The sequence below is a fragment of the Halichoeres trimaculatus genome, unplaced genomic scaffold (assembly GCF_033239565.1).
Source record: "Halichoeres trimaculatus isolate MK-OKI-2021-1 unplaced genomic scaffold, fHalTri1.1 fHalTri1_scaffold_9, whole genome shotgun sequence".
Classification (NCBI taxonomy): domain Eukaryota; kingdom Metazoa; phylum Chordata; class Actinopteri; order Labriformes; family Labridae; genus Halichoeres; species Halichoeres trimaculatus.
Window position 1 is genome coordinate 13,693,537 of NW_027437188.1, and position 144,179 is coordinate 13,837,715.

The 144,179-nt window shown below is 41.0% G+C and overlaps 3 protein-coding genes across 3 annotated transcripts; 2 read left to right on the top strand and 1 right to left on the bottom strand.

Annotated features, from left to right (window-relative positions):
- Nucleotides 1-57,932: 57,932 nt before the first annotated feature.
- LOC141798428 (A disintegrin and metalloproteinase with thrombospondin motifs 15-like) lies at nucleotides 57,933-77,244 on the bottom strand. Its single transcript, XM_074680368.1, has 8 exons — nucleotides 76,068-77,244; nucleotides 72,722-72,854; nucleotides 70,275-70,442; nucleotides 67,691-67,974; nucleotides 67,418-67,595; nucleotides 65,339-65,514; nucleotides 64,148-64,323; nucleotides 57,933-62,794 (listed from the first exon to the last, which is right to left on the bottom strand). The coding sequence occupies exons 1-8, from the start codon at nucleotides 77,034-77,036 to the stop codon at nucleotides 62,017-62,019; spliced, it is 2,862 nt and encodes a 953-aa protein (XP_074536469.1). The 5' UTR covers nucleotides 77,037-77,244; the 3' UTR covers nucleotides 57,933-62,016.
- A 1,463-nt stretch (nucleotides 77,245-78,707) lies between these two features.
- On the top strand, nucleotides 78,708-98,488 carry LOC141798424 (A disintegrin and metalloproteinase with thrombospondin motifs 8-like). The gene is made up of 9 exons (XM_074680360.1): nucleotides 78,708-79,686; nucleotides 81,477-81,716; nucleotides 87,581-87,713; nucleotides 87,979-88,146; nucleotides 88,981-89,273; nucleotides 91,963-92,149; nucleotides 93,074-93,246; nucleotides 93,800-93,975; nucleotides 95,913-98,488. Exons 1-9 carry the CDS (start codon nucleotides 78,949-78,951, stop codon nucleotides 96,655-96,657), a joined length of 2,853 nt encoding a protein of 950 aa, XP_074536461.1. The 5' UTR covers nucleotides 78,708-78,948; the 3' UTR covers nucleotides 96,658-98,488.
- Nucleotides 98,489-100,276: 1,788 nt separating this feature from the next.
- Nucleotides 100,277-116,468, top strand: zbtb44 (zinc finger and BTB domain containing 44). The gene is made up of 6 exons (XM_074679652.1): nucleotides 100,277-100,574; nucleotides 103,947-105,051; nucleotides 106,820-106,904; nucleotides 107,645-107,796; nucleotides 108,396-108,696; nucleotides 112,074-116,468. Exons 2-6 carry the CDS (start codon nucleotides 103,986-103,988, stop codon nucleotides 112,477-112,479), a joined length of 2,010 nt encoding a protein of 669 aa, XP_074535753.1. The 5' UTR covers nucleotides 100,277-100,574; nucleotides 103,947-103,985; the 3' UTR covers nucleotides 112,480-116,468.
- The last annotated feature ends 27,711 nt before the right edge of the window (nucleotides 116,469-144,179 follow it).

The following is a 144,179-nucleotide window of genomic DNA, read 5'->3' on the forward strand; positions in this document are numbered from 1 at the left end:
TCTGTTGACTGTTTTATTGGCCTAAAATGAAGCCAAAAATGTGTCATCTCCAAAAAATGCTCTTCCGTTTGCAGCGCTGCATGCCTCAGGAATCCTCTGAGAGAAAGAAAGGACATAACTCAGAGAGCATGCCTCTGTGCCAAAACAAAATATCAATCATTGATTACGGTCTGTCCTCAGGCAGAGGCAGATAGGATGGATCTCAGTGTGAAGTCTCAGAGCAGAGGCTCACTTTGTTCATCATAAATCAGGTCTGAGTCACTAAAAGGTTTTCAGCATCAGAGGAAACGTTTCACAGCTGACTGGGGGTAAAAAATGAAACATTTTGGCATCTGTTAAAATATCAGCTTTGTATTCAGCTTTATATTTGTTAACTGTTGTCACACACTCGCATATGCATGCAGAGACATGTTCTCACACTCCAACACACACTTTTCATTTCCTCCGTTTCTGTCTACTTAAGGTTGCTCGGTTTTTGCAACATGTCAACAAGTTCTCACACACATCTCCTTCCATAAACAGATGAAACGGAGCAGTGTGGTGAGAAGAAGCTGACATTTCCTGACTTTCAGCTCTGTGACACAGAGAACAGCTGCGGCTCAAACACGGCTCAGACCCAGACAGAATATAATGTCAGCATCTGCAGGATTTATCACATCTCAGGGCAGCGATCACTGGTCTGCAGCCATGTTTATGTCTCTGTGGTGACATTTTTCATCAGCCTCCGGAGCGAGGTAAAGCAGAGAACAGAGAGCTTATACAACGCTGTGTTCCTCCAAGACAACGTAAAACATTCAATGTTTATCATTGTGTTCATTTATATGTCTGAATATTTTCCTTCATCTTGCACGTGAAAGAATAAAAATATTCCAACAGTCCTCTGAACTGAAAGACCATTTTCATATGACGACTATTTTCCTGTGATGCTCGCTTTGAGTGGAAAGCTCAGACGGTGTTATCAAGTCTCACTGCTTCATTCCAGGCACTAAGTCAGATAAATATAGAGAATCTTACAACCTGTTTAATTTCAGGGATTCATGAATGATTGGAAGAATGATTTTGAGAGAGGTAAAATGAGATTCTATATTGTCATTGTACAATTAAAACAAATAAATAAATAGAAAATAAATAAGAAACATCAAAATGTTGGTGCCCTAGGAACCAGGCTCAGATAAATACTCATCCTCCACAGAAACAACATGCAACTGTTGCTTCAAAATTATGCAGTTTGCTTGGGGATTTTGCAAACACCAGGGCTGTTAAAATTAACACATTAAAGCAGATTAATCCATCATTAACCTGATAAAAATATGACACAATTTTGCTACTTGCTGTTGTTTGATCTTCCCTTGAAGGACAGTTTTCTGGACCTTACACAATCCAAGAGAAGACTGAAAACCCAGGGGCCAGTTGAATTTAAGATTTGGAAATCTCATTTCTTGCTATCCAGGATCAAGTAATCTGTCCCGGTTTTATGTTGGTTTTTCAAAGCTACCTTGGATTGGATCACCCTGATCCTGATACACAGTTTTCAAGATTACCAAACCGGGATTACCAGTGCTCTAAATGGGACAACGAATCACAATGGCCCACCAGCTCTGTAAAGAACAACAAGTAGAAGAACCAAAAAACAACATAAACATCCACTTCTATTTTCAACTTCTTTTATGACCCCTCATCTGAGCCACAAGGAATGAATAACAAATATACATAAAAAATACAGAGTGGATATTTAGAAAAAGTCTGAAATGTTAGAGGCCAAATTTCCATTAGTTAGCAAAATAACAATAAAAAATGTTCAGGGTTCTTCATCTCTGAAGGACAGTCCAGTATTTTTTTTAGATCTGCTTTGAGAAGGTAGAGATTTGCTCTGGTTTGCTGCAGTTTGGTCAGCTTGATTTGTTCCTCTACCAGGAGTATCTGTGCTTCTGCTCTTTCACTTTCTCTTTGTTTTTACTTTACTATTCTGAAAGGCTTCATTGGTAGCCTGAGGTAACTTTATGTACTTCATCACTGTAATGGTTAAACAAGTCAAATGCACACTAAAATTAAAATTCAAAATATCAACACTAACTTCAACAAATATTGTATTATTTGAACAATTTTAAAGTTTTACTACATTTTCTTCCTGAAATCCTGCCCCCTGTTGGGATCAGGGTAATCCAGTTTTTATTTATTTATTTATTTATTTATTTATTTATTTATTTATTTTTAGTGTGTGTGTGTGTGTGTGTGTGTGTGTGTGTGTGTGTGTGTGTGTGTGTGTGTGTGTGTGTGTGTGCGTGCGTGCGTGTGTGTGGGTGTGTGTATGTGTGTGTGGTGGTGGTGGTGGTGGTGGTGGTGGTGGTGGTGGTGGGGGGGGGGGGGGGGGGGGGGGGGGGGGGGGGGGGTCAGAGTGATCCAAATCCTACTGAAAAGTTCTGAACAACATAAACTGGAGGTTTGAGCCAGATTAAAATCATTGGACTACGTGATCTAATCTGATTTTGAAATCCTTCTTTCCCCTTTGAACAACTCATTTTCAGGATTCAATCCAGTCTGATAAACTTCAAATCTGATTGGATTACCTTTGAACAACTGGCCCTAGATAATATTGTCTCTTCTCTGTATAGTAGGGTGTTTTTTGTTCAAAATGTCAATGGGTTTTTTTCCCAAGGTTATCCAGTATTTTGTGTACTAGCTATTTGTGTTTATGAGTGGAGTTAAATGAAAGAGTCCTAGAGTAAATTTTGCGTTGAATTTAAAGTGTGTGTCAACAAATTTTAGATTAGTTGTCTTTTCGGGGGGAGGTGTTACGGATGGAGGTAGCTTGTGACCTCCAGCCCTTCTAACGAGCTCACATTCAGCTCACCTGTCCTCAGTGCACCCAGCTGGTGCTCGTCAGCCTGGGGAGTCTATAAGTGGAGGAGCTTTCACTCAGTAAGGTGTGTGACACCAGAGACGCCAACACCTTCAGTTGGTTTCTCTTGGTTTGTGGGATGAGTGTTTTGGGGTGTGTGTGTGTATGCTAAGGGAAACAGGGTGATTATAGGAGATTTGAGAGGGTTGATCTATAAGGAGATCTTCTTTTTGCAAAGTGTTTTCTCCCAACAAGCAACTCCACATTTGTTTCAGGCCTTCTTCTTTCTGTTTGTCTACTCTTGTAGTAGGTGGTTGCGGAGCGTGAAACCTCCTTTCCACCTTTTAGACTTCAAAGGCCTTGTTTTTGTACTAAGGTGCAGTTTTTCTTTTGTTAGTTTTCCTGTCCGTGACCCCTGTTATTCATGTCATGGGACTTGTTAAAATAAAACAATTTTGCAGCTCATCAGAGATATGAAATCCGTTTCTTTAGTAATGATTTTATTGTAGAAAAAAAGAAGCTGCGTTGATTCATGAAGTTTCAGTTGGAGTCATTTATTGAAAACCCTACATGGGCAGCCATTAATACTTGTAGAAAGGCAGATCTTCACAAAATTTTTCTTTTCTTAGTTTCCCTGTCTGTGACCCCTGTCATTCACATCACAAGACTTGCTGAAATGTAACAAACAGCAGCTCAAAGAGCCACATATCAGACTTTCCAAGACGGAAAGATATTTGAGTATTGATCAGTGTTTACTTCCTCTTGTTTTTGACAGCAGACATAACAATATGTCAGTGTTTTCTGTAAATGATGCTTTCAGGAGTCAACATAAGTTCAGGACATTCCATCAGTCCCCGTAGATGCATAAATATTTTGAGCAATCTGCTTCAAAACGATGTGAAGAGTAAATACCGCGTCTATTCTGTATTGTTGTTCTTGTGTGTGCACACAAACACCGTTGAGTCAGAGCTCTCAACATTTCTCTGTGGTTTCCTCCTTTGAAGCTTCATCACTGCAGCAGCTTTTGGATGCTGTGAGGAACAATATGTTTCCTTGAACACAAATATACCGACGTGTGTTTGATAAGCTGTTACCCCAGTGCTCAGCCAAACACAGCTCGCATATTAAAAATGATGAGCTTTGACAGGAACTGGCTTTTCCAACGCTCAATCAACGTGACATGATGATTAAAGTAGTTCAACGTGTTTAGATTGATTTCTAGAAGAAGAAATCAATCTTTACATGTTGAAATACACAAGATGAATGATGATTAAAGTAAGAAAGCGTTGAAATCCTGCAGATCAGATGTTAAGAGTCGGATTATCTCTTCTCAACCACTGTTCAATAGGACAACTTAGCTCATTTGATGCCAGAAATCCTTTGATGTAAACATGCCTCAGAGAAGGCCAATACACAACCATGGTTTAGGATTCTTGAGTCGGCCAATCAGATTTTAAGAGGGGTCTGTACTGCTTTTTTTGCCCATTTGGTTTTATTTTGCAACAAAGACAAATTCTCCGAAAAAGTGCGAGCAGTCCAAGTTGAGATTATAGTTTCAGAACACCAGCCCTCATGCCAGTTATTAGATTTTCTTCTTTCTGTCTGTGCAGCTTTACATCTTCATACTTAGACTTTGCACGGCACCAGATGAGTGCAGTGTTGTTGTACGGCTGAGAACCTTGGACCTTGAATGTGTCTTTTACTCAGGGTGGGTCTCGTGTAAGTCATGTTTATCAAGTAAGACATGCAATGTCTGCTGGGAAGAGAAAGAAACACAAACTGTGCTGTGTTGCAGTTTCCCGACAAGCTTTTATGAAGTAATGGATGAAATTTGAAGAAGTTTCTGAACATTCTCCATGAGAACACTGACGCTGTGTAAATTGTGATCGCGCCTGAAAATTGAATCTGTTCACAAATGTTTGAACCTTCAAGTTCAGTTTGAAGAACGAAGAAAGAAACAATGAAAGGCAGAAATGAGGGTTCTATCACTTACATCTGGTGTTTTATTATATGATCCAACACCATCTTGTAAATCTTGTTTAAGAGTTTACACGGAAAGAAATTGATAGAAATTTGGATTCCAGGGGACGCACTGCAGAAACTAATACCAATACTGATCTGATCCAATATTTGACATTTTTCCATACATGAGGATGAGACTGAGTTATTGATTCAACCCATCTTTAACTTTATTTCTAAAGCTCATTTAAAATAACTGAAGTAGACCAAAGTGTCGTACAGATAAAAAAAATGCAATATTAAGTTGTAACAGTTGGAGGTAGCTTGTGACCTCCAGCCCTCCTAACGAGCTCTCATTCAGCTCACCTGTCCTCAGTGCACCCAGCTGGTGCTCGTCAGCCTGGGGAGTCTATAAGTGGAGGAGCTTTCACTCAGTAAGGTGTGTGACACCAGAGATGCCAACACCTTCGGTTGGTTTCTCTTGGTTTGTGGGATGAGTGTTTTGGGGAGCGTGTGTGTGTGTTGAGGAAAAGAGGGGAAAAAAGGTTTATCTATCAGAAGATCTTCTTTTTGCACAGTGTTATCCCCACCAACAAGCAACTACACTTTGGTTTAAGCCTTTTTTGCTTTTTGTTTATCTGCATTTTTTGGCCATGCCCACAAATAGCCAGGTATTTTCAAAAACGGGTGTCCTTCCCTCATTCCTTTTTAAAAATACTTTCGTCCACACGCAGCTGGTAAATCCATCTGTGAGTAAAACCTGTGCCAGCCAATCAGAATGAGCCCGGCGTTTAGATGTGATGTTTAAGAACCAAAAACTCCATTTACACGCGAAACCATGAAGCTGGAGTTTTCCAAAATCTTTACTTTGACTGGAGTTTTCAAAACACATAGTTTGTAGTAACGTAATGCTGCAGGCCGTGTGGACAACGGGCTTTAACTGATGTGGTTTCCTAAATACCTGGCTACGTGCGGACATGGCCTCAGTAGATTTGGTGGGTGGTTGTGGAGCATGAAACCTCCATTCCACTTTTTAGACTAGGGTGCAGTTTGTTTGTTTTTTTGTTTGTTTTTGTTAGTTTCCCTTCCTTGTTGAAACGTAATGTAAGTGTTCTGACCTCGATGCGTGTTGTAAAAAAATCTTCGCATACAGCTCAAGTCTTGCCATCAATACACTACAGATGTTGGATTGCTGTCAGCAGGTTTATTAATGTATCAGAGGTGTAAAACTACAAAACAAAAGACATAATCAGTTTCACATTGTCTCTAAACAAACATCTACCAAATAACTATGAACAAAAACAAAGTGTTAATAAAATCCACATGCTCACAAAACTCCAAACTTGAGGCACACACAGAGCATAATGGCATAGGCCATTAAGAGCTTTAATGTGATTGTGTGTGACTGTTTTTTTTTTTTTTTTCCAATTATTATTTTTACTTTTGTGAACCAAAGTGAAATAAAAACATTTTAATATGGCTGTATTATGACTTAATGGGATAAATAAGCGTGAAGTGTGGTGTGTAAATCTCACCATCACCAACAGGAATAACAGTTCAACTGTAAACCACAGCAGTGGATATGTTGGGGATTAAACTTGCCATTACAAGTTGATACTAAAGATGATTGTGGGACAAGCATGAAGTATCTCCACATTGCTGAGCTGTTACATCATGATATCTTAGCTCTTTAAAGAATAAATGCACAAACCTATGACGATGATGAGCACAGAGGGATATATAAATGAGCTGAATGGATCTTTCCTATGGATCATCACTTTATGATTTTACCTTTTGGGTTGTATCAGGACTGATACCAGGATGAGATGCACCCATAGGAGCCGCATTATCACTTAACATCATCTTTCAGATGGATGCTCCTCTGTGGCAATTCAACCTTAACACATTTTGTAAAACTTAATATTCTACCCAGTTTTAGCACACTCATTAAATCTGCTACTTTTCCTTCATCAACTCTACTTCCACTAGCCTCAGGAGCAGTTTAAGGACACAGGCTCCTACGCCATCAACAATATGAAATGAAAAGAAAGAAATCAAGCAGTGCAAAACAAGATTTCCTAAAAAGGAAAAACACAGCAGTCTATAAAAAGACTCTTTTTTTTTTTTTTTTGCTTCTGCAGTCTCTGTGCAATGAGTGAACACAGACGTCTCACGTATTCATACCACACTGATTTAGTTTGGCAGTTTGGTCTGTGAATATAAGATCTACACTTTTACCAAGAAGTGTGTTTATTTGACTTTGACTCTGAATAAATCATCTAAGTGACTTTAATTAGGCTTTATAGATCTGATATCAGAGACACAAGAGTTGTAAAAGTCCCAAATGAGCAGAAAATCGCTGCATCTCAGAGGAATGGTTTTGATTAAGTGGAACAAATTTCTTCTGACATCTCGTCACAAGTTGTTCAGGGTGTCGATCATCCCTCAGAGTTTGAGGAAGCAGGAATCAACAAAGCAGAAATGCAGCTTTCAAAGATCTGTGAGCTGGATATGAAATCACGATCAGATTTACACGTGCCACATCATACAGTACGAAGTTCACTTTCAAAGCCTGAGTTATGCAATAAGTGTTCCACTGACTCATCGCGCTGGCAGCGGATTATATTAGGGACTTTTTGGAACAGTCCCACTAGCTCATAGAAGAAGTGAGTAAATAGTGCAGTTTACTCTGAGGCATGAATTTACTCTGTAATGTATGTTTATAGGTTGTAACAGCCTGGAATTAATCCTGTTGGATACTACCATAAACCTGAAGTCATTAGATGCCAAATCTGTCCGACTAAATTAACAACAGACGTCATCTTGGAGTGAAAGGATCCTTCAAATATACCTGGGGGTACATGTCCGGGTGAAGTGTGGAGGTGGTTTGACTCTTCTGTTTACATGTCTGATTTTGGAGGTTAATGCATGTAAATATGTATTTTAATGTACGCGTTGCGTGCCACCACACAGGCGTACTGCTTCATTTCTTCCTCTTCTTCTTCTATGGGAATGTGTGGAGTGCCGGGTTTGGCAGCGCTCAAGCATCATCTAGTGCAGCTGTGGAAATGTGTGCCAGCGGCTCTGCTACCCATCAGTCATGGAGTCGAAGCAGGCCAACAGCTGACCATGCACCGCACAGCACCACCAAGCCCATACTCAACCACACACACACACTAACACACACATTAGTAAATCTGACAAAACAGTGATGTCATTGTATTTGACGGGACATAACAGCAGACTTGGCCTGGCACTCCTCTGTGGTTAGCGAAAAATAATCCCAGCTATATAAAAACCAGCAAATCCACACCACCCAGCCCACAAGACTCCTCGATGTGGAACAGAAGAGCATGTGTGTGTTTATCTGTCAGAGAAGAGAGAAAAGAGGGAAACAGAAGACCTTCTGTAATACATACATTAAGAAAAGTGAGGAAAGCATGAAGTAGGTTGTCTGAAACGTGTGAAACCGCAGGGTGTATATGGACCAAGCCACCGTGAAGTCATACGTTGGTTTTAGGGCTGCCATACTGGTCCACCAGAATCCACCAGATTTGACTGACAGGCTGGATAGACCTCAACCCTGTTTGATGGGTCACAGCAGTAGCAGGCTGTCAGTCATGGGTAACTGCCTATAACAGAAAATAAATACTGGACTATAGGACAGAATAAACCCCATGCTGTACTGAGGAGGGTGTTGGATTTGAGATTTAGATCTTGAATTGAAAAAAAAAAATGTTAAAAATCTAATCACATGTGGAAATTTTTTTGGTAGATGTTGACAACCATCTAAGCTGCCCCCTGCTGGCCAATTCAAAAATACATGTCTGATTCCCTGCAAGAGGCCACCATATAAGGACAGCCAGAAATCAGACAACTCTTCGATCTAAAGTCACAATCTTGGGAGACCACACACACTCAAGGAACACGACACTATTTGGATTACACAAACTAAAAGATACAAATGCTACACCACACACTTATTGTCTGTGCCAAACAAGAGATCTCACAGAAGCTTGTGTGATCCAATGTGATTTCAGACGATAAACATCACCAGCCAGCTATTTTGTCACGTGTTGGGTCAGCGGCACTTAAAATAAAAAAAGAATACTGGCAAATATCATCACAAGTTCTCCTCATGGCTCTGGGTTCAGTTCAGCTCATACTCTCTGCCTTGCTCATGAACTGGACTGTCCGGTTGGGGACACTCTCCTGTCTGGTCTTCTTATTGGTTTTGTCACAGCAACTGTTATCTGAAGGTGCTTCACAAAAACATGGCAGGTCTAGACCTGGCAGTCCAACCAGGAATACTTTAATATTTACGTTCCAAGCAAGATATTCATATTGACTTCACACACTCGAGGACTATTTGAACAAATGGTCAACCCAGAGTTAGGAAGGTTGAGCCCTAAATCTGTCTTAAAAATTAGGATGGAGTAGCGTCAAAATTACTACTCCTGTATCCTTGCATTAGCTTGTCTGTGTAAAGTTTAAAGATGCTATGTGGAGGATCTGTTTTAATTGGTCTGCCTTGCCACCTTCTGGCCCAGAGTCTCTCACACACTATCATAAAGATGTGACTTTTAGCCAGGCGTGTTTGTTCTGAAACAAATTTTCTTTGTTCAAGACAACTTTTTACCAGATACAATGTGATGAGGCAAGATATTAATCAGTAATTAATCAGTGGCCAGCAATACGTAGCACCAATAGCAGCCCAGTGCTACAGTGATCTTTTGGCTAACGTGACAACGAGCAAACTGTCAGTTCACACAGTAGTTTAGTAGCCGTTCATATTTAGCGCTACTGACAGCCTTATACAGTGAGTCAGTACCGTGTAACATTAGGGAATCCTGGTCATGTCCTGCCAGTCATCTATCAAGCAGAGCTAGCGTAACCTCACTCTTCATTTTATTGATAGACTCTCAAGTTTGAACAGACCACTGCAGAATAAATGCTGACTGTGGGTTGGAATGAACATTTAGCCCCTGTGTTAGCATTTAGCTCATGCTCTATCACTCTCCAGTTCAGCTTTCTTCTCTTCTCATCTGTTCTTTTTCTATCTGACAGGCCCCTGTGTCCACCATCACTACAAAATTAATCACAGAAAAACAGATCTCTCTTCTTGCTTCAAAACTTTGTCAGCCTGCATGGTGTCATCGAGACTTGGAAGTGCCGTAAATCAATCTGGCCCTGCTCCGACGGATCCAAAAGCTATGAAGTACCATTTTGAAATATCCTACATTGGCGCTGATAATCTCATTTCAAAGTGTGGATAACAATCAGGTGGATATCTAGAAGGGAGACTTTTTCAAGATCACTTAAACCCCTCACAGCCCCTTAGAATAATCCAGTTTTATTAAGGACCTACTCTGAGTTGTACATGCAGCAGTGACAATAATATGTATAAATACCATAGTGACACTGATTTTGACGTCTCTGATGGAGGATGCAAAACGATTACTTCACACTTGATTCCAGGAGAAGTTAATAGCTAATGATTGTTACCATTTCCGTTTGCAAACACAAAAGGTAAACATGCCAGGAACTAGCTATGCTACAATTGCTGAAACCATGCATAATGTGAAAATGGTTCTTTGCATTTGATAACTATTTCTTTAAGTAAATAAATTTTGGTACTGATTTTTTCCTGAAAAAAGACAGCACAGTAACAACTTCAACCTTTGAATTAAACAGGTTCACTATGAAAGAAAACCCCAAAATGTTCCATTTGAAAAAACCCTTCTGTATTGCTTTGGCTGAAAATCAGTTCCTACATCAATCCATTTTAATCTCATCAAACACCAACGTAAATATGGTTAGCAGTTTTTCTTTTTTTGTACTTGCCTCACTTTGCTTCTTGGCTGATCTCTATTTCTTCTTCTTTTCAGTTTCTTTGAATTCAACCTTAAACACTTTTTCTCTTTTACTTTACTTGAATGTTCTGTTCCACTGTAACTTTTATTAATCTTTCACTTCTTGTCCTCCAGGATGAGTTTTATCCTCTCAGTGAAGTTTGGTTTAATATGTAACTGGTTTTAAAAACAGTCTGCTCAACACTTCTCAGATCACTGCTGCCAATCCTCAACCAGGGTTATGCAAAGCCTTAATTTCTTCACAGTTAATAATATGCACCTCACTTTATATAATGCATATAAAAGTATTGACGGCTTAGCTGCCTTGCTGCTCATTTGCCAAGCAGACTTAAGCAGTTGTGTTTTATCGTCTTGCTCAATGACGTTGGATTTCATGGCTGGGAGACAGTGATTGAAACACCGACCCTGTGATTTGTCCATATAGCCTCTTTAAGTGCCATTAAGTTTATTACACGGTTAAATAAGACTTCTCTCTGCTGTGTGTCTTTGTAACTGCATCAGACATTTTTATAGCATCCAAGCTTTGAGAGAAAAATCACCGTTAACTTCTCTGAAAGAGCGTAAAATAGTAAGAGGAGGACATTTGTAAGCAGTAAATATCTGCATCTGTACAATGACACAGCAAATTTGAACTTAATTGACACGGGTTGTGAAAGCATGAAGGTTTAACACGCTTAACTTCTTAATATCTTTTGCATGACACTTCGAGCACTGTAACAACATTAGAATAATGATCTCCAAATGATAAAAACACAGAACAGAGAGCAGCTGTAAATTCCAAATGGGAATAGTTCCTCGAACATTGTGTACAGCACAGGGTGTGTGTCCATTCATGTTCGTCCAATCATATGTTTTGTGTAGCTAGAAATCCGATGGATTGATGCCAGTTCAGCTACATGTAATTTTTATTGCTTTATTATTTCTCTCACACATTGTTTGTCTTGGATTTGCCTCTGAGGTGAAGACAAGCTGGAAATGTTCAAGAGGAGACGTGCACAGAGGCGACGTGCACGCTGGGTGAAGTCCACATAAACAAAGTCTGCTCACCACATGAGAATCTTTACAGGGATGGCATCCCAAACACACACACACACACACACACACACACACACACACACACACAAACACGTGCACACATCCACAGACATGAGCATTCTTTGGTAGGACTCGTTCACAGCATTCCAGCGCTGATGAAGACATCTTGATAGAAGCTCAGAGCACTTTTGCGACACTCGAGGGGGAAAGGGCAATGACACATCCTCTGGAATTCGCTAAATGGTTCTTTCAGACCTCAGACGGTGAAGATTCGAGCATCTCTTGGCCTTAAAGTTTGTGTCAAGGCGCCCTGCTGGCCAGCTCAGCTGACGTCAGTGTTTTCCACAGCTTTGCTCTTCAATGCGCTGACCTCACATCAGCTGCAGCACCAGAAAACACGTAATATCCAGAGGTGCAGAAAGATCATACCTGTCGTACCCACAGCACATCCCCACACGTCCCTCCAGGACATCATTTCTCACCCTCACCTATCATTTACGGGAGGATAGTTGCAGGTTTTCAGAGAGACAAAGTGAGGTATTGTGCTGTGGTTCTGTCAGTGCCCTCCTTCTCAGGTAACAAATAGACTCCCTGTTGCCAAAGCCCTCACGTACGGGGCGTTAGTAGCTGCCAAGTGCCTCCAATTTATCATTTCCTCTGTGACAAAGAGGTGTGTGTGTGTGTGTGTGTGTGTGTGTGTGCGTGGTTCACTGTCATTACTCATCTTCACACTGAGGGTTAAGATTGGCCTTTTTTTATATAACTCCATAGAAACAGAGTAAACAGATACATCAGCTCTTTGCACCGTTGATCATCCTTTCAGTGCTGTAAAGAGAGCCATCTTCTTTTATTTGTTATCTATGTTGCTCTTTTGTTAATCAAGTTAGAGAAACAACTAGTTCATCAAATCCCGAGAAAAAATGACATTAGTGCAGTTATTTCCATAAGTGACTCACTGCAGAATTAACTCCCCACGGCTCTGAAATAAATTCTGCTTTTTGCTTTTGTTTTTTTTTTTTTTGTTTTACTGAAATGCATGCTTGAGATGGATTTTCGTGTCCGGATTGAAATTTTTTAGTGTTTAAAATAAACCAAATTGTGATGTCTCCAGAATTAAAAGACATCAAACCTCAAGTCCAAGTGGAGTCTCAAGTCCAAAGAATCCAAGTGGAGTAACAGAAGAGTAATATGAGTCCAGATAAGTCTTCATCATTCATTACAAGGTGGAGCGTACTTTCACTCTAAACCACTGACTGTATGAGCTTCAGCTGACTTTGTAAACCATTTTCGATGTGGAAAAAAATACATTTCAATCATCAAACACTGCGTCAACTAATTTTTTGGTCTTGTTTTACTAAAAAATGTTTAATTACTTAACTGATGCTGCATTCATCTGACAAATCCAAGATATCAATAAGACAAAAATGACGCCTAAATTGCTTGAAGTGAGTAAAAAAATCTGCTAAGGAGGTAGGGAAATTTGCTTGTTTAGTTTCTTTTATTAAAACCGTACTCTCATTTCAGCTTGGCGAGCACATTTTTTGAAAATAACCTCTTTAGCCGCATTTCCACCAAGCAGTCCGGGTCGGTTCGTCTCGGTACGGTGCTCTTTTAGCGGCGTTTCCACTGATTCATCCCGGGACGGATCCCTAAAACCGAGACGAGCCGTCCCACTGTTTTGGGACCCTTTCGTATGGGTGCCAGACTGAACCGATCCACTCTCGTGAGGTGGAGCAACACACTGCAGACTCTTGATTGGTCAAAAGAATCGTCACTCACCCCGACAGCGGCTGCATTTCTCCTGGCAGCACACAGACTTCTCTGAAACAAAGCTTGATTGCACTTTGTAACAGAGAGTTACATGAAAATCACAGAGAGGACGAAATGCTGCATGTCTTCCATCCGTGCGCTTTGTGTCGCGTTTTCTTCTTTGTTGGATTTATTAGCAGGGTAAACTGCTATGGTATCGCGCTATTGTTTACCAGCTGCGGCATCCGGCTTACACGCCGCCCACCACGAGAGGGCACAGTTTGCTGTGGAAACGCAAACGGGATCAGACTTAACTGTCCCAAACCGCCCCAAACCGTACTGAACCGACCCGTACTGCTTGGTGGAAATGCAGCTTTAGTGACTCTTTTAGTGTGGCTGGACGTTTACAAATTTGCTCTTTGGTTCACTTTTTGAGGAGACACATTTGCCTGCAGCACACAGATTTATCTACATCATAATTTAAACCTACTAAAGTGGATCCCTGAGTCAGTCCCTTTTCTGAGTGGACCTTGGACAGGCATCTGTGAGAGTTTAAATAATTTTACTGATTGATGATTAGAAGTGAAAGCACTACTGGATAGTCAGCGGTGTCTATTTTGTGATTGGTTGACTGTCACGACTGTTTGTGTGACAGTCGTGTAAACCAGCTCCAGGATGAGCTGCTGTTTGTAGCAGGTGCCTGTAGCATGTGTCTTGATGTACATATCGTTGTTTCTGAGATACAGCTGCTTGTCGTATTTATTTACATTTTACAGACATGCTCAGTCTCTGCAGTTTTCAGAACTACACCTTTTTTTCTCTATCAACAGTCACTAATGTTTTCTCTTTTTTTATGTAATTCAGTCTCCATGTGGCAGTAACTGTATTATAGCCAGAAACCAGTACAATTGTGAGTTTTTGATGAAGGAATGTGCACAAATATTCTGATTTTTAATAAAGGAATGGTTATTCAATGAAAATCATGACCCATCCCTGCTTTCGAACATGGGGCTTCATGGGAAATGTCTCACTTTTGGAGTAACCCTTTTATAAAAGTCCCTGTTTGGTTTAAACAAAAAGATTGAGATCTTGACAAAAATCAGAATCCTTACTGGTAAATTTTAACCAATCACCTGTTTTCTCAGATATCCACATTTGGGACATTTCAAAGTATCTGACACACACCAAAAGCTGATATCCACAAGGTTTCTCTGAAGTGTGACGGAGAGTGTTTTGAAGATCATCCTGAGGCTGTTTCTCTGACACTGGGCCTCCTCGTGTCAGAGCAGCTCAACAAACAGCATTTACTAAATTTGTGTCCGTTATGAGAGGTCACTCCATCACTCAGCCACTTAACAGCTGTCCCTTCTTTGATAGGCAGCTAGAAACTGAAGCCTCTTAGTGTTTTGGCTTCATTTCAGCTCTGTTTAGTCCTGTTAGCTGAGTGTTACAGAGTCCTGTCTGTGGACTCAAAACAGGAATGTTTCAGCCTGTCAGTGACTCAGCCCCCCCGTCTAATTGTCAGTTGTATGAAGTTTAATAATTGCTTTGCCTGAAGCTATGTTTTCCTTACACTTCACTTCCCACCTTCACGGGACAGTGGAGCTACTGTAGCATTAATATGGAAACACAAAAGATCCTTTATTCAAAATAAAGTCTTAAATTCCTAAAAATCTCTCCAAGCATGTCCTGTTATGGTCATTACAGCTGTTTCAAACCCTGCAGTGTGTGTGTGTGTGTGGAGGTAAAACACACGGAGACCCCAAATTAAAGCTTGATTCATGATCCAATCATAAACATTTTACCCCAGTGGCACAAACAATGGCTGACTCTGATATGACATCATGTCCTGAGGTAGAAACCATCAGGAAATGCTCTGACAAGACGTCTGAAGAATGCAGGACTCAGACCAGTCACAAGTCCGCTCTCATTCCTCGGGTTAATGGTTTGGTTGTAGAGCCTGTTACCTCTGGTCCATGAGGGGCAGGTGTTAGCTGTAAAACCCCAGCGCTAAGCTAACCCCTGCTGTTTACTGGCACAGCAGAGCAGGCCAGGCGTGAGCCCGCCGCTATGGGTACATCAATACACAACTCTGCAACGAGTAATCTCTGCCAGCTGCTGTCACTCAGGCTGGTACAAGCACGTGATTGCTCAACGCACACACACACACACACACACACACACACACACACACACACACACACACACACACACACACACACACACACACACACACACACACACACCGTATGCCTTCCTGGAAAGAAGGTCCAGGCACAAAGACCTCGTTCAGGTCTGGTCTACATCTCGGGGAAGTTACACCCTGACTCTAATTGTCAGAGATTTACAAGGAGCAGTATAAGTGATTGACTAAATTTTACACTGTGTGAACGGTCACTCATTCACTCTGTAAAGTGGAGCTCCAGGTGGATCAGGTGGCAAACTTGTCCCTGGAGTCACAGGCTAGTTTCTGCACTGTTATTCCTCCTGGACAACAAGAGGCCTCTGACCAGAACAAGAGATATTACTTTCAGGAGTTTTTACTGTTAAAAAGCTCTTTTTGAATCTGAAATCTGATGGTAAACGCAACAAAGAAAAAAGAGCTATGACACCAACTTCTAGGTAGCTGTGTTTCCATTACACCTAGAATTGCGCAAAACCTAAATATTGCAAAAAAAATAATAATGGTAATGGAAACACCACATTTTCGAAAAAACTCTCAAACTTGGGTAAGAAGTTTTTATGCTCTCATGAGGTGTTTTTTTCCAGACATTTTGATATTGAACTTAGTCACAAAAGTGCAGTGGAAACACTTTTTCCACATGTTGTCACAACAACGCTCCTCCCCCAACTCCTCGTACATGTCCACTGCCACACAGACTCCAGCATTCATATTTTATCAGCTCTGCTCTTATTTATATGTTTAATGCAGGGTCAGGGTTGTTTGTGTTTTTGACCGACACTTGTGAAGGCATCAGGACAGCTGTGAGCCGGTCAGAGTCAGAGAGCAGTTGGAGGGAGGGATGAGGTGTGTGTTTGTGAGAGTATGTGAGCAGCGATGATTTTCTTTCAGTGTTTTGTTCCTGCCTTTTTAAAGTTAGCGTGATCACAGCCGACAGTTTTGATCAGTGAATAAAAAACACTAATGTTCAAGAATCGGCATGATCATGAGTGCAGCGTCTGGACGGACATTGTGTTTAACTTACTCAAGTTGTGTGCATTTGGGGTCGTATCGCTTTTATTTTGCGAAAAAGTGTAATGGAAACCCGGCTAGAGTCTGTGTCTTTGTTTTAAGTCTGTGGTTTGTATTTTAAGATCTGCACCTCTTGAGTCATATTCGGACAACAAGCAAAGTCAGGTGTGTCTTTCATTATGGATTTACGTATTTTTCCCAAGATAATTGACTTTCTTTTTAATGTTCTATGTATTGTAAGAATAAAATTTATTTTAACTTTTTCTGAAACATTGGAAAATTTTGATTTTTTACTGCTGGCTAAGACAGCTGATCGAGAGAAACCTGCTGCAAGTGCAGAAATGCTGCAACGTGTGCAAAGTCCAATACAAGCAAGAAAAAAAAATATGAGAAGAAAGAAACAAAGAAAGAAAGACAAAAGTGTGCATATACAGAAAGTGTGTTAAGCTAAAAACAACAAAAACACACCAAATTGCAAGAGAACCCCCCCCGCAGATTCAAAAACAATATCAAATTTGTATATGTGTCTCAGATTTGTGTTAAAAACCTGATTCACAAAGAAGAAATTGTACACAATCTTTGCACTGACAAATACTGAGTATTTCACAAGAAGACCAAGATTACTTGATCAATCTTTTTATAATTTCATAATACCTGACCTCTTTTTCCTTCAAACACTGACACATATAAATGAAAATGACACACTTAGGTTGAACATTCATAGAAAACTGCTGTTGGTTGCCTGAGCATGACGCTGAGGTGGCAAATATATTCTAAAAACAGAGTTGGAGTAAAATAATGATTCACAGATGGCTGCTGACTCAAGAGAATTTTTCTGTTGCTTGACCACAGCTCACATTTAAATCAGTAACCTTCAGATCCTTCATTAACAGAAAAAGGCGGTTCAACTTCTGGTTTTAATCCTTGGTCAGCAACAGGTCAGACTTCAACTCTTCTGCTCAGTTCACTCAAACATGGGGTACCCCTGGGATCTCTTCTTGGGCCCTTCTCATTTTTTTCCATTTTGTATTTTACCTTGGGACAAATTTTCCCATGAAAACTTACTCCTCTATGTGTTAGACTGTGACGGACTCAACAACCAATTAATTGAACCATAATATAACCCAGTTTTCATTTTAAATCTTCAGTGTTTTTTCCCAGTCTGGTCTGATCTGGGTTCTTGGTTCTTATTAGTTTTCTCAAAGTTTAAGATCGGTTTGTTTACAGTTTGAATTTCTCTGAAATGTCTTCTTTAATAATTGTGTCTGATTGTTCAACAGACAACAGATGGATGGACTAACGTCTGTTTATTATGACACTATTTGATGAATGCACCAGCTGTTCCAACAAGAAAAGAGCAACTCCCTTCTTTTGTTCAGGATAAACAAAGACAAACATGTGGACAAATCACTTAACAATACCCATATTTTTGTGTTTGATGCATCAAGAGGAGAAAGTCTTGGAGTAGTTAGTGAGTAAAAGATAAAATATTACTGTGAAATGTTTTAAGTCATCATTTTTTCTTTGTTGATTTGCAACAACCTTGTCTTGTTATTCTGTTCCTGACAACCAGGAGACGAGCACCAGCTGGGCTCTGACCTCTCTATTAAATTACCTCATGTCTTATAGGCTGACTCAACCAATATAAACCAGGAATAACGGAGACAAATTGGAGTTGAGGGATGCATGTGGACGGAGAAAGAGAAAGGATTGGGCGAGGTAAAGTGGAACAGACACAGAGGTGGATGACTGCTGCAGTAAAATGAAAAAACAAAGAGACATTTCTGTGCATGCGTCAGAGTGACCTTTTACAGTTTTCCAGTAACAGGTAGGGAGAAAAACAGTCAGACTTTCTATCGTTTTATTTACTGATGACACATCACAGCGGCAGGGCCTGACATTAACACCAGCCAACCTATCAGCGTGGCAGACTTTCAGAGTGGGGGTGTTCTGCTTCCCCACATTTCAACCATTGATATAAAGTAACAGTGCTGTATTTTCAGACTAAACAAGCAGATTTTCAAACCTCTACAATCATTTTTAGTAGAAATCCCTGAATATTTATTCTAAAAGTCAGCATGGGGTCTTTATGAGACTTGCTTAAATGATGAGATCATCACATAAGGATGTCAGAATGGTTCATGACACATTTGTCCTAATCCGATACACTGATTGGTATCGGCACCTGATTTGGCTACTTTTGGAGGATTGGGTAGTATTGGATTTCATTACTTGATTGGGACTGATCCAGTTTTCATGTGTTTTCAGCACCATCGTACTTTACGGTTGCTGTAAATCAAACCACGTTGCAAACTTTTCTGCTGTGTGGGACTACTTCTTGCTACTTGCTTGGAAAGCAATCAAAGTAAAACAGTGTCTTGCAACATTTGTAAAGTGAGTGTTCCTCGAGGAGGTACCAACAGGGCTCACTTTAAAACAACCAATATAATTTGTCATTTACAACGGAATTACCCAACCCAGTAGGGGATTTAGTAGAGAAAGGAATCGGATCGGTATCAGCAAAACATAGTACGGAAAAATCGGATTGATTCAGAAATCAAAAAATATGTATGGGGACATCCCTACTTTAAACACCAAGGTCTGTCCATAGCTTCACCTCTGACAAGGGCTGGCCAATCAGAAAGAAGGGGGTTTGTGTAACAGGGAGCCTTAAAGAGACAGCAGCTAAAACAAAATGTTTTAGACACAGGCTGAAATCTCTCACACCAGTGGGAGAATAATTGTTTTTTTTTTTTTTTTTTAGCTTTAAATCATGTGAAGATACAATGAGGGCACCAGAGGGACAGAATGAATACTATACAAAGCATAACACCCCCTCTTTAATACATGGTTTTGGTTGCGGTCCTCTCAAAAGGTACCATAAAAAATTACATAACTTATTTGCTTATTGGTCCATTCATGAAGACCAAGCAGGGGTGAGCTTCTTCATACAGTGTCTAAAACCCTTTCCCCCTCTTATTCCTTATGATATAAGGATTAAGGAGCTGTTCTTGACAGTTTTGCAATCTTAAGAAAACTAATAGATTCATAAGTGTGCACACTTTGGTAGCAGATCGCAAGTGTGTGCAAAGGTTTAAATAGTCTGCAAATCTTGGTTGATTTGGAGCATGCCTGTACCTTCAGAAAGTAGAGTGAACATAACATTTGTACTCTTGTTTTGTGGGGAAAAAAAAAACAACCAATATCTCAAAGTATGTACATTAATGGGAGTATGCCAGTCAACAATGCAGGTAAAGTTTGCTATTGATTTGTCCTTTTTTATCACTTCTACTAAATGATCAGTTCTATGCCTATGTAGGCTTTAGTTTTTACAAAAATGCAGAACTTAGCAAAAATAGATTCTTTAAGCTGGGAAAAAAACACCAAAAGTAAGGTAAAATAGTTCAGTTTTTTTTCAAAAAATAGCATTTGGACAATCAGTGCTTTTGTTGAACCTTTCATACCCCCTGTTTCTTCATCCAGGGCTCAAAAGACTCTAAATAACCACTACTGCACATGCTCAGATAAAGTTAGGACAAACATTCCTGAAAGCAAATGTCACAGTTTCACCGACTTGCTAATTTAGATATGACCAAAGCAAGAAAACTGAAAGTACACCATTGGAGCGGTCTCGTGTGCCGAGCTCATTGTTTTCAGCACCAGCTCAGGAACATAGAGCACATTCATGGAGCAGTCAGCGGGTTTTATCCGCTGAGCGGAAGAAAGTCGATCATAAAATGCAGGAAATTTGTGTCTTACAGGGGAAGCTATAATAACATTGGCCTAACACCATTTAAATGCCCAATGTAATGAAAGTTATCCTGACCAAATGGGGCTTTAAACAGAGTCAAATGATGCAGTGAGTGTAAGTACAGTCGTCTGTAGGAGAGGGATAGAGAGGTTGGGGTCCTTCCAGTAGATAGAAACATATTTCCTCAATCTTTCCAGACCTGTCACTGATCCAGACTACAGTATGTCTAGGTGGGAAGAGTCAAAGTTGAAGAGTGAGTAGGACACCTGTGCGCCTCCCTTGGTGCTGATTTAATTGTAAATCTGGTGAAGTATGCAGGTGATCCATCAGTCTGTCGGGCCCGGCCTCCTCTTTCTCCTCCCTGCAGCGAACACATTCTACATTGAGGAATCTGAGGATGATGAATGGAGCTGGAAACGGTGAGGCAGTCAAACACCACCGGTCACGCCCCCACCTCTTAATCTCAGCTCCTCGTAGCATCCTCACTCCCCCAGCTTCTATCTTTCATCTGCCACAAACAGGCAGCTGGTAACTATAGATTACATTGTCTCATGTCTTTTCTTGTGTAAACTCAGTTAAGGACTTTTGGATCTAAACAGCAACAAATAACCAATGGACAAATGTCTTTATGGTACCACCAAAAGCTTCCCAACAAGACAGTGAGATGATAATTGACTCAGATATGAGGAAGTGCTTTTACTGACACATAGTGGTCTTTCCATTTCAAACCATTACCTTTTAATAAACTTCTCATGAGTCTAAGATGGGTCTAACACAAAGTGTGGGTTCTTTGAAATGCAGGGGCATCAGACTACTTGGGGATCTGGCAACATCAAAACCTGATTTTTTTCCAGGTCAGTCTTGTCTTATTCAGCGACAAAACTGAGATCTGATCTTGTGATTTTATCCTACAAATAAATCCTGCCTAATAGGAAGTTTAACTTGCACTTGGCTCCAGCTGCCTGGTTCAATAGACCACTCAACTGTGTGTTGTGTTGTGTGTAGAGTGTAGCTGAAGCTAGTCTGTTTCTGCAGTCATTGAATATCTCAACAGGAACAGAATAAGTTCTGGTCAGTCATACAGTTCACTCGTTACATCCGCTCATTACAGGGGGGCAGCGAGCAACATTAGCATCTGACCTAGCTTGCTCGATAATGCATGTACAGTGCTTACAAATAACTGTTAACCCAGTTGACATATTTAAACAACAGTTACATTAATCATGGTGCACTTGGAGTCCACAATACCTGAACAATGACGTCAATATACAAGTTTATAAGCCTGAAATGTTGCTCATATCTTGTCATGAAGCCAATTATTGCTTGTCAGGGCTGTAGCTCTATTTGAAGGCTACAGTCATAATGCTCAGTTACTTCCTGGATGTAATCTAGCACAGCACTACATGATGATTTGTCCAAATTTGATTGAGAAAATTGGAACAGATGGATCTCTATGGCCCTTGCCCAAGGAAATTTTCTGCCACAGTCTGTATAAAGCAGACAAACTTAAGACTACTAAATGAGTAAAGGGGGTGTTTGGGGTCAAGTGTTATTCTGATTGCTTTGTGTGTTATGGTTCTGAGATAATTTCAGACAGGTTTGGTTCAGAGAGGTGTGTTTTTTCCTTTTGGAAACAACATATTACAGTAGATAACATATGGAGGCTATATCTGGGGAAACAGATATATATCCACCTGATTGGAGCAATCAGAGCTTGCACAGGTACCTTCATTTAAAATGCAACCCTGTTTAAGTGTAAGCACGTTGGTTGCAATGAAAAATCCCCACTCAAGAATTCTATGGTATTTGGAAAACAAGACTGTTTTTATAGTGGTCTGTAATCACATATAATTATGCAGGAGACTGACTCACTTTTGAGGCCAACCTCAAGTGGACAGTCTGGGAACTACAGTTTTTAGTAAAATGCATCTGGAATATTGACTTTTTTTTTTTACTTGAACTTGTTTTGATGAAACATTTCTGAAGTTGTGTTTAAGCTGTTCCTCTCTTTATTACATCTCAGACATAATGGTTAAAAAAAGTGCCTGGTATTTCCTCCCTGTGTTATTTTCAGCCTGAGAAACAATTGGTAATATGTAAATGTACGTCCATTAACCACCCTTTTAATCCAGAGGATAACTCTTCCACATTCTCCATTAGATTATGATCTTTTATGTAATCACATGTCGCTTTAAATCAGCCTTTAGTGTGTAAGTTTATTAACGCAGCATTTCCATGACCTCCTCCAGCAGGACTTGAGTCATTGCTCATGTCACTGCAGTGCAGGAGAGCTCTGATAAACTGCTCCCTGGTGGCCTTCATGGAGGTATTTCCACATTACAGTCAATGAAGCTGATGGATTAGAGGCTGGGAGCTGTCAATGGAGCCGGTCTGATGGATTTCCCACCCAACCGCTGGTGATGTTAAAGTTGAATTCCTGTCTGGAAATGTAAATGATTTGACCATCAGAACACTGAGATGGCCTCGGGTCGATAATGATTAGCTGTGTGTGTCAAGTTTGTGTTTCATTGGTGGGACATCTTTTCTATAAAGTGTGATGGAGTCCTTAGAACATGGGGGACATTAGCCATTACAGTATTGGTCTCGGGATTATAGATAGGTTCTTTTAATACAGCTGATCAGAGTAAACAAGCTCCACTGAGAAACTGAACATGACCGGTCATTGATAATGTTGAGACTTCAATCTGCTGTGTTGACCACAATGTTGTCATTTTCATTTCTAGCGGTTGGAGTCAAACTGGAAGGAGTCTTTGTGCACCTGATTGTTGACACTCTTTTAAAGGTGAGCAACATGATGTTGTCTTTGTCATAAAGCTATGAGCAGAAATCCTTCTTCATAAAGTAACTCCTGCTCCCATGACAGTGCAAAAAGTCAATTCTCAGCAGGCCATTCTGTTAGACTTGTTAATGATAGTCTCTTTGGGCTAATATGAGGTACATGTACCTGACAAGTTCAGAATGTACTGTAAAATCTGAAAGATAAGCAAATTCACACTCACCTGGAAAGCCCAGATAAATATCTTATTCCAAGATATCAAAGCACAAAAATGTCACTTTAATTACTTTACATAAGAGAATCTATTCTTGTTTCAAGAAACTTGTCACGTACGTTTTTCTTTCCCCACTGGTAGATTTTTTTTAACTTGTGTAAGCAATTCAGGACCAATTTCATCCTCTAAACTCGTTAGGTGAATGTGGCTTATATTGAGTCTAATAAGACAATTTTATGAGAAACAGGACATAAAAGTATTCGTATTTCAGTTTTTGAAGCACGAGTATCACAACCCAAATTTTTTCATCGGCAAATACTTCTTCCTTTTACAAGAAATTCAAGCCTTAACCTTGGCTCATATTGTCTTGTAATAAGATTTATTTCTGGGCATGTCAGGTGTTTGTGGAATATATTACGTCTGATGAGATATTTTTACACTGAACTAAATAAATACACTCGTGAAAATCAGACTTTGCACACAGAGCATACAGGTTTCAAAGGCCAAAGGAATCACATCCAATAACATCAATTTTTCATGGAAATATCCAAACAAATAAAAATACTTTGGACATGCCGCGTTTATCCATCCCTTTCAGTTAATGACCAGTAAATCACATGATATTCATTAGAACCTTACCTTCGTTTTTCAGCCAATCTAAGCAACATTTTAGGAACAGAGACACAGAAACAGAAACACAAGCCGCCCTGAGCTGACTTTTCTCACTTTGTGAATGTAAACACAGTTTATCTCCAAAAAGCTGCTCAGAAAAATTAATTGATGTCCAGTTCAGTTGTGTTGTTATCAATCACATCTATTTAAATTCAAAGACTGTTTGCCTCTGCTGCTAAGAAAAGCTACGTTGGTTTCCAGCACTGACTTAATGAAGTGAGAGCTTTTCATTAAGTTACACATGCACAGTTTATCGTTGGATGAAATCATAAATGCAGGCTGCTCCACATGTTTTGTATGGCATCTGTACTCCACACAGAGAAAACTTGGCTCAGATCTGAGGTATGCCCAGGGGGGTGAGAATGGTGGGTAATTTTAATCCTCATCCTGTACAATTAAACCTTAAAAACCCCTAAACTCCAATATTCTTCTGCTTTAAACTCCAAAATCTTCCTCCCAGCTCCTCTTACCTTGCATCTCCCCCTATTTTATCATTCTCAGATACCCCAATGTGCTAGATCACCTGTTTTCACATCTCAGAGGGTGTTTCATTTGCACGGCTCGCACCATTTTTTAAGAAGAAAGTATTCCTGGGTCCGTGAGGCACTTTGGATAAAAGCCCCGTCAAACTTTTGTCTGATAACTTTGGCAACCCAAATTTTAATCTTGTTGATGTCACTCTATATTTCATCAATCTGAGGTTTCTGACAGGTATTTCCACTTGTGCCAGGATGACAAACAGCCGATGATAATAGATAAAGCATAACTCATTGTGAAAGCACACAGTTTCCTCTAGAACCATGAGGAAGTTAGATTCTCACGCTTTGTTTCAAGAGATGCTGGCTTTCTCGTAACCGAGGGCAGATGAGGGAAGTGTTTCAAACAAACTCCAACTGTGGTGTTTCATAACGGAGGAAACGGGAGAATGAAGGGCTTAAATTTCAACAACAAGACAATCCTGCTGTCCTGATATTTATTCCTAGAAATCTGGTGTTTAATCAGACCAACGTGGTGTTAGTCCAGAATTTGACAAATTAATTCAAGCCCAGTTGAGGCCGGTGAGCAGAATTCTTCATCAAAGTCTCAAAGAGGGGGTATGTGTCTTTCTCTGGTGTTTCAGAAAACCTTTGTCTCAGCCTCAGTCTGAAACTCTTTGCTTTAGCTGCTGTCTTTTTAAGGCTCCCTGCCTCACAAACTTTCCCACTGATTGGCCAGCCCGCTGGAGGCCTCTGTGGGTCAGAGCTATGGGCAGACCTTGGTGTTTAAGGTCCACCTTCAACATATCATGAACCAGTTGGAGAATCCTGATGTGATGACCTTGTCATTTCAGCAAGTCTTGTGAATGTTTCTTAAAGATCTGGTACTATTCTTAAAACTGTTGTTATTATTACATTTTTTAAAATCAGTTTACAGACAGATTCAGGAATTTGTTCAAAATGTGAAAATATAGGTTTGGAAATCCGCACGCATTTAAGTCTGAACATCAGAATCAGAATAGCCTTTATTAGCCATGTATCTTCAAAAATAATGCAAGGAATTTGACTGAGGTTTTGAGCTGTACTCTCTCTGTACGAATGTATAAATTAACACTAAATACCACAAATAGAAAAAAAGGGTTTTATTGTTTAATCTGATAACCATCCAGCATTGATTTTTTTATATCCAGGTTAATTTGAGAAATGAATCTGAGCTGAATAAAAACACGGTTAGTGAGTAAGGGAGATCAACATTCACAAAGATGGAAGAGATGAGTCTTTGGTGGCAGGAGCACAAATCATAGCTCTAGGTGAATAAATATGGATAAGAGAACCCTCACTGGACAATAAAAGGTTATAAAAGATTTGTTATAACAGAGAAAATAAAATGGCGTGGAGCAGCAAGATGAAAGATAAAAAATATTAAGAAGAAAATAAACAAATAAAACCAATAAGAAACAGAAAAAATATGGAACCAAGGTGAGACCTTTAGACGAAATGTGTGGATTAAGCGCAAAGAAAGAACGGAAAAAGGAAATAATTGGAAAAAGTAGAACGCTTAAATATAATGTATGATTCTCTTTTTTTCATTTTTTAATCTCTGTCCTTTGGGAGTTGGACTTCAAATAAAGTTTCACATTATTCTTTTTAAACGAGATTGTTTGTATCTTAAACTGTTGGAGATGTGTTCATCTGCAGCCTTGTAGGAGACTCTGTGCATGCAGAATGATATCACACCTGGAAACTTCAGCGTGATGACAAGACTGTGGAAAATGAGGCAAAGTCACCGACTTAGCTGTGATGTAAACATGTGAGTTTCCCTGAAAAACAATTATTTCATTTACATTTTGAGCTTTTGTGTTGGTTCTTGGCGGTATCTATCTGTATTTATGCCATGCTTGGCTTTTCATTATCCTCTATATGAAAAATAAATTAGGGTGACATCATCTCACTGTTATTGAGAGAGAATGAGTTCACCTTAAATGTCCAGAGTCACTGGTGATTACCTGAATTATTTTTTTCCTGATATATCCTTATAAAAGTTTATTTTCACTTAGGCCCGTATGTTTGGCTTTAGGTAGAAAGAAAAATGGGAATCTGTTTAAAAAGGCAGTGAGTCAAAGTCTTGTTGACAACAGTATTTCATAGAGTGTGACTCTCCATATTCAGGAACTGTCGTCCAGTGTTACATCAGTGCCTCTCTATCCAGAAAAACATCCACCAAAAGTTACATCTTTGCATAAATGTCCACACAGTATGGAGTCCAACATGTTTCCCAGAAGTATTTGGCTGGAGGGACGGGGGCAGGAGGTTGGATGTGAGCTCTAAAGCCAAACATCACCTGTTACCCATTAACGTCTTCAGAACGGGCCTTTCCCAAAGTGTAGCGTGTATCAGACTTCTTTTCAACAATCTGATCAGAGTTATGTAATCACTGCCAATCTTCAATTTTCGTTATTATTTAATGACTCCTCATTTCAAACTCACCAGAAACTTCAAAAGAGAGACATGGATTTCCACATGTGAATGTTTAATTCAATCCTTTTGTGCTCCGATTGAATGAGTTGTACCATTCATGGATTGACTGTGGAGATGTTGGCGAGTGGATTTTGGCTGAGTGTGAGACAATTTCAACCGCTTACTGACCTCAAATGTGACCTGAAACAGCTCGTCTTGTCTCCATTGGTTTATAGCCTGAAGTCCTAACGTGTGACAACTGTTATTAGTTCTTCATAAGCGCCAAAATTTAAGTGTCTTTGGACACAAGTTTGCTTTTTTCCTCCACTCGTGCTGAATTCTTGTCCATTTGCATCATTTTCTGCTGAATTTAATTTATAAGCTGTAATGCTGCCATACAGAAATACTCAGTGGACCCTGTCCCATGTGAAAACATTTCTAGGAAAGTGAAATTGCTGCTTGATTTCGCTCACTGGCAACCAGGATCAAACGGGGAACATTTGTTTATTGGAAATTTAATCTGGATAGCTCCCGTCCAACCACCCCCTCCCTGAGGACAAGGTCACTGACCCTCAGCAAACATGAAATTTAAAAATTTAGCTTTGCTCTACCTGATTTACTGGGAGCCTACTCTTGTTTAATGGTTCTGGATAAAGAAAAACATGTTTTTACTTGTCTTTGGTCATCATCCAGCACAGAAACCCTGAGAAAGTGGCAGCAAAGAGTCCACCTACAGGGGGAAAAGATCCCCAATGAGGGGATTTAAAATTAGCTCCTGTGGTGAAAGGATGAGAGGATGAATGTTCATAATCCGTGAGTGGTTTCTTCCTACATTGTGGTTTTGCTTTGATGTCGCAGAGTCAAGATGTCAAAGGTAAGATCGAGACATACCAACTGCTCTTTGGTTGATTGTTGATTGATTAGTGTCCATATTTTGTCCCAGCACTGGAGGACCAAAGTTGACAATTTGCTTCTTATTTCTAAAAACCATGAGAGCTTCAGCTGGTGCTGCTTTGTTTGTAGTACCACATCGCCTAGGCCAAGAAGAAGGGCTGACCAGACAAAGACAAGATGTTGTCACTGCAGCGATATTGCAACATTTGGACACTTTGGAGTCAGATTCTGGATCATGTGATTAGTGCACCGATGTCAATCCTTTTTGGTACTCCACACGTTTGTTTGGGTGATTTTCTGCCACTGCATCCATTGAATCCCTGCCCACTCAAATTGCGGTAAATCTGCAGATCTTCCACAAAGGCTGAATATGTAATGTTTCTTTTGCAACTGGATTCATAACCTTGAAAAAAGACTACAATAATGTGCTGCTCACAGCCAGAATATGAGAGCTGTGGGACCAGCAGCCTAACGCCCAGTCAAATGTGCAGATATTCATCCTTGTTTAGCCAAATGTCCCAAATGTGATATACAAGTTCTTCAGACCCCTAATATAGTTTTATGTTTTGTTTTGTTTTTCTTAAAGTTTTCATTTATTTATTCATTTATTTTCAGAAAAACATAGTGAATAGAACCAGAAACAGGGCAAAAAAAGGGGAGTGACTTACAGGAAATAAACAACAGGTTGGATTTGATGTGGCGTGTAACCTCACTGCTTGGCCACTGGCAGTTCATTGTGAATGGTTTTGCCATACTAATATTGATCAAATACATCTAGATGCATGCACTGCACAACAACGATAAAGGTTTTCATCTGTCACTCAAAGAGCTTTGCATGGAAATCTTTGCAAACTTTGAAAAAGATCATGTAAACAGTAAAATTTGTACTGATACTTCAAAAGGACATCCCCATCTGTTCCCATTCAACGCCTCCTCTCTGCAAACAGGGAATTCAGAAATGCTTTCACCAAACTTTAAGGACAACAAGTGAGGAGCATCACCTACACTTCAGTTCACCTACATTTCAACAGCAACAGACAAATGACAGAGACAATCAAAGCTGAATGCACAATCTGCTTTCTCTGCAAAACTCGATAACATTGCGTGTTTATCTACATAGTCTTCTGAGGAACCCTTTTAATGTCCCTGTTTGGTGTCAGAAGACTGTTTATGTAATAATTGTTGTAGCATCACCAACAGTAGTTTAGACGTTTAAAAAAGGTTAGAGTCATTCTCAAAGATTCTACAGCTTCACACTTTGTATTTTTCATTTCACCACCATGCCTGTCCAGTCCTTTATTTCCAGTATTCTGTGTATTCAGCTACATGCAACAACTTTATGACATTATTTGTCCTAACACACCTCTACGTCAAGATACAGGCTAGCTTATAATGCTATGAAATCTATCTACTAGTGTTCATCAAGCGTAATGTATAAACATTTTCATGAAAATGTTGTATGCTAACTTTCTGAATCAGTGACTTTTGTATTGCATCACCATCAGGGAGTTGGACTGGACAAACTGTCTTTATGAACATGAATTAGCTCAGAAAACAAATGTGTGTAAAATGTTGCTCCATGTTTATAAAAATCACAACTCATGCAGTATTACATTTCTGTCAAAACATATTTGCAAATCAGTCGAACATGTAATTTATACAGCAACAGAGCTACCTCAGGGAGATGTCGGGATATAGATTTCCTCCAATATATACATTTATGGTCACCATAATTCAGTATTTATTATACTTCCACTGTGAACATGTCTGAAAGTTTCCCATTAATGATCCATCAGGACTGTGCAGCACACTTGAAGGGTCAGGGATGATGGTCAGACCCCCAGAGAAGCCATGAAATCACTGCCAGACTTCTATTACATCTTCATTAGCGAATAATGTTCTTGGATTGCACAACCAATACAAAACAGAGATGTATTTCCATAACACATTAATGACTTTGGCTGTCACATGCAGTGTAGCTCAACTTTATTCTGAAACCAAATTAACTCCCTGGGACTGCACAGGAGGGCTGATGGGTCAAGATTTATATTGACTATAACAACACAACACTGAGGCTTCCCATGATTGACTGCAACAGAGATTAGTATTAGTAAAACATCAGGAAACAAAGACTGATTGTCAAAACATGGAGTTCTGAGCTGGATCCTCGGAGAGAATCGGGTTCACTGAGAAAGTGGCGAAAGCGTGAAAAGAGCTTAATCTAATATACTTATAAAACATGTACAGTACAGTTTGTGCAATGATTACTCATTTAGATTTGATGAAAAAGACTTTGTCCAACAACAGCTGGGTGTTAAAACTCTCTCTGAGGGCATAGCTTCAATTTAACACCTAGTGAACAGTGTTAACGCAGAAATGCAAAAAAAGCACCTCTTTTAAAGCTAAACTCACTTCATTTGGTGTGTTTCCTGGTTTTAACTAGCAGGTTTTTTTTTTTTTTTAAGACCTTGTTTGTACTGTCGTGACCTCATCAAAAAAGTCAGAGTCTCTCATTAGCATAGAAAATTATTTATGTTCACATGACAACACTGTAAGAAAGTTCTGAGTGTTCAATGAGCCACAAAACGACTGAAAACTGCTGGAGTACACATTTGAGGTCAGTAGTGAAACTTTGTCAACTGCCTGAAAGCAAACTGAGCCGGTCATAAGAAGGACCACGTTAAATCAACATGTTAGTGACGAAACATTGAAGCTTTGTGTTGTGCTAGCACTCTTTTTCTTTGTTAGACTTAAACATTGTAATGAAACAGTGTTTAAGAACACCACATGCCTGTGCATTCAACAGAGTGGCAAGTAAAAACAAACACGATGGCAAGCGCAGCAGATCTAAACTCTGCTGAAGAAGCGTAAATAAATTCAGTAGAGTCAGCAGCATGAACATGGCTCTGTAATCCAAACACCATTGTTTTAATCCTCCTTTGCAAAGAAACTTGACCTGGAGCATGATACACATGTGGGAGGGACGATGGAGTTAACTTTTTCAGGATGTTTTCATAAATACTGGTTTACACAAAGACAAATGGAGCGTGACCAAAACACTCCACTCTAACTCTGCTTTAAATATGTTATTTTTTTAAGTGCCCAAATTGTCATTCTCTTGAAAGGAAAGACCAAAATTTATCTATATTTTACTGTTTTGTTTTGTTTGTAATGTATAGGCTTCAGTGTGAAAATGATAAACTTTTGTCGTCCTATTCTAAGATGGAGTCAAGCTTGTAAAAACACCTTTGATGTTCCATCTGCTGTGGATCAATAAAAAGAAATTGTTTTTCAACAAACTGTTTTGCTCTTGTATTATTCTGTATGTACTGTTTTATTTAGATTAGAATGAGACCGCAATTAAAAAGATGATTTCTAATACAATGTATTCAAAAACTTACAATGAAGGAATGCTAATCTATAAAGAAGCTAATGTTTTCCTAGTGCTTCACTAATTTCTATCTGAGACTAATTTTTTTTTCCCTTAAACTACCTACACTATTGTTTTTTTCTTTGTTGCCTCTAAAAGTTTGTATTTAAAATACCTTTTAAAATGTTTGACATGTAGCATTCTTTATATTTTATGATAGAGGCATATTCAAAGAAGTCTTCAGGGGTGGCGCAAGCCCCTCTGAAATCTGACAGGTACCATCCTACAATGACATTAAATGAAAGAAATGTTTTCTCAAACTCAAAATAAAACTTCAGAATTGTCATGAAAACAGAAAGTGTGTAGGCTAAAGCTGAAGCTTCTTTCATACCTACCCCTCTTATCTCACAAAAAAAACAAACAAACATACAAACAAAAATCATCACAAAAGAAGTTCAAAGCAAAAACAATAAAAATGCTTGCTGTTGACCTCTCTAACTGACAGACAATAAGATTGGATAATTGTTTATTGTTTCTTTGGTTTTCAAAAAGGTGAATGTTTCCCTCATACTGTATTGTCTGTCATTAAAAACAGAATCACTTACAGCTGAATACTTTGTTCTGGACTTTGTTTGTCTCTTGCCTCGTCTCAGGAAGGACTTCTGCTTAGTATTCCAACTTTCTCTCAGCTGAACACACTGATGAAACCCAGAACAGATCTTTTTCATTGTCCAGGTGTGGAGAGGAATCATTTCTTGAAAAAACTGCAAGCAACTCCTACACACTCTCTAAAATATAATTACCCACAATGCAATGTATCAAAGCGTACTTTTCTTAGTATTTTACGTTTGTGTCTTTGGAAATATATTTTTATTTTCAGTCCCTAAAATTTAGGCTTGGAAGATTTCAATAATCTAACTCTGTGTTAGTTTTGAAAGTTAAAAAGTTATACGCAGAAATTTAACTTTAAAAGGTAAAGTAGATTTTAAAGAAGACTTACTATCTTTGGCTTCACCATACCATTATGCACACGTTAGTGCCCTGTTTGGACACCCAAGCGAATAAAATGTGTGGGCACCTTCTCTTTCTAAAACAAAGGACAGAAATGGTTAGAAACATAAGCTGTTATCTACAGATTTAGATGACGTTAGTCTTGCTCACTATGCGTTATCCCTTACAAACAACAAATTCTATCAGGAATATTTTAATGTGTCTTCAGACCTAATGAACCACTCAAACTGGCATTGTGTCAGTATTTTATACAGTAATCAATACCGTTTTTATTGATGGTGAGAAAATACTGTGAACATGTTATGAGAACAGGAACCAGCTTTGATAACAAGATGCAGCAGCTTCCATCTGAAACACATTAATCATTGCTGGCCACGGTGTCACACAGCATTACTGAACGTCTTCTCCTGTGGATGACGTTAAACTACGTGATAAATTCACCATTAGTATGTGAAACATGTGTGAGATCCCTGCCTGGATAACATATCCTCACTTTATTTCAACAATGAAGCTTTTAGCATGAATCTCTGCACAAACCCTGCTATCAAGTTCAAGTGGGTGCTGTCAGGCTAAACTATTTGGAACGGGGCTACATTTGCTCTGACAGTGATGTATTGCAGCATGCAGTGGAATGGTGAGGGGGTAACCTGAGATTTTCCACATGCACATAGAGACAGGCGTGAGTTTATGTGCACCAAACACACACGTGCACACTCTGAAACCTCCGTGTTCACAACCACAAAGGTTGGGTAATTCTGTATGCCAGGCCTCAGAGAGGATGTAGCACTTAAAAAGCTAAACGTTAGCACTGGACAGCTGGAGTATTGACAAGCTGACAGGAGAGGAGCTGGAGTGAGGCTGGACGCTCGTAACCTCCTCTCTTTGTCAATTAGAGCAAAGACAGTACAGAGGAGAGACAGTACAGAGGACAGACAGTGCTGTTGTGATAAATCGTGCTTCAGTTTAGCATGGAGGGAGTGAGGGGAGTTTAACTCTGACAGCCATGACTTCATCATTCAGAGCAGCCAGTCTACATCTGCAGCCGGTGAGAAAAATTCAGTAGATTCCCAAATTTATAGACCTTAACTTCATGCTGCAGCAGAGTTGAGTGCATCCAAAGTTAAAGAGGAACAGGAAGAGTCTGATCTGAAGTTTCTAGACCTGTCCATCAGATCAGTCGCACCTCCAGTTACGCTTAACTCTCAGCTTTGAAATAGTTACAAAACAATCACTCCTGTTCAGTTGTGCACAATACAAAATGAATTTAGAAACCACAGCTTGCATATGAACTATGCTGTAAAATTTTTTAATTAAGCTGTAGAAATGACCGTTTTACTATAGCTACATTTCCACCACGCTGTCTGGTTTGGTTCAGCACGGTTTGGCAAGGTTTAATACAGTTAAGCCTGATCCTGTTTGCGTTTCCAGAGCAAACTGTGCCCTCTCGTGGTAGGCGGCGTGTAAGCCAGATGCCGAAAGCCAGAGCTGTTAAGCAATAGGGTGATGCTGTAGCAGCGCGACACACTTTACACCATTCAACGAAGAAGAAACAGTAAACAAAGAGCATAGATGGAAGACATGTAGCATTTTGTCCTCTCCGTGATTGGCATGTAGCTCTTTGATACAAAATGCAATCAAACTTCATTTCAGAGAAGTCTGTGTGCTGCCAGGAGAAATGCAGCTGCTGTCGCATGGTAAGTGACGATTCTTTTGACCGATCAACGGTCTGCAGTGTTGTAGCTCCACCTTCAGAGAGCAGATCGGTTCGGTCTGACACCCAAATGAAAGGGTCCCAAAAAGTGGACAGCTCGTCTCGGTTATTTGGGGATCTGTCCCGGGAGAAGTCAGTGGAAACACTACAAGTGCACGCCATATCGAGACAATCGAGAACCGGTCTGCTTGGTGGAAACTCAACTTATGGGACCTAGTGGGGATTCTTTGGCTTTTGGAGCCTCCCTCAAGCACACACTCAGGAGAATTGCAGGTCTTGCACTTTTGCACTGGATTCACTTCCCTCATGATTATCACAATACCAAAAATAAGGATTACAGATGTCAGGGACACTACATCACTATGTTTGTATGCTGGTTAGCCGTTTGCAACCCTGCAGCCTAGCTAGCCCACACTAATTTGTTCCCAACAGTCCACAGCAATGGTGAACTTCCTGACAAACCGTCGTTAACTTCCTTAAAACAAGGAAATGTTTGGGTGTTAATGGGTCTGATAGTCCGTTTTTTCGTTCAGTAGCCTAGTAGACTGCGATAAAGCCTACCAGGCTAGCTGGGCTGGCTGGCTGACAACTTCCAACCAAGCCTTCTCCTTCTCTTTCTCTGGCTTCTTCATCTTTGGTCATACTCAGTTGTTCAGCAGGCAGTGACCAATGAGAAGAATCATTACAGCTCAGAAAATGAACCAACCGCTTCCATGATATTACAGGTATTAAGTAATGTTCGTATTTAGTAAGATATCAACATTTTTTTAAAAACAGTTATTGTTGCTACTGATTATTGCAACAGCGCTGGTCTCACTTTTCAACACGAGGACTTACAGCTTGTCTCCTAAGTTTCATTGTTCAGTTTTGTAAGTTTCATCTTATTTTGAAGAGTTCACCTGTTCCCCTTCTTTGCTTCATATGGACTGTAACTATTTTTTTTCTGTTCTGCCATGTTTCCTTCATAAACACAGTCTTTAATCATCCTCCTCCTTTGTTTCTTACTCTACGTGACAGCTTGTTTGGTACTCACCAGTTTGTTAAAAGGAAGAAGTTGTGAGGAAGACTGATTGATGAAGGTGTTTTTCCCTGAGGTGTTTGAGTCAAAAACAAACAGACCTATTTAAGTTTTTGATGGCAACTGTGGTACGCCACTCACTGAAATAATGGTTTCAGCTGCTGTGTAAATATTTACATGAGATGTGAGGTGAATCAGCATCAATACGTGCATGAACGTTGGGAATCTTCTGATTGAAGCGTCTCCATCTAAACATAAACTCTTCAGATTGGTTGGGTTGGGTTTCAAACCTTTGTTTCAGAAGAAAAACATGCAGGGGGTTTATCTTCTCGTTGTTGGTTCTTGCTTTGCCTGATGTTTTTCATTTAAGGCGTAAACTCCATGTTAGATGCCTTGAATTCCACATATTTTATATCAAATCAAAAATAAATCTATTATTCTTCAGAGCCGTTGTTATTGCCCCCTGGAAAAAGATTGACGGCCAGACATATTGAGGTAAATGAGTCTAGTAAAGCCAGGCCGGAAATAAGTTCAGGTCCCAGAGAGTAGCAGAATTTGTTTTTAAAAGTCTTTTGGGATCCTGAAGATTTTCCCAAACCTAACTTTAACCTGTTAACTGAGTAGTGAAAGAGGCGAGTAGTGAAAGAGGAATCACATGATGCTCCTCATGCAGCAGTCATGCCAGGTTACGATATACAAGTCCTCTTGTGGTCTCAGAATCTGTTTCCACGGACTGGCCCGCCAACAGTTTCCTCTCCCTTCAGTGCTTTAACGACTTGTTCCTGCGTTCAGCGCTGCTCCAGGCGCTCTCTCTATGGCTCGATGTAATCCCCAACCACAAATCCCTGGCTTCATAAGTAAACTAATGCCAACGTAGCTGTAATACCTCAGATCTTTCTAAGACATATTTTCCTCAGCGTGCCAAAGCTTTTCTCTAATCTGTTCACCTCCCATGTCTGCAGAGAGTCCAAGCAAACAGCCGGGTCCCTGTTTGATTGTTGAGCTTTGATCAGTAATTTGGTGATGACTCTGGAGTGGATCCAGATGCTGTCTTACTCTTCGTCTGTCTTGTTGGACTCTTGATGTCGTCCTTCAGATTCTACATGTGTAGTGGAGAAGGATGTAGATTCCCCAGAGCTGAAAACCTTGAAAGAAGGAAACCCACATAAAAATGACCCGGTTATTGGTTCCAGCTCTCAGGACTACATGCGGCCCACATCGTATGAGGTTTGCATGCAACTTAAGTGTGAGCACATTTTTCACACAGTGTCTCACAAAGGTCTTCATGTTTTCACAGGTTATAATTCACTTTATGGATACATCCTTTCCAGCTTCTCGCTCATAGATACTCTGGCATAAATACTGGTGATGCCGAATGAACTGGTTGCAGCTCTCTTTTCAGACATCGTCATGACTTGGTAAAATCTGTTGTGTTTTGAAATCAACCAGGTTAGCTCCTCTGGGTTAGAAGAGTTGTTGGAAAGATCATGTTAAAACGTTTTGTTCTGATAAAAAAGAAAAACTGTTTTTTTTCTGCAAAAACTCAGGGTGAATGTGGACCATGTTGCTGTGTTGGAGAGCGTGACCAGGTGTGTGATGTCAGCGTTGTTAAAACCAAAGCCTGGATGTTTAGTTCAGACTGCCATGGAGGTTAGAAGGACTGAAAACATTTTCCTGAGCTGTGTGTTCTAAAGAAAGTGCAGAGTGTTTTCTGACCTGCCCCATGAGCTCTTAAACACCAGGTAGCCTAAACAGAGTCTCCCAGCACAGACTAAACCCCTTTATAGACTGGTTTGTGCCTGACTAGATCGGAACTCCAGATGTTTCTTGAAACTGTATTTGTTGATCAGTGGTGTAAAGACATTATCTGCTCATCTTTATCTCTTCCTTTGGCAGTTTTGTGCAGAAGTCCAGTAAATGAGTGATGAAACGTGTCCCTGTGGACATTTGGCTTGATGTTTTTACTTTTTTTTTTTTTTGAGTGGGCATTTTGAATTTATTGATATGGCAGCTGATGAAAGACAACAAACGCTGACTCACCTCTGTATTTAGAATTGTATGTAACCATTAAACCATTTGCCCAACAACACCCAAGCTTTTAAAATGTTACTAACACCACAGAAGAGGCAGTTAAGTCTCACTTGGGTCTAGGACAGATTTTCTCAAAGCAGGAGGGAAGTGTGTTGTAGCAATTAGTTGTATAGTATATTTAGCAGTTATTTATTGTATCTTTATCACATCATACCTTTAATATATCTTATCATACAGTATCTTTATTGTATCGTACCTTTATCATATCTAATCTTTATTGTATCTGTATGGTATGGTATTGTATCTTTATCAAAACATACTTTATAATGCCACATCTTTATTGTGTCTTTATTCGGAGCCAGCCTGCCCTCCATCCAGGACTTGTACAGGTCCAGGACCAGGAAGCGGGCTGGTAACATCTCTGCAGACCCTTCACACCCCGGACACAAACTGTTTAAACTGCTTCCCTCTGGTCGGCGTTACAGAGCTCTGTGCGTCAAGACGTCCAGACACAGGAACAGTTTCTTCCCCCAGGCCGTCACTCTGATGAACAGTTAACTTGCCATAAACAACATATATACCTCATGTACAGCCACAGTCTCTCTGTTCTGTTTCTATTGCACATCCATCTTCCATTCCCTGTTGCAAATTGCACATTTTTTATGACATTTATTCAGTGCACTATTTCCCTAACTTAAATTGTGTATATATTTTGTATTTACTCTGTGCAAAGTTCTTTATTTAATATTGTAATAATTATTATTCTTTTTCTACTACTTAAACTCTATTTTTCTACTCTTGTTAATTCTATCCACGTTTGTACTGAGAGAGTGCAGTTTAAACCGGAGTCAAGTTCCTTGTATTCTTGAAAATACTTGGCCAAGAAAAATGATTCTGATTCTGATTCTGATTGTATCATTATTTATCATATTTTATATTGATTGTAGCATATCTTTATTGTATTGTTATTTATTACATTTTATGTTGATCATAGCTTAGCTTTATCATACTGTATCTTATCCTATCTCTATCTTATCTTTATTCTTTCCTTATTATATTGTATCTGTATGGTACTGTATCTTTATTCTATCATAATCAAATTGTACTAAATTGTATCTTTATCATATTATATCTTTATCTTTATTTTCTATATTTAACCATGGCTGCTGAAGAAGCTCAGTTCAGGACCCTGTGGAAATGGAGCAGGGCTGAACTTGAGAATGATGGACAAGCTGTCATCTGATATTTTCGTATGGACTTTTTTGCACTTTCTTACTTTTGTTTTCTTGATTGCTGCTTTGACCCCTCCTGAATTTCCCCTCAGGGATAAATAAAGTATTTTCTATTGTACATGATTTCTTTATGGTATTGTTTCTTGTATTTTTATTCAATTGTAGTGTGCCATTACGCAGTGTTTTCACCAATTTATCATACCGCTAAACCATTTAAATTTCATTGATTGGTTTTGTTCAAGATGAGTCTCATAACTCAGCTCTTAAGCCATGACAACAGAGAGGAGCACAGTTAAACCAAATCAAATAGCTCATTTGTTCAAATTTTATTAGAATTTTTTTAGATTTGCACCCAAGTGCACCAAATCTGAGACGTTGTAATCAATATGCAGTCCCTGCAGCTTGAGAAAACGTTTAAAGGGGTTTGGTCACCAGCCTATGAAAGACAAGCAGAGACCATCTCAGTAGTTGATAGGAGCATACACTGTTTCTTTCTGTTTTGAAAACTTTCTGGTACTTATAAAAAATTTATGATCATGGAGTGGAACAGTATTGCTGATAATGGTTAAACCTGGAAAGTGTGATAGCATTTATCAAAATTGTTGTTATGATGTGAGATAGATAAACAGGTTTCTTCATGTTTGACACAATTTCTGATTTGATGAACCAGATTTGTGATATCAGAAAAAATTGCTGAGCTGCCTTAAACCAATGTGAAAGCCAGGACATTACACTGAGACCTCAATCCAACAGGTCAAATGTGCTCATGCTGAGTGGGTAAGTACTTCTTCCAGCTTTTGTGAAGCCAAAGCTTGACTAATCAGCCCTTCAAACCGCATTTTGTGAGGTTTGATAAAGATATGTTAAATTTTGTGAAGGCAGTCACTCAGTCAACAAACAACAGAATCAAATAATTTAACAAGGTAGAATAAGGGAGTTTGAGCTTGCTCAGACAGAGTTTCTGTATATGGTTTCACTTTGGCTCAGGCTCGCTCCTCCTCTGAGGTGAACTAAGCGGTTCGTTGTGTGGCATGAGCCCGCTTTGAAGACGTCAGTGATTAATGGTCTGTGTGAAACTCCTCGGCTGTGCCAGTTACATCACTCTGTTCCTGCCCCGCTCTCCAACATGACACCTGATACCTTGTCAGAGCAAAAAGATCATGTCACCGGCATCGGGGTCTAGTGTTTCATATGTTTGAGAGCTGCTCTTTGATCCACTGCTGTCACATTAAAAACAGACTCTCTGGGTTTGCATGACAACACCCGTCATAAAAGCAGTCTTTACTGCTCGTGCGTATGCAGGCTTGACCGCATGTTTTCCTCACTACTCTGTTGTTAAAACACTATGAAACACACACGCATACACACACACACACACACACACACACACACACACACACACACACACACACACACACACATACACACAGCCAGAAGTTTTATAGCATGAGCATGGTTCTACTGTACGTGCACATTTCCTGAAAGCATTATGTAATTCAACTCAACCCTATGATTTAGATACAGGTGCTCTGCGATCAAACCTGGTGATTCATACAAGTATGTCACCAGTCTCTGCTCAGGCAGAAATAAGGAAGTCACAATAAATATGATTGATTATAGCCATAACTACATCCATATCGATAGCCAGAGCGTAGCTGCAGATGGGAGTCTGAACTTGAGGTTTGTCTAAACAACAAGAGACATCTGTTGATCGAGTCAAACGGGGTGGATGCAACCTGCTGGTGTTAGACTGCACATCTATTAGAGCAGTATTGCTCAAACCTTTTTTTTTTTACCTGCTAACCCTTGTTTTTGGAGGTACAAGCCACAACAACCCAATCCAAAATATTTCCAACCTGTCAATCATTTGACAGAATAACTGTTTAAGAAAAGGTTATCAAATCATGTTTCTGCATCATTTTACATCTTTCATACCACCTGATAGGACAATGAGACACGTTTGATAAGTACATCACAACTTTGTACATCTTTTCATTGGGCATACACTTTGAAATTACTCACATTTTAATTGGTATGAGGCTGTGAAAGGGATGAGAAGCAAACTACCAGACTCAGGACAAGATATTTCGATGGCATGCTAATTCAGAATGAAGATAACGACATACGTTCATATCTCTTTTTCAGCATTTCACTGCACAGCTGCAAGAGCTCCGTTTCTGCAGCTGGTGCCAATTAAAGATCCTGCAGTGACCATGGACTTTCGAACTCAAATGTGTTTTTAACTCACCTTTTATAATTATACATTTCAAACGTTCTTTCTGGAATAGCGATCAAAGTTATCAATGAGTGCACCCAGGTGAGTTAGTCAGGTAAGAAAAGTTGAGGGATTGAAAACCCTGTTGTACACATGCCAGGCCTGTAGTTGGTGGTATAACTGTTGAGTCTTTTAGTAGCTCTCCGCCAAAGTAGAAGTGGGCTGATCATCTGGTGTATATACTGAATGTGTCCTTGCTTATTGTGTAACAGATGCACATATTGCTGAAAAGCAGTCAGCTTATTTAGCAGCACAACACAGGCTGCGTTTACATGCAGTCAGTAACCTTTTCAAAAAAACAGAATATGCTCATATTCCAGTTTGTGTAAACCTGAAAAACACCCCTAGATCACTCCTTTTCAACCCACATACTTGTCAAGACTGGTCAAGTCCGCTGTACTGCTGCCACTGCTGTTGTTGTTGCTGCTGTTGCTATGGATACAGGAAGACGAGGCAGACATGACAAGCGATACGTCATGACTTATCCACACATCGAGATGTTTTCCGTGTGTCGCTGTTTTGATCGGTGTACAATGTAAACAAGAATAACCCTGTTATTCGGAATGTTTCAGAAACTAAAATATTGAGCTTAACTCAAATATTGACTGCATGTAAACATAGCCACAGTAGAAATGTTACTGTTGTTGTTTGGTTCAAAGGTTAAAAGTTTCCATTTTTGGTCAGATAAAACACCATTTCCATGTAGACAAGAGGCCAAAATTCAACAATACCTTTATGTTTCACCCTAAATCTGTTGTTCTGTATTTGGACCCATGTTGGCTTGGCTTTGGTGGTTTGAGTTGCGCCAGCCACACCTTCTGTGACTTTTGAAAAGCAATTACATGTTTTCAGTTACAGAAAACATTGAGATACATCTACCAGATACGGCTATTTGAGGAGCCAATCATCAGTTTTAAAAAAATATATATATATCAGCAAGGGGAGACTTCTGGTTAAAGAAAGCATGAATTTCATGTAAACATTCTAAAGATCCATAAAAATTTGGGGGCGAGCCTCCTGTGGGTTGTGATCCAGACTTAGAGCATTTAGTTTGTACTCTGAGCAGAATCGATGGTGTTTTCTGTGTTCTGCAGAGAACCTGATGTCCCAAGCAGCTGTGCAGTCACGTAGCCCTCTCTCAAAAGTTTAGCAGTGGAGGTTTTTTTGGTATCCTCAGAAAATAGAGGCATGAGTTCATTCCACAAAAACAATCAGAAGAAGTTGTAATCTTCCAACCTCTTTTTCTATTTTAGCATCACGAGCAGTCAGCCAGGCTGGAGCAGAAACACTGATCAGTATAGGAAAGAAAGTCTGCCCATTGGATAGCTGTAATTAGTTTCACTGATTACATTTTCACTGAAGCTCTGAGTTATTGGCAACTTTCCCCAGAGGATCCATTGTCATCATATATTATCCAGAGGGTTGAGTAAGAGTTTCAGAAAGGGTCCAGGGATTTGTCTTTATTTCTGGCTTTCAACAAATTACATCTTCAGGAGCAGGGTGTGTGTTTGGACGTGCCAGCATGAGCTGCAATCACGTGCATGTCACACAAGTTTAGCACTCCTCAGTGGACTTTTATTCCCAAAGACGAAAACATCTTTTTTTAACAACATGAGCTCAGGGTGCTTCAGGTAAAGCAAGGTTTTTTCAGGGGTTACGCAAATAAGAAACCTGTCAGGGTAAGCAGGAGGGGTCTAGCCTTTCCTTTTTCCCTATCGGAGGGGGTTGGCGTCCAGCAGCTCTTGAAGCTGCTCTCACATCTGTGAAGCTAACCGTCATTATACAAACACTGAGCTTTTTACCGCAGTGTCAACAGGCACATACCTGGTTAGCAGAAAGCCAGCTCTTGTTGTGCTTTGGCTCAAGCTGCTCTCCAAGTGCCCAAAAGTGAGTGAAGGTTGAGCCAAGCTTTACTCTCATTTAGGAAAAAGCTGATCTATTTGGCGTTTCATTTTACTTTGGTTGTTTTCGTTGCTCTGTGCCATATCCACTTTGACTATCATAGCCACTTCTACTTCCTAGCCTCTTCCACTCACTAAAATAGTGGCGATTGCTCTAAGACTGCAAGGGAAGCTCAGCTTCCCCTAAAATGTCCCCCATAAATGGTGATATACACTGCTGTGTGTACATTTCATGACAAAATATGAGCAAGAATTCCTTCATCTTTTGTTCAGAATCAGCTACCTATCACAGGTAACTGGCTCCACCTCCTTCTCATTTAACCCCACAGCGTCTCAACGCTTTAACACAGTCGGATGCTCAGCGTCTTCTGACTTCAGCGGGGAAGTGTAGAGTGGGTTGTTCCACTGTGGAAACTGGACAGTCCTTGGATAAACGCTGGGCTTTGTCCTGTCCATTGGACGCTCAGCGTCTCTGGGGGTCTTTGAGGCAGTGGGCTGGCCTGGACCCTGGGCTTCTGCATGATGATTTGATGATCTGTCTGAGGCCGAATCCCTTTTTGATTGACAGTGAAATGAGCCAGTCAGAGATCTTGAAGTATAACCCATCTTCTCAGTTGTTCTGGACTGATCCGGGTGCTTTATCAATCCACAGGGAGTTTACCTTTCTTAAAAACGACGAGTGTTGAGAGAACACTGGTAAACCTTGGAAAAAACACCTGGTTGGTACGACAGGGTCACAGATCATTTTCTTGAAAAGGAATGGAAGGTAGAGTTTACGTTTGACTGAATAAACAAATTTATGATGTAAGCCGGAAAAAAATGAGCTTCCCCTCCTTGATTGACCAGCAGCTGCCACTGAACCAAAACATCAACATACAGGCAGAGGAGAGATTTTGAGGCAGACACACACGTTTAGAGGCCCAGGAGTGATTATTGATCAGGATTTTGCCAGTGAAAGTTGGCATTTTATTTTTGTGGGAAATCCAGCAGACTCCACCTTTAATGTCTTTAATGTTGAAGCTGAAAAAAGTTTAACTACACTTTAACACGTAGATTTAAAAGAGGGTACTGTCGGCAACGTGGATCATTTTGGTCTGAGAACTACAGTCTCTTTTTAAACTGTGCCTGTTTAACCAGGCTGGCCAAACCAGGGCTTCAACTACCAGCTCCACCCTGTCACAGCACCAGATCAGATTGGTTTCTATTCAAGTCAATGTGTCAACTTACACTGGATCCTCTCCATTGCGTCCAGCTGCATCCCTGCTACAATAAGTTGCTGATGATTCCCAACCGTCCAATTTTGCCAGATACAGGAGATTTGTATCAAGCGGGACGGGAAGTTTTACACGGAAACCACCTAAAATCACCCAGTGACTGTCAAAATAAATAAAGCATGATGATATTTATTTTGACTTCACCAGCAAACTGACATAAAGAGCAGAGCCAGACCAGGAGTGAACAGGTTTGAGGTTTTACAGCCGGACAGAGCGCGCAGTTGGTGGGGGTTGACGGATGAGAGCGTGCAGTTTGCACACAACCTGGACCAGAGACACATCTGGTGTACACCCAGCATAAGCATCACTTTGACTTAATGTAACAACTACTACAGAAGACGTAGGTTTGATTCGGCTAAAATTTTGACTATTTCACTTGTACGCTGGCATGAGTAGCTAGATAGGAACAGATTATCTGATGGTAAATTAGATCAATAATAATTCTATATGTGTACTTTATTTACTTTTCAAAACAGGGCTACAAAGTGCTTTATACAATAAAAATAAAGTTAAAGAGGCGATCAAACCACAGAAACAGTACATCAAGGTTACTAATCAGTAAAAGGACAAAAAAAGTCTTTATTGGTTAGTCTGCAAAAACTGATAACCGCAATCTTTGAAGCCTTTTCTTCCTCTGTTTTAAACGACAAAATATCCCAGTTGTAACTTTAGAAATCACTGGCTACGTTTACATGTAATCAGTATTTGTGTTAAGGTCAGTGTTCCGGTTTCTGAAACATTTGGAATAACATGTTTACCATGCGTGAGCAAACAGGGTTACTCCTTTTTCCATGGTGTCCTGATTAAAACAGCGACATGGAAAACATCTTGACGCACGGGGAACATTGTGACGCAATGCTCGTCATTTCCGCTTCTGCTTCCCGCATCCGTAGCAGCAGCAGCACGGTGGAAGATGGTAGGACTTCCTGTACTCAAAAGACCAAGATTCCTTGCATGCGCTGAAGACAAATTGAAGTCCCTTTCAATGGGGATATCCTGATGGGCGTATACATGACCAAAATTAGGGTTAGAAAATGGGTAACCCAAGAGTGATTTTAGGTCTTTAAAACTGGATTATGAGGATAAAGCATCAAAAGTGACACGAGCTCTGTTCAAACATGCACTTCACTTTTGAAAAATTCATGCATGTGCAAAGAGAAAAGCTGTTTTTTTTTTTACCCTGACTTTACCCAATTTTTCTCCCACCCCCTGTTACCAAGTCTGCAAAAACTGGGGTGAGGCAATGCACCAACGGAGAAGGGAAAAGCCTTGCACATGCACCAAACTAAGGCCCCGTTTACATGACGCCGAAAACGGTCAATTCCGCAAACATTTCATTGCGTTTTGGCCTTCCGTTTAGATGAGACCACGTTGCGTTTTCAGTGAAAACACAAACTTTTGAAAACGCTCCCCAGAGTGGAAAGATCTGAATCCGCTCCTCCATCCAGCTTCGTGTAAACACAGAGCGGAGCGTCTCAGGGTGAAACGCTGACGGCACCGCATGCGCACTCGCAGTTTCAGGTGAAGGCTCCGCGCTCAGCCACATTTCCAGTTGAGCCAGTAGGTGGCGGTAATGCGCGTTATGGTTGGATTGCTGACCGTCTCACACAACAAAACGGCAGAAAAAGAAAGAACAGAAGAGGAGACTTGTCCTCTTGGAGTCGTATGAACGCAGATCGTTTTCAGGCCGTCCTCGTGTAAACGCGGGTGGCTTTTGAAAACGCAAAAGAAGAATCATTGCGGGAGTCTCCGTGTAAACGGGGCCAAAGGTGGAGTCACTCATGTTGAGTGGAGTTTCTCTGCTTTGCTGCTCAAAAAGTCGACAGTTGAGTGAAGTATTGTGGGTTCCCCTCATCCAGCAGAAATGTCCTTGAATATTTTGGACTGATGTTAATATTCACAGTCATCATTACAGAAGCTCCTCCTCTTCTTGACCCTCTGTCTTAAACCAAATTGAGGATTTTGTTTTGCGAGTGTTCTGAAAAGATAAGCTTGTGCTGAGAGGAGCATGTGGGAAAGGCAACTTTCAGAAACTTTTCAGGCCCAAACGTGCTGAACTTTCTTAGAGAACCTCAGGAGGTGATGAGTGTGTAAGGGCAGGTGTGTGAAGCTGGCAGATATTACTGAAGCATGTGAAACAAAAAGGAAGAGAAGACATTGGATTATTTTATTTCTGTCAGTGTTTTTCTGTGTGTGTCTGTGTAAGTGTGTGAGTGTGTCTGTTAGCTGTCCTCCAGATTGCTTCTCCTCGCTGTGAGACCATCCTCTGTACCGTTTCCTCCCCTCAGAGAGGCTCATCAGTGCAGGTCGAGGTTAGCCACTCGAGTGTAAACTTGTTAAGCAAACACAGCCTGTTGTGATAAAAACCACGCTGTCTCACTCCACGCCTTCTCCAGATAACAACAGTCAGCGTTCCTACAGCCGAGGAGGAGCTCTCTCTTCCTTTCTCTCAGAACTTTGGCCGAAGCCTCCTCTGAGCCCACTTCTCCCTCCTTGCTCTCGCTCCAGCTCACAGTTTGAACATGCGATGGCCGCCGGCCAAAGCTCTACAGAGGCCGTTTTGTGGGATCAAAGCCTACTGGCATCTTCAGCGGATTCCTGCCATCCATCGCTTCCATCTCCTTCAGATAACAAAAGGCGTTTGTGTTGTATGAGAGCAGGGAAGCGTTTCAAATGTGCAAAGTCTCTGTGAGGAGAGTGAATCACTCATTGTTGGTGTCTTCAGCGGGATCCCGAAGGTGCTGCTCACACTTTTTCAGCAGCTTGACCCTCATTGTGATTCACTTCACAGCTTAAATGTACGACTTTATCTGGATCTGTGTTTCATTAAAAACTGTCAAAGTAAAGGAGCAGTTAAATTTATCACTTTATTTTACCCTGGCTGTAAACATGCAGTCTACAGGACTTATAAAGAACCAAACACATTTTAAAAGTTGTTGTTAAATGCATGAAAGCTGTAAAACCAGGAGAACTGTACTGGTAACTGTTTTTTTTTTTTTTCTTAAAGCATGCTGCTTTTCATTACAGCCAAGATGATTGCTGAAACTCTAGAAGAGCAGTTAACTAAGCCCGGCCCTTATTTTGAAAAGTCTCCATGGCAACTTAAATCTATGTAGGCGCTGGAAATACCCCAATTTAGTCCTCGTGAAGGTTTGTTTGACTTTGTGGGGGGAAAAGGACAAAGAAGTGAGAGTAAAAGGATCTAGAAAGGAGAATGTCTCCTCAGGTCTTCATGTAGGTAGATCAGATCAGACAGCAGCTTTAGAGATGTGTCCAGTGTTTTTTTGTCGAAATTACTCTTGTGTAAAGGTGTGTGTGTGTTTGTGTGAAAGAGCAGTGGATAGGACTAAACACACTTAAAAGATTCGGCACTTTTTACTCCACATGTTGAGGGATCTTTTTACCCATAATGCTGATCATCATGAGGATGTGTTTTCATTACCTATAGTTTTTTAACTGCTTAAAATGCAGATTTCTTCTCAGTGCCAATTAAATATTGAGAAATACAGTGTGTACTTAAGGGTGATTTATGCTTGGCGCATCTGCAGGGTCCACATGGCTTAGTGCGGACAAATGACATCACTTTCACACCTATGCCCACTCGCGCGGTCCCTCCCAGTATCTCAGATCTCCCAGTAGTTGAAGTGCAGAAATACAGGAATCTGTATGACTCTTCACACAGAGATCACTGTGACAACCGAGTGGTGACTAATTCATTGCATGAAATTGCGGCCACCCTCGGCAGAGAAGAGAAATCAGTTAAAAGAACCTGGAACAATCTCTGGGACAGATATGTTATGTTGTTAACAAAGGCAAACTTCTTTGACTCTTGTTTAGTTCTCTGGTAGACATACGTTTGTGGTACACCGCCCCCTGCAGTTGGGAAATGGACACCAATGGATGCCTCACGCGTTCTCTCGCCCGGATCTTGTGCGTCTGATTTCCGTGTGTCACGTTCACGTGGAAAGCACAACACAGCCTTTACAGTGGCTGGCAGGTTTCAGACCATTTAAAAATGAAAAAACACGTTGCAAAAGGAAAAAACACAACTACACTAATAAAGAACACCAAGGCAAACCTCACAACATGAACGCAAAAGGAACAACACAATGGAAGTGCAGCCACGACTGAAGTTAAGAGAGGTCAGCTTTAGCCGTTTTCAAATGGATGGTGATCCAACAGAAAGAAAAGCTGTGAGAGTAAAATATTGTTTTATTTTGGAACTTAAGCTATGATTATTGTAGCTTGGAAGGGGTCTCACCCTGTGATCTCCTTTGTGGTACTTGTATTTATATAATATTTACTGGTAATGTAAGTCATGCTGCAATGTTAGAATTATAGCTTTATTTATCACAGCTGAAATATAAAAGAAAAATGATATTTTAACTACTTTCACAACTTTTCCGTCTGTTAGAATAATCACCATTTGGAAAAACACTGAAGTTAACCTTATTAAACTTTGTTGTTTTGTGACTTTTGCAAACTGTCTGACACCTACTGAGCACATTACATAATGATAAGGAAATACACATTCAGTCTGGTTTATACTTCTGTGTAGACTTTTTCCATATATGAGATGCAAAATGTAACCATGCATCGAATCAACGCTGACTGCAAGCCCTGTGATTGGTCTGCTTGAAAGAGGAATCACACAACACAGCGGGTCCCAGAAATAGGCAATCAGATTATCACAGCGGCCACACAGCTCACAACTGTTTCAAGGGAGTGATGTGGACACATAGACCGACAAGTATGTAGTACTCATGACTGTGTTTACCACTTCGGTAAAGGGTTAACAGAGACGTACAAACCAGGTAGCTAGCCAGGAAACAAAAAGGTTTTCTGATCACATAAAAATGTTTTCTGAATGTAGTGCCCACAGCATAAAACCTCAAAGTTTCAGTTGCACTATCTTGAAATGATCAAGTTGTGTGGTAGAGCTGACCCTGAGGTTATAGATGTAGCTTTTTCTGAATGTGATTCACAGGTTATTATCTTTTTGTCATTTTTAGAGGGACTATTGTCTGAGCTTTGACTGAGACACTTGTGATTTATTCTGATCCGTTTTCAGGAAACAGTGGCTGACATGGGTGAGTTGTGCTAACGATTTTTATGTGACGAAGCGCTGCGAATTCAGTGATGGTGTAACTTTATAAATGCATTAGAGGAACTAAAACAGACGTTAAAAAACTTGTCTCTACTGCTAGTGTCCTATGAACACAGAAAGTGATGCAAGACAAAAACACACAGACACATGGACACAAAAAGAGCTTCAGACTCGTGGGAGCAAAATTCTGAGAGGTGATTTATTTTTCTGTGCCTTGACCCTAAACTTGGCCAATGGACATGAGTTATGTGGAGTGGGATCATCTGATAAATACACAGTAAGTAGGAGTAAGAAGCTAGGCGATACATCAGTCATTCACAGAATGAATTAGAGGTTAAAGAATATCTGACTGTGATCAGACTTTCAGAATACTGCAATAAGATACTTAAAGTATACACATATGCATATAAATATACATGCAGTGGCGGACTGGGACTGAAAAACAGCCCTGGACTTAAACGCATCCCCACTGACCGCTCATACACTGACAGCACCCCCCAGCACTTCTCCAGAATGTCCAGATGACCAGCCCGCCCCTGTATACATGTATATTAAACAAAAAATGCTCATGTGTACACATGCAGGTGTCTGCCTTCTTGTGACTATAGTGGCGCCTCACTGACTTTTTTCATGTAAGAACAAAAAAGTCGAAACAGAGCAAAACCTTTGGTTAAGTTTTTGCAGGCATAACTTTGAAGATAAGGTTAATTAAATCCTTTTAATGATATATAAAGCTTATTGAGGATATCAGATCATTTTGATACTCTCCTGACTGCCTCCTCTAATCTGACGTAATCATAACCACGATGTGCTGAAACAACACATCTGGCTGCGGTCTGTATCACTGTAGCTCATCTCCAGTTGAAAACCATCAATCCTTCACTTTAAAACAAGATGGGTACGAGGACACGACACCCCTAATAAATTCATGTGGATGAAGTCTTCACCGTTAACCCCACATCCACAGCCCTGATCCGGCAGATTTATGGAGTTAAACCACAGTCTTTCTCGCCCCAGAAGAAGGAGTCCTGACTCTAGCTGAGATTTAGACGTGATGACACAGGCGCCAGTGGAATAAGCTAAGTGGTTTGTGTTGATTTTTAAGCTCCAGCTGCTGCTCTGCTGTATCATGTAAGGATGTAACAGATAAACCACAGAGATCATCCAAACTTTAGGTGGGACATCAAACTCATTAACATCCCGAGGTGAGGTTGTTCTTTTACAAAATGACTTAAAACTAATTACTCTGACAGTTAGCTGAGTGACCTATGACCCCAGGTACACTAGCCTCTGTGAGAATGAGAAAGACTCTAGCTCAAAGGTTCAGAGAGCATCTTACAGGGTCCCAAATCTCAGCTGCATCCAGTGAAATCCAGCAGGGGTGGGATGTGCTGGTATGTTCAATGATTAGGTTAGTTTATATTTGAAAACCACATCAACCTTCAAAATCTCTCGAAACATCACATTTTCAAGACTGCCTGTTGAAACCTACATATGCAAAGCATGCATGTACCACCTCCTTTTCCAAAATATGAAGCCTACGAGAAGTGAAACAAACTGCAGTTCATTAAGTGTCCACTAGAGGCTGGCTGTGCAAACACCAGAAACCTCACACACACACACACACACACACACACACACACACACACACACACACACACACACACACACACACACACACACACCTTCATACTAGAACTCAACATCTTTACAGCCTGGTTCACAAAAACAAATACTGTGAGTCTTAAGTTTAAATTCTCTGTCAACACACACAAGGTGTTTTTTCCCCCATCTTGTCATTTTCAGTCATTTAACGCCCTAGTTTCCCATAATTAAAGGTATGACTAAGGACACGGCCACACTGGCAAACCGTGTCTTGCTTAGGCACACTTCAGCTCCAAAGCATGTTTCAAATGGCCAGTGTGACTGCACTTCTCTGCTTCGGCACGCTTCGGAGAGGTGGGTTCAGCATGGTTCACTTCATGCACGAGCACAAGCACGAGGACAGTGTGTGATCCATGACGTACGATCACCGTAAGCCCATCCGTCGACAATCATTTTAGGACGTGGTCACACTGGCCATCCAAATCGTGCCGTGCTTAAGCACGACTGCCCCCCCCCGCAGCGCTGTTCCCCAGCTGTAGAGTACGGCCAGCGGTCACACTACCCCTAAGTGAACCAGACTTTAGCGGGTATCACACACGCCCACGGCCCGCCTACGTCATTGTGAAGCGTCTGTTTACATGAAACGTGAACTCACCAGAGTCAGCAAAATGAGACACAGAGAGCACTGCTACAACTTTAGAGACTTTTGGACTTATGGTGAGTTGTTTTCGCCCCACACAGCCCTCTAACACCCCCGCTTTGTTTAAAATGATAGTCGAGAGATGCGCTCACGGAGATCATACGTAATGGATCGCACGCGCTGTCCGCGTGCTTGTGCTCGTGCATGAAGTGAGTAACAGCAAGTTAACTGTTACACGTTACAGACACGTATCAGAGCACCAGGCTGTGAGGAGCCCTAAATATAGCCGGCTACTAAACTACGCTACTACTAGTTTGCAAAGTTTGTAACTGTTACATCACAACTATTTATGAATACATTACATTGTCCCTTTGCATCCTGGAGCAAAAGTTGTCTTAAACAAGGAAAAGTTGTGTTAGAAAAAGATCTGCTCTCCATTTATTTGCTTTAAAAACAAACACACGCCTTGGTTAAAACCATGCGCTTATGACATCAGGAGCAAGTGCTTATGGGGAACAGAGTCTTCATTGTGACTCTAAAAGTTGAAAAACTCCCATTTCTTTTCACTTTGTTAAAATTTGAAAGCAAAAGGAAACATTTCTACAGATTGGACAAATTAATTCTTATCTGTTTGGTTTATTATCATTTAGACTAAGTGTGATGCATACGTTTGGGTTATTGGGGATACAGCTGAGTTTATTGGCATTAGCTTAAGGGGAAAAGTCCCATCTCTAGCTGTTTTCGTGTTTGTCATTTGTGCAAAAGTTTTGAATTTAGAGCCATGCATGACAAGTAATCACTCAGTTATTTGCACGCATGTTCATGCACATACAGGGTTCAGTACCTTGCCTAAGGATACCCCGACGAGTAGGCTAAAGGAGTAAAGGGAAAAACATGTGAAAAGACATAAGACAGAAAACCATGTGGAAGCATCTTAAGGTCAATACTCAGCTGTAATGTTTCGCTAAAGTTTGCATGCTGCCCAGAAACAATGTTCTTTGGCCACTTAGCCATTTAGATAAACAAAAGAGTCTTTAATTGCATCTGGATCTAACTTTTGTTTATACTCCTTGTTCCAAAAAGTTATACAGACACTTTCTCTCTGTACATTATTTTGTCATTTCTCAAATTCTTTCCTCTTGATTTTTGGACACAGATATCTCTTTAACCTTCTTTTCACAGCTTGTTTCCCTAACACCATTATTCTTTTATTCCGAATGTGCTGAAAGCTGAATTTATGTAACAGCAGACATTTATCATCAGGCTAACACAACAACGGAACATTAAAACTTTGCATGCATTGTATCAAACAATCCCTCTCACTTCACGTGTCGACTTCCTCACATACATTTGTCTGTAAAAACACATTTTGAAGGACAAGCCGGCCCTTAAAAGCCTCATGCGTCAAATAACCATTCAAGGTGTGGAAAAATCCGCCTCTAATGGCCAGGGGAGACTCAGGAGAAGTCTTTGGAAAAAGCCCAGCATCATTTGTCACCTTCGAGATCCTCCAAAAGACATCACTGACGGTTTTTCCTAAAATGGTGTTCACGGACAGGCTGTGGATGATCCCAATAGAGTGAGATTTGCACATCTCAATTAAAGTTAGCACAGAGTTTCAGGGATGGAAAGAGAACCAGATGGTTAAATCTGTCATTATAAACTCTTAGGGTAACAGTAAAAGAGTGAAGTCAGCACTGGGGTGTTAATGAAAATGAGGCTCTGTCCTGTGCAACCAGCTCTCTATGATGAATGTTCTTCTTACTCTGCAGAAAATAGAGGTGTTGCCAGAGTTTGGACACTCAAATGCATCTGTAACCCAGACAACCAGCTCAGATACTGCCATGTTTTACATTCCCACTGCTGCATACTTGAATGAGTGGCAGATAATTTCAGCTTCAGCTTGAACTCAATGTCCGTCCCTCACAGAGCTACTCTGTTAAACACGTAGTGATCTTGATGTACTTCCCGACGCCTTGGCTCAGCAAATGAACTTCACAGCCGCTTGTTTACAGCCCTCCACATGCATTTAATTCTGCAACGCTGGTCATTCTGACTTTGCGGTTCAGTCAATGTAAAGAAAGGCCAACTTAAAGCCTGAGCGGTTCCCATGGACGGGGAAACATTAACCCTTCATGCTCATTAGCCTCGTGAGTGCACTGTGAATGGGTGGACAGAAACCCTCCAGGACAGGAGGGGGGAAAAAGTAAATCAAAATCCTCTCTGGACTTGGCAGAGGAAGGTGTCAACCACTGTGTTGTTGTGCAAAGCAGATAATGTGATTTCCGGACAAGAGCTCTCTTCACACCTCTCTGCAGAAGCAGCCCACTGTGAGATAAAAGTCTTTAAGATGAACTCCAAGAGGGCGAGTCTGTGAATACTCTGGACCAAAGCACTCACTCAATAGAGCCCTGATCCATTCAGGCGAAGTCCAGGTCCATTAAAGAGGCTAAAGACTGAAACAGGGATGAGACAGGAAGACATGGCATGTCTCTGCATCTGTGCTCTTCTATAGAAAGTGTCAGAGGTGAAATTTACTGCACAGAAAATACACTGGGGCTGTTTTCTGAGGACACTGGATCTCAGATAGATGCTCAGTCGAACAGGCCTAGACTAGACTTTCTGCATGGCACAAACTAAGCCTGTGGGAAGACCAACCACATGATGACAGTATTTGAAAACATAGAAAACTGTCAAATATGCTGGTCTCCTCTTATTCTGGTCCATTATTGCCTTATCCCTGGTTTTCAGAGTTACTAAGAGGTGAAATCAGAGAATCTGAGTCCGTCTTTGAACCTGGAAGCAGCATCAAACCACTAAAACGTCATTTCAAGCTTCCCACCCAGAGCGAGACATCAGAGGAGAGCTGTGGTGCAGTGTAAACGTGTTAAATGGGTGGAGGAGCTGTGTGGGACTTTGGAAAATGAGAGTAATGACTGACTTAAACAAGTTGATTTAATTTCCAGACACATTCAACTCAAACATCTTTATTGATGTCATACAACAAGTCATCTCTCCTCGTGCCTCAGAGTCTAATTGTTTTTATTATGAGGAGAATTCAACATAGCTGGTCACTGTGTGAATCATGAACCCGTTTCACCCGGACACACCCGTCATTACAAACACATGTTACTCTGCCCCGCTTTGTCATAACTCCTGGAAGGTCTTTAAAGTGAAGTGAAGACTGCAGACTTCACTGAAATATCATGATGTCAGGCTGAGTTAGAAGAAGAGCTGCTGAAAATACTGACTGTTTTCACTTTATTCCAGTCCTTTATTCATTTAGAAATACAACCTTACAGTGTTTCACTTCGTGGTGGTTTATGGTTAGAACATTTCTTTAAACAACTCACTGTTGAAACATCAAAACACAAAACAGAAACGTGGAGAATCATTACTGTAAAATCTTGGAAATGAGTGGCACAGGATTTGGATGCAGTCTGTTTTTTTAATGGTTCCCAGAGGGCAAAAGGTTCAAAATGTGTTCCTGCATAAAGACTTGCGTTGCATTCAGCAGTGTGCAGTTTCTCTGAGGATGTGTAGCTCTTTAAAGAACCATGTATCCTCACCTTGCCAGCTGTCCATGTGGTAGTTGAGTCCAGCCTTAAGTGTTTTTGCTAGTTGTGGGATACGGAAAAATCTGATGGCTCTAGTTTGTGCTGGACTTGCACTATCCCTATCCACTGACCACTTTTTGGTTTTAAATTGAGAAGCATGCTGTTCAAGATAATTTACCAAATCTGGTAATCTGGAAAGCATAATTCCCGTAAGTGGTGGACAGCCCCCCCCCCCCCCCCCCCACCCCCCACCCCGCCGCAGCAGTAGCTCAGTTTGTGGGGACTTGGTTTGGGAACTGGAGGGTTGATGGTTCAGATTTGTGCTGGTAGCCAATCAAAAGACTGCTGTGTGTCACCTGTGTGCTTCACCTTCTGGATCGGTATGTCTGGCACTTCAACAGAAAGGTACCAAAAAGTTGGAGTATTGGTAGTTTGAGAACCTGTCCCAGCATTGTCAATGAAAATGCTGCAAAATGCATGCAGTAACAAAATGAACTGAACTGAACTAAACCGCTCAGTTGGCTGCCATCAATGTTGAAAGATTTGAAAAATTTCCGAATCTTGGATAGAGGTATCGTATCGTATCGTATCGTATCGTATCGTATCGTATCGTATCGTATCGTATCGTATCGTATCGTATCGTATCGTATCGTTTGGTATCATAGCGTATCATTCAGAATGCTGTCCACAAAGAAGCGATTGCTTCAGCACCATTTTCAAAATAAAATACTTTCCCACAAACCAATAACTCTCTGCAGTTAGACCGGTATAATAGTCACACAAGGTTAGTGGACAAAGCTCAATTTATCTATTGAACAAATACCTGTTGAAATATGATTATCAGGCAATTCACCAGTGTAAAGAACAAAGTCTGTAAAGTATGTAGGCTAACATAACGTGTAGCAAAGAAAAAAAATCTTACATACAGTTAGTTAGTTAGACACATTAGCCATAATCTCTTCATAAGGTGATAGAAAGTTGACATTTCAGTCCCCTTAAAGAGTTAAAGACACAGTCTCCCCCTGCTTCTTTCCACCTTGAATCCTGACATAAGTTATGCAACAGCAACGGAGCCTCACAATTAAGCAAGAGATAGTTGTCTAAACTTTTAAAGTTCAATAAATAAACTTGGCATCAGATTATCAACATCCGAGACCGCAGCTCGACTCCAGCTCAAACACTTCTGTCAAACTGTATAAATACTCTCAATCACTCTGGATTATCTGTGGGCTCCTCTTCTCTGTCTGTCTTTTTAAATTTCCTCTGAACCTTATGGAAAGTTTGTCTGTCTTGAGCTGAAAATGATAGCTTATTGTTCATTCACTCCTGAAATAATCTGAAGTTTACTTTATTTTGACAGGCTGCATTTTCTGCTTGTTAGTCTGATCCCTGTTGTCTCTGAGAGAAAGGTGGAACTAGAGTCCTGTTGCTATAGAGCTGCAAAACATTTATCTGACAGTGTTTTCTGTTAACCATAACAAAAAGTCCTAACCTTAACCCGGATGGTCACCTTAACAAAAGTTATAAAAAAACCCTTCATCAGTTCATTTCTGTCCCGCTCTTTGGTCTCCTCTGTGACTCCTGAATCAGGCTTTAAATGTGTTTTGAACACTGTAACCTGGTGCAGCTTCAAAGCCGACCTTGGGTTAATTAGATAATTGTGTTTGTGTTTTTAACTCGCTGCCCTCACAGGCCGCTCTGACAGACAGACTAAACTTCCTTTAACAGGTTTCATCTATAAAAGCAGAGAACAAAGCACATCTGGTTTACTGGCTCTCAGGACCAGGCCCGGGCTCTTCAGGTGAGATCTGGAGGAATTCAGAGAGCGTGGATATTTAGTGAAGATGATTTTTTTAAAGATGGACACCTGCTGCAAGATAAATCCAGATCTGTTTCATAATCCTCTATTATCTTTAGTGATCTCAGATCCTGGTCTTAGATCAGAGTCAGAAAACTCAAAACAGGAGATGTTTTGATTTAACATAGAGATAATCTTCAAAAAGTCCACATGAAGGTACCACGTCAATATCAACTTGACCCTCTATTCTGAGTCCTGACATTAATTTGAACCACTAAACGCTCATGTAGGTCAAATTTTTGGGGTGAGAGCGTCCGAATCTGTCCAACAAAGCTCCTGGCTTACTGGGCAGACGCTGGCAGAGCTAGGTGTGTTTTCACAGCTCAGCCAGGACAACGGAGCTTAAACCAGCAGAATACCAAAATGGATGAATGAATATGTTTTCATCTACAGTCATGCTTCAGCTGAGATATCTCATCTCATGTGATGGAGGACTGTGCTGCACGGCAGAAATGTGCTGTAACAGATACGGATAAGGCATAAGACATCCATCCAGTGTGTCACCTGATAACGAGGTATAGATTTACTGTGACGATGAATACGTCTCTGATATCTGAACATAAAATATCTGAGAGTAACTGAAAACCTTCATAAATCATGACTCAGCAGATGCTCATATTCTCATACAAGTATACTTTATTTTATACAGCTAGATGAGTGTATACATAGTATACAATACAAGGACAAAAATAAAAATAATATTAACTGTACACAATGTAAAAGGAGGAGAATAAAAATGTACAATACCATCTTTTAGATGATATGACTGTGAGCAAAAAGCACCAGAAATGAAACAAGTTTCTGTTGAAAGAAGTGTCAGCGTTGTCTTAATGGTGGGATTAGAGGGTGAACTAAGGTCTGCAAAGCTCTTATACCTCTGCACAGATGTTCATTATCACATGAAATCCAAATCTTGATGTGTCATTTTCAATCAAACCCTAACAGTCTCCTTAAAGGCACTGTGAGGAGTTTTCATGTTGATTCTGGTGACCCCTGTGGACAAATTTAATATTGCTTTTCTGGAATGAAGACTTCATTTCCCATCACCATCACCTTTTGTGGTGAAAAAAAAAAGAAGAGTCTTGTTTGTTTGGAAAGCAATCAAATGAATACAGATCATCTCTCAGACTCTACTCGTCTTCACTCAATCGCAATGTGACAACGACTAGACTTTGTCAAATTTGATTAACAAAAGATGGCAGACATACTGGTTTAATGCTTAAGCAGTAATCACCTGAAACCACTTAAGCAGTAATCGCTCTAAGAAAATGAGGCAATGCAGAAGTGTAAAAATCTGCAGTTTGTTAAGTGTCGGCTTGAGGCTGGCTCCAGGAGACACAGAAACTACATACACACCAAGGCAAACAAGCACTTTCAAAGCAGAAATGTATGTGTTGATCGCTAACTGTACACACTGTACGGGAAGGGAGGGGGGTGAATTAAGCAGTTTACCCAATCAAAAGCGAAGCTCAGTTGATTGACAGGCAGATGCCGTCTTGTTGTTAGTGTAGAGGCCAAGAACCTGGCCCATTTTCCATTTTGAACCCTGCCCATGATTCGCTTCAAAACTCAGTTTTACAAACAGACGTCACAGACACTACATCCCTTTATCATACAGTCTACGGTCATGATATATTCTCTGTTGTGCCAATAAATGTCTAAAAATGTAAATATGCTGCCCACAGTCAGACCCTTTAGTCCTCAAATATTAGTGAAACATTCACAAACAGACATAAACATTAAATCCCGTTCAAAGACAGTGAAATCTTTTAGGTTCTTAAAAAAGCATCAGTGAGACCATTACAAACTCATTTGAAACTCCAAATAGTGCCTCCAAACAGTGCCTTCACCGAGCACTGAGGCTGGCTCAGTGCTCGGTGAAAAGGATGTAGCCTTCGTGGTGTTAACCCTTTATGTTTTTATCTTTAGGGATCTCTACCATCAGATTTCTTGTTGCTTTTAAATCAGAGGTAGTTGCACCAAACTGCAAACCCTGCTGCTGCTGCTTCATCGTGCTTTACTTTGAAGGGACTACACATCAAAATATGATCATCTTGAAACTATTTAGCATGACCTTGGATCTATTGGGGAGATGATTGCTGGGGTTATTAAAAAATAGAGAAGTCACCTCATTTCATCATAAACCTTCTAACAACATTTAAGGGACAGGTAGGATGACCTCCTATTGGTTATTAGAGAGACTGCAGGTTTAAAGCTCCTCTGTGTAGGCTTCATTTTTCAATCCAAGAGGCTTCATCCACTTCCTGTCCACAGGAAAAAGCCTTAAAACAACCAAACCGCACACCTTTAAATACTCACTGGTTTAAAGAAAGGTTGACTAATTAAAGTGATGTGATTCCCTGCATGGACTTTGCACAATGGCACACATCAAGAACAATAAACAGCATACAAATAAGATTTGTAAAATCTGGCAACCCCACCAAGAATCAACAGAGAACATGAAGACTCCTCCCTCCAGTCTGTAAGTGGATCTGTTTTTCAGTGATGTCTGATGCTCTCCAGCTGTTACTTAATGATGAATGTTGACGCTGGACGTGTTGAAAGTCTGAACCTCTGAGGTGTTGTAATCCCTCCTCTCAGTGCATTTCTGTCTATTTGATTGTTGAACATGGCCAATATGCAAAATATGGAGTCCAGACAGACGCCCTCACACTTTCCAAACTGAGGGTGTGACACCAAAAAATGGATTTTTACCAAATATTTTTAAGACTGCAGATATATTTTCTTCTTAGTTACATGTGTTTGCAGCTGTGCGAGAAAATGCAGCTATAGTTATCCAACAAAAACACGTTGTGTTAGAGCAACAAAATGGAAAACAGGACTGAAATAAACCAGAATGTGTTTGAGAACTGACTGTTTCATAAAAGAGATCATTCTTTCATCAGGTTAAATCAGCTGAAAAACAAACATCTTTAAACCTAAACTAAGTATTGAACAACAGTTGAGTTGAAAGTTGAAGCAGCATTGATGAAGTATGCATGAGCCAGGCCTCTCAGCGTAACAAAGTCAGAAAACTGTAAAGCTGAAGAAGTTAAACCAACAAAAGAAGTTTAAGTCGGAGCAAGGTAGTAATCGTTTTTGGCAGAATAAAGCGAAGGCAGCTTTTGAGCATGAAACACTCACCCCTGGTTTTCACAGAGCTTCAAAGAGGCGTGCAGAATCTCTCCAAACTTGGATTCCTCACTGATCTTAAAAGAATTTCTTTTGGATGCTGGTTAGTGATCTCTGTTCACAGCTCTAAAATGCAGAATCTGTTGGATCAGAAAGGATTTTGGTTTCAGACGTGATCTGGTTTGTTTGTAAGACTCACAGCAGAGTAACAGCCACAAGACCGTCAGGGGCTGTTGACTTTTTGCAGGGTAATGGTTCATATGTGTCTCTCTTTCAAGTTTTTGACATATTCCTCAGATGCAGACCTAAGCGTTGTTGGTGAAAAGTCGACAAACTATTGCTTTTAGCTGAAAACTGTGCAGCTTTCTTTGAAAACAGGCCGTCTGCAATCCAGGAGAATTTAGAACCTCTTGTTGGTCTATAAAGAAATTCAACGCGCTGAACGAAGAGTTAGGCCTTTACTGGCTATTCTGGCTGCCTCCAAAAGTCATTCGTGAAGCCCATTGACTGTGTATAAAGTGGACAGCGTGGCCCCTCCAGCTACCACTGTACGGTTTCAAAACCAAAATACCCTGATCACAGGCGCAACCACTGGCAGCAGTTGTGCAGTCAGAGTCTGCGCAGTAGAGACTGTGAGGGATTCTGGGAGAATCTGAGTGGAGCCAGGTGACTAAAATGATTATTTTTATTTCTTTCTAGGGTCTAATCTCTTCTTGAATCTACCTCCCAACATATTTTACAATCTTAGAAAAAAATACATGAGAACGGCATCTGTCAATCAACGTTAAATGTGATGTAAAACCCTGTTTTTGACCTCATATAATCTTTTTAGAAAAGAGAGGACTTTAATACAAGGCAGCCAAATAATATATTCAAATCACCACGGCAGTCGAACGTGAGAAACATCTCTACGAGGTGTATTAATTTTTTGAATTTTGACACCAGCCCATCTGGAATGACTGGAGAGATGGATTTTTTTTTACCAATATTTCAACCAGCCACCAGGGGGAGCAGTTTTTGTGGAGACCTCACTTCGAGCCGAGCGAGATGACGTCCTTTTTTTTTTTTTACAGTCCATGGTTAGGCCCTGTTATAGCCAGTCCCTATTATATCCAATGATGCAGAGACATGAATTAATTTGTGCTCTTAGAGATGTTGGAGAAATCCACACACTTCACACTGTAATGTTGATGTTTTCAGTCATCCTTCACATAAAAAGCACAAAAGAAGCAGATTCTGGTGAGCAGGAAGGAGAAGTTAAGCTCCATTTAACTACTAAATATTTATGCTTTCATAGGATATATTCAAGGTGGTTTTCTGTCTTGACAGAATAAATAATTTGAACTGTTTAAACTCCACTAGTCATCATATGAGCTCCAGGAGGTGAGAGTTTGACAGTCAAAAGTGCAGGTGATAAAGCAAAAGGCTGTGATCTGTGCAACCTGCAGTGATACTGCACATCACAGGAGAGCCACAGCGTCTTTGAAACTCTTTGGCAACAAACAGTGAAGTATGTTCAGTTTGGTTTACAGAGAACAGACGGAGATGTGTTAGTTTTAAACTGCTGCAGAAAGTGTTGTTACATTCAACACACAGAGTATTATCAGATCCTATCTCCAGCTAAACTTATCCTTGAATTTTTTGGTCCCTGGTAAAATGAGGATTTCTTTGATTTTGGTGAGATATATAAAGATGGTAACATATGCATAGCATGTACTTAGACTGCAGGATACAAAGTTTCTAAAGCCACATTTGAAGATGAAACTGCTCTGAAGTGATCGCTGTCAGTTTTGATTTTTCTACATTACATGACTGCCAACAGCACCAAATGAAAACAATAAAGTTACTGAAAGGTATAAAACTGCATGGACCTGCATGAATGATACAGTACTGTTTCACATTTTGATTCAGTGAAATGAGATTAATGTCGTTTCACAGGTAAGATAACTGCAGGTTTCTGCAGAGGGTCAAGTTCCTTCTCATGACACTTTCTCTCTGTGTCCTGAACTTTAAATTCCCTCATTGTTTCTGTGCAGTTTGTGATCATTGTCTCTGGATCGTCCCCCTTTTTTACTCTCTAAGCACTCAGGCACTGTGTCATCTGTCCTGGTCGAGGTAGAATAAACTTGCTGCAGAGGAACCAACAGTTTGTCCTCCTGAGACGAAGTCTGTCTCTTCAAACCAAAGAGGAAAACCATCTCTGTCTCCTCTATCCAGCTTTCTGCAGCAGACACCCTACAGGCACAGTAAGGCTGCTTCAGAGAGTGTTTCCTCTCAGCAAAGCCTCAGAGTCCTTATCATGCTGATGAGGGCTTCAGGTTCATGTCAAACCATCGATTTGACTGACAAAATGAGTCCTCAGGCTGGATCTGACTCAGCTCTGCTCTAACACGGCCTCAGGTTGCACAGGTCCAGTTCCTGAGGCTTCCTCCTTCCAGCACAGTGGTCTCTGGGTAGATTCAGGCCATTGTCTGTCATGCATCGCACTGACCGCCTTTTGTAGCCCCTCCCACAAGACCTGGAGCAGTGAGACCACGCTCCTGCATCCCACATGGGGCACGGATCCCCACACGCTCTCGAGGCCACAGGTCTGTCGGTGCTGTCACAGTCCACTGCAGGACGCCCGTCCATGCCCTGACACTGCACCAGCCTCTTCTGCACACCGCTCCCACAGGTCACCGGGCAGGAATCCCAACTTCCTGTCACCCAGTGGCTCACCGGCCTCTTCCCCATCATCTGCTTCTTTGCCTCCACCTTGTTACTGTCCGACAGGACGCTGTTCTGAGCCGCGTGGCTCCTCTCCTCTTTCCGTAGAGTCTTCTCCTCCTTGCTCTCCTTGGCAATGTAGAAGGAGTACCTCACCCTGGGAGGAGTCATCTTCCCCACAGAGAGCACCTCCACGGTCAGAGGCTCCTGCAGGGGTCGGGTGGCCTGGAGGATCTCAACAGAGGTGGAGGTGCCACTGTAGCGCAGTAAGCTTCCTTTAACCAGGAGGTCACGCTCCACCGCCGACACCACGTAGTTCCCATTCAGAAGGTACTTCCCGTAACGGTTCTTCACCGCCAGGTAGTTTTCATCACTGACCATTCCTCTGTAACCACGCTGACGGATGTCGATGTTAGAGGCACCAACAGGAAGCATCACCACAAAGTTATAGCCATGACTGAAAGAGAGAGGGAAGATGTATCACGTTAATGTGGTAAGAGGAGGGATGTGAGTGAAAACCAAGCACTCAAAGGCATTTTGTTTTCATTCTTTGTATAGATACAGTTTATAATGTAAGACATTTTCATGCAGCTGATCATCATATGATAGAGGAGTTTATAGTGAACAGGTGAAAGAGAAGAGTGGGAATCAAACAAAGTTACAGGGACCATCAGGATGTGCCTTATCTATTTGCCTTCCAAAGTGCACCAATATGTAACAATCCACTGGAGATGTCTCTGAACAAGGTAGTGTACTTTCATCATGAGTCTACCTGGAGAATATTGCCTGTTAGCTGAACAATCTCATTCCAAATCTGGAAACAGTCAGTCTAAAGTTCCCCCACATCTTGCCTCAAGAATCACTGCAATACTTACAGAAAAGTTGCCTAAATGTGGTCCACTATGCACCTCCAGAACTTCCCTTACTTATGGGTCTGCTGTGGGGTCTAGACTTGTGTCTGTGGTAAAAATGTAAGCGTACTGCTACTGTCTTGGCCATGACACTCTTTTTCCTGGTTACACAAAGGTTTGATCCAAGGGTTAGGTGGCTGCAGAATAAATGAACTCTCGACATCTTTTAGATAAGCTTCGGACAACCAAGCCTTGATAGTTTGGGGACCTTGCAAACCACATGCTCCTCACAGTGGCAGACTATGTGCTTCCACAAGTAGAAACACTTCCCTTTGGTGTGGATGTGGGGGTCAGAATGGTTGTGCACACAGCAGATGTAGATGCAACACAGGTAGCACCGATGGTGTCATCATGCCATTTATTCAATCACAGCAAATGTCCCTGACTCTTTCCTGTGATCAAACTTTAGCTCACCAACTTTCTTGAAACTTTTTCTAACACATTGGCAACAAGTCTGAAAAAAGTCATGATGAAAAATGATCTGTATGGTCGCACATGCAGCCCACCTGGGTAAAGTCTGGAAAATTTTCCAGAGAGTTTTTAATGTGTAAAAGGACCTAAAGGAGATAGATGAAAACGTTGTTTTGTCCTAGCAGCATGTGCAGCTTAATGAAATCTCTTTGGAGCTAAAAAGGAGCTTCATAAAACAATCTCTGTCAGTCATTAGCTCTCAAAATCATCCAAACTTTCCGCTCTGGACTCCGGAAATGCATCAGACATCTGTGGTTGGTGTTGGAGTCTGATGTGGTGCTAAAAAAAGGAATAAAAAGTCCTGGACTTGATATTGACAAGTTGAATGTGGTTTATAAAGCTCTACGAAGACGTCCTCACTGCCAAAACCCGATCTGGAGCTGACCGTGTACTAACAGTGGTTCACTGGATGCTGAAAGAGGACTTACATGGGTCTGGTGAAGAGCCCTGAGACCTTCTTGCAGCCCTGGTTGTCCCCGCCACACACACCACATTTATCAAACTTCTTGTTCGAGTCCAGCTTGCCATCACATCCGGCTTTGATGCATTTTCCTTGAACACACACAGCTGAGGTATCAGGAGAGCAGGGCGTCCCGTCCACAACCTGCAGAGTCAGAAACATCACATCAGGCCAGTTATTATGCAACTACAGGGAAAAGGAAAGCTCAAGACAGAAACATTTGGCACATACATGTTCCACAGATTTACAAACTTCATTCTTCTGACTAAACAGACATAATAAGCCAAAGACCTTCAGTACATAAACAGAAAGTCACAGCAGCACCACAGGGAGTGTACAGTGTCCTTTAGTGTAAACGAGATGTTGGCTCGTGTGGCTGCTGCAGGATGGTTTCCTCTCTGGTTGCATAAATAGTTGCTGACAAGCCACAGCTGTGAAGTGATACTGTCCCTGCATGTTTCCCTCTCTCACCACTCCATCAATCCTGCAGCAGCATCAATCGCTTTCTCTGATGCCAATAACAAATCACCTCTTACTGATCCGAACCCTGCTCCTTAAATTTTGGAAAAAGGTCGAATTACAGCTGGTTGTTACTCTCCAAAGTCAGGACAATGTTTAAACAGGGAGCTGCTGCAGATTTCCGCCAAAATTATTCAACTACCTGAAAAGTTTTAGGTTGTGACAAGGTGTTCAAAGATGAGGAGATCAGGTACAACACAAGGTGCGCACTGAGCTGACACTCAAAACACAATTCCTCGTACTTCTGCTGCACACAGGTCTCAGTGTGGTGGGACTTTATTTCACTCTCACAGCAGCATAATGGAAGCTGACAGCATTGCACCAAACTCTCTACAGGCTGCAACCACATTTGCACTAAAGCTAGCAATTATCGGCCTCAAACCAGCCTCCAGATGGTCGGGTAATTATGTTTTGCTGGTAATGTGAAAGCAGTCAATATGTCATTTGCTGTGAACTTTTCAGAACTCATTGGAGTTTCTCTACTTTACCAACACAGAGCTCCCTCTGGGTCTCCTAATGAATATAATCTGTGTGCCATTGATTCAGTGAGGTTCATCAGATGGTGTGTGTGTGTGTGTGTGTGTGTGTGTGTGTGTGTGTGTGTGTGTGTGTGTGTAGAATGGTTAAATCAGAAACAAACCTTTGGAGCGAGGACGTAGAAGTACCCAGTCCCGTTGGCGCGGCAGATGAGCTTACATTTGTCTTTGGGGGAAATGCCTGAATATTTGGGGACCCAAACCACGGAGGAGCCCAGTCTGTTGGTGTTCAGGTTCAGGCCATTGAATGCTTCACACTGCTCCTCACGGAAACTCTTACCTACAGGTGTAAAAAAACAAGCACAGATAAGATCTGGAGCTGATCCAGCGCTTGTGTTGATTGTTGTTGACCACTGACTGTTGCTGAGTATTTAATCAACTCAGTAAGATGTTGTTATCTTCATGGCTGGTTGTTAGATTTGTCCCCAGCTCATTTCTTTAAGTTTCCACTGGTTGATATAAAAATGCAAAAAGCAAAAGTATGCAGTGGATTAATGGTTCACAATTTTTTGGGACCCCCAAATAGAGGTGCAGGAGACCAGTATCCCCTGTTGTTGGAATAGACTAATAGGTCAACCCAAAAACAGACCTACAAAACAATCAAACAAAAACGTCCAAAAATGCTTAATTCAACTGACCCCAAAAAAATTAGACTACCTAAGTATGTGCACATGTTTCCATGTCTAAATGAAAGCCATTTTCTTCATAGCTTTACGATAATGGATGAAATATGCAAGTGTAAATAGTGTCTGATTTTGGAAGGTATTTTGTGACCCCCAGTAGCTAACTGTGAAACACAATAGTTGTTTGTTTACCCCTTAATTTGAGAAGATAAACAGCCTAAAGGGTTAATGATGCAGCTCTCACAGATGGTTTTGTTGCTGCTAACAGAAGCAATGAAACCAAACTTTGGACCAATCATTTATTTAGATCCCAGAAATGTAAATTTAGAGCCAAGGTCAGGAAACAATGGGTTTCCTTCTGAAATTAGGACAATCGAAAGTCATTGGCAAACACACAGCTGTCTTTGAAAACTGTGACTGAGATGTCCACTTCTAAAAAAAAAAAAAACATGTTTGAAGCACGTAGAAGAAACTCTGGCTTATGGGACCAGTTGTAACTGAGATGTGCTTGTCATGATTTAAAGCATTTTTAGGTCATGACAGGAAACCTGTAAACAAAACTCTCAGCCCTGGAGATCATAAGTAGAAACTTCCAGAAATGAGCAAATGAAGATAATGCTGAAGAGCAAAACCTGCAGTTCCTTGAGTATCCTTGAGCCTGCTTGTAGAAGCAAGTGGATCCCAATCAGAGCCCATTAGATGCTCCTTGTTCCGTGTTATGGCAGATTGAAAATGTACCTGCTCCTCTTGGTCTCTATACTCTTGCAGGTTTCATATTTGACAAACATCTGGATGCATTAAAGTTGTTTAACAGGCAGAAAAACTAAATCTTCAACTCCACTTTTTTGTTTGATTCTAGGTCATCTGAAGCTCAATTGGAGTCATTATTTATGATATGACGATGTCCATCTTTGGGCTTCTTAAATCTTGTCAGAAACTGATGAGTAGTGCAAAAGTAACTTCATCTTTGTTGCATATTTTCAAGGGAAGGAACAGTGGATTACTGAAGTTGCGCGATGAGTCTGAAAACAAGTGCAGCCCACATAATCAATCCCACAAGCAGACTTTTGTTTAACCCATTCAAGTGACTTATTTTCACTTTTCTGATTTACAAAAGAAAAAAAAAGACATACAATCCTCCAGACAGCAGCACTATGCGTAATGCTTTAATATTCAAAGACAGCTGAAGTTGTGAGACTTAGTATCAGATTCTGACCATTACTTGTGGTTCCAGTGGCGTGCACAGACTTTTTAAAGGGCAGGGCCAAAAGGGAAAAAAAGGCAAGTTAAGAGGTGTACTCGTCAGCGAAGATGGCATTAAATGCTGCATGATTTTCAGTGCACTTTAGCATGTGTATTTTCCCACCCAAAAGGGCACTTTTGTATCTTTCCAGCCAGGGGGCGGTTAAATACGTGATTTTTGCCCCCAAGAGGGCACTTTAGCGTGCGTTTTTAACAACTGGGCCATGAGGGACCCCCCTGCCCCCCTCCTGTGCACATCACTGTGTGGTTCAGTGTACATTAACGTATGTTTATTTAGCAAATTGTAGACGAGTGTACCTGCTTCAGGACAGGAGTTGAGGTTACAGGAGCGGTATTTGACTCGAAGGCCATAGCAGAATTTGCCTCCATTTTCAGGCACAGGGTTGTCACACTCTCTCTTGGCCAGCTGAACTCCTCCTCCACAGCTACGGGAGCAGTCTCCAAATGGACCCCACTTCCCCCACTTTCCATCCACCTGTGGTAGAAAACATGCTGAGTGTTACTTTAATGTGTCAGCACAATAAAAGTGATAACTGGATTAGGTGGAGCCTCCACTCTACTCTCCCTCACCTGGATGTGCATGGTGGTGTTCTTGTCCATGCAGGCTCCTCTGTAGCAGACCTTCTCGCTGCCACAGTTGGTGCCGTCCGCCCATGGGAAGTGCCGGGTTTGGCAGACCAGCTGACCACGAGCCTTTCCGGTGCACCACAGCTTGGAGCAGGGCTGCATGTACGGGCAGGGTTTGGATCCGTGTCCGAAGGCGAGCTCACACTGACGGTGTAGGCTGTAGCTGGACCCGGGGAGGTTGTCCGAGAGGGAGAGCTGCCTCTGAGGCTGGTCCAGTAGACAGTCTCCTGCAAACACAAGCAGACAGCAGAGCAAGAATTCAGACTGCAGAAAGCGAGTACGTGTTTGGATGTAACGGGTTTAAAAGTCAACAGGACCATGCCTTTCTGCTTCAGCAAATCCTCTTAACTCTGGTTAATTAATTTTTAACAGACAGGGCTTTTAATAAAGGGGGTGTAGCAGAACAGAGCTGTCTTCAACTCTGGGGTTTCCTTTAGTTAACGACCTGTTTTATTGTTGTTAAGCTTTTTTTTAAATTTACTTATTTTGCTTAGCAACTCTACTCATTGTTGGGTTGGGCTGAGCACATATCACTGTCTTTAATCTCATTTAAAATGTACCTAAAGTTGTTTTTGCTTTTGAACCTTTAGACTCCAACTGTAATATTAAAGCAACTTTATAATATTCCATGACATGGACATAAAGATAACACACACTGCTGGTTTTGTTTGTATGAAATGAGACAAAGCCTCACATGAGACAGCACAGGCCCTGAATGGTGTTTAGAAAATGAAAATGAATCATGTTGGAGTGACAGCGGCATAGCTTTGGTGTTTGCATTCAGTCATAAATTGAGTCTAATTTAGTCTTTTACACAGAATCCACTCCTGGTCACTTACGGGAGTTTATACTCCTGGCATCAAAAGAACTATTGATGAGAAAAAGACCTCACATTAATATTCCTATAAAAGTTCAGTTCATGGGAATGCTTGACGTTTCCCATCATTGGTGCATGAAACTTAACATGGACAAAGACTTCCTTAGAGGCAAGTGTTCAATTTGATCTCTGTCTCCATTTTTGTCCCCTTAAGTTTTCTGTTCTGGAGAAATCTCGGTGGGTTTGTAAACCTTTAAAGGCACCTTTGAGACCAATACCTGCAAACAAGAGCAGGTTTTGTGGTCTAATTAGCTTGTTGTACAAACGCTGATGAATTCATTAAAGAAGAAACTTTGACATGAGTATCTGCTGTCAGTTATCTGCTACAGCTACACCTGAAGCCCTGAAACACTGACCCCGGGAAGTCTTAAAAGTGGACTTAGACACCCTGTGGATTAAAACACCAGTCATCCTTTGTTCTGAGAAGCTTCAGTTGCTTCCTCATGAAGATGCTGTAACATGAAAGCTGTGGACCAGGTGTCCTTCAGGTCACTACAGACCCTTAAAACTGTGTCGTTGCTGTTATTTAAAGACTCTGTGAGGAGGACCATTCTCCAGTTTTGACGTGGCTAAGATGGCGACTAACAACTAACAGTCGTTGGATGAAGTTAAAACGGACATCTGTTAAAAACAACTCTGTTGCTGTGTCTCTCTCATCCTCGAGTGCTGACTCTAGACTTTTTGTTTTGTTCATGTCCTTTTCAACATTTTAACCAGTTCATCATTAATTTTCAGTTTTCTTTCTCGTTGTTATTTATGCCAATGTATGTTTAGTGTTTCAGATGAGTTAATTGACTCTGACTTTTTGGTTTGGATCCTGTTTTGGGGAGTTAATACACAGATTATTCCAAGCCTGTTTAAATACTCAATCCTTCTTGTTAAATATCCAAAGCCACAATTTTATTTATTAACAGCAGGCCGCTAGTATGGAGTGGTTGCACAGACGTATCTCCATCCACAGACCAACGAGGGGGGCACTTTAGCATGTGTTTTATCTCCAGAGTGGGCACTCCAGCACACGTTTTGATCCAGAGATGGACTGTAGTCATATTGATCTGTCAGGAGAAGTCTTGTTGATTTGGTTTTAGTTACTTTACTGTCAAAAAACAAAGAACACAGAGGTTTAAGACAGAAACTGGAGGTTATGTCAGCTCCTTACATATTTTAACATCCTTCACTGTTTCTACACAAGTTTTATCCTGTTGTCTTCTTTTCTTTGTTGTCGGTCAGCCAGGAACCACGAATCTAAAGTTTTCTGCTCTTCAAATAAATGGACAGCGATATTAAAATATCCTCTGAGTTGTTGATTGACTTATGTTGTTGGAAGCTGATGTTTTGCCACATTGTCAACAGGAAATGTGCTGGACTTCTTCCTGCAGACTGTAGGCTCTTATGCTTTTCTACTCAATCACTAAACATGACCCCTAAAACAGTATTTTAATATTTCTCTGGGCCTGGGTCCTTCAAAGTAAACCGTAAAACATTCTGCCACGTGAAAGCCCTCTAAAGTTCACGACAAAGTAGCACCAAGGTCTGCTTTTTCATCTTTGTGGGTAAAATTAGATTACAACCAGCTGAGAGTCCTGAAGTCTGAACAGAATTACAGCTCCATCTGACTCCACACACTCAGGACAGGAAATGTTTACTAACCATGACCTCTGTCGAGGAACTCGGTAATGATGGCCGCGCTGCACACAGACCAGGGCCGGCTCCTGTCGATCTGGATCAGAGTGGGAGACATCATGTGGTTGTCCCTCAGCTTCCCAAAGACCTCCTCACAGGCTTTCACGTTGTCGTGGGGCATGTTGAAGACGTGGCCTGAAAGAAGGAGGAGGAGGAGGAGACAGACTGGAGGTCATGTCTTTGTTAAAGTCGAGTGCTTCTATTTTCAATCATGGCGTGATTTAAAACTCGATAAGACCCGGTGAAATCCCTGGGAAGCTAAACTGAAGTGTCTCTGGAACAGACTCCCTGCCAGACTTCACTCCACACATGTATGTATAAGGCAAAGAGAGCGAAACTTGGCCTGATCTGAGGCTGATGTCATAGCAGACAGGAATGCACTTAAACATGGGAATATTCAGCGGGCATACGTCCACGTCCTGAACCAGCCCGACAGGAGAGTTCAGTTCCCAGGGAAATCAGTTCAGTTAATACCAACATAAAGCTCCTTCTAGGAGGAGAAAAGCATGTTTCAGTGAATTCACTCATGAAACGGGACCATTTCAGGAGGAAATTGTGTAATTACTAAACGTGTATGTTAACAGTGTAAACTTATCCCTCCCCAGAGGCCTTAAGAGTTACTGTGACTCTGAAACATGAGTCATGTTTCCTCTAAACCTTCTTAACCCCAGAAAAGCAGAGAAAAGCTGTCACTTTGACAGGATTAGGTTTAATTAAAGAGATTCAGGAGTTTGTAAGCTACATGTGAGAAATTGCACAAACTAGTAGATAAGTCAGGATTAGCTGTGGTTAGCCTCCTTTCCATTATTTTCAGGAACAGAGAACAGAAGATAATTAGAAGCTGTTTCAGTGAGTATGAAATGAAATACTTTTATGCTTCTTTTTTGTGTTGAAACACCCAACTTTGATTAGATACTTGTCTTTTCAGGAGTAGTTTTTTTGTCTCAATATGAAGCACTCTATGAGCTCAGTTTGTGAAAAGTTCTGTACAAATATTTTCACTTAGTTATTTACAATATTAAGATCAAATCAGTAGCTTGTGGTGTATTCCAGGTAGCTGGTAGCCTTCTTTGCATTTCAGGACAGCATGTTTCCATGCCTGTAGTCCTGTAAGTGGCTCTTTTGTGAAACTCTTTGAAATTCAGAATTTCAACCCATGTTTATTATTGGAGTCCACAACAAGACTATTTTTTTCCTTTTTGTTTTAATTTGTCTTTTTGAAGTGTGTTCATAATTTACCAAAAATAAGTCCATAAAATATTGAATTTTGACTTTGGCAATTAAATCTTGAGGATTCAAAGAATTAACGACAATTCCGATGTCATCATCAAATCAATGATCAAATCATTTGTGGTTGTGTGTGAGAGAGTGAGAGTCATGAATCAGTGCCAGAGCTTGACAGTCCCAGTCAGAGAGTCGGCACATGTAGAAACCACAGACTGTATAAAACCTAGACTCTGTGATGTCACCCATTGGTTTCTAAAGCAGAGTTTTAGACCTATTAATTTAATGTCATGTCATGTACTAGAAACATCGACTAAACCCAACTTGGTCAACCTAACAAAAGGCAGTGAGGTGGAAATGGGTTTTAGCCTCTTTGCTAACAGTATGCCTACCTGTCAGTTAAGCCAGCAACACCTCTCAATTTACAAAACTAAAGAGTTATTAAATAATTATATCCTCAGAGTGTGATGATAGAGAGATGAGCTATTCTGACCAAAACCATTTTTGAACCAGGTTGTGAACATGTTCATTTCTGCTGTAAGGATCAGTTTTTGAAACGGTGTGTATGTGGTTTTTGGGGCTCCTAGAGCTAGCCTCTGGGGGACACTTGAAGAACTGCATTTTAGTAGTTGCTGCTAGCTTCAAATAGGTATACTAGTTAAAAGTTATGCCTTCCTACACATCTGAAGTTATTCTGTCCTCACTTCTATGGATGTGTAAACATAGAGCTCATATTTTGTCCAGGGTTTGGCAGATTTTGGGGTCAAACCGTCTGAAAAGCTTGTCTGAAGTTGTAATGACTGCAGTCTCTCAGGGCAAATGTTCCTGATCAAAGAGCATCCAGCATGCACTGATCTCCACCTTGACCCTGAGACCTGCTGGTTTTGATTCAGACCATCTGATGAGGAGCTGATTTGCACACAGGACGTCAGGTGGATGTAATTTAAAAGCCACCCAGCAGAGCTCCAGGACATATAGATCATCATGAAAGTTGCACAGCCCTCCGGTCAGACCAGACCCTCCACTGATTACTCAGGTTTTCATCTTTCAAACCTGACTCTCATGACATTTTAAACCAAGGTCACATTCAGCTTTTTCTCTATGCCACATGTGCATTAGCATACTTTTTAAAGTGAAGTACTCAGGCCTTATTTATGAAAACCTTCCTGATTTGTCTCGCACTGACTCACCGAGCTCGTGGGCCGTTGTGAACGCTGAGGGCAAACCATCGTCCTCGATGACAGAGCAGCTCCTCTTGGGGTCACACATGGTCCCAACGTCTGCCATCCCCAGAGTGTCACAGGTGGTGGCTCCGCAGAGATCCTGTGAACACAAACACACAAACACAAGCGTGATAACTCTGAAAAAAGTCTTCATGAAGCTTTAAAATCAGATAAGACTCATTCTAGGAAGGTCTGTGTGGCTGTGCTGGGAGCTACAGCCTGATCAAACCATGTGGAACACTAACACAATACACGTGAGGCTCTGGTTTACAAGTGTATTACAGTGAAGGATCGGGGCAGATAGGCCACACACCACCTCTTAGTGTTTACTCAAAGAAAGAGGTAAGACGGCTTGATGAGTTTCACCTGCAGCATATTAGCTGGTTAAGTTACATCGTGTTTTTTATGTTTTCATCCATTCTTATCATTAGCTTAGCCTTTCTGCTTCTTAATGCCTGTGACAGTGTTGTCGGAACATGTCATTGTTAGTGGCGCTAAAAGACAATCACCCTGAAATAAAGTAAGAATAGCCACCATCTCAGAAGGATTTCACATCATTATTTGTTCTGTTGCTTGTGAAGGCATTAAGTATTATTTTACTGGAATGTTTCCATAGCTGTTGGATGGTCTGCCCCCAAATTTCAGAGCTGTACCACAGAACTACAATCAGAGCAGGTGTCAAATTCTTCCAAGGCTTCAATTTGAACAGATATCGCAGGAGTCATTTAATTTATCATTGAATTTAAACCTGGTAAGAGTTTAACACTCCAATAAGATAGGAAACATGGAATTTTGCTGAATGTCCAAATTCAATTGGGTGGCTAAAGCTAATCCCTGAATCACTTGGTAAACTGCGGGAAATGCGCCGTTCTGTAGCATAGCACAAGATCTTCAAGAGACTTGCTGAAATGATGAAGTCATCACATTAAGCCTCTTAACTGGCTCACGACCCGTGGAAGAGCGGCCTCAAACACCAAGGTTTTAACATAGCTCCACACCTGACAGGTCTTCAGAAGGTAGGCCAATCAGAGAGAAGGGGTTTGTGATGCAGGGAGCCTTAAAGAGACAGCAGCTACAACAAAGTGTGTCAGACAGAGGCTGAAATATGGGTTAGTGTAAAGCATGTAAAGATACAGCAGGGCCAGAAGAGGGACAGAGTAAAAACCAAAGAATTGACAATTCCCCCTCTTTAACAGCCTGACTCTCACCTGACTGTTTCTGTGTCACATCATAAACCTGTGTTTCAAAGATATTCACCCTCGGTGGTTTTGGTAGTTTCTGGGATATTATGTAAGACTTGTCATTTTTGGGACATTAGCTTGCTGACGTTAGCAGTTAGCACAAACACTCGCTTCATGCAGCTTCACGTGCTGCTGATTTATGAGCTCTTGGCTTCTTAATCAAAAAGACATCTCCTCAGCTTCCTCCCGATGGAACAACACATTATTATTGGAACAATTTGTTTTTATTGGAACCGTTTATTGTTAGTAATGATCTCATTGAACGAGAGCTGCTTTGTTTTATCCCAGGGCTTACAGGAATGTCTAAGAACTAATTCTGTCTTTATTTCATTATTTCTGCTCGGGATGATCTTATTTATTGGATCAAACTGTCTTCTCTGTGCTCTATTAGTGTCCAAACTAAATATTAACACTCAGTGGACAGTGAACTTGCTAACCCAATGATACAACACGGCCTTGCGGTGCCAGAAGCTGCCTCTGCCAGCCATGTGTATCCCTCACCACTCACTCTCCATAACCTATTACAAGGCTTTTTTCCACCAGCAGCTGCGCTCTTCGTGCCCAACAAGGACCACAACACTGGACCTGCTCTTTCCATATATAATCATCCTCAGTGTAAACAAGGGACCCTTCCTGCAGCACGGTGATTCTCTGCTGGTCCAGACCTAGAGGTGTTTTCACTTGTTGCTATGCAATGAAGGCGCAAGAGCTCGTATCAGATGGCTTAACTGGATCTAATGGAAAGCAGGCGACAGTGAGCAGGCAACAGAGAGCGACAGATGAGAGATTATGGAGGAAGATTTGCTCCTCAGTGGTCAAAGCTCTTGTATCCATGTGAGATTATTAGCTATGACAGGGCTGAGTGCTTCATTATCTCTCAGTGTACAAGAGTTGAAGTCTATGAACAGTTAATCTGGAGCAGGACTGGACTCTTATAAACCTCTCTGAAGGGGTCAGGTAGGTACTGTGCTCTTAGAGCTGCAGACAGAGATGAGGTGTTAAGTGTGCACTGTTTTTCCCAAATGTAGGGAACTCACAGCTTTCTGCTTCAGCACAAGTTTGCAGAATTCTCTTCACACCCCAAAAGTAAAACCACAAGTTAATTAGACCACCATGCACTGGGCTGCTATCTACCTGCACTAACAGCATGTAAGCACAGTCTTCAGAAAGTGAGCTGCTTCCACAAAAGTCTGAGTTACATCCTGCAGATTTACAGACACTCCTAGAAACACTTGTGTAACCCTTTCCCCTATTCGCTGCTGCATTCTACCTCTATCTGTCTGTCCACCCTCCTCTCTAAGGGTCCTGAGCTGGTTCAGATGCAGGCCTGATCTTTGCACAACAATCTTCACCAACAGAGAAATGTCTGAACTCTTCTTGGTGATGGTGGTGTTGTGGTTCCAGCACTCTTCTTACCCATCCTGCTCTGTCAGTGAGAGCGCACTGATCTGTTTGGGGGTGGTGGTTTGGCTTTTTGCCTGGTTGGATTCTTTCTAAATTGAGCTTACTCTTTCTAGCGTCTCCAAATCTGCTGGACCAAGCTCTGCAGAAACAAAGAGTGTAATTCTATTAACACTAGAAAAGTTTATAGCACAGACTGCCATCACTGTATGTCGCTCTGTATGAATTACTGACCTTTAATGACTATGGCTGCATCATCTCTTTGCCTTAACTTCCCTCTTGTTTTCATTTCATATCTAGTAAAATGGGGGTGCTGGGCACGCTGGCAGCCTCAGAGTTCTCCCATTCCTGTCCTCCCAATGTTATTGTCACTGTCTTTTCATGTTGGCATGTCTCAGAAGGGATGAAATTGTACTGTAATGTTATTTCCCCTCGGGGACCAATAAAGTATTTCTGATTTAAGGTTAGTTACACCTGTCCCTTCATTTTCTGAGTTATGTGAAGTCAACAAAGGCTGCAAATTCAGCACAAAGAGGCTCAATATTTCTTCAAATTTTTTGCTAATATGCATTAAGTGTCTGTATCCTAGAGGCTTTACATGCTCTTCTACTCCAATCTCTGCACCCCCAATGCGATGCAACCCAGCAGTGCTCACTCCTTCCCCTCCTTACCTGTCTGGTGAACAGTATGGCAGTGTCCCAGTACTCCGGGTGCTTGTCATTGTGTTTGTTCAACTTCTTCTGCCAGGAGCAGAAGTTGCGCAGAGTCAGAGCTGCGTTACTGGAAACCTTCGGCCCCTTGTCAGCTTCATTTATCACCATGAAGCCCACCACCACGATGTTTATAGAGTTGAGAATGCTGGGGTGCTTGTAAAGCCGGGCTGCTACTGACATCAGGGTCAGGAGGTAATGCTTCAGGTCATCCCCGTGAAATTTGGCCATAGATTCATCTGCCACCACCAGAACCTCCACGAACCTGGGGATGGAAGCGAACCTCTTTGACCTCCCCAGACTTTTCAGCACAGTTTCTGTTAAGCCATCTATCTCCACCTCGCTCATGTGTTTGTATTTCTCCAAGGACACGTTGAAGTTAGAGTCAGGTGTAACTCCACACCTGCTGGTGAAGTTGCCGGCGTGCGCAGCGCGTCTCCTGCGGTGGATCACATGTGTCCTGTCGAATGAGTTTGCAAATCTAGACGCGGCAGCTGCGTCTTCAGTCCGGCTCTGACTAATAAAGTATTCCATGCCGTTATAGGAGAATCCTCCATGGAGACCCTTGCACAGGCTGAGCGCAGCAAAGGAGACCGGGTCTGTGTTGACATCCCCGGAATAAAAGCATTTCCTGAGGTCAGCGGTGGCGGAGGAATTGGATACTGAGGAGTCGCTCTCAGGTAGAGGACTGTCTGGTGCAATGAAACCAGAATCCGGAGCAAGGTGGAGATAAAATTCCTGTTTGAATGCACTCAATTTGAAAACAATCTGTCTATCATTGACCTGCTCCGCGTGCTGGTTCTGATGCTTTTCGTGCTTTTTGTGATCCACGCGAACAGGTATGCAGAAATCCACCTCCATGCAATATGAGAGATTTAAATAAAGTAGAAACTTTGTAAGAAAGATCAAAGAACCAATGAGTGCTGCCATCTCTGCTCCTGTCCAGCAAAGTCTACTCTGCAACTCGTCTGCGCTTGCATGCAGTTTAAGAAGTTGTGCGTAAAGGCAAGGAGCGCTGCTCGTGCGTCCTTAGAAAACTCTGCACTCTCTGCCTTCCAGCTTCATTCCCATCTTGCACCGTTTTGACTCTGGCCACCGGCTCCTCTGAGCTGCTGAGCTTTAAAGTCGCGCGTAAAAACCGAAGGTCGCCATCAAGTGAAATCTTGTGTGCGCGCAAAGAGAGGGAGAGAGGGAGAGAGCTCATTGGTCATGCGTCTCGGTTTGAGCTGCAGACTGCAGCCACTTGTAACTCTCCAAATATTATTGTTGCTGCACAGCATGTGTGACAGGAGCTGGAGCATCATCCCTCCTCCCTCCCACAGCCAGACTCACGGCGAGGCGGACTCACGGGAGGCAAACACACAGGATGAGGACAGAAACACGGAAAAAGACTCAACCTGGTAGTTTTTGACATTTCTAAAAATTGAAATTAAATAAAATACAATCGAGACCTATTTCAACTGTAATTGAACCTTTTAAAGCATATATTTAATTACACTTTCTAAACATTCCCACGCTACTTCCTCTCTCCGAGTTGTTTCAAAACCACTTTGAATAATCTATCCACAGACAGAAAAGATCAGCAGACACATGAGTTAATAAAGAGGTTACACATTTATTCCCACTCCATTTCCCCTAATGCGCACAGAAAGTTTGAGACGTCTGTGAATTGAAAAGCAGGGAAAGAGCGACACCTGTTTGCATCAGAGGAGCACATGCGCATCAGAGCGCCAAAACGCATCAGAACGTTTGTTATTCTATGGCGCCATCCTATGGAAAATGAGTATGACTACAACTGTGGGGGTCATTATCAATGTTTGGACTGCAGCGATTCTTCTTCTTAATTTCATTTTGCATAGAAAAAATGTGTTCAGTGCTGTAATACACGAGTGGATTTAAAAGAGTAATAATCTGGTGCTGCATGAAGAAAATTATCTATGCACAGAATGTGTTGGCACGCTTTCATGGGTCCTCTCTGTTAATAACATAAGGAGTCTACACATTTTATCACGTCACTCCCTTGTTTTGTTATAGACTACTCGAAGCACTAAACTTATTTTCACTCCATAAAAAAAACTGTTAGGTTAATCTTAAAAAAAAAAAAAAAAAAAAAAAAAAGTTTTTGCAGCAAAAAGCTGGACTGAGTGACCATTTTCCTCCAGGAGCTCCTCTGGTGAGATTAAACATTTCTTATTGTGCTGGGCTGCGCCTCTCCCCGTCCAGCGGTGGTCTTTTGTGCGGGGATAAAGGTGCCCGGCCTTGGAGTGGGGGGGCTCCTGGCTCTGTGAGGGCCTGTCACTCACACACCGCTCCGAAATAACTCGAGTAGCGGACTTCCAGCTATGCGTAGTATAGATGTCCTGCCGCTGTCTTATAGCATGCTGGGTTAATAATAGGAGCACGGTTGTCAAGCTATTTCAGAAGGGGGGAGTGTTGGCCTATTCTCATTGGATCCGTTTTATCCGCGAGTGTCTCGTGAAGTGCGAGAGTGGGAGGAGAATTTCCAGCAACGGAGGATATCAAAAATAAACCCCCTCATGTCAGGGAAGAGCAGAAAGTATAAATACCCCTGATGAGTCCAGACTACAGCGGTGCTGGAGAGTGGCACAACAAGACTCAGTCTGGATAGGGGATTAGAAAGGACAGCTCAAGACAGACTGAAGTTTAGTACAAGTCATACTTCGATGACCAAGACTGACTCTACAGCACTGAAACCACTTTCGATTCTGAAAGACTCTAGAAGTTTCTATTTCTATTGGAGACGACGCTCGACTTACCAGGACATACATCTGATTAAATTCTGTAGTTTTACGTTTTTTGGTTGCAAGTGAAGTTGCAGAAGATGTGTTCTACTTTGTGTGTTGTGTTTTCACTCCTGTGCGTAATAAACGCGGCACTCTCCTCTTCTTTTGAATCAGAGGATGTTGTACCTGTTCGGATAAGTGGAAGACTCAGAGGTCGCTTTTGGAAAAGAAGTGAGGAGCTGCCGAGATTCACCCTCAGCGCTTTTGGCAAAGACATGACTCTAAATCTCATCCCTGACACCAGCTTTATCTCACCTTCCTTCACCATCCAGCGCATTAAAGCCAGAGATCTTGACGCTTTACGCACCGCCTCAGGTGGACAACCTGCCGCGGGTCTCCAGAGTCTGATGAACCAGACTGTGGAGAATGAAGGACATCTCAGGAGCTGTTTTTACTCTGGGAACGTGGATAACGATCAGGACTCGGTTGTGTCTGTCAGCTTGTGCTCGGGCATCTTTGGCTCCTTCATAACGGAGGGGAAAGAATATTTGATTGAGCCCAAACTTCAAGGCGGTCTGGGTCCAGACTCAGCAGAGCAGCTGCATGTCATCAAGAGGAGGACATTCACTAAAAGCCACGCTGTCCCCCTCCTGTTTGATAACGCGGCGGCGGCGGACAGCAGAGCAGATAAGCACAATGAGGAAAATTTTACGCACGGCGACAGTGACGCACGGAGGGAACCTCGCCGGAGACGCTTTGTTTCCGCGCCACGGTTCATAGAAACCCTGGTGGTGGCAGACTCAACCATGACCCACTTCTATGGAGATGAAATAAAGGTCAGACACGATGAACTAATTGTTTCCTGCACACACTGTTGATATGTGAAACTAAACACACCATAGTTGAATTAAGCAGATTAGCCTGTCGCATAAACACACCGCTGAAGACGTCATTTTTTCCCACTTTATTTTCCCAAATTCCTGTCTGCAGGGATTCGCAGCCCAGAAATATATCCTCAGGATTTAGTTGTTCAGAGCTGTTTCATAAAAACATGTTTTGGCAGATGGGGAGCTTGGGAGGAAGTCGGTGTGCTCCCTGTTTTCCACAGACTGAGAATAAGGTCAGGCAATAGAAATGCAAGCAATGCTCGAGCACATTCCTCAGGACTTGGTCACGATTTGGCAACACAGCCTTAGCATCATGCAGGGCAGATTCACAAGGCTTACAATATCCGTTTTATGCCGTTTTTACTCATATTTATGAATTCATTACATGGTTGTTTCCTGATAGAAATCCAATATTCAGATTGTGCAAAAAAAGAAGGGCTCTGATTTTTCTTCATGTGAATATCCATCCTGTGTTATTCTGGAGCAACGATTCCTAAAAAAGGAAGACAGTTTATGATCCTGGCACAGTCTGGAGAAGCCAAATTCTTGTCTGTTTGTACTTAACAAGCTCCTCAGCTGCCAAACTCTACTCTCTCCTACAGTTTAGAAGTAAAGTGAGGCCAAACGGAGAGTGGACAAACTGATCGACCACCTTTGCAATCCAAACAACATCCACATTACTCTTGTTTTCAGTGATCAAGACGAGTTTTAGTAGTTTTGGGAGTCCAGTTAGTCAAGTGTAAGACTCAAACCAATGTGTGTGTGTGTCTGTGTTGCTGTGTGTCTTTGTATCTGTGTGTGCAACACATGTGGAAAACTTTTTCATGTGGGAAAATCCTCCCTCCCTAGAAAAAGTGAGTTCAGCACAGCTGATGGAAGACTTTACACTACACATCACGGCCCAGTCCTCCCACATTCTCTGTGATTTACCAGGACTCCACTAAAACACATCCTGACAGCTCTGTGGAAAAGCCTGCATGTCTCTACATCATCCCATGACGCAATCATGAACATTAAAAAAAAATCCCTTTTGGAAGAAGCTTTTTATAGTTCAGTATATTTTTACTCATGAGGATAAAGAAAGTACGGCCTTAAATAAAAACGCAAGTGTTCTGAAGTTAGCTCGAGTTGAACAAACGCGGTACGTTATTCATCAGAAACATACAGGTGGCCTCAGACTTCTGTTATGACCCATCACATCTGCTACTCTCATCCCCTTTAGAAACAGCACAGACTTTCCTGAGCCAGGAGGAGATTTTAGGTCGACCTCTTAAAAGGAAGAAGTGCTCCTCTCCCGTTAGGAACACATTTAAAATTGTAAATATACGTGATCATACATCTTTTTAAAAGTTTGAGGAGAATTAAGTCACATTTTGGGTTTAGTTTCCATTTTTGGAGTCACACACTTATGTTTTTATGAAAGAAAATACACACTCAAAGTTTTTACTTTCATGTATTGATACATAAAGCCAGCGACAAATGAGATCATACAAAAGTTAACCAATATTTGACAAACACAGCAATGCTCAGCTTGGTGGGTTTGTCAGAAAACAAATATTGGTTCTTCAAGAGTAGGATTTTTTGTCATCAGGCGTTTGAGATGGATAAAGATTGATATTGAGCTCCAGTCCATGCAGGCGGAAATTTGAGTGTAATATCGTGCAAAAATTACGTTTTATGTTAGGAAGATGATTTTTGTTTGAGTTTTTTAAACATTGTGTCCTGCCGCTCCTCCTCAGCACTACGTCCTGACCCTGATGTCGATGGCCGCCCAGCTGTACAAGCACCCCAGCATAAAGAACTCAGTGAACATGGTGTTAGTGAAGATGCTGGTGGTGGAGGACGAGGAGGTCGGCCCTGAGGTGTCCAGCAACGGAGGCGTGGCTCTGAGAAACTTCTGCTCCTGGCAGCAGCTCTTCAACCCACCGAGCCACAGACACCCAGAGCACTACGACACAGCCATGCTTTTCACCAGAGAGGTAGGTGATGAGTACACACCTGATTTAACTTCAGGTTATCTAGGTCCGGTTGAAATAGGATATGTTTCAGAGTCTGTATCGGTGAAATGAAAACAGCAGGGGCCTGAGAAATGATCCCTGAGGAACACCATGGTTTATTTTAGGAGGAGTATCAAGAGTTTCTGCTGCAAGTAACTGAACTTTGCAAGTGTGCTCATGAATCTTGAAACATTGTTTTCGGTTGCTTTTATATGCACCTGAAAGTTACTGCTCCAGGTGATGAACATTGAGGGGATATCATCAAACTCCAGGATTTGCCTCAGCTCTGTGGGGTGCTTTGCTGTCGATTTAATTTTTTTTTTTCTGACCTTAAATGCCATCATCTTTCAAAAATAAACCAAACAGCAAACAGACAAAAACAGCCTATAAATGGAAACAAAAATTAGCATTTAGAAGCTTTTACCAAGATATGGTTTTGATTTGGTGGAAACTAAAACAAAACTGTGTGGGTTAAAGTTAGAATTGATCTGACACCCAAAAATTTACTTGTCTCCTTTTAAATATGTGACTTAGTCCTGTTGTTAAACAGATGATGCCTGATAGAGTCCATGCAAGAAAATGCATCTCTTTACAGATGGATAGAAAATATCTGTAGTCTAGTTTAGTACGATACCTGTAAATTAAAATAGCTTCTCAGTTGACACTCAACAAAAGCAGCTGGACCCAAGGAAATTAGCCAGAAGTCCATGTACTACTTAATTCTGCGAAGTTCAACTTACTGAGAGCACTGGAGGCTGATTCTGGACATAAAATTTACAGACGAGCACTCTGAAAACCAAAAAGATTCCCTTAACAATGAATGGACGCCCAGTCAAATTGAAAGTGGAAACAGATTGTTGTCAGTTCTTAGTGACAGTAAATTAACAAAAATAGTTTTCGCTGTGATGCTTCTTTTTAAAGCTTTGGTCCCCAAATCAAGAGCTCATAACTTCTGTTTCACCCCTGCCAAGTATTTTGGGTTTAATACACCTGTCCACATGTCATTAAAAACTAGACTTCTCAGTGTTTGGATGGTAAAGAGCCAAACCCCCTGCAAAATAACAAAAACGTATTGTCCGACGGCTGTTCTGAGGAACCATAAACCCTTTTAATGTGTTTTATTTACCATCAACAGTGATTAAATCTTAACAGGCTTTCAATAAATCAGACACGTGTTATTCTGTTGAGGATTTTTCCCTTCAAGTCAGAAAAAAAAACAGCCAAAAAACATTTTTCACTGTTGACACAAGACATCTCGACTCTATCGTCTGGCTTGTTGCCTGAATTTGTAAAGAGTAGCTGATGAAAGGTGATGACTGGCTCATGTGCGATTATGGTTTGTGAAGTTAGGACAGTTTTCTCCACAAAACAACGTCTTCATGGTTGTAACTTCAAAATTATATAATTAAAATGGAAAGTTGGCCCACTCACGGTGGGCTGCTAAATTTTTTTCCCTCTGTTCAATATGAATAATCGAGCGTGTATGAGTCATGAATGAAGCACTGGAGGAATTCAGTCCAGCTGTGGTACAAAATGTGGTTTCAGAAGCAGCAGACTCAACCGCACAACAATTACTTGAAACCAAAGAGCTTTTGAGTAAAGCAGGTGCATTTTGGGTAAAGCAGTAGGGAGGGGGGGGGGGGCGGATGGAAATCGACCGTCATTTTCAGGTCTGTGAGATACCCAGGAGCTTGTTTGAGATCAAAGAAAGGATGAAAAGAGGATGTTCAGGAAGTCTTTTCAGCCCTGAGGGTGAGTTAAGGTGCTGAAAAGAGATCTACAAGATGGAATAGATGTAATCCTTTCCATCAGGGGGAACGTCAGCAGAGAACAAACAAACTGTGCTTTAGGGATGCTTCAACAGGAAATCAGTTCATGAGTCCTCAGGGTTTGTGTTGTGATTGGCTTGTTCTGCTGTATTTGGCTGCAGCCTCCCCTCTGGTATGTGCACGTTGACAAGGTGTTAGCAGACATAACATTAGTCGAGAAACTCCTCTATTATTACACTTTTATAGCTCCGTGCATCTCTGTTTGCATCGTGATTGATGACAGGTTTGGTATTTATCCGCCTACTGAATGACGTGAGCATGTTAATCTGACTCTAGTTTGGGGAAATGATGGATTCAACATATGCAGCAGCTTTCGATCAGGAAAACCATCCTTCACACAAACCCGGTTCATGTTTGTTTTTCCATTTCCGCGGGGATGTGCTTTGAAATGCAGAAGACGGAAGGCTCCTCGTGGATGAGCTAACTTTAGTGCCGCCACAAATCAGCCTTGACATGATTAGGAACACTCTAAATGGTCAGGGCTCGGGTATGCAGCCGGGTCAGGGTTGAAAATGTGTGCCATGTCTGCCTCAGTCATAAGAGACGGGTGCTGCTACTGCTGGCTGTTGTGAAACTCTAAACTTACCCTCTGATTCTTGTAGTGGAAACATTTTTCTCATGCATTTTTGCAGTCTCATTCTGCAGCGCTGTAGCAAATGCTGTGACCCATACATTCTGCTTTGTGTCAGTGTGTCTGCACACATGACTGATGGGAGCTTTTGAGGAACAAGGTGTACAAACACACGCTGAGCTGTGTTCAAACAGCAGCTTCACATCCAGATGTGTTTTGAATCACAGTAAGTTCTGCTTTGTGGTTTCTGAGGCTGAGGTGAGGCCATGGACGCGTCCATCTCCGTCCTGCACAGCCGGGCTTCTTCTCAAGCAGGGAAAGAATTCTGTCCCTTTTCCCCACCTCACAGCTCTGGACGATGCGTGCTGAGGATATTTATTTGCTTTGTTTTATGATGGAAACACTGAGCAACATGTTTTTGATTTCTTCCATAAAAAAATGGCAGAAAAACAAGTTGACGTAAATAGATGGTGAAGGTCTGCAGTCAGACTTGATTAATAAAACAGTCACTCATGGCTGCCCGTACACCCACTAAATCTACTCGGACAGAGTAATGGCTTTAACTCTTTGATAGCCTCTCAAACCAACTGTTTCCAGTCAGGTCTTCTGAACAGAAACAGGCCTTATTTGGGTTTTTAACAATGTGCTCAGCCAATATGATCTTAATAAACGTGCACTATTTTTGTTTACTGAGGCTTGCTCAATCCTCCCCTGATCATCTGTGGTAATAATCTCACTGTAACTCATTAAATGAAATACTTGACTTGAATACAGGAATGTATCTTCTTTGTTTGGCTCATGTGGATCGTGTTATGCAGCTTTTGTTCCAGTGACACGAGTTGATTCCAGTTTGGTATTTGGTATGCTGCCGTGGATCTGCTGTTTTATTGCTCTTAAAAATAGTCTGTCTCAGTTATTCCACTGACAGATACCACTCACTGTTAATGTGTCTGTAGTTGGTATGTCACTTTGTCTCATAGTCATGTCGAGCGGGACGAGCAAAGCTCCAAATAGCATCGGAAAAATTCTGAGCTGCTTTTGTTCATTAGTATATATATAAAATGTATCAGCGAGCTGTTTTGCATTGCATAGAAAAAATAAAAGTGGATGAATTCTAGTGCTGTCAAATGGTTTAAATCATGGCTTAAAAACGCATGCTTAAAAATTCCATTACTGCATTTTAAACAGTCTTTAGGTCTTTGTTAATGGAAAGTAATCCATAGCAGTGTCTTTATTTGGGGATGAAGTAAATGAAATGTTTCTGATCTTTAGATTTATTATCCAATAAATGCTGCATTGTGTGGTTGCCCACTGACATCAATGTGATCAGCTGCGCCTGTATGCTTAGCTCAAATGTGGTCACTTAAACTCAAAGTACTTCAGAGATATTTTAATTCTGTTTAATACAAACTGTAAATTACTGATTTGTATTGAGGGTTTTTCTGAAGTGTAATATGACAATCAGAAGCTCAGTTGGGTCATTGTTTTCTGCTACAGCCGCAGCGATGAAGCAGGAAGACAACAAAGCTGACAACTACTGCATGTTGAAAGGGAAACGACAGAGCACTGTTAATGGTAGACCACTGGGCTACAGGTCCCAGACTGGGGTACTTAAAACAGGATCCTGTGTAGACTTCATCCTCCACATTCAAATGATACACTTTTCCTGAGTGAAAACATGACTGCAATCTGAAAGTTGCTTCATCTTTGTAAAATCTGTGACATCAGCTATAATAAAACAAGGATACTTAGACATGAGGTCAAATCACATTAAAAAACACCAGTTTTCCTGCTCCTGTTTAAACCATTATAACACTGGTAGCCATATTGATCCTTTTCCCATAACTTAATCAAAAGTTGACTAGCATGTTGCTATTTAAACACAAAAGTGCAAGAGCTAAAGACTAATAACAGTCATCAATAAAAACACCAACAATATTTGAAACAGACACACAGACACACACACACACACACACACACACACACACACACACACACACACACACACACACACACACACACACACACACACACACACACACACACACACACACACACACACACACACACACACACTCACACAAAGACATGCACTTTCGCTCCATTTTGTGGCACATAGTGAAAGTAGTCTTCACTTGATGATAAACTTAAATTACTTCCCAACATCACACAAACTCGAATTTAGTGAAAAAAGTTGTTTTTTTATGTATGTAAGCATTCCTGAAAAAAAGCCTTAAAAACCTGTGTAAAAAAGGAAAAAAAGTTGAGGCAGGCAATGGTGCATCTGTTCAGTGCAGCTTCTGTAGACTGAGGAAGCACTGAAGAGTCCACCATCAAAAATTGTTGCACAGTGCCACACTGGCTCCTGCAGATGTGGTGCACAGTTTATGAAACTCTTCAAGTCTTACAAAGAGAACTTACTTGCCGTTAGGGCCCGTATTTAACCGTTCCCATTATATGAATACCCCTTGATCAAAATAACACACACAAATATAATAAAATGTGACAACACATTTTCTCTGCATCACAATTGCAATAAATACATTAATGATGAAGATATTTTAACCTCATCCTTATTGGCTAATAGTAGAGTCGGATTTATTTTGGATTAAAGGATCGATACTAGTTCAGAAAGGGTTATTACTACTGGTAAAGCCAGTGCAGCCGATTAATAATTTGAAATGAGATGAGACCCTTTCAAAGTTGTATTTTGCCTGGATACGAAAATCCAAAGGCACTCAGTACTATGGTCTGTGAGCCAGTGTTTTGTTTGACTCTTATGGTTTTACCTGGCTGCAACACAGCACAGATCTCTCTTCAGCAACAACAGAAGGTGAACTTCATGTTAATATTGGTCTGAAATTAGCTGTACCCCAATTGGATAGATAGATAGATAGATAGATAGATATATATATATATAGATAGATAGATAGATAGATAGATAGATAGATAGATAGATATATAGATAGATAGATAGATAGATAGATAGATAGATAGATAGATAGATAGATAGATAGATAGATAGATAGATAGATAGATAGATAGATAGATAGATAGATAGATAACAAACTTAGACAAGGAAAGACCTTATTCCCCAGAGGAGGCGTAGTTTGAGATCAAGAAAAAAAAGCTTATTATTTGAATTTCATCAATGTATCATGGATAATTTATATTCTGTTCCATATGACTCTGTGTTAGGCGCCGTTAACTGGATAGGATACAAATTACAACACATTAGTATTAGCTAACTATTTCATTGACTTTAGGGCATCAAAATCATCACGTTTAGGATTAACCATAAAAAGTGTTTATTTAGTATCATCCCCAAAGCCGCCTGCTTTGGGGATGATAGCCATTGTACATGGGGCGCATAATTTAACCGCTCAACTAAACTAGCCCCCTGGCTTTAGCTTCTCTAATTAGTGTTTTCTGTGTCTGTGCTGCAGGACATCTGTGGACAGAAGAGCTGTGACACGCTGGGTGTGGCCGACATCGGAACGATGTGTGACCCCAAGAGAAGCTGCTCAGTCATCGAGGACAACGGGCTGCAGGCCGCCTTCACAGCTGCACACGAGCTCGGTTAGTGCACATACTTGATGCATGAGTTGGATATTGAGGGGGAAGGAATTATGACATTAGTAAGCTAATATTAGCGATAGCTTGGAATTTATGCCTTCCTGTCATATCCTGCATGACTCAAACAGCATGTCTGACGTTAGTGGAGAACAGCAGATTTCAGATTTCTTCAGCTCTGCAGAATTCAGGTGATCAAACAGCCTGACAGCAGCTGTTTTAGACACCTCACCAATGGTCTGAGTTATCTCTGGATCCTCTCCTTCTACAGGTCATGTGTTGAGTATGCCCCATGATGACTCAAAGACCTGTGAGAGACTCTTTGGAGACCTGGGTGGACATTACCTGATGGCTCCTCTGTTCGTCAGCCTCAACAAGACGGCGCCATGGTCTCCCTGTAGCGCTCACCACGTCACCGAGTTCTTTGACAACGGACACGGTAGGAAATATTTCAGGTTCACTGAAAGACACAGCGGATAAATCATGAACTGAGAAGCCCTGTAGAGGCTGGCTGCCAATGTGGACGTCTGCCACGACGCTGTGGCTCCGTCATTAGAGCAGATTCAGAGATGAATAAAACATACTGGTAGACCTCTTGAGCTCCAACTATGGCTTTCCTGCTTAAACATGTCGCTGCCCTTGAATTATTGGTTACACGGATGGTTTGCCTTGCCCTAGATTTCGACAGACTCTCTTTCCAAACCCTCCTCTCCCATCCTGTTTCTGTGTCCTCACCTCGCCCTCTGTCGCTCATGTTTTGCATCGTGCATTATTTGTATCCTTACAAGACCTATCAGTGAACTGTCTTTTCCAATGAGTCATACGATGGACAGCTTCCTGTTCTTCACCTCCTCGGCCAAAAGCAACAGCTGGTGTCAGCAGAATGTGTTCTTTATCAGTTGGGGAAAAGTCTCCAGCTAAAAACGGACGAGGTCGAGGAAGTTGGTTCCAAACTAAAGACGTCATTGACAACAGCGGACAAAAAGCTTATTGAATATAAAAAACAATCATTAGTGGAATAATGCATAAATTCAGATTTAGAAAAGCTGCTGAAAGTCCAGATTTGGAGCATGAGGCGGCCTGTAAAACTGCACTCCATTAGTAAAATTTAATGATTTATATTTATAGTCTGGACACGACCTGACCTGAATATTTCTCTGCTCTTGTCATGCCACACATAAGGAGCAACACATTTAGATTTTTTAGAGCCATAATCTCCATAAAGTATAATCTTATCCCCTTTATAAGGTGTCTTTTTCTGCTGTAACCGTAGGCGACTGCCTGCTGGATGTCCCGGAGAGCACCATGTCCTTACCCAAAGAGCTGCCGGGCACCAAGTACAGCCTGGACCAGCAGTGCCAGCAGATCTTTGGAGAGGAGTTCCTCCACTGCCCGAACACCTCTGAGAGTGATATCTGCAGCCAGCTGTGGTGCCAGGAGGATGGAACCATGCAGTGCTCCACCAAGAACGGCAGCTTGCCGTGGGCTGACGGCACCCCCTGTGGCCAAAACCAGACCTGCCTCAATGGAGCGTGCAAGTCTACAGAGGAAGTGATGGAGCCACTGGTGAGACTGCTACTGAATCTTATCTTAGCCAGGGTTTTTACACTGTTATTTGGGGATGGTTGCAAACGTTGCTTCTTAATCATAGATTGTACCAGGACACAGTCAGATTAAATTAGATCTCATAGAAGTCTGCAAGAAAATCTGTAATAACAGCTTGATTCATTTAGCGCCATTTAGAGGCAAATAAACGACAAAGCAGGATGTGTTTTTGGGTGCTTGTCATAAACTTATCACTACTACACTAACCTTTCAACCAGGTGTGGCAATGTGCATCCAACCATTGATCCTAATGTGGTCACAGGTGCTGATTTGACTGCAGTAGATGCAGGTTTCTTTCTTTGTCGCATGGCATCCTCTACTCTCTGTCTGTGGTGGTAAACTGTGGTCCTGGGACTAACCCGTGCTATCAGTGTGGATACATCTATCTTATATTTTTAGTCTGACGTTAAGTTTGGTGACTGTATTAACTCTCTTAAAGGGCAACTCCGTTTTTTTGACACCTGGACCTTATTTATAGGTGTGTGCATGCTCATATACTCACTCAGACAAACATCATGCAGCTCGGAGTCCTTTAGAAGTTATTTAGATCCAACCGATTTTAGCCGCACTTAGCGGGGGCCACGGCAAGGGAGCTTCAGCGCGGGACATAATCTCTGCAAAATCGCTCATTTTGGCGATATTCTTTCATCCATCGCTATCCATCGTTATCACAAACACACTCCTCTTCTGTTGCCATAGGCGAACACTGTCCACAAGTGCACCACCAGTTCGCACTGAGTCGTGGACGTGCTCCTGTTTGTTGTTCTCGAGCCAGCTCTTTGTCTCTCTCTCTCTGCATCCTTCTTTCACGGGGCTCCTTGTCCGTGTACTCAGGCTCAAACCGGTAAGGACAACCGTCAAACTCAAAGTCGTAGTCTGAAGACGGTTGATGAGCTGACTTTATGATAACACTGGCGATGGATGAAAAAATATAGCCGAAATGAGCGATTTTGCAGAGATTATGTCCCACGCTGAAGCTCCCTTGCCGTGGCCCCCACTAAGTGTGGCTAAAATCGGTTGGATCTAAATAACTTCTGAAGGACTCCGAGCTGCACGATGTTTGTCTGAGTGAGTATATGGCCATGCACACTCCTATAAATAAGGTCCAGGTGTCAAAAAAACGAAGTTGCCCTTTAACTTGTGCGGCTGTGAGTCTTCCTCCAAACTAGTCTTGTTTTGATCCTTTTTTTCCATGTTCAAGATTGTTCTGTGATGTTTCTTGAGTTAGAAGTTGACTTTGTACCAATGTCTCTCAGCTCATTGCCTTTGTGATATCTGGCAGACAGCTTCATATTTTGGTTCCTTCTCTCAGCTCTGTGAAAAAGAGCAGTCTGTCCCTGCCTGCCGGGAACAAAACAGCAGAGTTAGAGGACAGTTAATGAAGTCTGAAGAGATTTGAGAAGCTAATGAGCTCTGTATTTTTCTCCAGAAATGGTGAAATACAAAATATAACCTATGAAGTGAACACTGGCCTTGCATGACTTTCACAGGATATAACAGTGTTGCGTGTTGGGGCTTAGTGTTTTTCTTGCACTCATTTTTCTGCTGGTGAGAAATGTTCATGTTTGTAACTGTAAAACTCTGCGGTGAAACACAAATTCATTTGTCAGCTAGAAGACCGCACTGATGGTGTGATTGTGTTGTTTTGAATCAAACAAGTATTAAGATTGCCTCAAAGTTCAGTCTTGAGTGACCGTGGTTGGAAAACGTGATCTGATCAAAACCTTCGGAGCATCCTGGAAGTGAGATTAGAGTTTACACACTGGACATCGTTCTTTCCGCTGTTGAGTCTGTTGTTTGAAACTCACGTGTGTGTGTTTCAGCTTCAGCTGTGTTTGTTTCAGTTCCTTTTTTTGAATTAACTAAGATTAAATAAGATAAACATAACTTCTTGTGGAAATCATCTGTTCCAGGGAAAATCAAAACCACCCCGAGCTCAAAGCTGTGAAATTAGCTGATTTAGGGGAAACACGTCAGTTTGTTGTGATCCGGTCACTCTGAGCAACCCGCCTCGTGTTATTTGATGCAGGAGAACTTGAAGGACACGTAGAGGGTAAAAGTACAGATCCCGTGTTATTTGAATCAGTTGAGTTTAAATCCAGCTGCTACGTGATGCCTTTTTATATTTCCTTTAAGAACATTTATACATCTCAGTGTTTCATTTGAGCTCGCCTTGATATCTTCTCCTTGTGTTATGATCACACATGTGTTTATGAAGCCAGAGGTGCTGGCAGCTGGAACGTTAGCCGATCCAAACTCATAAAAACTTCTGGAAAGGACACCCAATCTGGCAAACACACACACACAAACACACACACACACACACACACACACACACACACACACACACACACACACACACACACACACACACACACACACACTTTAAACTTTGCTTTACAAAGCTGCAGCATGGCAGCTTCCACTGGTGGTGAGTGACACATGTGGCAGGAATGTGGGTAGAGGCAGACAGCAGGCGCGTGCCGAACTTCAACACAGATTTAGCCTGGAGTGTCGGCCCGCCAACACGCTGTGCGGCCTCAAACCCAGAAGCCAGACTGCGGTCGAGGCTACACAGCTGAGATTGCCTTTGGCGCGGTGCTCTAACCAACCACTCTGACGGCTCTCTTCTCGCTGTGTTTGACCACAGGTGGTTGTGGACGGTGGCTGGAGCGAGTGGGGACCGTGGCAGCAGTGCTCCAGGACGTGTGGGGGAGGGGTGGAGTTCTCCTACAGGGAGTGCACGGACCCGGTGCCTCAGAACGGAGGGAAGTACTGTGAGGGGCAGAGGGTCCAGTACCAGTCCTGTAACACTGAACCCTGTGACGACAACCAAGGTGGGAAGGCTGCTTGTAGATAATCATCACTTTCCTGTATTTAATCATGTTTGTCTTCTTTTTAACTTAATATTATGACTCAAATACGCCAGTAAAGCCAGAAATAACCCATTACTTCCACAAAGTAGTAATTATACATTTAGAGGAGTAAGATTTTTGGTGTTTTCACACATTGCAACAAAAAACTTCCTTCTCTGGTTATTTTTTTTCCCTTTGTCTGTTAATTGTGCAGAAATTTTCACTTATAATCTGCATTAGTGAAAATTATTTCATCTTAAAGCACAGCCTCAAAGAGTTGTCCCCCTGTGCTTACATGCACATGTGTATAAAGATGTAAACAAAACTTATCAACAAATCCAGATTCATTTTCTAACCAAACGTGTTGTAAAACTGCACAGCTTGGTTGGCACAATGCCAGGTCAAGGGTATTTATACAATTTACGGCTACAAAAACTGTCATATGAAGATTAACCCCCTGATGAAATTCCCAAGTAGTTTTCAAAATATCCCAAAACAATGAAATATTACCACTACTACTTCTAGTATTAATCATTTAAAATGTTTTTACTGCATGTAATTTGACAAAAGAACATCATTTTTGGTGATTTTGCCATAAAAAAAAGTATTTGCACCATGAATTTGAGTTTCAGGTAAAGTTGTTGCTGATATATGTTGTATGATATCTAGAGGCTTATACCATGTAGAAATACAGCACACAGCTGTATTTGCATCTGATTTCTGTCATAATTTGCAAAATTCAGAACAGAAAAAGCAGAAGCACTGATCTGCTCAACGTATTTGACTTTAGGCCTTTAATATAAACAAGAAGATATGTGATTAGAAGGTTTAAAGAAGTATATTTACTTGTGTCTAAGGGCTCTCTGTCCCAGAGTTGACATGTTTTACTCCCTCTCTTATTTTTAGGGAAGAGTTTCAGAGAGGAGCAGTGTGAGAAGTACAACAGTCCAAACTACCTGGACTTCAGCGGAAACATGAAACAGTGGATTCCAAAGTACGCCGGCGTCTCTCCTCGGGACAGGTGTAAGCTGTTCTGCAGAGCCAGAGGCAGCAGTGAATTCAAGGTGTTTGAATCCAAGGTACGACTGCAAACCTAATACGCAGCCGAGAAGATCATGTTCCAACATGTCCTAACATGTCCCAACACTGATTTAATGCGTCACAGTTGAGTTAAACTAACTTCAGATTGATCTGAAATATGTTTGGATAATCTGAACATGATGACACCTCAGAGTGCACATTTTTGAGCTTCAAATTTTATTATTACACTGAAAAATAATCTAACCAGACACCTTGGAAATCCAGCAGTTTCGAGAGTTAATGTTAGCGTGACAATAAAAGGTTGCCTCATATGTGGCAGAGGTTATAAAGATGCCTCCAGCCAGTGAAAACAGATGTTACTCTTTAAAATACAGTCATCTCTCCTGTAACGAAAGTCGTTCTTGACACTGAAAACAACAGTTCAACAAAATATTCTGACCTAAGTCCACAGTCTTGAACTTATAATCTTTGTTTGATGGAAAAAAGAACAAAGTAAAGTCATTGGTAAAAAATATGAATCTGCGTGTGACTCTGACAGATGATCAGCACTTCTGATAAAAGGATTAACACCTTCTTGCTTCCTCTCTGCAGGTGATTGATGGGACCACCTGTGGCCCTGACACCACCTCAGTGTGTGTCCAAGGTCAGTGTGTGAAGGCGGGCTGTGACCAGGTGATTGGATCCAATAAGAGAGTGGATAAGTGTGGGGAGTGTGGAGGAAGTGGACTCACCTGCAGGAAGATCACAGGCTCCTACAACAAGGCCACGTAAGTCCTTTAAATATGTTTACAGTTATATGACCTGTAGTTGGACTGGAATAAAGATGTTTAAGATGTTTGCAGAATAAAAGCCAAGAAGTATCAGCTAATCCAAACGAGTGCAGCTGTTAAGACGATTCATAGAGCTCTCTTATCCTGCAGGATTTTTTGTAGCGTGATGACAGATTTGAGTTCCTTTGAGTGGGAGGGTGGTGCAGTTTTTGCAATTTGACAAAAAAACATAAGGAAAATAATAAAGATCAAAGAAAGTAAAGATTTATGACATTACATCACTGGTGATCTGCTAACCTCATCATGAGGTCAGTGTGTAACTCTCCCTGCCATGAGTACTGAGATTAAACACGTGAGATGAAACATATCAAACAACAGCTAGATAATAGAAATAGACTTCAGCCTTTTTCTGTTTCACCCTTCAGTGGATGACATGACTGATCTGACTTTATGGCCTTTCAGTTAACAGTGGTGAATGTAAAACTACTTAATACAATCATGAGCATGAGAGGTTTATTGCTTCTCTTAAAATGTGAAAGAAAAAGACTTGGTTTAGTTTTATTTTTTATTTGAAGTAGATTTAACCGCATCTAAGCTTTAGTTCTGATTCAGGTTTTACTTCTGATCAACCAGACAGGAAATAAAAAGTCAGAATTTCATCCAAACTTTTAACTGAATGTGGTTTTCACAGTCACAAGTCAGTCAGTCCTTTCTACAATGACACAATACAACATAATACGGTACAAAATTGACTTGATACAGTGTGACACAATTCAATTTGATAGGATATAAAACCACCCAGCACAATCTAATACAATACCGTGTTCATCCTAGTTTTCCTTCAGTTGCTTTACATGAGCGTGTTTTCAAGCTGTTTTTAAATTGTGTTTTACTCATCTGTAAAGTGTCTTCTTCCAGAGCATCTGGAAAAGAAAATTTATTATTATTATTATTATTATTATTATTATTATTATTATTATTATTATTATTATTATTATTATTATTATTATTGTTGTTGTTGTTGTTGTTGTTGTTGTTGTTGTTATGATGCAATACATTATGATATGATAAGTAATGATATAATATTAAATTATAATGTAATTACAATTACATATAATTACAATGTAACAATATCATAAAATAAGAAATGATACAACCACACGATACTACATTACGCATCACATTATGATACAAAACGATATGACACGATACGACACAACACAATGTTATATGACAGGATACAATATGAAACAAAATTATATGACAAGATATGATATGATAAAATGTATGATATAATATGACAATACTATACAATACAGTATTTCACAACAACAGGTTACGATAGGATATGACTTGATATGACACAGTTGGAAACAAGCCGTCACTATATTATACAATTTGATTTGGTACCATACGATATAATACAAAACATTTTGGTATAAAATGTTATGACATAATATGTTGAGACATGATATGGTGTAGTATAAAACAACAGCATAAAGTTCAAAATTATACAATACCAATGTGTTGTTGCAATGTGGTACGGTTGGGTATGCCAGAATATGCTTTGATACATCACAATATGATACAGTATGGTATAATAAATTACTACTTACAATACAATGATTCTGAGACTTTATTGTGATACATCACAATATTTGATTAACTCAAGAATCTAAAATGCCCCCAAAAGGAGTGTAAAAGAAATGTCATTAGTGCCGCCATGAGCAGTCATGAAGTAGTGATAGAGTTACGTCATATTGGAAGGAAAATCTGTGAAGAGATACTCTTTCTTCAACTTAACAGTTGATATTTGGTGCCAGCTGGAATGTAACTTTTGTAGTAATCACAGTGACAGTAAATAAATGCCTATGATTTTACTGCCCCTGTGTTTATCTTTCATGATCTAATTCCTCTTTTCTTTCCTCCACCAGCTACGGATACAGCGACATCGTCACAATTCCAGTCGGAGCGACTAACATCGACATCAAACAGCGCAGCAACAGAGGAATCAAACACGATGGGAACTACCTGGCGATAAAGAGAGAAAGTGGCAGTTACATACTCAACGGTAACTTCTCTGTGTCCACCGTGGAGCAGGACATCCCTGTGCTGGGGGCAGTGTTGAAATACAGCGGCTCCTCCACCACGCTGGAGAGGATCCAGAGCTTCAGGCAGCTGAAAGAGGCCATCACTATCCAGATCCTGGCTACAGCCGGGGACGCCAACCCTCCAAAGGTCAAGTATACCTTTTTCATCCCCAAAGACGTGTCTTTCAACAAGTCAAAGGACAAAAAGGCATCATCACCATCTCTGCACATGATCCACCCATTTGGCATGCCTGACTGGCAGCTGGGGGAGTGGTCCGAGTGCTCCAAGAGCTGCGGCTCCGGATGGTCCAGGAGAAATGTTGAATGCCGTGACAATGCAGGCTTCCTCTCCAGCCAGTGTGACAAAGATCTGAAGCCCATAGACATCAGGGCCTGTGGGGATCTGCCATGCCCCATTTGGCAGATGGGACCTTGGTCCGCCTGCTCACGAACTTGTGGTCAGGGGGAGCGTCGTCGCAGCGTCGTCTGCATAGACTACACTGGGAAGACTGTTGAGTCAGAGAAGTGTGATCCAAAGAAAATGCCAGAACCTGTCTCTGGAGAGTGCCTCAACCAAGAGTGCTTATGAGGGACAGCAGAACAGTGAACTTTGCCATTTTGGTCTGATTAAACTTAGGGAACATGGGTGGATTATGGCACAGGCTCAGGGTCTAGAAGACACAAAACAACCACACGACACCCACAGAGGGATTCACAACCAAGAGAAAGTGACACCAAAACATACTTAATCAAACATCAAATCAATAAAGACTGAGAAAGTGACAAAAAGTGACTATGAAGACACACCGAGAGGTGCAACAAAACCAGAGAGGAAAAAGGCGGCGTGACTTTAAATAGATACAAAATGACTTAAAGCAGATGCAGTGCAATCACAAAGACATACAGAAAAGACTACAGGAACAAAAACAAGAAGACACAAACAACGTTTAAAAAACAGAAAGAGAAAATGTGTTATCACTACAAAGAGATACATGACATTTATGAAATGACTATGAAGATGGAAACTGACTTTGGAGACAATTTTGAAGAAATGCAGAACACAAAAAAGGCACAAAATGCCAGCAGGGATATGCAAATTGCCAACAAAGAAAAACAAAAGGCTACAGAGACTCACAATAAGATGCAAAATAGGCACAGAAAAATTCAGGGTCACGAAAGGATAGAAAAATTGACAAAACTTTGACAGAGCAGCTCAGTGTGACCGTGGAAAGCTGCAATCATCACAAAGCAAAACAAAGTAATTTTCGAAGCACACGCACAGTGGCAACACATTCAAGTGTCAAGAAACACATTTTGTGTCTTTTGTAGATCCCGTTTGTCCTTGTTTTGTGTCTTTTTCAGCCTGAGAGGAAAGAAGCTCAGTCTTTCCTGAGGGTTGCTGCCTGCGACCGTGCTATCCATCCATGCAACCAACTGTTCATATAATGTTACATCCCAGGCATGTGCCTAAGCATAGTTTGTCATCTTTTGTTGACATTTTACAACCACTATTGAGAGTTGAAACGATGTAAATCTACCTCAGGATGTACATGTGATGCTATGTATAGATTCTACATGAAGGTGCTGTGTGTGTGTTTTCTCCTGAAAGAGAAGTTTTCTAGTCCCACTTTGAGCAGAAACTTTTTTGTATGAAGTCTGGTATAATCTGTAGTTTTAAAGTTGGCTGTCACTAAAAAGTGGGGCTGGAACAATGGCATGAAACCTGCTGTCAACACCAGCACAGTGTAAATATACCTCCAAGTGTCCTCCACAGAACTCAACCCCTGTTAAGCTTTGATCAAGTTCACCTTTTACTGAGGTCGTACGGTACATACCATTGACGCCATGGGCTTTAATCCTCCTCTTTGATACCTTCTCTTTTCTACACACAAACCCACATGAAGATTTGATTCCTTATCAGAAAAAAAGATTGTTGAACCCAATCAGTGGCTATGAATTAGACACTAATCAAACCAGATGTGTAGATTTAACAGAATCTGACAGAATTTGAGTTTACACAGTGTGTATAAAAATTAGTATAGTGAATGACTTGTCATTTATGACCAGGAAAACCAATGACAGAATGCTTCCCTCTACCTTGTAGTATAATTTTAACAGCTGCTTTCTTCAACAGTTGAGAGGAGTTGCGATGTAAAATCTGCAATGCAACAAGATTTCGTTCTTGTTTATAAATTAAAATAATATGATTTTGTTAATTTCCAAACTTTTGTTTTTTAATGCATCTTATGCAAACCCTCACAGTTGTTTCCAGACTCTTGTATGTATATTTGATTTCTTCATTCCTGTTGTTAATTTACAGTATGTTATAAAAACAAAAGACATGGAGCATTAGGCCGAATATCCCTTCAGTGAAGGACTATGCTATTTTATTACTACAGCTTCCTTTTTAAGCTATTTATTTTTGTAAAGTTTTTACCTTGTAAGTGTAATTAACATGGCAGATGCTGCTGTCTTTGAGGATTTTGTCTATAAAAATGTCAAATAAACACATTTATGTCCAAACATGATGCTTTCTTTCGGCAGCTCCTTTAACTTTGTACATGGTTTCCTGTTTCTCTGTATTAGCTGCCAGTATGAGGGAGAATGACCTGTGAATTCCAAAAACATCAAGTTTCCAGAGAACTCTTTTAGACCATTGTTGACCACTTCAACCCACCAATGACGTCTAGACTACAGGAATTATTTTTGGTGGGTCTGCATCCTTTGGAGCAGGGTGAGGCTCATTTCATTGCTGGTTTTAAAAACTAAAACCCTTTTAGATGTTTGGGAAAGTCCTCCCACATTGGAATAACTTTGCCGCTCAGACGTCTGTAATAAAGGCAGCTGTATAAAACATACTCAGTAGTTGTGGTTTAAGAGGAACCTTTTAACAGACAGCAATGACTTAGTCATATCCTGTCTTTATGTCATTCTTATAGACTTCAGAGCAAGGTTTGGTAAATTTAGAAATCAAATAAAATCAACACAATTCCTTTTGTGAAACAGGACTGCAATGTCATTTTTTATTCCAATAAGAATTCAACTGTTTGATCTGTATACTTAGGTTTCTGTGAGCCATGCTTGTAAAGACGTCCTTTGGTTCTTAAATATTCTTGCATTGAACAAATGCAACCACACTTAAGTGACCAGGCCAGACCAGACCAGCTGTCACAGTGCTTCAATCCCCCCTTTTTAGTGCAACTGTCTTATGGAGATGCATGTTCACAATTTTTCAAGGGTATTGTGCTCAAAAGACTCCTGTTGTTGGCATAATTGTGAGATGTCTGTTTAATTATATCTGGTAATCCATCCAGTGGAAGCACATAAAGTTTAAACAGAAGAGGACCAAAGATTCAGCCTTGTGGAACTCCACATGCATATTTTTGTATCGCAGGAAATCTCAAATTTTGACAATGATTTTCTGGTTATGCAAATAAGATTTTGACCACTAAATAAATTTGTTCTGTAAGATACCTCAAACTGCTTCTTCAAATGCAGAGTTAACCCTTTACGGGTCAAGTAACCATATTTAGTCTCCTCTGCACAAACTACAATTTAAGAAATAAAAAAATAAAAAAATGTCACAGAAGAAAAAAAAGTCTTCTTATGTTCTTTGAGAACACTCTTTTGTTTGAATTTTGAATTTCAATAAGTTCCCTTTAAATGGCTATGTTTTTTCATAGTATGAGGATTTGGGAAAATCTGTGGTTTTAAAACTGAGAAAAGCCTGACAAGTGTACTTAAAAGAAACTTCATAAAACAATACATATGCTTTCTAGGAACAATCTGCAAGTCTTTCAACAGACTTTGACTAAGACGGTTGGAAATATTAATACACTTGAAATTCAAATTATATTAAAAAAAAAAATTAAAAGAAAATTCTTCTTGAAAATATGTGTCTTTGCATGCATAAAATCCACAACAAATTACCAAGTAAATTAAAAAGGTAGGACATAAGGCAGAAAACATATAAATATTGGAAGAATTTTGCCCCAATTCAGGAAACATAAACATAAGATTTTAAAGTGGTTTCAATGGATATTAATATGTAATAGCTGATGACATAGTGAGCTTTTGAGTATATCGACAACAAGAGGCTGTATATTTCCCGCGTGAATGTGCAAAGAGCGGGGATTCCTGGTGTCATGTTGTGTTTTTGTTGTTAATGTGAGACTTCCTGTTCGTACAGTACAGCACCGTGACAGATGCGCGGTGCATTGTGGGGATACAAATACAGCGCAGAAAGGACAGCAGGGAGCACAAAGGAATGAAAACAGCACCCCGAAAACTTTAAACTTAAGCCTTTTGTGATGTGAATTCATGTGAACGTCAGCCAAACTGTGACTTTCGGCGGCTGGCAGGCTGAACGCTGCCGAAACGAGAGGAATGTGAGTGTTGGGAGCGAAGCGGCAGGGCGCACCGCTGTCTCCCACCATCGCTGCTTTTTGTCAGCTGAGCTGTTTGCATCCAGAGGCCCGGTCGCTTCCACGGGCCTCGCCCAGAAAGGTAAATTCACTCTGGACAATCTGTTTGGAAACGTTAACCAATCTATTTAATGTCCCTGCTTTACATCTCTAACCAGCCGAAGGGAGAAGACAGCGTCTGGAAGCACTGTGTTATGTTGGTTAGCGCTAGCTCTGTGGCTAACAGTGGAAAGCTAACGTGCAGCTGCTGCGTAGACGTAACCAGGGTTACCTACAGTCAATCCGGAAGATGGCTAAACTGGGCTTCAAAATAAAATCCATCAAACAACTTTCCCAACTCGAGAGTTCACTTCAGTGAAGTATTTTTATTGCAAAATCGACTCCTACAAGTAAAATGTCAACAAATTGCTATGCGAATTGGGAGAGAGCAGGTTTTGAAGCCACTGAAAGTCAGCAAACAAGAATGTTGGCATGAAATGACGAGTATTGCTCAAAAGAAGGGTGTCCAGATGAGTTGTAAATGGCCTCAGATTCTTGAAACATCTAAGTTTGGGAATGAAATTGGGAAAAAGTAGATTAAAACATAGCAAATTTAGGTTAATACTAAAAACGCAACAGCTGGGAGCTTCTAAACTAGTCCTTTGAAGTGAACAGAGGGTGTAAGTGCCTCAACCCAAGATAAGTTACAATAATCCTTTATTTGCCCACAACGTAGAAATTTACAGTCACAGCAGCAAACATGAAAGTGTGTCGTGCAAACACTGTAATAAGAATAGATTGAAAAGTAAATAACTATAAGTTTACCATAGATAAAAATATGTGTGAGTATTACATTTTAAGGATTAAGGAGAAAATAATAAGTATGAAATGTGCACAGACCAATTACAAAATGGTGAGAATTTCTCTGAAAGAATTGAGACATAGTCCATCAGACGGCAGCTTGACCATCATTAAAATTAAAGGAGATGTTTAAGTAGCCAGATGCAGAAGGAGGAAAAACTGTTTTTCACAGTTTTTCCTTTTAACTCCTCTGCATCCTGATAATGCCCAACCAAGACATGCATATTTTTGCAGAGTTTGATGTCTTGTTGTAGTTTTTATAAGTTTAAATGACAAGCAGGTTGAGAGCCACCCAATGATTTTACACAAAGTACAAAGTTATATGTCGAAAGTATGACCATTTCCAAATCAGAACATCAGACCAAGTAAAGGTTGGGATGAAGGTGGTATGACCTTGCGTTAGACAGCAACATGAATGCATGACGTCCTCAGGGTCTTTAAGTAAAATGTAAAACGTGGTATATACAGTCTTCAGATTAATAACAGGTGAAGCAAATCCTGTAGGCATTGAAATTTTATATGGACTTCATCAAGGATATGTCAGTGAGCACTACATGAGTACAGGTTCAATCTTAAGTCTTATTTTTAACTCTCCTTTCAAAGAAAACAACGGAAAACTTTGGTTCATCAATCGGCTTTTATTTTGACATCAAAGCGGAAGTACTTTACATCTCCCGGTGTTGCTTGACGTCTGAACGTGACGCTGTCCGCTACAGTTAGCCAAACTGTTGTTGTTACTCCAAACATGTTTTATCACCGTCCCTCTCCTGATAAATAAGAACAGTGCTTTGGATAGAAACGTTTGTGTGTTGTACCTTTTCGTCTCCACTTTGAATAAAGACCTTCTTCTGTTTATATCTGCAGCACTTTGACTCTCATGTGAGAAGGTGATGTAAACAGAGTGAAAGTTCCAGACTGAAGGATACGCCTCTTCTTCTCCATCGCCATTAGTGATGTTTTTGAGCAGCATTTGGGTGTTTTAACACATATTGCTGGCTCTGATACCATCATTACTAAATCATCAGTTTATCTAAACAGCTCCAGTATATACATTGTTTACTACTGAACAAATTCATGTTTTTTCTTACCCATAAATGAAAATAAAGCAAAAAGGTTGTGAAAAAAGTAACAATTAAAAACCACATTTAATAATTTCATTGTGATAAGTTTAATATTTAGATAAATGTCTCGGGCTCTCTTAAGTGTACAATTTCTCCTTACATGAACCTCACAACAAAGATTCAACAGCTAGTTTGACACTTTCTTTAAAGGAAATATGAAGCACATTTGTTCATTGTTTATTTGTTTTTCTGCCAGAGGTGTTTAAAGTTTTGTTTTTGTGGCATTGATAATCCTCAAGAACACTTAGGATCATTTCATCTCAGGGATCATGAATCTGAATAATTCACCTACAGGAGACATTGTAGCCTCTAGAAACCCCCTGTGGTGGAATAAAGTGTCTCTTTGGTTGCTCTGTTCGCTGGTGCAGACTCGGCACTCTCCTGTTGCACCTCTACAGCCCACGTCTATAATTCACTTTGCCTTTTACTGGGCCAACATAGCCCAGGAGTATTTTCCTTTGGTCTGTGTGTGTGTGTGAGTGTGTGTGTGTGTCTGTGTCTGTGTGGAAAGGGGAGCGCGCTCCCCCTACAAGAGCCCCTTCACTCGAGCTTTTGTTTGATGGAAAATCTCATGCCTCAGAGAATCCACATGTCTCGCAGACAGCTGCCGAGCATCCTGTAGTGCACTGGCCTCCACATGGGTCTGGCTCGCATCGCTGCGCATCTGCTTTGATTGTCGTTACATAACTTGGCATTTTGTCCCTGCTTTCACCCCCCCTTACCTAGCCTTTCCCTCCGAGAGCACCTTAGTATTTCTCCCTGCCTACACCAACTGTTCCACAATATACTCTACTCCTGTTTGTCATCCAGTCTTTACAGAGTGATATTTGACATCTCATTTAATCTTTGCCCTCATTGATTTCTAATCGAGGAGTTCAGCAGGAGTCCACTGGGGCATCTGTTATTTCATCCTCCTTCTGTGAAGGCTGGGGCTGGATTTTGTTTAGTTTGGTAATCGTCAGACACATTGAGATGCTTGACATAAAGAAATAACAATGGTGAACAGAATTATTATCATTCTGTCAGGAACACTCTCATCATAGATTCTTTTAACATTCAGTGCCAGATGGAGATAGAGTTATGTTTGGCGCTAAAGGCTCTGCCTTTCACTGTGCTCCCCTGGGAGGACAAATTGCAAGCTGTGACTTTCTCAGGGGCACATTAAAACTCCCCAGCAAGGGTCCAAACAAGCTTTTAGACCAGAGGAGGCTGGGGTGGTGGAGGCGAAGCTTTGCCAGCAGCCGAGTGTGGGCAGCGTCACTGTAGCAGGAATGTGAACGGCTTGTGGGTGATTGGAAACAAATGATTTAATCAGCAGCCTGACAGCTGGCTGCAGCTGGGGTGACTTCTGCTCCTGCATAAACGCCAAGCTTCATTTAATCAAATTTTCATTTTAGCCCTGCTATAAATTGATATTTGTCTTTCGAGAAATGGTTCATCTGGTTTAACTTTTGCAAACTCAAGTGTTTCTTTCCTGCCTTATCTCCCTGCAGGTCGCTTTTTCTGCACACAGCCAGAAGCTGACTTGCACCATGGGGGTGAAAACTTTCACTCACAGCTCCACCTCCCACAGCCAGGAGATGCTGGAGAAGCTGAATGCTCTACGAAACGAGGGCCACCTCTGTGATGTCACCATCCGGGTCCAGGACAAGCTCTTCCTGGCCCATAAAGTGGTCCTTGCTTGCTGCAGTGAATTCTTCCGCTCCAAACTGGTGGGCCGGCCGGAGGAGGAGGACAAGTTTGTGTTGGACCTTCATCATGTTACCGTTAGTGGCTTTGCTCCTCTGTTGGAATACGCCTACACGTCAACGCTGTCCATCAGCACGGAGAACATCATCGATGTCCTGGCAGCTGCAAGTTACATGCAGATGTTTGCAGTGGCAAGCACATGTTCAGAGTTCATGAAGTCCAGCATCCTGTGGAGCCCAGGAAACAACAACAACAACAACAACATGTCAACAGATAAACCGCACGAATCAGCACCAGAGAGCGCCTCGTCAAACTGTGCCCTGACGCCACTGGATGGCAGCGTGTCACCTGTTTCTTCTGACTGCAGCGTCATGGAGAGAAACGTTCCTATATGCCGCGAATCGCGACGGAAACGCAAAACTTTTGTGACGATGGCGTCGCCTGAGAGTCCGCTCAAATGCACTACCCAGATGGTCACCACCTCTCCTCAGATCCCCAACCCTTCCCCGTCTTTCTCAGACAGCACAGCGCAGCCCGTGGAGTCCTCTCTGGCCTTTCCGTGGACTTTTCCTTTCGGTATCGACCGAAGGTTTCACTCAGACAAATCAAAGCTCCCGGAGAGTCCTCGGTGTTTAGAGCAGGGCGCCCCGGGGACCTCGGAAGTGGTGGTCGGTCGGCGGCTCAGTGACTTCCTAACATGCGAGAGCTCCAAGGTGGTATCATCGCCGGTGCCAGCAGAGGAGGAAGATGTGAGAGTGAAGGTGGAGCGTCTGAGTGATGAGGAAGTCCAGGAAGCATCATCGCAGCCGGTCAGTGCCTCCCAGAGCTCGCTGAGTGACCAGCAGACGGTGCCAGGAAGCGAACAGGTCCAGGAGGAGCTACTTATCAGTCCTCAGTCCTCTTCAATAGGTGAATCTCCTTACCTCAATGAACAACAACATTTAGAAATATCTCTTCACCAAACTTAACTTTATTTATCTAATACTGGGGGTGGGAGAAAAAAAATCAAGATATCGGGATTTTTTGTTTGACAATATCAAAATTGTGATTCTTTGTCGAAAACAAAACATTTTTTTTTCAAATTCAAATTCTGTATTTCAGTCTTTGTTTATGAACTGGATTGGAAAAAGTTACCACTTTTCTCCAGCAGAGGGTGAAATTTTTCTCTTGACTAACATGATGTGCATTTTATGGGAAAATGTGGCTCCAGATATAGTCTGTAGATTTCATCATCATCATCATTTAAAGGATGAGTTCGGTTTATACAGTTTTTACATTGTTTAAAGAATGAAGTAGAACAAAATACTCACCCAGAAGGCTTTCCTGATCCAAGCAGTGCTTCGGGAGATATTTAGATCCCAAATCGTGCAGCGGACGTCCGTATAATGGGATCCATTGAGGCATAGACAGCGCCGCTCCTAAAACTGCATTAGTCGTCCAAAAACTTGTGTTTTTCACCAATATTCCATCATGGTCCGCTCTAAGTTAGTGCTCTGTTGCAGTCTGTGTCACTCCAGACACCGCTGTGTGGCTGTAATGACCTCTGGTCCGACGAAGACTTTGTTTACGTTTGCCCCTCAGAGAAAGGAGTCAGCTCTCCAGAGAGTACTGCGCATGCACACAAGTTTTTTGACGATTAATGCAGTTTTAGGAGCGTCGCTGTCCATGCCCCGATGGATCCCATTATACGGACGTCCGCTGCACGATTTTGGATCTAAATATCTCCCGAAGCACTGCTTGGATCAGGAAAGCCTTCTGGGTGAGTATTTTGTTCTACTTCATTCTCTAAACAATGTAAAAGCTGTATAAACCGAAATTATCCTTTAACTTTTTCGCATGGTCTGGTGTTAAAAAAGGAAATGAAAGATCATAAAAATTTTCAATAATGAAGAATCACAATTTGAAATGAATCAGCATCCTAAAAATCGTAATAGAATTGAATCAAATCGCAAGAACAGCATTTCGCCCCAGCCCTATCTAATACCTATGCCATATGCGAAAACATACCAACATGCAGCATAGAAAATAAGGAGTGAAATCATGTTAAGACTGTAACAAACTATTGACTACGGCAAAGAAAAACTGTTCACCTTCCCTTGAGCTCACCTGTCTGACCTGCCCGTCTTCATCAAAAACTACCAAACTGTCAAACTAAGTCCTAAATTCTACCAATTTTAAAACACAAGGCATCAAACTTTATCCAAAATCCAAGAAAACAGCAAATTAACGATTTAATAGAGGGATAATGTGCAGAAACATTGATTTCAAACACACAACAGTGCATAAGTGTTACTGTATCTATCACTGATATAACAGTCTGTGTCCTGACCCACTTAACAGTGTCGCTTATAAAACAAGCAGCTCGAGCTGCCTTCCACCTACAAGTTTTTATTTGTATTTGTCTCTGTGGAAAGTTTTATTGTCCAGTGGCCCAAATGCTTTTTCAAAGGCTTTCCTGCTGTAAATAAAAAGAAAATGGAAAAGCTTGTCATTTTTTCCTAAACTGCTCAGTAACACAGTGAACTGGAATCCAGCAGTATTAGGCCTTAAACTGGGATTAACCCTCAAAGACTTTAAATATGTTTGTTTAACCTTCTCAAGATGTCATTTTTTCTTCTTTTATCTGAAAGTGGTAGAAAGGAACCATAAGAGTGATTTATTTTCCTCCTGTCTCCAGGGTCGATGGATGAGGGAGTGTCTGAGGGCTTGCCGTCGATGCAGAGTTCTTCCACCAGTGGAGGACACGCAGAGGACGATGAGAGGTATCACGATAGGTTACAACTTGCAGAGAGGCAGTCATGAATATCAGAATATATAGACATGAACAACATAAACGAATGTCTGGGCTACACCTGTGTACGTTGTTAAATTACACCTCATGCCAAATGGCAGACATTATGCACTTTTATATAAAGAATTGTTAACGCCTGGGGACATATGAGGAATTCTGTCTGTATGCTGACGTGCGTGAATGTCAGATCCTGGTTCATGAAAGAAGAAGAGCAGAAAAACCTGGGAGAGTCACTTCAATGAAGATGAGATAGAAACATATGCAAAGTTTTCCCAGTGTTAGTCGGCTTTTTCGCCCATAAAGACTTAAAAAATGTCGGTACTCTTTATCGTATGTTGGATATTTCTCCTAAGCTTACAAATAAGCTTCTTTTGGAGACCTTCACAAACTTATGGTCCTAAGAATGTCATGCCAACTTGCCTGCCTAAACCATGCAGGATAGTTTTTACTTGGTCTGGTCTTAAAAAAGTGAACTATAAACTGGAAATATCGAAAAAACGCAATTTAAACCAAATCAGCACTCCAAAAATTGTTTAAGAATTGATTCGGGAAAAGCACCTCATCCCAGCCCTATTGTAGACGTTGGAACATCTGCACACTTTCAGTCTGAACATCCAGCATTGTTGCTTTAAATCCATCTTCTTAATAGGGGCAGAGCAGAACCCCTCTTTTTTGACAGGGTTGGATAACTCTGTGCTCTCTGTGTTGCAGGTTAGAAGGTATCCAATATCCATACCACCTCTACATCAGCCCCTCAGCCCGGCCCGGCACCAACGGCCCTGACAGACCGTTCCAGTGTCCGACCTGCGGAGTCAGATTCACACGCATTCAAAACCTGAAGCAGCACATGCTCATACACTCCGGTACGTGAAAGAAGCTTAATGAAAACTCAGTATTGGTTTTACTTTGATTAAAGTAGCAACAGGTAGTCTTTTCGTTTGGCAAGGTCTCCAAACAACTGGCTGATAAACTGATGTCTCTGAGGCTACTCTCAGCATTTCACCCTGTTAGACTTTCTGCAAAATGATAAACAAATAAAAACCAACCCCAAGCATTCGTCTTTCCCATCAGACTTGTTTTGTTCCTTGTATTTTTTGGTGGAAATTTCTTTGAGACTGATGATTTCTTCAGACATTTATTCGCCTCTGAGATGAGCAAATATGTTTATATTTCCATTTTTCACCAGGAATCCACTAAAAGCCTATATATAGAGTTGTTTTCATTCTAAGAAGAGCTCTTAGTGGAAATGTTTGTAAAGGTTAATTTAAAGTTAAGTGATGATACTTTCCGAGGTTGTGTGTATAATATAGCTAAGTGATGAATTGATGAGGCTTTCCTGGAAACAGTGATTAGCGTCAGGGCCAGCTCTGTGGTAAGATGTAGTCAGCCCTCCTGCCTCCCCTCAGACCCACACAGACACAAAGCCATGCGTGAGTGACTTTGTTTTTTCCCTCTTCTGCAGGCATTAAGCCTTTCCAGTGTGACCGCTGTGGGAAAAAGTTCACACGGGCCTACTCCTTAAAGATGCATCGGCTGAAGCACGAAGGTAAACGCTGTTTCCGGTGCCAGATTTGTAGCGCCACATTCACGTCCTTCGGTGAATATAAGCACCACATGAGGGTCTCCCGACACATAATCCGCAAGCCGCGGATTTATGAGTGCAAAACGTGCGGCGCCATGTTCACCAACTCTGGAAATTTAATTGTACACCTGAGGAGTCTGAACCATGAGGCATCCGAACTAGCAAACTACTTCCAGAGCAGGTGAGGAGTCTGGGGGCGCTAACCTCTTCCATTTACTCAGATCCCACCTGGATCAGAAAATAAGTCCGGTTAGGTTCTAATACCTGAGGTTCATTTGATCAGTTTTAATTTCATGGCTTTGGTTTTACAGAACTGTTTTTAAGATGTTTACAGCTGAGTGTAATGGGCAGATCAAGTGCACCTTAAGTATTTGACTGTATTGGGATTTTTTTTTATTTCACTCATTTAAAGGAATAGTTCCACTCTTTGGGGAAATATGGCTTTTTATTTCAATCTCACGACTCAGATGGGAACAGACACCCCTGTAAATATGAACCTAGAGCCAGCTTTAGGTCGTAGAGGCTGAGTGTTTAGACTGGAAATAGGTCAAGAGCTAGCTAGGTTGTGTCCAAATGTAACAAACATGTCTACCGGCACAGTTAAACTTCTCCAATTAGGACAAATCAAGACAGTTTAATCCATGTAAAAGTTGCAGCATTAATATATAGAGGGGTCATTTATCAAACTAATGTGTCATGTAATGTTGTTAGTTTAAAGATTAGCACCTAACTTCTCCTGTTGTTGTCCATACATGTATTTGAAATGTTATTTCTACAAATTGCTCAACAATAATATGACCATTTTTACATACTTTTGGACGCATTTTGCCTGACTAGAAAGATGCATTCTCTTCCTCAGAGCGGCAGCTGGTTAATGTATAGAACACTTTGAAAGGTTTGGGTTGAAACTGAAAAATGAGACAACACTGGAATGAAATATGTCAAAAAGAAGCACAGAGAGACGTGGCTGCTGAGGAAGTTTTGGACAACACTGATTCAGATGCCAGCAATCTGTCATTATTTGAGAAAGGGTTTTTAGAGGTTGGTGCAGCTTCCTTGAACCAGAGAATGAGTGGATTTTTATCAATTTATCTGGAATGCATGGTTAGAAAATAAGATTCAGTCGTCATCCAAACTTGTGCAATTGCAAGAAATCACTATTTGTCAGTTCCCTGTAGTCAGATTTCAAGCATAAGGTGACTCATTTTGTGCTCTTGGATCGCTCTCTGATATGTATCTGCTGCATTGTTTATATATTTATAGAGGGAGCTAGAATTTCATGCCTTTGCTTACTGTAAGGTTTTGGGAAGAAGATAATTGATAATTTTTATATATATATAAAGGAAATGTGTTGGGTTTTTTTTTTTCATTTTGCATGTATAATTGATTTGGGTGTCCTGGTTCATGTGCAGGTATTATTAGGAAGGACACAAAAATCAGCTTTTATGGAACAGTCTTATTAGACATTGCTAGCAGCCAAACTTTAATTAGTTTTTTTTTTTTTTTACTGTGCATGTCCAGTAATTGGTTCCTGGATCGCCTAAAGTTTGTTGTGACTTTGGAGCTTTTACTCAAGGAGCATTTTGCTACCCTGAAGGTTCCTCCTCGTCCTGAAATGTGACTGTTATGCAGCCTCCCACCTCTGTGTAATCACTGTTTAGCGTTGCTCAAAGCCTGTGGCAACAGAATCAGCCGAAGACTGTTTTTTGTCTCTGCATTTCAAACTAGTTTGAGGCACTGTGAGATGATAATCTGCAGCACCGGAGTGAACAAAATTGTAAATCAGATGTCCTGAAGAAAGTTCCTTGATTTTATACGTTTATATGGCCCCACCACAAACCAAACCAAAAAACAGCCATGAGCTACTTTAAAATAGCACCTTTATAGTTTTACTTTTCTTCAGCTGTTCATGTTGAGTTAAGCTTGCAGCAGCTAACATGTTCACAGAACGTCAATAAGTCTGACTCTTTGGAAGAAGAAAAATAAGTGTGGTTTCCCAAATCTGTGAACTATTCCTTTAAGTTCATTATGTTGGTGGGCTGGCTGTAAGCTCTTGCTCGTCTCGGCTCAGTTTCTGAGGATAAATTGATTTATCAAGAGAAGAGTGAAGTTTTTAAATCATTGCTTTTATTAGACTCAACTGCAGAGTGTTGAGAAAGAAATGAGATCATTTCAGAGTTTTAAATCCTTCATTTGATACTCCCACTCTGTCAGAACTTTGCTCTTCAGGAATGTTTGGTCACACACACAAAAGCCACAGAACACAACTTAAATCATTTTGTCATCACTATTTGTATGTTGCTGAATGAATTTCCCTTAACCAAACAGAGTGGGTTGGTTGTTTTCTATCAGCAGCTCAGCCCACAAAGCCTCGTGAAAAGCAGGACATAGTGTCTTTATAAAGTCGGAGAGTGTTTTTGTTTCCCAGACTTTTCCACTTCTTAATCAACTCAAGCCCTCACAGGTCGGCAGGGCTCAAACGGGCCATTGACTCCTCAAGAGTTTTATAGTAGAAGGTCTACGCTTGAGATCATAACAGTGTGGAAAATTCTCTGGCAGTCCAGTCAGGCTCTTAACTCCTGTCCTCAGCCTTCATATAAAAAGAGATGTTAACTACACTGTATCCTGGCTTTTTCTAAGCTGCTGATTTGCATTCCAGTTTGTCGTCTGTACCACAGGAGACGTTTACTCTGAATCTAAACTATTTACTCTGGATACCTCGCTTTAATTCCAGCTGTTTGATAGTCTTTACATCTTAATATGCTGCACTGGGATCAATCTAGTTTACAGCTATGATCACACCGTGCTCTCGCTCAGTTTAAAGAGCCTCTGACAGAGGATCCACATGCTCAGATAGACTGGAAATTTTCTACGGAGTATAGGTTAAATAGGAAAATCTTGGTATACATTGCAGTTTGTTTTCCAAATGAGGCATTAGTTTGAGTTTTCATGTGCTAACTATGTCTGATCTGGACACTGTTTTCAAATGTTTTGCTCTTAAAATTAACCAGAAAATCGTCACCATTACATCACCTCTGCAGCACATCTTTCCTGGCTGCAAGGGCGACACTATTGTTGTGCAAACTTGGGTAAAATCTGGAACTAAAAATGATGATTGGTGTGACCAAAATGTAAAACTTGAGGGTTTAAAGTGGGGGCTTAAAATCTAACAGCTCATTCAATCATTGTGTCAGGATTACGAAAAGTGCATCCAAGGAGAAGGATTTTTTCGCATCCTTCTCATCTGTTTTTGTTTGTTACTCTCCACTTATACTAACAATCTCAACACTTTAGCTTCTTTTTTGCAAAATATGAACGAAAAATCTGTAGATCATTGAGAATAGCTTTGTGAGAAATGCTCTGAAAACCTGTTGCCTGACTTATTCAGAATCAAACTGTCAATCTTGTCTCATGTTGTTTTTATGTTTGAAGATTTGCAGAGTAGATAGCAGCAGCTGAAACACTCTTTGAGTGTCCAGCATGATTTAGTGAAGCTTGTTTGTCGGTGTATTATCCAAAAAAGACCTTTAATCTCTCTCATTCTTCCCATCTTTCCAGTGATTTCCTCGTGCCCGACTACCTGAGCCAGGTTCAGGAGGAGGAGGAGGCGCTGGGTGTCCAGTACGAGCTGGAGGAGTCCCCACATCACCCCGTTTACCCGGGCAGCACCTCCACCTCCACCACCACCGCGGCCTCATCCTCCTCCTCTGTCCAGATGCCTGTCATCTCCCAGGTCTCCTCCTCTACCCAGAATTGTGAGAATTCCTCCGGCTTCCTCTCACCTGAGCCCCTGGATCCCCTGGAAGCCCCATCCTCCCTCAAGATGGACGCCGACGAGGCTGCAGCCATGACTGAGGAGACCAAGATGGACAACAGCGAAGGAGGAAGTTCCCCGGAGGTGTTTGAGGAGGAGCAGCAGCAGCATGCACAGGCCAAGGAGCTGGCTTCCATTACCATCGAGTGATTCAAGCCTTCGACTTTGCCCATCACGTCTTATTGTGCAGTCTTGTCATATGGGGAAATGTGATGAAACATGGATAAAGGGACAGCTGGGACAAGTTAAACCTCCCGACGCAAAGCCCCGAGTGAAGTTCTGAAGACTGCGGTTGCCTTGATGACGCGTGTCTTCATGCAAATCAGTTATTTTGTTTTAACTAAACCAAATCCTGCAAAGTCAAGATTTTTTCACTAGATTATTGCCTAACTTTGTGGGAACAGTTTTTCATGCTTCAATGATCAGCACTGGGTCGTAAAAGAATTGGGATTAAAATAGTTGAAGGGTAGAGTCAAAGGTTGTTTTTCCCATATGACGTGAATGCAGCACTAGCTAAAGTCCCTTTTGTCTTAGCTGATGTGAGGTCTGTTCAGAACAAGCCTTGCCCTACTTTTGGAAAGTGCCTGAGAGTTCCCTTTTTAACAGAGCAGCGTGTAGAGGAAGACGAGGTCGTGACTTTGCCAACGGAGACAAATCGAGTCTTTGCAAACTGAGCTAAAGAGAAACCTGTTGTATTTCATTTGTTGTGATGATGCTAGTTTGTTTGGGCAGAGACTGTGTTATTCCTTCAGTGCCGTCGCTATAGGCAAACTGTTCAATGTCAATATTATCTATATTGCAATAGCTTGTACTGTTTTACTATTTGAATGCTGTGTATGTTGGGTGTTGTGAAATATGATACGTCAGGTGTGTGTATGTGCATTTCTTTTTTATCGATATGAACACAGTACATTTCATTTTTTAATGTTTAAAACTTGAAATTATATCGACAGAGTATTCCCTTAAGATGTCTGTGCAGTATATGATTTTTCAAACATGTTACTTTTTTTATTGATGCACTGTTGTTAAATCAAACCTTGGATCTCAAAAAATAAACTCTAGGAAATGAGGAAATCTTTTAGTCAGCACTGATGCTGCAGCTTTTGTTGCAGAACACATTCAGATGAATGAGAAATAGGACTGAAATTAATGTAAAATTTAAACTTTAACTCTGAAATTTAAAGGTTTTCTTCTGACTGCAGTGTTAAACTCTTAAATGAGCTCAAAGATATTGTAATGTAGCATTTCAACCCACTTTGTATCAGTTAAATGGTTTTTAATGGCTTTGAAATATTGGTCGTCAACTTCACTAAAGTACAACGTTTTTGTCTTTCTTTAAGTTAAATCCTGGCGTGACTTTGAGGCGATGAACAGACTGTTTTTAAGGAGTGGATGTAGCCGCCCTGATGTCTCCCACTCAGCTGTGGACTTTGTTTTAAAGCCTTAAGTTTAAACACAGTGGACAAATTTTTGTTAAGGTAATTATTGGACTCATTGACTCCCATACGATCGGCCTTTTTTCTGCTATCACTGGAGTCGCCTCCTTTAGCTTCACTTCTGAAACCAACAGGCTGCATCCACTCCTCATATAAAGTCAGCAACATGTGGATTAACAACCAGCATCGTGTCTGTTTTCTTTCACCTTAGTTGTCACAAAGGGAAGAACTACATCGTAAAAGAAAAAAAATCTAGATAAGGATTTAAGGATTTATGATCTAGTTATACGTCTGATGCAAAGAGATGCTGTTAGCAGGTTACCCCACAGTCTGCTGTTACATGACAACATTGCTTTGGAAGCAAAAAGGTGATTGCTGACGTGTGAATGAAAATACTGTGAGTTATCCTAGATGATGAATTTATTATTGTCTGCAAGAGCTTTTATTCCTCACCTTTAACTGATAACATAGTTTGACGGCTGAATTTACTAATCTTGTTTCTTTTCTGTTGCTTTGGGTCAAATCTTCAAATCCTGTTACCTGTGTTGTGCCAACATGGTTGTAATTTTGTACTTGGACATTGTTGTGCCTGTATTTCTGAGAAGATAATGACACTCATGGTGATGCTCCGTGAGTTGAATGCTACTGACTGTGACTTGGTTTTCTTGTTCTGTGATATCTTAATTTTGCCCTGACAGTCGTGCAAACAGACAGAGTTTAAGGATAATCACAGCAGGATGTTCGACCTCGTGTACAGGGTTGATTGTAAATGTAAAAGGTGAATTATTGCTGTCATGAGGGCATCCATATGACCCTGTCTTCATCATTGGAATTCACTGAGAGCTGTCTTAATTAGAGCCTGACTGATATCATTAGCAGATATCAGCCTCTCACAGATATCCCACTGATTTTTGATCCTTTTAAAGGAACGTAAATGTTGAAATAACACTTTGGTTGATGCGACAAATCTCTCAGCATTTGCTGAAGCACATGTAGCAAAGCGTCGCTGCTGAAGGGAGAGCAGTGCAGCAGATTGGCTGAAAATATTTGATAATCAAAGTTCTTTTGAGAGGTCCCAAAGTCACCAGATTGGCTTTCGGATCCGTAATACAGGATTTGTTTCCTCCTCTAATTGCTGTATCACTCTATAAATCTCCTATCGGTCAGGCTCTGGTCTGAATATGAGTTTGTATCAGCCTGTGACATCCTGTAAGTCACTTTCTCTAAATTGTGCCATCTTGCCCTCTCTCCCGGGGTACTAATCTTGCTTTTTTCCCGAAGGACCAAATGTTCTCTATCTTATTGGGGATTTGCCATGGCAATCAGTAATTGCACATAATAGAAGAAGAGATAATCATTTTAAGTGGTCCATGCTCTTTAGCAGAGGGGTCCTGCTGTTCTCTGCCCCTTAAAACACTGTATGATGTTGTGCATTTAAGAGGCTAGCCTTAGTATGTGGACCTATTAACTCTAGTTGCACAGTATCGAGATTTTAAGAAAGGTTTTTTCTATTCTCCATTTGTAAGTCATGCTTTTCATCTGTTGTGTTCAGAGTCCGTATTAAAAAAATAGAGGTTTTTATAATAAAATGCTGCTGTTTGTCGAAACGCAAAAGTGCCCAAAATATTTTTGTGAACCAATGGTGTGCAATAAATGGACAGGTTGTTGTTTTCAAAGTTATATTTCTGTTTTTGTTTTTGTTTTTATTTTTTTGGAACAGTGAATTATATATATCTAAAAAAAGAATGTAGACTTTTTGTTTTAATCAAATGTGACTGAAGGCGTATCAAATCGGCGAGGACCCCTTTTGATCTGTGAATGGAGAAACAAAAAGCTTCGGATGCTTTTAATGGCTCTGTTCAGCTCCTTCCAGTTGGTTTGGAGAGTTGCATGTTCATATCGTTCTGTGAAGTGGAGAGCATGTCTTCAGTTGGCCTTATTTGTCGATGACTCTTCATCCAGCGTAGCTTCGATCTGTTGTTCAGCATGCCTTCTTCTTTTCTGTATGTTCTCCTCTTTATGTGCAATGTTTTCAGATATCTTGATTATATACAGGACATGCCTTTTCAATGTACACTTGATGTTGTATATGTTTCCAGTCCTTATTTAAAGTAGGAAAACATAAGAAGAAAAAAACATGGTAGCTCTTCATAACTGCATATATCTATTTTTGGTGACTTTTGTATTCTGGTTGCTGTTTCATGGCATCTTTGGATATTCTTGTTAAATGTGAATAGAACAGCTTAGTCTGGGAGTTTGGGGGGCCTTGGTAGTCTTCACTTTGTGACTGTCTGCAGTATGTGTATATATATAAATATACAGTATATACACTCATACTATGTTGCATATTCTTTATACTGTAGGCTACCTGAGTACAACCTGCTTTGGGACAGATGTTGTATTTTGTGTCTTTGATACTGTATTTAAACTGTTGTTTGGAGAAACTGTACAAAAACATCCCAGATTAAAGTAATGCAACCTGCACATGGTGTATAGGGAGAACAGACGTTTGTGGTGTTGAGTGTTTTAACTGGATCATATTCCACAGTTGGCTGTTAAAAACTGACAAAGACCACTCTGTATTTTAGAGTTTATGGTTGTTCTGAATCTTTACTAGTGTTCTGGCTTTGCAGTCCTGTTGTTATTAAAAAAAGAGTTGTTTTTGTAAAAGTATAACATGTAAATAAAAGAAGCCTAAGTCAGAAGAAGTCTAATACTGGTCTCACCTTGTTTTTGTTGCTCTTGATCACACTCTTTTCTTTCTCTCAATCCAAACACCATTTTTGCGCACAATATTTTGTCCTTCACAAGACAAGCTTTTACCTATGAAGAGGAGTCAGACTGCTAATATTAAATTATTAAACTATTATATTGTGTTTGAAATACTGAAAGTCAGATGCAGAGTTTCATACAGACACTTAACCCTGAAAACATAAAGTGCATCAAGTTTGGCACTTAAAGGCCCCATATTGTGCAAAAATCACATTATTAAGTCTTTTAGTGAAAATTGTGGGTCTTTGGCTTTCCTCCCAGCCCACAAAATGTGATATTTAATGACAAAACCTGTACTTAGTAGTGCTTGCGAATGCAAAATCCTGAACTAAAACGAACTGTTTGGATTTTGGGGATTTCACGTCATCAACTCCCTTTTTTGACCAATCAGGAGCAAGTCTGACCTGATTGGTCCACCAGAGCAAATACCCCCACACCCCCTCCCTGCCCACTCCTCTCCCTGCCGCTGGAGAGAAATTTCTCCAGCAGCAGGAAGGAGAATGCCAATTCCCTTTTTTGACCAATCAGGAGCAAGTCTGACCTGATTGGTCCACCAGAGCAAATATCCCCACACCCCCTCCCTGCCCACTCCTCTCCCTGCCGCTGGAGAGAAATTTCTCCAGCAGCAGGAAGGAGAATGCCAAATTTGAAAAGCCATCACTGCTTTGTTTTTGACTGTAAACAGCCACATACTTCCAAGCTCAAGCTTCCCATCTCGAAAGAAGACAAGACTAAGTGGCTAGAGTTCATTTATCAAGGAAATGTGCCAGCTACACTCAGTATGTATGTGTGTGCTAGTCACAGCCGACTGCTTTTCCAACTTTGGACAGTACAACAGAGGGCTAGTGAATAGGCTGATCCTGAATCCAGGCGCATTACCAACTATCCACCAACAAACCTCGGACCCTGGAAATGTGAGTATTTTAAATGCTGTGTGCTGTGGAGCAGATGTAAGAGCTTTTCCTCAGTGTCCCCCCCTGTCTCTGTGTTAGCTTCAGGATGCTAACTTTAGCTGCGGTTAGCCTGTTGCTTCAGCCTGTAATGTTACAATAAATGAGCTTCGCTGTTTTATAAACATTGTGCACTCTGAAGAGCGGGGCGGTATCAGCGGTGGCTCATTTACATATGAAGGTCACGCCCACTAAATCAGACTGTTTTGAACAGAGGGGCTATGAGAGCCTGGAAACAATGCTGCTGTGCTTGATTTATTGGCTCTTTGGCATAAACATGGTACTACCATTTAATGAAGACATCACTGATCCATATTAAACTGCAGAAAAAGGAGCATAATATGGGACCTTAAAACTACTGTGACATTAAACCAATGTTGCAAAATAAATAAATAAATAAAGAATGGGCAAAAGATGTGGTCAATTGGTGGATCTTATAAATGTCACTTGGTGTAACCAATGATACTCACAAAAAATCTGATATTGGACAACATGTATGTGATTATTATTTTATCAGTCTACTACACTGTAAAAATTAAACTTAAAATTATTTTAAACTAACTGACCCAAGAATAGAGAGAAAACATTGATGTTTACGGCATGAATACCCACATTATCAAATTTGGGAATAAGATGTTTGAATATACTTTGAGATTATATTTATAATAAGGTTTATGGGCAACATATGGGGGAGTAGTTCTACTGCAGTGGAGTTGCAGACGACTAATTGTACTTCCAACTCAGCAAAAATAGGAATTTTTATTTTGACAAAAATATTGATATTAAGAGTTGAAATATTAATATCTTATCACAGGTCAAAGTATCTCAATATATTTCTGTGTTGATATTTTTTCACACCTCCAGTAACCGGGCAGATCTGCTTTTAAGTGTGGCTCGAAGCATGCCAAACAATATATGGATATTTTTTTTCAAATGTGAAACCTGTGCCAGCCTATCAGAATGAACCCCTGCCATTCAGCTGTGACATTTGAGAACCAAAAACTCTGTTTCCCAGAACACAGTATCTGTGAAACCATGAAACCGGGGTTTTCTAAAACCTTTACTTTGGTTGGAGTTTTCAGAAATCACTGTTTTAATGGTGTATCAACTGTGGTTTTGTGCAGATGACGAGCTAAACGCATTAAAATGTAAGCAGTTTCTCACCCAGCCACGCGTGGATGTGACCATAGAGTGAGTTGTCAGTTTTTCTGTGGATAGGTGTCCTGTTATTGCTGGATACTTGTCGGGGATGTGCCTCGCCTCTTGGCAGCATGACAAGGCAGCCCCCGTAGTCCAGAAGGTGATAGCAGCTGCGATAACGGACAGATAATCTTCTTGCGTATATTTGTGAGTCCAGTTTGCCCATGAAAATACATCTCATGATGCTTTCTTATGAAGAATATATCGTCAAATTTTTAAATAGTGAAATATTTCACTTAACATGACATTAACTCACCAGCCATGTTATTATGTTCACATGTTTAATTTCTGGTTAATACAAATACCTTATCAGCCAATCACATGGCAGCAGAAACATAGACAATAAAAGATAAGGAAAAAATGAACTTTTAACATCATGGACAAACTTTGTCTTCTGTGATCTACCAAAACTTTAATTCAAAAACATCAGAAATAAACACCAGGAAAGAAAAAACAAAAGGATTGCCTGGTAAAACATTCTGTTTACAATGTAAGGTAGACCTGGAAATATCTGGTGGTCAATTCAACATTAAAACACAAATGCATCATGTCTCCATTTGGTCCAGAAATAACAGAAGACAAAAATAAATTATTCTTTGTTTGCATCAAAGAAGTAGGTCACATCATTCTACTTCCAGCCTCTACCCACTGGTTGTGTTTGCTTATTTTATTGTGGCTTTGAATGTTGGAATTTCCACTGTGGGCAGCTGAACATGGACACTTTCAGTGCATGAAAATCACATTGTATTTACACCCTATTACCTCTCAGAGGAAGCTGTAAATCTCCTCTCTTTGAAAAACACTGACCTCCTGTCAGCATGGCAGCTAGATTACCTGATGTTACGCAGCAGGTCTCATCAGTTTGGTAAGATGGGCCATGAAAACAACAGCTGCACACTCAGATTGATTGACGTGCAGAGAATTCAGTAGCATGCAATTTGTAGTTTGCTTATATATTTTGCATTATTTATGTCTAAAGTGCTTTTTTTACTCTTGCTTTAATTAATCCCATCCTCTCTTGTCTTTGTGGACTGATCAGGAATTTCACAAACATGATGTGAAATATCTTCGCAGCCTGTCCTCGAGGTAGATGGGAGGGAGGTTCGGTTTGACCATTATCTGCTGGACTTTGGATCAAACATCCTCCTCACAGATGTTCTGAGGATGTGCGCTGGCTCCCTTAAGGAGCTGCAGGCCAAAACATGGTTGTTATGCTTATGAGCATTCATTGTTTTAAAGTTGTGCTCTCTGTGCAGGCGCCGGCCCAGAATAATAAAGTCACTCAGAGTCCACGGTGTAGAACAGATCCACATCTGCATGGGTCCTCGGCACTATTGCTCATCCTGTTTTGGGAGTGTTTGTAATCTTCAGAGGCCAGCACTAACGCTCACTTTCACTTTGGCTCAGAGATAGTTATCATTCTTCTGCAGACCCAAACACACCTCGGGCAGTAAGAGCTGTGCTCGCGCTTTGTTCAATGCAGAGTTGTGACATAAGCTCAGGTCAACCCAGATTCATCATTATGCAACATGGAGGTTATATGTTTAAACTGTTTAACCCTGTCTGGAGGTGAGGACTGTGTTCCTCAAACCTTCTATCACAGACACTTCTCTGTCCTTACTGAAATTGCAGCTATCACTGCAATGGAAACAAAAACCCTTATCATCTTCTTGTGACAAAACTGAACCAGGTCTGCCTGGTTCGCCTCATCAGGCCACAGGAAGATCAGTCCAGGCGCACCCCTGTTTCAGAGATGCACGGCGGGGTGTGCAGAGGCAGGCCTTCTTTCAATTGTTATAAATACCTGCAACATTTAAAATAGATGGTGTTATGTAAGCTGGCACAGCTGTCTCTCTACAAAAACAAAGGCTCACACAGCACAAAATATTTGTTCCACTAATCATTTACTGCCACAGCGAGCAGCCTCGCAGCCATTCATCTGTTTCTTCTTCCTCTGCATTTTTGTTGGTGAAATTTGAGTTCTTTCTTTTCCTGATTTCTAAAAGATTTCTGCCAGAGCTAACTACTGTTGTTTTGATTTAATTTATCACAAAAGGCCACAGTTATTGTGTCTGTAAAGAGAGACGGCATCAGTTCTTGTGTGGGTGAGGAATTTCCTGAAAAAGGCGGCGGTTTCTGAGCTGTCTCCACCGCAGCTCTCTCTGTGAGGAATCATTACAAAGATGAAGGAATGAAGAGTTAAAAAAAAAGAAAATCTATCTCTGATATCAATATTTAGGGTGGATTTACACTTCATAGCAGTCTGGGTGTAAATGGTCATTTATTACCATCAGAAGGCCTTAACCTGAACCACTTAAAGACAGAGTGACTGCTCCTGACCACGCTGAGAATAAGATTCGTCATAGTTATGTTAAAATCAGCATTTCTACGTTTTATTTTTGATACCCTTTTCAAAGATAGAAAACATTCTGTTCCATATGAGTCTGTTCTGCTCCATTTCAGTGGATATTTTAAAGTATTTTGGTCTTTATTTATAGGACAGCCAGAGAAACAGATCATCTGTATAGGTCAGAATAATGCTACTCTTTGGGCTAGAATTCAAACCTATGATGACTGGCACAAGACCATAGACTGTGTAAAACATGGACGTAGCCTTCGTGACATCTCCCGTCTGTTCCTGAAACTGTGAAATGAAGCCAATCCGCGGACGCAGCCACACTTGCTATGACATCGGCTGTTAGTTTCCTTTCTAACAGCTACAGGGTGCTCGACAGTCACGTGACTTGAGCTGTGTCTCTAATTGGAAAATCAAACGATCCGAATAACTTCTAAACCGCAGAGTTGGAAAAAATTTCACTCACCGTACAGAGTGTGCCGATAGTGAAATCAGCGTTTAAGACCCAAGCCGTTTTTTGAACCAGGCTGTAAATATGCTTTTTAACCGAAAAGTTTCTGTTACTCTTACCTATTCTAATGAGGTCTTTTATGTCATATTCTATTCTTTTGTACCCTGTATGCTTCATTTATGTGGGAAATTATTTTATTGTTGTCATGGTTTGGGTTTTTGGTTTCTGTGTTTCTGAGTTTTCTTGTGTTTTTGCCCTTGTGTTTCTTTGTATTCTGTTCTGGTTCTGTGTCACCTGTGTTAGTCTTGTGGAATGTCTGTGTCTCTTGTCTTTAGTTTGTGCTTCTTGTGGTTTTGATTTGCTTCTTGTCATGTGTTTGTCTTCTTGTGATCATCATTTCTAGTGTTTTGGTGTCTTATGTATTTAGTAGCTGTCTTGAGTTTCCCTGTGTTTGGTTTGGTTCTCCTAGTGTTTCCCTCCTTGTTGATTGCTCCTCATGTGTTTCACCTGTGTCTTGTTTCACACCTGTGCCAATCACTCCCTGTCTATATAGTCTCTGTGTTCAGTATGTTTCTTGTAGGTTCATTGTATGCTGTCCTTGTTTGCTGTTGCTGTTCCTGTCTCGGTGTCTTCGTGCCTCCTGTGTCCCCAGTGCCTTTAGTGAGTTTCTTAGTGTTTTTGGTTTTGTTTCTTTTGTTGGAGTTTTCATGTTTGGTTTGAGTTTTTGAGTTCAGTTTAAATAAAGTTTCATTTCAATCTGCATTTGGGTCCTCCACCTTTTTGGTTTTTTTCCCTCTGGACTTTTCATGACAATTGTCTTATTATTCTCTCAGTTCTGTTTGTGTTCCATTAAATTCAGTTTGTACTTTTTATTTACTATGATTCATTTTTTTCTGTTGATTTTCATTCTATCATATGTTTTCAAATGGACTCCATTCAATTGCGCTGTTGTTTATTCTTTTCTAGTTTTTGATTCCATTCTATTTTAAACTATTTTCTTGTATACTGTTCTACTGTCTTTTATTCTGTTCAGTTCTTATGTTCTTTATTCTGTTATAATCTATTTTTTGTACTCTGATTTCATTCCTTTCTATCGTCTCTAATTCTAATTATATATATATATATATATATATATATATATATATATACACTTTTCTCCTGTTTTAAAGTTTTTTTCTATGTTTCTACTGTACTCTGTTGTGTTCTTGTGTTCTGCTTTATTTAGTCATATCCTAACCTTTTTCATTCTATTCTTTTTGCTTCTATTCCATTCTATTTGATTGCTCTCTGTTCCACACTGCTGCCCATAAAGTCAGAATGAACTATTTACTACCTATTTTTGAGAAGTAATTGTGATGGTTGATTGTGATTTAACTGTTACTGTCATATATTTTAAGAGATTAGTGAATAAAGTTTAGAGAAGTTCATTTTATCTTTCAAGAATGGCTCACACTGACATAACTATTTCTTGAGAAGAGGTCAAAAATATCTTATTCTAACATTATGGGCAGCAGTGTAACAAATCATCTTGTCCTCTGTTAAATTCTTTCTTATTTTATTCTGTTCTGCTCCATTCTACAAATCTAGATCTCTGATCGAAGACTTGAAGGTGTTTTTTAGTTTGTGTAGCGCTTTGGTAGACCGTGGTTATGATTCATCAAATAATTTTCCCACCTTGGCCGGTCCACATCTACATTTGAAAAGTGTAACTGATAGGACATTTTTAAGTTTGGCGACCAGATGAGTTAATGCTCAGATCCCTCAGCAGTCCACAGAGTACTGAGCGGTCATCAGCTGTCTGTGTCTCACCTGAGGATGAAAACAGCTGAAGCTGCTGAGTGACAGCCAAATGAATCATTGTGTTTATGTCAAAGCTGTACCAAGACAGGTTCAAACTCAATGTTAAAAATGTTTCCTCAAATTTGAACGACAGGGTGTCAACATGTGGACAGAAGTGAGAGTGGATTGAAAGTCTGCTTTTTATTGAGTGCAAAGATTACATAAATGAAAGGATACTGAGGGTTTGGGTTGTCATTCAACGCAATATCCTAAAGAGCCAGACCTAAACCCAGCTTTGATAAAAACGTCTTGTTTTGAGTAAATTTATCTCTCAGAGATCCATGAGGTAACACTGCTCAGCCTCTCTGTCTCTGTTATAAATCTCTGTTTCATAATCAGCTTTGTTTGATTCCTGGAAGTCTTTGTTGGGGGACACAGAAATGCGAGGATGCTGCTGTGGTTGAAGGTATATGTTTGGTAACATGAAGCTGATTTATCCCTTTTTAGAGTCATTTTTGTCTTGATTTTGATTTGTGTAGATCCATCAGAGAAGGATCCATCACACTGCGCTCACTGATGTTTACAAAGATGTCGCCAGTTGCTTCAAATCTGGAGAAAACTCTTGGAATTCCCCTCGCTCTAAAAGCCTTTGTTGGCTCTTCTGTGTTCACATTTTTGATATCACTCCTCTGAAGTGTTTTAAGAGCTTCAAGCTAATTCCTCATGAGGAATGCCACAAAAATGCAGAAATATGTGGGAGAAGACAGGTGAGCTAATCTGAGTCACTGCCGGTGGAGCCCCTCTCTCTGAATTGCCCCCATTTCAACCCTGTTGCATAACCCTGGGCTCTTACTTTGTTCCTTGTAAACTTTTACTGCAGAGCCAGAAATGTGTTTGCAGATGCATTTATGACTTGTTTACAGTTTGGGGCTTATCTGTTGGACGTGAATAGCTGGAGGGGGATTTTAGACAAACTGGATACAGCAGTTTGTGAGGAGAGTGATAATGCCGGGGCGAGCTTTCCTGCCAGGAAAAATAAAACACACAGCATGACTAATACACATGTCATACATTCCCAATCAATGGAGGGGCTGGATTCAATGGAATATTCCACAAATCACATCTGTGCCAGATTCATTAGGCTTTCGTATCCACAGAAATAATAGTTAGACACTCAAACTCGGTATTTGAAGAAGTGACCCCGGGACCTGGTTAATGTTACTGGCCGGCGTCTTGGCCGGAGTTGAGCAGTTATGCAAAAAGGGAACACATTTCTTCCTTCATTTTCCAGGTATCACGAACAGCGATGACAGGCCTCTGAAAAGCATTGACCCTGCTCATTTCGCCCTTTTCCGCAGCTCGGCTCGTGCTCGGTATTTCTACTCTACCGACTTCCCTCTAATAGAAAGAAATAAGAAAATCACTTCATCCGCCCACAGCATTATGTCAATCCCCGCTCTTCTAATGAGTTCCTCAGGCTTTTATTTGCTGTTCGATTCTTTCCACTACAGCTCAGAACTTAATCTGCTCTCTAGTGTCGGAAAAACCTCATTTTAGCCAGACATGGAACATCCAGCCTTCATTCCAGTGTAAATTCCTCGGAGTCACGTGACGTCCCGCAGTGCCGTGCGTGGAAGGGCAGGAAGAGGAGGCAAACATGTGAGAGGCCTGTGCAGAGGGGGTTCAACAATTAGCTCCAACTCTAAAAACCTCAAATATGGCTTCAAAACAGTCAAAACACACACCAGTGATATCAAAGTGGATCGTTTCATTCATTTTCTCAATCATGTAGAAACCAGGGTCTTACTGACATGTGCCTGGATCCTCTGTAAAAACAATGACACATGTGACAGTCAGTGGAGCAGCTTTATTTGTTTAAGTCATCAGAACCAGAAGAGGAAGCAGAGTCCAGCTGAGAGTTATTGTTTTTTATTGCTTACTGAAGAGTTAGTCACAAATCCGTGAACTGTCCATAACATCACCCCCATTCACACATGCTCTAAACTCCTGAAAACTTCTTGACTTCATACAGTCGGGCTGCACATGTGAGCCCCACATTTTACATAACAGCTTAATCCGGACTTTTTCCTGCCCCTGTTTAACTGGAGTAAGAAGTCAGGGGGAGCTGTGTGTGAATGCAGCGTGAAAGTCGAGAAAACTTGCAGCCAAATCACACCAGATCCTTTTATTCTAGCTACGTCTCAGCTCCAGCTGGCCGGAGTCCTCCAGATCAGATACAAAACTTTTACATTTAAAAATAATAATAATAGATTTTATTTCTCAAAGATGCTTTACTATGGATAAAAACAGCATATAAAACAACACACAATAATAAGGCATGAATGAAAAGAGGCAGAGCAGAAAAATAAAGTGCATTTAATAGACAATCATACATTAAAAGCTTTTTTAAAAAGGTGGGTTTTGGTTAGTGTTTTGAAGGTGGGGAGGTCGGGACAGATACGGATGTGTAGTGGTAAAGCATTCCAGAGAGTGGGGGCGGCGACAGAAAAAGCTAGGTCTCTCTCGGATTGGTGCTTGGTGTCGGAAGGTAGGGAGAGGAGATGGGCTTCAGCGGATCGGAGGTTACGGGGGGGCGTGTGGTGGTGGAGCAGGTAGGTGATGTAGGAAGGGGCCTGGTTATGGAGGGCTTTGTAGGTGAGGAGGAGGATTTTGAAATGAATTCGAAATTTGATGGGGAGCCAGTGAAGGTTTTGGAGAACAGGGGCATTGTGGTCTTGGGAGCGGGTGTGCGTGAGCAGGTGGGCGGCAGAGTTTTGGATGTATTGCAGTTTGTTGAGTTGTTTTGAAGAGAGGCCGTAGAAAATGCTGTTGCAGTAATCGAGTCTGGAAGTGATAAATGCATGAATGAGAAAAGGAGAGGGATGGACGGGCAATATTTTTCAGATGTAAGAAAGCAGTTTTTGTGAGTTGATTGATCTGATGTCCCAGAGTGAGATGGGAGTCAAAAATGATGCCGAGGTTATGGACATGAGAGGACAGGGTGAGGGAAGCGTTGCCAATTGAGAGGTTTAAATTGTTGGTGTGTTTGGTGAGGAATTTGGGGCCAATGATCAAGATGTCGGATTTATCACAATTGAGTTGAAGGTAGTTAGCTTGCATCCAGGATTTAATTTCTGTTAGGCAGTTGGTCAAGGTGGAGAGGGTTGGAGCAGTGATGGAATTGGTGGAGATGTAAAGTTGGATGTCATCAGCGTAGCAGAGGAAGCGGAGACCATGACAATGGATTATTTTACCAATGGGGAGGATGTAGAGAATAACGAGGAGGGGACCAAGCACCGAGCCCTGGGGGACACCACGGGTCAAGGGAGCTGTAGAGGAGGAACAATTGTTGATTTGGATGAACTAGTATCTGTCTGTGAGGTATGATTTGATCCAGGAGAGTGCTGTGCCGGTTATGTGCAGAGTTGATTGTAGACGGGAGAGGAGGATGGTATGATTGAATGCCAGAGTAACCACGCGTCAGTTTGAAAGTGAAAATCGAGTGGGTAGTTTTGCACTAAAACCACATTAGAACATCAAGTGACTTTCAAAATCTGTGTTGATGTCAGACGTATTTCATTTTTCACCACCAGGCATAATGAGCGAAGCCGGGCCAGGAGTCAAAAGGTTTGAGGTTTTTCAGCCCAAAATGAACAAGGAGAGGATCAACACTGGGGAGGGAAACTTCTGGGTTCCCCCAGTTCCAACAGTCTAGTGGACCTGCAACGTGCCAGCAACAGAGCTGGGAAAGAGCAGACACCAATCTGGCGTCATGACCTTAAGTTAGTGGGTGTTTGAGGACTACACACACAAAAAAAGAAAAGAAAAAACACAAAATACTAAAACATCTGTGCAAAACAAACATGCTTCAAACTGAGGCTTGGACACAGAAGTGCTCCAGGCCTGTAGGGGGTGCAGATGTTTTATAATTTTGAGTGTTTTTGGTTTGCATCAGTGGATTTTTTGGTCTTTGTTTGGTGTCGCTGCAGTTGTTTCAGCCTTTTGCAGCATATTTTCGGTCAGTTAAAGGTGCATGATTTTACATTTGAAGCTCACTTTTCCTGATGAGGATCATTTGGGTTATTGCAGATTTATTGTACTTGTTAGCTGCCATCAAAACACCTTTATTTACATCTCATTCAGCGATAAGATTTATAGACAGCAATTCCTCCTTCTTACCTCCTCTTCCTTCATACCCAACCCAACAGCCCTTCCCTACCTTATGTCATGGTTTGGTTATTTGGTTTGTATATTTCTGGGTTTTCTTGTGTTTGTCTTTTTGTGTTTTTTTTTGTAATTCTGTGCTTGTCCTGTGTTTCTTTGGTCTTTCAGTGTCTTTTAATGTATTTGGTCTCTGTCTTGAGTTTCCCTGTGTTTGGTTTGGTTCTTCTTGTGTTCCCTCTTTTTGTTGATTTCTCCTCAGGTGTTTCACCTGTGTCATGTTTTACACCTGTGTTAATCACTCCCCTATGTATATAGTCTCTGTGTTTCCGTTGTTCTCTGTTGGATCTTTGTATGCTGTCACTCTGGCTGTTCAGCGTCGTGTCTCGTGTGTTTCCTGTCCCTCGTGGTTCCTTCTGTGTATGTTTTTTCTGTACTTTTGATTTTGTTTCTTTTGTTTCAGTTTTGAAAATTTTGAGCTTAGTTAAAATAGAGTTTTTTAGTTCATCTGCATTGGGTCCTCCTCTCATGTTTTTCCTGGGATTCTTGACACCTTTTCCAAATTTGGCCAACACAACTAAAGCTCTCTTTAGCAACATGCAAGAGTCACAAGATCCTGATTAAAAAATGGAACACTGTGCATACAAAACAACATTTATCAAGCGGCTCCAACATTCTCGTTTGTGTAGCAACCGGGGCGCAATTTGCATTGCTGGTCATTTAAGCTAGAAATTCTAAATCATCACACAAAGCTACAAAGGTAAATATAAAACAATACTCGCTTGTCATTAAAGGGGACTGAACCTTTAATAGTTTGCTTTTCCCCTCAGCTTCCTTTTGATTGTTAAATTGTTGTTAAAGAAACCTGTTGTTCTTTCACTGATCTTCTGTCACGGTAACTCCTGAAGTGTTACGGTTTTAGATGCTGTATAGAAACTCAATTATAGCCGTTAGTTTTACTTCACTGCAACTTAATATAAAGCAAATAAATAGATGGACAGCCTGAAGCTCTCAATAGCAATAATGATGAGAGGCAGTTACACAACAGATTATCGCTCTGTCTGGGAAATAAGGGTCTAAATGTCTTAAGATGAACATCAACATTGTCAGGAGCTCACACCAGAAATAGACAGTAGTTAGCTGTTAGCATACACATAAATGATTGGCTGAATTTAACAAAATAGTTCTTCTTTATGTCTTGTTTATTAGTGATCCATGTCTGATGTTGTACTCTGGTTTTCACTTGTTTATTTTGTTCCTTGTTTCCTTTTACCCAGGTGGAGCAAATTCTTAGCAAAAAGAAAACTAGAGCAGCATGTTTTCTGCTCTGATCTGTGGGAAGGAGCAACCTGGGTCTTGGACGACGCCATCACACATGCAGCATGCATACTTAACATTTTGAGGGGTAGGTATGGCACAGCTCTTTATTATAAATATGAATGGTCAAGCTAAGCAAAACCCAGACGTTTTCGGAAATTTTACAAAAATCTATTTGGCTGTGATAAAATGACCAAAAAAGAGGAAATGTCCTTGCAATAAGGACATATGGTCGCCCTAGTTTTACTTCCTGTCCTTGTGTTTCCATCCTGTTTGATTTCACTTATTAGTTTCCCTTGCCTTTTCTAACACCTGTGTTTATTTACCCTCTGTGTGTATTAAGGCCATGTTCACATGTAGCTAGGTATATGTAGCTCGGAAAACTGCATATATTTTCATACGTTCAGTCATGTTGTCGACATGAAACCGCAGTTTTACGTCATGAAAAACAATGTTTTCTGAAAAGTCCAGCCAAAGAGAAGATTTTGGGAAAAAATCGGGTTGGTAAGCATGGGTTTTATGTCTAAAAAAATCCACTGCCAAATATGGGTTTGGCATGCTTCAAGCTGCTCTCACCGGCAGATTTTGCCTGGTCCGTGTGGACGAAAGTATTTTTCAAAACAAACTAGGAGGTGATATTTCTTATTGAAAATATCGGCTGTATAGAAGGCCTTCGTTTCTGAGTTGTCCATCAGTTCTCTTTCTGTCATTGCCTCCAGCTTCTCTGTGATTTATCATTTGGCTCTGTTTTTCTTTGGTTTTCTTATCATGCCATACGATGGCTTTGCTGTTTTACTTTTGCAGCTCTTCATTGATGGTGTTGGCTATCTCGTACTGAAGCCATCAGTACTCAGACAGATTTGTAAAGTATAAAGAGACTAAAGTTACAGTGAACTGAAAGTCCGTCAAACTAATCTCTGATGTTGTAAGATGATCTATTATGTTCATAACACTCTAAATCCCAAGAAACCAGACTGTGGTGGGTTAAGGTCAGCAGTGTTAAATATTAAGTGACTTCTCTGACACTAGACGACAACATGACTATCTTTCAAAACCCTGGTTGTTCAACGTGCCCCCTGTCCTAAATAACGCCACAGATCCCCAAACTTGGCCTGTTACCTAATTTAAATTAAAGGTATCTTCCACCAAACTTTAACACTTTGTGAGTGCTGGGCCTGAAACATCAGAGTGACACTGACTGAAAGGCCAAACACTGTATTCTCTGAGGATCATGTGCCTCATTAAATATAAGGTCAGTAGATCACAGACACCATGTGCAGAACATCGCCCCTGTCTGCACATGGTGTCTGATCATTACGTTCCAGACGCTTCTCTCTGCCATGGTAAATAGTTTCCCTGCTTTGCATCAGAATGTCTGCAATCAGGTCATCAGTATGAAGTTTCTGCACGACGCATCCCATCCATCAAAAAGCTCTTTGATACATTTCTGTAGGCTGAGTATGCCATGGTCTTTTAGTCTAATGCTCAATTTCATAATTTACCATCAAAACACATGCAGTAATAAATGAGGGATCAGTGCAACAAGGCATGCAAACATCTGACTGTAGGTGAAGTTTTGTTGTCCTAATGCCCCGGCCACACCGGATGCGTACTCACGAATTTAAACTCGCGTCATGCCTGTAACGTGCGAGTCTGGATGCTGGACTATTTTGACAAGCTGAAGGGCTGACACACGTCACTGTGCTGGTGGAGTAGAGAACCCACTCATTTAAAGACGGAAAGCGCAAAAGAGCATCAGAAAAACAATGAAACAATGTGAAAGCCTTGGAGATCACAATCAAGGCCTGCTGCCTCTCCCTGGTAATCCACGGCCACTGGCCTTGCTGGGCTGCGACCTTATCCTCGACCCCCCGACCCCATGTTCCCGGAGGTCTCCCTGGGGATAATGAAGGGGTCGAGGTAAGAGAGGACCGCAGAGAACTTCCATCTTTTCCCTAACTCTGCCCCTGCCCCGCTCTTTCCTCCTCTCTATCAGGCTCAAAACTCCACTGAGGAAAACACAGTCGGACTCAGTGATAGCCCGTGCAGGCAAATCCAGCTTGAAACAAATATTTACAGAACTTACCTACAAAACCTGTCTCCTCAGCAACCTTCACCCAAGCCATCACCCTTTTTTTTCTGGTCTCTGTACAGTACACACATATAATGACACACCACACAGATTATTTTCTCCTCCGTCTTCAGGCAGGGTTGGAGTCGGGGCAGGTCGGGGTTTCCCCCCAGCGTCATCAAATCAATGACGTACTGAGGGAATGTCATCGCTGATTGGCTGCCGCAGCACAGCCTCACGCAAATTCGCATCAAAAGGTCAACGTTTTTAACTCCAGCATAGAGGCGTCTGATGCTCTAAACGCGCCGACGCCCCAAACGCCCCGCTCAAATGCGTCCAATGTGTCGTCCGGGGAGAATCAGCATCTAAACGCGTCTTTGCATTGACTTTGTATGTAATCTCGATGCAAGTTCGCTTCCGGTGTGGCCGTACCATTACACTTTGTGTGCAGATTTTGCATATTGATGTTGTAGAATTCCCTAAATCTGTCTGTAAACTAATCAAAACAGTTGGTTCTGAAAAAAAACTGAAACTTTGATGAGATTCCCATGAGACCTTCTTAACATCTTCACAAGATCTTCATGATATTGTCATGAGACCTTCATGAGATCTTCACAAGACTTGTTGTAATGATGAGGTCGTCATTTAAGACTGTCTTAACTAGTTTATGACACATTGGAGGGGTGGGCCTCAAACACCAAGGTCTGCACATAGGTCCAGCCTGACAAGCCTCCAGCGGGCTAGCCTAAAACACCAGGGTGAGAAGAAATAGGGATTTATTTAGTGTACATCATGAAAAGGTACTGCAAGGGCACCAGAGGGACTCCAAGGTTCCTGTTTCTGGTCTTATAAAACCTCAGTCTTTCTAACCTCAACATAGTTTAAGTTGCATAACCTTAGAGGTATCATCCTCATTGTTTGAACCACACTGTGGTTGCCATGTGTATATATAATAGACAGAAATACCAAGAAATGTAGTTTTTTTATGTAATTGTGAATTCCCAGGAACAGTTTAACGTTTGCTCTCTGTTTGGTGATGGGGTTTCTTCTTGGATGTTTTTTTTCTCTGCTGGTAATCTGAATTTCTTTAAGCTGCAGTCTTTTCCCTAGGAGCTGTCACAACTGCTCACGCGAACTAACCACTCGCTGCTCTGTTTATTCCAAACAGAAGCTTAAAGTATTCCAAAACAATTTCTTTATGTAAGGAATGAAAAGATGGCTTGCATTTGTAGCCGTCAGTGTAAGAACTTTCTATTACTGTTGAGTGATTGTGAGCAGTAAAGCATATTTATTTATATGAAAATGCTCCAAATTTTGACTTGAAGGAAACCGTTTCCAAGTTTTATCCACCCACCTGTCTACGCTTTGGCCACGAGTGTATTTTCCTACAGTATCAGCAAATTCATCCAGTCAGTTACATAATGAAATCAGCCTTTAATGCACCTCTTGGTCACTGCACAGCGTGGTCAGAACCATGACTTACTGGTAGAGTCCTGGGAAGGTGGCATTCTGCCTCAGGCTAATATGATTTGTCTGAGAAATCACATCCAGAAGCTGGAGCTGTCACAGCCACGGACCCTGCATCCACATCACACTTTCTGCTTTAGCTTCTGTGATGATTTATTGTTTTAAAAGCATCAATTTGAGACTGCTCGGCACGGACTCTTTGTAGTAATTGACCTGTAAGATCAGGCGACACGTCTCTGTGTGGCTCGTAGACTCTCACTGTTGTTTTATGAAGGAAAATACTTCCATGTGTTTCAGTGTTTTTACACAAGTCTCAGCAGACATTCAGTCCTTCACATTTAGCCTGAGCTGTACAGTCCTGGTTGAAGACTTGCGTCATTGGTGAAACAAAATCTGCAATTTGAGCCTTTAACTAACGCACACTTGTTACGTCTTTTCATTTACTTTTTCATCATCTCCATCCTGATTCGCTGTTAAATTATTTGTCACTGATCTGTTAACTTGGCAAACACTCACTTATGTGTTTCATTTGTTGGGAATTATAAGTAGCATGCTTTTAGTGATGGTTTAGCATAGTTAGTAATATTCATACATGACCATAACATTCCTGTGACCAATCGAGTAATCTGGAATTTCTGCTTGTAACACATGAAGTGTCTCTGAACATTCCCATGCAGTTTCAAGAAAAAAATGGATTGTTTTTGACCAACACAGAAATAAAAAAAACTGGTTCTTTCTAAGTGAGCGAAGCATTTGATTTTTCGGATAAAGTCTGAAAATCTTTGGGTGTTTCTCTGAGAAAAATCTGGCAGATGGAAAGGTCTCCGAGCTGATGCGTGCCTTCAACAGATGTCTGCTTTCTGGACTGTTCTTGTTTGTTAATCAAAGATTTTTAAAAAACACACAGGCTTTTTTCGACTCAGGGTCGTAAACAAAGGTTGTTAAAAGTCTAGTGGGGTCTGAAGTCTTACGCAAAGCTCTCTGAATACTTCCTAGGTAAACAGAGGAGGTGAAAGAAGAGATGGATGAATCAAACAGGGCTTTCAGGGAAGTTTTTGACACATACAAATACATAAGAATAATATTTTTGAGTTGAGCTGCATGTGTAAACAGAAATATATTACAACTTAAAGGCCCAGTACTGAATGAAGTACTCAGACTCAAACCATTACTTGAATCAGGCTTTAAATATGTATTTCTACTGTAAATATTGGATTTTTTAATAGCTGCTGCTGCAGCGAGCCTCAAGTGGACACTGGATGAACTGCAGGTTTTAACACTTTGATATAGCCTTCATACTTAAATACTGGGGCTGAATGACGCTTGATTCAAACATGTTCCTCCCCTTCCCTTTCTTTTTTTTCATGTGTCACATTCCTCCTCACCTTTTCTTTCTTTCTTTCTTTCTTTCTTTCTTTATTTATTTATTTATTTATTTATTTATTTATTTATTTATTTCTTCTTGTACCCGTAAGCAGTACAGGATTCATCCCTTTATGAAAAAGCATTTCAGAGAGAACGTCAGTTAGGGACAAAAATCAGAAGGCCCAATAGTCGAAAAATCAGAAGGCTCTTTAGAAAGATTTTCAAAGGGTGTGTTAGTCAGAGGAGGCCTGTTAGTTTGATAAACAGAAGGCCTGGTAGTCAGAAAACTCAGGCCTCATTTTCATCCGAAACAGTGAGATTGATTTTAAAAAATCTGCGTTTACATGGAAAAACTAAGGGACTGAGAACGCTGTAGAAAGCATGCCAGGCCTACAGGTGGCGCTATAGTTGTCTTGTCCAGAAGCAGCTTTTGGTGGATGCTTTGGGCTGATTATCTGGTGTTCTGGCAAATGCTAAGTGCAGAGTTGGTGCAAAAGATGCACATTTTGTTGAAAGACAGTCAGCAAATTAAGCAGCACAAGCACAACAGGTTATCTACGATGATCGCAACATGCAAAGTGTCAGCGCGTCCACTGAAAACTCTGGCTTGCTGTTGGCCGCATTTCAGAAAAAATCCACACTGGAGGTCATTTTCAAAAGTTTCCATTTTAGTGCAGCTAAAATGCCATCTCACATAACCGAGAAGCCAAAATGCAACAATACTTTTGCATTTCACCCTAAAACCATTGTTGTGTAAACAGCCCCTGATCGGCGCGAAAAAATGGACGGCCTGTTAGTCAGAAGACTCAAAAAGCAAAGAAGGCCTTCTAGTCAGAGGATTAGTTTGAATTTAGTTGATACTCTTCATTCCCATTTTATTTTTGATTTATGATTTATATGTAAAATAAAGTTGAAGCCAACACTTTTTGTTACCAATATTCTGTTTTTTTTTCTGCGACAACAAGATGACATTACCCTTGATCATTAATGTTATCTGCACTGGGGCCCATGACATGCTAACTTTTTTTTATTTATTTTTTTTGACCATTGACCTGTGGGCCCTTGTAAACTCATGGGGTCAGGCAGGCCCAGGTAAACTGCTCACCCCACTGTGCCCAAGTGTTAAGACGGCTCTGATCTGCACAACGTTTATAGGATACAACTTCTCTGAAATACGGAGAAACAAATGAGGATGAAGAATATTAACTGAATCCAAACTAGTTTTCTAAATAACAGCCCTTCTTACAATAAGAAGTTTCCTGTAAACAGAATCAGAATTACTTTATCTCTGAGGTAAACCAACAACAGCAAGAAGTTAAACTTGGAATTCAGATTCACTTTTTTCTACTCTGTGTGGACACAAAATGTACCCGACATCAGTGATGGTGAAAGTATCACGTCCACTGAGAGAACAGGTTATTCTGAGGAGTTCAGAGTTTCTCCTTTTTCTTTGAAGTTGTGACTTCATTCTGTTTGGTTTGATGCCTAACCACTTTCCCCACCTGCCACATTTCATTCAGTCAAACTTGATACCTCTCTGACATCTCTGTAAGCTCTGAAAGCCTCTTCTTCTGCAGCTCAGCTCAGTGTTGTCATTCAGGCTGATAGAAATATTGCCTAGTGTAACACTGTCTGTGCCAGAAACCTGAAAACAGACATCACTGGGGTAATATATTCCAGCCTGGGTGACTCCTGAAGTCCAGTGACTTCATTTCAGTTTCAGATGACACGCCGTGTGTCACCGCTGCTGCATCACATCTTTGTTCTGCAGCTGTTTGGCACTTCAAGCGTCTGAAATGTCAGATATCTTTAGAGCAGAGCAGTGAAGCCCTCACATTGTGGAGTAAGACATGCTTTACGACTCGGTTTGATAGTTCTCTTGGGCACTTATGTAAGCCTGATTTATTAAGGAGGCATTTGGATCTTAAGGACGACTGTTTTGGTTGGTTAGGAGTTCTGTAATACTTTACAGTATGGTTAGCAGGACGGGGTCTTAAAAACAAAACCTGCTCATCTGAGAAGGATCGGAAAGTGTCTGTGAGTGTTTGGATGACTTTTACCGTCGGGCCCCTTCGTTTCACTGCAGCACATGCCTCCACACCGCTTCCTTATATGGTCTCTGCTCACCAGGTTACTGTCTCATTGTCTGCCTGCTCCACACAGAGGAGATTCACACAGAGGGAAGCATCGATATCAGAGCACTACCTCAGCATCACGTCACTCTCTGTCACTTGTGGTTCCAGATGCCTGCACACGCTCAGCTCTGTACTGCTGAGCTGGAAGAGACGCTCTGTTATGACGACTCTGGGAGTTCATTTGCAAAAGTGTCACCAGGCAAACACCAGATCCTCTCCTCATGAGGATGGCAAAACGATTCTGCAGCTTTGAGTAAACTTTGGCCAAAACTATACAAAACACATCTCCAGATATTTGTTTAGTGGGCTGCAGTTTGACCAAGGTCTGTCCCACCTCATTTGAGTCAGTCTATACAAGGTCTCCACAGAAACCCCACCAAACAGCAGCTCATAACCTCATTAAGGTAAGTATTCACAAGAGCTCATTGTGGTGCACGTGCAGAAGAGATCCAAAGGATGAGTAATGTTTGATACCTGGGAGAGCTCAGGGTTGAGAGATGAAGGGGTAAAAGAAAGTTGTCAGCTGGTGTCATGCTGGTAAGAAAAGGAAGTCTGGACCGCACAAGCAGGCACTGATAACTGATCCAGACCACCCATACGTCTGGGGCTGCAGCAGGTGATGTCATGTACCCAGATGACGTGTGCAGGTGTTGTCAATCACTCATCAGCCACTTAACATCAACTCATCATCACCGCCGGGCGCTTTCACATCAGCAGGTTCTAAAAGACGCCACATTAACCAGTTTGTTCCACTGAGTAAGTCAGTGAGTGTTCAGCGAATACACTCAGCCATTATTAAGGTGATTAAATATTTGCAGTTCCCACAGGACAAAATACTGACATCATTACAATCTCTTTGTGCACGTTTGATTCACTATCCACTGACTGTTTTCTGCTTTGTTCTGTCACTCAGCGCCCCCTTTCATGTCCATTGATTTACTTCCTTCCATTGTGATTTCCCGCCTCTGTGACTATGTGCCCCACCCTCTGTGTTTTCACCTGAGTCAGATTTGTCTCACCTCTTTAGACCTTAGGAAGGATAGAATGGCCACTTCTAAAAAGAGAAAAATCTTTCCTGCATTGCATTCAATAAATAAATACATATTTTTTTAAATAAGCAAAAATGTCTGTAACTGTCTGAGAATCCATGCCAAACCAGACGGTATAACTTTATAATAAAACTCTGAAGAGGAACCATGCATCTGCATAAAGCCATGGCCCAACATAGCAGTGATTGCAAACACAGAAAGAAGACTATGATGAAGACCTACCTGCAAACTTTTTCTGGAAAAGTCTGAATTAACTACGTTTGCTCTGTACTCCACCATTGTTCTTCCTGTATCCTCCTATCTAAGCAAAGGCTGTTAATTTATCATAAGCATGCAAAAGGAGCAGTGCCATCTTTGCGACCCTGAATAAGAAAAACCATGGAAGATGAATGAACGAAAGATTACAAAGAAAGCTCCTGCTCTGCTCCAATTCTTGGCTGCCTTTGTAAACACCCACACTTCTTCGTCTAATTGCAAACAAACCAACAGCCCACCAACAAGAAAAAGCGTGTATGTAAAGTGAATGAAAAAGCTCAAACTTGATTGAACTTGTGTGTCTGATGCACACAACTGAGGCCTGTATGAAACTCAGAGCTCCTGCTATGAGCTCAGTAATTTTCACTGATGCAGAAGGGCAAGCACCATTTTCCCAGTGTGGTGCCTGTTATCACCTGTGTAAGAGACGCTTTTCCCAGCAAACCAACCCAGTCTGCTCAGTATAATCACTTCCATTACATGATTACATGTAATCAGAGTCATTTTATGGCCCTTCACTCTTTCCTGGTGGTATATTCCATCAGTGCTCCTGAATTGAGAGCTTTGTAAAAGGCTGAAAACATCATGAAGTTCAAACAAGTTTATGAAAACTTGAAGAAAGAATCCACCGGACCGCTGAGCAAATCAAATACCACTTCTTCTGCTTTTTCTGGTGGCTCTTACAGCAGGACATCTCTTCACATGTCAGAATGGTTTTATTCTGATTAAAGGCTTGATGCATGCACACACACGTCTTCACCAGACCACTTCATTCAGCGCCCGTGGAAACAGTGAAGAAGGAATCTCTAATCAGAATCATTTTGATCAGCTTGGAAAAGAACTGTACGTGCAACCATCGTTCATGTTAGGCTGATTTCATTCCCTCTTTGTATCCACACCAGTAAAAAAATATGACGTTCACTTAACTTGTGACTGCTGCTTTTATTAGGCCGTAGTGAGTTCATGTTGAAGGTAGCCTGCGGCTGCCTACCTGTCAACTGATTTTGGTCCTAGTGCCCGTAGTGTGCAGCTGGCCAAGCATGAACGGGGAAAGACAGAAAACAGCGCTTTTTTGAAAAACTTTTCTCCCGTGATCTTGGAGCTGCCAACCACCAAAACAATTCACTAGATTTGTCGCTTGTCGCTTTTCTCTAATTTTGTCGCTGGGGGATCCAGAAAGTCGCTAAAAATAGCGACAAAATCACTTAGTTGGCAACACGGGTTGTTCTTGTGGTAGGATGTCCGGACCTTGGGTCATCTTTAAGACTTTCCCAACCCCTCTTGAACTTAGCTGCCCACTTTTCCACTGTTGATAAAGCTGGGGCATCATATCCTTATGTAGCAATCATGTCGGTGTGAATGTCCTTGGGGGTTATCCCCTTTTACTGCAGATATTTGACAATGCCACAGTGCTGAATTTTATCCATATTGACAAAATGTCTCTAGTTCTATTTTTCAAAGTCCTCAAAGACCACATCAGTGTCAGTTAATATGAAAATAAACCACAACGTAAGTGTCAGAAAATGCTGAATTTAATGCATGCCAAGTTTCATTACTATGGCATAACTCCTTCCTAGTCAGGCTACAAACTTTATGGCCCTCCTTCGTATGTGTCTACAACGCATCTGATCCGAGCAGGGCGAGTTTTTCATTTCCACATCCGCAAGGTTTCTTAGCTGGAGGTTAAGTAGGGGAAATTATGACTTTCATTACATGGAACAGATGGGACCTGTGTGTGTGTAAGGGATGAAAAGTTGTACGTGATATTTCTGTGTAAGATCTCAAAAAAACACAAGGATATCTTGGGTTTATCTTTCAAAGTCCAGATTTATGAGCACAGAGTGAAAGAAAATAATCAAATCAGATGATGTTAGAGTGTCATAGAGGGGAGGAAGGCCAAGACAGCAATGTGATATCTTAACTTTCCCTGTAACTGTTATATTTATGTAAACCCCCAACAGATAAATCTTTAATAATACTGTTTCAGCTGTGAGAGTACATGTTGTATTAATTCATTTACTGTTTGACAGGCGTACAACCGCTCCAGTCATCTGATTCTGACAGCTAAAGTGCGGTCACAGTAAAAACAATATATTTTGGAGAGGACAGAACACGTGTCTTTGCCTCAAGAGATAGTTGGCATGAATGAAGACATGTGAGCGCTGCTCTCATGTATTTAATAACATCATTTCAATGCAAAAGAAAAAAAATATTAAATTTATTTTTTATTTCTGGAACCTTGCCTCAGAAATCAGCACAGTGTTGGAGATGTCAGCGTTCAGGCTCACCCAGTACCTACAGCACAGCGTTGATAATTCCTGCTTTTTTGCCAGCAGTCATGTCTCCAGCTGTAAAATTAGATCAAGGACATAAAATAAAAGTCAACGATAAAGGAAATGAAAAGCTCCTTTAGCCCCTGGATCCTGTTATTAACCGTACGGAGGATATGTTTCCGAGGGTGTGAGCCGACAGGTAATAACATAAAGTTACATAAGCTGAGGAGGAAGGGCTGCAGGCTACAGAGAGGCATAAAAGTTTTACTTCATGCCCTCTCAAGCTTCTGCTGGTGTGGAAACAACCGTTAAGTTCCTGCCTCATCTCAGAGATCAGACCCCATAGTGTGAATGGAGAGACTGTTTCAGCTGACGCAAAAACAATGCTCATCATTAACACACCTGAGAGAGCTCTTTACCTGAGTCACACATTCCTCCTGTGTGGTACGAAGACTGCTGTGGCTGCTGAAGACTGATAACCAAAAACGGTGCCTGGTTTGTCCAGGATTTTCAGGATTTAACATCCAGGGGCCACCCGTCTGTCATATTTATGATATTTCATGATTTTTGTGTTTGTTTGTTTGTTTGTTTTTTATTATCATTTTTAAAGAGACTGCCTTAAGTTCAGCTTTGCCTGCTAATCCTTTTTTTTTTTTTTTTTTTTTTTTTTTTAATTTGAATACCATCAGTACAAACAGCCCGTTTTCATTACTAATGTCTGGACATAAATGTGGGCCCTGATCAGTATAGTCTCTGAGTTTGAGTTTGTAGCATTCAAGCATCTTCAATCTGCATCTCACATTGATGTTTTTGTGACCTCCTGTTCTCAGAGACTTTATTGATGGTAATAAAGTGCATTGTTGACATCTTTTACCCAAGCGGCAACCTCCAGTCTAAGAATATGAGACAATGCAGAAGTGCAAAAATCTGCTGTTTCTCGAGTGTTCGCTTGAGGCTGGTTCCAGAAGTACCGGAGGTCACAAACACACCAAGCCAAAAAAAGCCCTTTTCAAAGCAGAGATTAACCTATTTACAGCCTGGTTCAAAAAACGTCTCCTGTCTGAGTCGCTAATTTTACTATCAGCACCCACTGTACGGGGGGTTAATTTTTTTCTAACTCGGCCGTTTGGAGGATATTAAGATCACGAGCTCCCTCAACAAAAGGCACAGCTGAAGGTCACGTGACGGACAGGTGCCCTATGGCTGTACACGAAGCCCTTGTCACTACCAATATGACCACTATAGCCGATGTGCTTCATTTTCCGTTTCAGAAACAGACGGGTGACATCGGAGAGACAACGTACATGTTTTACACAGTCTATGCTTTTCCCATGTGCTTTGGAAAAGGCATGCAGGCCATTCATACAGTTGCCTGCCTGTGGACTGCCTGTGTATTTGGTTGTTAATTTTTCAAGTTAAAAGTATGGCTTCATTTTGCAAAAAACGTTTTGTTTTGTTTTGTTTTTTGAAAAATAAAAAAATGTATTTTATTTTGTTACATTTATTTATTTTTTATTCATTTATTTATTTATTTATTTATTTATTTATTTAAATTAATTAATTTTATTTTTATGTATTTATTTAGTTATTTATTTTGGGGAGGGGTAGTAAAACCATTGATACTGTAAATGTTTTACTCTTTGTTTATATTCTTTATTTTATTCTATTCTAGTTTATCTTGTTATAAACGTCTATTTTATTATTTGTATCGTACTTATTTATTTGCTTGTTTTTTTATGTTTTCCTATCTATTTATTTATTAATTCAGTTAGTTAGTTAGTTATTTTGGGGGTCGAGGGTTTTTACCAGGAAATCATTGATATTTTAACTGATAAACTCCTCAGTCTTTCTGTGTCTCTCAGTTCCTCTTCTTCCAGAGAGCAGCTGAGGAGAAACGTCAGCAGCTCGAGGCGGAGAGCTTTATTAAGAGTTACAGTAAACAGTGTCACTGCAGCTTCCAAAGAAGACAATAAACTCCGAGCTCACTAGAGTGGAACCTGTTAGCATTTCTCTGATCAGCAGAGGATTCCAGCGCTTGCGGGGGGAGCACAGATGAAATTAATGACTCACTCCTGAGCTATTCACAGTAATTTCCAAGAATGTGTTATTCTTGCAGCAATCCTGTGATGAGGTTGTGACTGCGCTGCTCTCTGAATGTCTCTGTGATCTGTTGTTTTCAGCTGTTGCTAAGGACACTATCTCAGCCCGACACATGAATCTGACGTCAAACAATGGAGTCATCTTCCCAAATAATCCTCCAGGTGCTGCCTGGGCAGTTTTCTCAGCACGAGCAGAGAAAGAGCCTGCTTTTCCAATCTGTAGCATCATCAATTCATTCATCCTCTGTGACGCGTTTACTTGCACACGCTGTGAGTGATCCAGCCTGCTCGCCCGCGTTGACAGGAGCCTCTTAAGAAGACGGATTTGTGACATTAGGCACGTGCTGAAGATATTAAAGCATGCTTTCACTTTTTCCCTCATTAGCTCGCAGCCTTTGTTTCATTTTAGAGGCGAGGCTGAAATTTATATCCGACAAATAGGACCAATATTTGGAGCACACAAGGGATTCAGTGACCATCAGGAAAGGGTCTGGAGCACTTTTTTCCATTCGTTCATGGCAAAGTCTTTCCATTGCATTTCTGGGAAGTCACGGAAAAGCCGACCTGACAGCGGTGACAGTAAAACGCCCGTGACACCTGTGATATTTTCCAGTAGCCCCGGTGTCAGCTCGCACATGTGGCCAATTTGCTGAGGCCAGAAGCTGAATCTGAGTTTCAGGCGACATGGGGGATATTTTTCATCCCGATCACCGACTCAGTCTGTAGTCACCATGCAGACTCAGCTCATTACTCGGTGAAACAAAAGCTGAAGTAAATGATTTTTTTATGTTCTTTTTTCCAGATACATTGACTCATTTTCATCTGCTTTAAAGATCTTCTACAATTTCATTTAGCAGATGCTTTTGCTGAAAGCGAAGTACAATGCAAGCAAAAATATAGACAGGAGGGGAATCCTTAATCTTGATCTTGAGGTGTATATATATGAGATTAGTTTCATTGTTCTTAAAGATTTTTTTAACATTTACAAACCCCCACTTTTGGTGTCTGGATTGCAGGACAGGATGTTGCTCCACTCCCCTTTGCCAGAGACATTTAGGGTCCAGTAGCTTACCAGGCTGCTTTTTCATCTGACTGTCATTATTATCCCGGTCTGAGACAAACACTTAACTTTTTACAACAGAGTCAATGAGCAGGTAACAGGTTATTATAAATTGCTACTTCTTACGTAAATCAATCCAGTTCGGGTTGAGCAGGACTGGACCGATTTACAGCACCACTAGGTCTCTATGACAACACCACGCAGACTGATGAAGTGTAGTAGTGAGAAGAGATAAAACACTCTCTGCTGAAGATGATTTCTGTGATTAATTTTGTAGTGATGGTGGACTCAGGAGCCTAACTGTCAGACAGTAAAAGGACAGAAGAGCAGAAGAAAGCTAAACAGGAGAGTGATACAGCCCGAGCGAAAGGCTAACTCAATATTACACATTACAGACATGTCTTAGAGCACTGGGCTGCCAGCTGCACTAAATATAAACAGCTACCAAACTACTTACAAACTGACGGTGTTTACTTGTTGTCACATTAGCCTACAGATACGTGGGAGCACCAGACCGAGGATGTCCCTACATGTAGCCGGCTACTACGTTTGCTTGTTGTCATGTTTCAAACGCTACGTAACTGTACTGATAAATACATAACCTCTGCGCGTTGTATCTAGTATAAGTTAAGTTGAACAAAGAATAATTGTTTTGATCCATCTCCATTTCATTCCAAAACAGACACACGCCTCAAGTAACAGTGTGCGGTGACTCGGGGCCACAAGGTGGCGAGGGAGTGCAATTACAAAAAATTCTCTTCATAGCATCTTTAAATAAAAACTAAAAGTTTCTTATAGGAGTTTAAAACCTGTGTTCTCTATCAGTCTATAGCTAAAGCCATGACTCTTGGTTTGAGTTACTGGGTCTCTCTTTCTCAGATATGGTCCCTGTTTTCTCAGTCCTTTTATTTCCTCAATCTGATCCCCACAGGGAGATGTTTTGAATAAATCCAACCCGTTTCAGCTTGGATGTATTATCTGTTTGTTTGATTTTGTTGCAAACAAAATGTAGGCACCCAGAAATATGAATGGAAAGGACTTAATGCCAGCATTTTTCCTGCTCCTGGAATTCAGCTGTATTTACTTCTCCTCTAGATCTGGATCTTGATGCTTTTGATCAGTTTAGCATGCAGTGAGGAACGTTTCATTTATTATATGAGTTAGAGGACTTGTGGCGTGGCACACTGTGTGACTGCTTTCCTTCCCCTATCCTGAAATATCAGTTCATCAGTGTTTACGTCCAAACTGAGCCGCCTACAGGGCTCAAATCTGAAACCAGTCCAAAGGACACATCAACCTAATTCAGCACTTTAGTTTCAACTGACAGTTTAACTACCTTAAATTGCTTAAACTGCTATTCACATTCAACATCTCACATGCAAACAATCAAGTTTTTGAGAGAATTTCAAGTGTTGCAATGCCATTTGCAACCAGGGCCAAACTTTAACCTTTGCTGGCTTTAACCCTGAACTGTGAGCCAAATAGGCCAAGTGAGGTCATCCTGATCTGGATTTCTAGCGTACATTTTTAGTCCTTAGTTATAAACCCAGATTACAAGATAGACTTTCTGCTGTGGATCAAAATTCAGGGCATGTGTTTCCCAGCTCACAGATAGTGGGGCATGTCGAAGGGGCTTTCTGAAAGTATTTACTAG

Excerpts from the sequence above, each read along its gene's own strand:
- LOC141798428 (XM_074680368.1), bottom strand. The coding sequence starts at position 77,036 with ATGGCAGCACTCATTGGTTCTTTGATCTTTCTTACAAAGTTTCTACTT. Across the intron at positions 64,324-65,338 it reads TCTACGTCCTCGCTCCAAAG|GTTGTGGACGGGACGCCCTG; the intron begins GTTTGTTTCTGA and ends CTGACTCTGCAG. Across the intron at positions 62,795-64,147 it reads GGGCTCTTCACCAGACCCAT|TCATGGCTATAACTTTGTGG; the intron begins GTAAGTCCTCTT and ends TCTCTCTTTCAG.
- LOC141798424 (XM_074680360.1), top strand. The coding sequence starts at position 78,949 with ATGTGTTCTACTTTGTGTGTTGTGTTTTCACTCCTGTGCGTAATAAAC. Across the intron at positions 92,150-93,073 it reads ACCCTGTGACGACAACCAAG|GGAAGAGTTTCAGAGAGGAG; the intron begins GTGGGAAGGCTG and ends TCTTATTTTTAG. Across the intron at positions 93,976-95,912 it reads GGCTCCTACAACAAGGCCAC|CTACGGATACAGCGACATCG; the intron begins GTAAGTCCTTTA and ends TTCCTCCACCAG.
- zbtb44 (XM_074679652.1), top strand. The coding sequence starts at position 103,986 with ATGGGGGTGAAAACTTTCACTCACAGCTCCACCTCCCACAGCCAGGAG. Across the intron at positions 107,797-108,395 it reads GCACATGCTCATACACTCCG|GCATTAAGCCTTTCCAGTGT; the intron begins GTACGTGAAAGA and ends CCTCTTCTGCAG. Across the intron at positions 108,697-112,073 it reads GCAAACTACTTCCAGAGCAG|TGATTTCCTCGTGCCCGACT; the intron begins GTGAGGAGTCTG and ends CCATCTTTCCAG.